We start from the raw sequence: 140,742 nt of genomic DNA, 5'->3' as shown, positions 1-140,742 counted from the left end.
TATTTTTAATTAAATTTTTTTTTTTTTTTTTTTGTGGCTTTAGGGGGTTTAATTTTATAATTTTGACAGACATGGCAAAACGTTTGGACATCCTTGCTGTAGGGGGCGCTGGTAATTTTCTTTGGTCAGAAATGCACCAGACAGTAATAAACGATAACTGATTTCCAGAGCGTGACAGATAACCCATAATAACATCTGAGATAACAGACGTGTACCGTTACGTTTTCCATTTTGATGCCAGTTAGTTTACGTTGAAATATTTTATTCAGCCTCCTATCATGGTCGCTCAGATTCACGCTGTGGTCTCCGCTCAGTGGCTGGCTAACGCTGCCAAAACTAAACTCGTCGGCCCAAAACTTCGTGTTCTGGATGGAACTTACGTGCCGAGAAGCAATCGGAACCACAGATACGAGATCAGTCAGAAACACATACCAGGAGCGTCGTTTTTCGACATAGATGAATGCTGCGACAAGAGCTCAAAGTATGACAATATGCTGCCGACCGCCAGCGACTTCTCCCGGTATGTGGGAGACCTCGGCATCGGGAACGACACCCACGTCGTCGTCTACGACACCAGCAGCTTCGGTTCGTTAAGCGCCCCCAGAGTGTGGTGGATGTTCCGGGTGTTCGGACACAACTCGGTGTCGGTGTTGGACGGAGGCTTCAAGAACTGGGTGGCTGACGGTCACCCGGTGGCCTCCGACTACACCAAGCCGGAGAAGAGAGACTTCAAGGCGAGCCTGAACCAGTCCTGGGTGAAGAGCTATGAAGATGTGCTGGAGAACATCAAGACCAAGAAGGTCCAGGTGGTGGACTCCAGGTCTGCTGGCAGGTTCCGGGGTACCGAACCAGAAGTCAAACAAGGTGAGGAGTGTATTTCTCACGCTTTAGAGTTGGATGGGTGTTTATCTTTCAGCAGGAAAACGACCATAAACATAAAGCCAGAGCTAAAATGGAAAGGTTTCACTCCAAGCATATGCTACAATGGTCTAGAAGTCCAGAAATAAACACAAAACTTGAAAACTAAAAGAAATGCTCTCTATTAAATTCAATTAAACTTCAACTGTATTACAACACAGTTCAAAAATGTAACTTCTTAGATGGGTAAAGTTATAAAACTACAACACTTTGTTTTGCTCCACCACATAAAATTAGAATTTTCGCCTGAAACATTATGCAAAAGATGTGAATAATTTTATGTCTCTTCTTTTTAGTTAAGCTGAAAGATGATCTTCAGTAATCTGAATATGATCTTGAAAAAGTTTGTTGCAGGATACCTGCTCCATACCCGCATAAATACCTCCATAATATCAAAAATAACCCCTGGTGGTAGTACATCCATATAGGCAGATAAAGACAAACGTTTTAAGTAAGAATAAAATATATGCATGAAAACAACACTATCACTGAAAAATCATAATAAATAAAAATCCCCACCCCCTCCTGCCTTCTTTTTTCAGACGTCCTCCCGGGGCATTTCCCAGGGGCGATTAGCATCCCCATCACATCTCTCCTGGATTCCTCTGGAAAATATCACAGCACCGAGGAGCTGGCCAAAGTCTTCCAGCAGGCCGGGGTGGACCTGGAGAAGCCGCTCTGGGCTTCCTGCAGTTTGGGAATCACAGCGTGTCACGTGATTCTGGCTGCTCACCGGCTTGGCTACTCTGGGGTTGGTCTTTACGACGGATCCTGGACGGAGTTTTTCAAAAGGGCTCCTCCAGAGCTCATCGTCTCAGAGGGGGAGGGAAAGAAGGTCTGATCTGGTTGAGCACTTTCAGTGGAAACTGTTAAAGGTTCCAATCTACAGTTCATTTTCTAATCTAATATCTACATGAATGATAGAATGATGACTGAATGAATGTTTAATGAATGTGAATGAATCACCGAGTTCCTCAAGACTACAGTTGAAACAAGATATTTATATGGGCTGCATAGAAACATGCATATCTTTTTTTTTTCTCTCACTGACACAAAATCAGACTAAACTTTGCCTGTTTTATGTCAGTCATGTCATACATTTTTTCTGATTATTCACAAGTATTCACATATTTGCTTTGTATTTAGTGGAATTGCCTTTTAGATTATGATTTAGAGTGAAATGTGTTGCTTGTTTCAGAATGACACACCTTCTGCTCTCTGCTCAGAAATTTTCTGTGATACTGATATGAGAGCAACGTGATGGTCCACGGCAAAACACTGACTGTACGCAACCCACTTTGGAACCGGCCGTTTGCTTACGGTTGTTTTAAATTAGAAAAAATCTTTTTTTTTTTTGGTCTAATCTTTAACTTCCTAACTAATTCTTTGAAATATGACCTTTGATTTTCCACATAATTTTTTCTGCTCAGCGAAGTGGACTAATCTATCCTGTAACGTGATTCTCCCACTTCCATACTTCGGCTTTACCAAATGGTATAAAGATACGTCACTCTGTTTTTTTTTTTCTTTGTTTGTTTGTTTTTTACATTTGAAGAAAGTATTAGTCTGGAATTTGACAAGACTAAATAATTTGGGTAATTCTGGCTGACTTTAAACAGGAAAGTTGTCAAAAGTTACCGTCCTACGCGGTGTACGTAAATATTTGGTTTCAACATGTAAACTGAAAATTATATACAGGTATTTCTATGAGGAACGTCGAACAAAATAACGCAGGCTTTCCCATCCATCAGTGTTTAATGTCTTAATTCACAACTACTGCTGCTGTGTCAAGAGCCACTCAGTGCCTTAAACTTGTACAATTTACCTCACCATTAAGTATTTCTTTTTTAAAGTTTTCTAACAATTGTAATGCTTCTCTCAAAGTAATGTGAAATAATGTGTGAAATTGTTCTCTGTAGCCACCATTGATGTGGTCACGTGTTCTGCTGGAATGAATGCAAGCAGATCAGAATAAGTAGGAATCATGGAGGACTGAAGAAAACCAGCAAATAAGCTTGATTATATTCAGATAAGCTGATTTTTAAGTACTCTGCTGCAGAATGTTTTTGTAGCTCAAAGCCATTGAAGTGTAACTCTATTTTTTATGTAATGTATTGTTAATAAGAATAAATTTTTATAAATGTATTTAAATCTTTTTTTTTATCTTTTATTTTATTCAGAAACTGTTCAAGAAGCTGATCCCACAGCATAATTCAAAATATCACCAGGGAAACTTGTCTGTTCCCATTCCCAGGACCTGTTATGTTTGAAACCTTCTCATTCAGACCCACATTCACACCACATGATGTTCCTCTGCGGAGCTGCAAATTCTTTCCAGAAATACATCCTTGTACGTCTATTGATACAGGAAGTAACACAAGAGGCTAATATTATATTTCTTAGGCTCATCCGGTAAGGGTGTTATGGTTATAGATCTTTAAAATATTTTCCTTTTTAAGGACATAACAGAAATGTAGACTTGATTGATCACAGAAAATTTTCAGTTACAAACTCTTGCCACACTTAATCTTTTCAAAAGAGATAGGAATAGTTTTGCTTTTTTTTCTTTTTACAAAAGAAGTCTTGGGAGGATTGCAGAAATGGTATTTGTCACATTGTAAATTCTATATTTTATATTTCAACAGAGTGCAAAGAAAAAAAAAAGAACTACAAAAAAGATGGCGGACCGTGTGTCCTAATCGCTGCCTGAAGGTCCTTACGAAATAAACAAATTGGGGTCCTTTCTTGCTGAAGGCTAGCTGTTAAAACGGGTTTTAGCGCTACATTATTTTAACTATTCTTAAAAAATAGCCCATACTTTTGTCACTAGGTGTTATATAAGCTATCAGAGTTTTGTTATTAAAAGAGAAGTTTTATTCGGCTCGGCTTTTTGTGCTCTAAGTTGCGCCGTTAGTGTGTTTTTAGGCGTTGTGTTGTTTATCTTTCCGTTTCTGTTATTACGGAGCTAACGTTAGCATCACTTCAGCAAACAAACTGCTCCTACCAACCAGCCTAAGATCTTCAGTTATATTCCCTCATAAAGAAAAATAAGACGTAAGTTTATTGAAATGATGTGATAAAATAAAAACTCTGTTGTTTGTTGTGTGCCGCTAGCGGACATTGTAGTTTCGGTTCTGTGACGAGTAAGGAAGATGGCAGCTCGTTTATGTTTATTTATACTGTCTTGTTAACAAATTTTAGTTCTTACAATTCAAAATTAAGCGAGTTTGTGTCGCTTAATTTTGTTGCTTTTTCATGGAAATGGACAGTAATGTTGTTTCGATTCTTCCACCAGGTGGCGTTGATGAGCAATCATGTCTGGCATTGCTCTCAGCAGGCTGTCCCAGGAGCGCAAAGCCTGGAGGAAAGATCACCCATTTGTAAGCAGCAGCGTAAACAGCACGCTTTTATCCTAAAATACCGTCTCTACATGGCGATGTCTTCTAATAAAATTTTTAAAAAAAATCACATTTAGGACTTGTTTTTCTAAACCAACAGGGTTTTGTTGCTGTGCCCACTAAGAATCCAGATGGAACCATGAATCTAATGAACTGGGAGTGTGCCATCCCTGGAAAGAAAGGGGTACGGTGATATTTAAGACAAAGTTTTCCCACATTTATTTCCGTCAGTTCTTTACATGCGCTGTCTGGCAAAGTGTTCACACTGCAAAAACACAAAATCTTACCAAGCAATTTTGGTCTAGTTTCTAATGCAAATATCTTCGTTCACTTGAAATAAGTCAGTAAAAACTTGCAAAGAACTTATCAGCAAGATATAGGGTCTTGTTTTGAATCAATAATATTGATGAAAAAAATACTAGTTTCATTGGCAGATTATTTAACTTTTAGCAATTAATTTTTCCCATTTTTTAAGTGAAATAATCTGCCAGTGGAACAAGTACTTCATCAGTATTAAGAAATTATTGGCTTAAAACAAGCTCATATTTCTTGCTGAAAAGTGTCGCCTTATTTCAAGTGTACTAACTGGCAAACAGTCCAAAATTATCTGGTAAGATTTTGTGTTTTTGCAATGCAGACCACTGTTGCTACCACACATTTTTGTTGCGATTTCATGTGATGGATAAACACTAAGTGGCACATCATTGTGCACTGGGATGTCAAGTATGCATGCTTTTATTTATTTTTTTATTTTTACAAGTAAGAATGTGAAAAACATGACATGCATTTCTGTTGACAGGACAAATAGTGGCTCTCCTCAAATCTGGCCTTTTATGGAAGAGAGATAGATTTTCTGTTTGCATTTTGCCACCAGTTAAATAAGTATATAAGACTAAAGTTAGACTTTTAGCCTCCAAATTTATCACTCCACCTCACCATGAACATGCTATGCCACAAAATTTGTGTTGGTCTATCTTTAAAACCCCATCAGGTTTGTAACTGTAATGACAAAATGGAGAATAGCTCTAGGCTACATACATCCACAGCACACAGTGCTTCCCTGCTCTTGTGTAGCAGCATTTAAAGTGGACCTATTATACAAAATTCACATTTTGCAAGTTTTTGTACTTCAATTTGGGTTTCTACTCCTCCTAAAAACAACCAAAGTGCTTAAAAAACAAAACAAGAAACACTCAGCTGTTTTTTGGCAGTAAGTTATTGTTTTTTGGTGTCTGGAAAACAAGCCTTTTAAAAAAACCTCCCGATTGTAACGTCACAAATCAGCGGACACTACCCTCTCACCCAGCAACCCCAGCAAAGCTCAACCTGTTACCTAGCAACCCAAGCTGAGCTCCAGGACATTTGGTCAGTGGGTTTAACCACTGTATGATTTGTACAACGGCTGCTGGAAAAGTCAAGTGCTGTGGGCTAAACATCCAGAAACCACTTGGTGCATTCTTGTTGGTTTTGCAGGAGGCTCTACTTCTGCTTTTCAGAGATGTACGGTTGCATAACGACACAAATGTTTGCAGCCATTTTCACATGCGAGTGTAAATACTGAGTTTGTAGGGCATGACCAGCAGCAGCTTATTTGGATTTAAAGTGAGAAGACGCCCTAAATCAGGACCTCAAAATAGGCAGAACTGACCAGACTAAAATCTGATTATCTAAGATGATTTTGAGCAAAAAAAAAAAAAATGCAATGAATGTGTTTTGTATAGATGATAGGCCTACCCTAACCTGTTCAAGGAAGTTTAGTAGGTCACCTTTTAAATATTTAGCAAACACACTTTCTTTCACATCTGTGTCCGAAATTAGAAATCTTCAACTTCTTCCCACTCAGTTTTGCATTTTAAAAGTCGATGCTTCCTCCAGCTTTGGACATGAAGTGAGATTCAGAGTTTAAAAGCCATAACATTTGATGAATTACTCAGAAACTCTCTTGCTTCCCCTTTCATCCCGTAGACCTTGTGGGAGGGAGGACTCTACAAGCTCCGAATGCTGTTCAAAGACGACTACCCGTCCTCTCCACCCAAATGTGAGTCGCTCTCTTCTAGCATCTCCGTGCATCGATAATGTCACGCTAAAAAGCACAAACAGCCAGCTATTTAAAAAGGAAGCAGGAAGAGCTCAGGAAATAATAGTGCTGGCCACAAAAACCTGTGTATAAAGTTTAACTGTTGCACTACCTGGTGCAAACCACGCAGGTTTACTGAACCGCATGGTTTGAGATGTTATCAGTATAGTAAAGAGTTTGGTTAATGAGAATCTAGAAAATATTTTTATTAAGGGATCAGTTTCCAGAGTTGCATTGTAGTTGTCCTATAACACGTTGCGTGCGTGTGAAATGCATTTTTATTTTTTTTATTTTTTTAATGTTGCATACGTGCAGACTGCCTCATAGAGTTGGGAGGTGGTGAGAAATATGAAGCATATTTTAATAGAGGTAATGTTGGAGGAAGTATGTTTTATTTAGAAGTGCAGCTTTCTGCTGACGAATTCACACCTCTTAAACTTTTCCAGATTTTCTCACAAACTTCCACGCATTTCAATGGGATTTTTAATCGGATTTTCACCTGGATGGAAGATGATATGTACTTTGCAATCAACTGCTAATTTGTGTTGGTGTATCTCATAAAGGCCAGATAAAACCCATTGTAACGTGAAAAGTTTGTAAAGTTTAAGGTTTTCTGCAAGGCTCGGTGCTCAAGTTGACTCAGATCTACTCTTGTTTTAGAGACCTTGTGTGAATCACTTATTGATGGCTGGGTAATGCTGTAATACTACGTTGATTTTGGGACTTTCTTTCAGGACTTTAGTATTTTGAACTCATTTTCAGGCCTGTCACAATAATCAATAAGTCAATTAATGGCATGATGAAGTAAAACAAACTCAATAATTTCTGTCTTCCTACCAAAAACTGGATGATAAAAGTCTCCAGTTTGGTGCTTCAGTCTCAACTAGACCTTTTTTTGAAAGACAATTTTGGTTACAAAGTCTTCAAAATTCATTTTATTTGTTGTTTTGTTTATTTTGAATATTTAAAATGTCTTCCAGTTCCCATGTCAAATGTTCATTAGATTTAAAGTTTAAAAATGTGCTCTTGCATTATTATTTTTGCTATTACCATCATATTACTTAAAAATGGTCTCAAAGCAACAATGTTATCGTTTATCGCAATAACTTCTGGAACAATTTATCGTCCAGCAAAATTTGTTATCGTGATAGGCTGACTTTTTTTTTTTTTTAACTTGTTGCTTTTTCTCTAGGTAAGTTCGAGCCGCCGATATTCCACCCCAACGTCTACCCATCAGGCACAGTGTGTCTGTCCATCCTAGAGGAGGACAAAGACTGGCGGCCGGCCATCACCATCAAGCAGGTTTGGATTGCTGCGACTTCCTTTAGTTGACTAAATGTTTTTATTCTTGCCGTTTCTTACCTCCTGGCATTTTATTTATTTATTTTTTGTATTTAAAGATTTTATTAATCGAAATAACAATTTGGTGTCTTTGGAGAAAAAAAGAAAAGATTTAGTTGCGTTTGCGGTTTTGATTTATTAGTAGCATGACAGGAAGAGAAAGGGGGGGAGAAATCGAACGACTGTAGCCTCAGCTTACAGTACGACGCGCCTGCTTCACCTCGGAGCCACACGGCGCCGTCTGATCCACTACCAACTGAGTCAACAAATCCAAATGAAAATCATTAATGACTAATGAGATTTATTTTACACATTTCACTTTGTGCAGACAGCAAACGCGTTCCTGTATGAGGATAAAACGATTCAAATCTCCTCTGCGTCGTGTCAGAATGTTTAAATGAAGACGTGCCCTCTTGATGCTTTTTGATACCGTTTACTAACGTATCAAAAAGCATCAAGCAGCGCAGAGACGATGCAACACGGTCTGACTTCTGTCCTAGAAAACCCGTTCAATTTTCCGTCCGAAAAACGCTGCATGTTGCATTATCTATCCACTCATAGAAAAAGTCTGTTGGGTATTTCTGGCACGGTGTGTTGCATCAGTCTGACTGCTACAGCAACAAAATGCAAATAAGGTTGAATTAAGTGGAAAAAGCAACAGCCTGTTGCATAACAGAGCTGCTTCTCTGCTTTTTCCTCTACTGACTACCAGCTACTCTAGTTGCCTTTTTGCCAAAGTAAAAAGCTACTTAGATTTTTTTTTTTATTGTTCATGCAACCTTTAATTAGAACATGTATTTTAGAGGAAGTGTGTGTGTACAAGTAGTTTATTTCAAGCTGGGAAGTTCCTTTGTGACAGTGAAGACTAGATGAACAAACTAAGTAATTAACTTAAAACAATAAGAATTTTAAGAGGTTAACAGATTCAAAATAATCTACAACTTGCTTCAAATCACAGATTATATTCACTTGATGGGCAAATGTGACGGTAAGCTAAGAGGAAGCCTAAACTAAAGCAACTAGGAGCAAGTAAGGATGGAAATCCCCTCAGTTTAAAATCACACTAATGTTGTTTTTACTGCTTCCTGCCATCAGTGTGTGTGATCATGTCATAAATTTCTTTAAAAAAGTAAAAAAAAGAGTAGAGTTGTTTTTTGGGGGGATGTAATGAGTGCAGAACATTTTCTGTTTAGATCCTGCTGGGCATTCAGGAGCTGCTGAACGAGCCCAACATTCAGGACCCGGCACAAGCAGAGGCCTACACGATTTACTGGTGAGTGTCTTAGGGCTGAAACGATTCCTCGAATGATTCGAGTACCTCGATTACTAAAATTCCTCGAGGAAAATTTACCTGCCTCGAAGCTTCGTTAATTTATGTTTTTTTAGTTAGCGCACCGTGTTCCGTGTTCCGGCCGGGACTTAATTTGCGTTGCGCGGAGCTCTCACTTCCGCCTCTGAGTTGTTGACAAAAGCTAAGTCTCAGCAGCATAAAGTCCAATCTTCAAGATTGGCCCTTGGGGATTTTATTGATTGATGATAATGCCCGACTTTTTATCGTTTTTGGGGAACCAATAAGCATCCTTAAAATGACTGGGGGAATGCCTGGAGTACGGCAGCATTTCTCCTCCGGGGCTGCTGGTTGAAAGCGAACGGCGGGAAGAGCGCTGAGGTGAGCGGATAGCCTGAACAGGGCGGGCGGCTGAGTAGCTGATGCTTACCGTGTAAATGTAGCTTTACCGACGAACCGCACAATAAATTTCATATCCCGGTCTGAAGAAACGGGTGGCGGAGCGCATCGTACATGGCTGGTAGATGAGTTTCTGAGTGTAACCAGTGAAAGTGTCGTAAATATCCCGTATTGCTTCCCCCCGTGTTCGTCCCCCGGTCTAACGGTTCGTCAGTCCGCTGGTCTATTTCCTCCCCTTCACCCCATCTTACGTTCGTTCATTCGCCCTCTCCTCCCACTCCAGGCGGCATTTCCCGTATTTTCAAACCCAAAGCGTGACAGGTTAGGTGGCAAGGTGAGTTTAATTAATCTATTAAACTCACTGAAGATGAATACATAAACTAAAAGCTGGATTGTAGACATTTTTTATAAGCATATTTATGAGCCTGCCTCTTTGTTATTAAATTCAATATAAATTCAGATTTTTCTATAACTTTTCTTCTGGTTAACTTAGAAAGTGAGCTATTATTGTTACAGGTTAGTTTTCTAAACTACAAAAAAGCAACTGTTAGGGATGCTCAAATGTGAACAATTGGACTGATATTGATATCTGATAGTAACATTGGTATTATGCCAGATTTACCAATATTTCATTTTATAATTTTTTTTTTATCCGATTACTCGATTAATCGTAAGAATAATCGATAGATTACTCGATTACTAAAATATTTGTTTACAACAGCCCTAGAGTGTCTGAGTCGGCCCGCTGCAGGACGACCACCACTGGAAACGTACTCTTTAGGAGAGTGGAAGTCGGTCATTTTGGTTTCCTATGTTTGAAAAATTACTTCTTGCATGCACCCAAAAAATGAGGCGCTCAAGTTTGAATTTATCCATGTGTCCTCAACTCTATACCTTCAGGAAAATAACGGAAAGCAACGAAAATTGGGAGGAGAATCTGCATTAATCTCAATTATGCATGTTTTTTTTTTTTTTTTTTTTTAAATATCGCTCAAGTCTAATTTGCGTTTTTGTGTTTCAGTCAGAACAGGATGGACTATGAGAAGCGGGTCAGGGCACAAGCCAGGAAGTTCGCTCCCACATAGAGGGGAGGATCAGCCGGAGGCGACAGGAAGCACCTGAAGGACCACTCCAATAAGAATCTGTTTAAAGTATTATTACACTGTCCCACAGGTGAAAAGCAAAGCATCTTTTCTTTTTCTTTTTTTTTCCTTTGTCCCTTTTCAAACTACAAAAACACAAATGATTGTACATGTAATAAGTATTTTTGCATTTTAAATGCATTAGCGTTGGCGCAAGTGCTCAGCTCACTCATTTCGTCAAGCTGTACAAATAAGAACCCACTCCTAAATCCTCCGAAATCTTCAGCTGGTTTTGTTTTGCAGTAAAGGAGGACGTTTCACACGGTTTACCTTCTTCCCAACCATTAGTGCTCAGACGTTAGTGTGCTTATGTGTCCATTAGTGTGCCTACAACTGGAGATAAGGCTAGAAATTATACACACCGGTCAGGTTGGAGTCAAAAGAAAAAGACAATCCTGATGCTTGTTATGAAATCGGCAGAGGAGGAAGTACGTCAGTATATCTTGGCTCTGGAATGAGAAAAAGCAGAGAGAGTCGAGTCTTTTCTCCACATACTCCTCTGTTTTTCCAGTTTGAGACACTTGGTGTATAGATTGTCATTGTGAATCCAGCTGAAAGTGATGAAATCATTCGTTATCAGTGTGTCGTCCCCTTCCAAGATACTGTAGCTTCATGTAGATAAGCTCCATTGTGGAGAGGGAAAAAAACAAATCAAAAGCAAAGCGGTGACTGTTAGTCGTTGGCCACTTTCATTTGGTCATTTCTAAACCAACAATGCTTCCATGTCTACGAAAAAACAAGTCCGAACCGGCTCCGAAGGATCCCCGTCGGAACGGCCTCTCTCTGCAGCATAGACGGACTGAAGAAAGTGCACTTGTGAATAAACCAAGGCCTGACTTTCTCTTTTCTGTGGGCCTCTAAATATGAGTGCATGTACATAATATAAATAAACTGTGGAAGTAATGTTTTATATTATTTTAGCCAGTTGATAAACATTGTATGTGGTTATTGTAAGAAAAGGAAATAAATGATCTAAAAATTGTCAAATAAAGTGAAATGAAAGAATCGATGGATGTCTTTCTGGAATGTTTTCTGTATAGTGAATAGAGGTCTTTTGGAAAAAAAATTTCTTGACCTACAGAACCTTGCTAAAACATTTTGTAATACAACAACCGCTCTAATTAATCTTAAATGGATTTTATGTCATAAACTAACAGTGTTGTGCAAAACTGGGTGGAAAATACATAATTTTCGAGAAGGACCTCGCTGCAGCAAACAGAAAGGGCGGGGACGGACCACTGTCAGTCTCTTACTTTATTTGGAAATGGGGCCATTGCAATCCGGAAGTGAAGGGGGCGCTATTTCCTATACTTCCGTTTTTATTTTCTTTTGAAATCTGTGATATATTTTCACCTTTAGGAAGGAGTTTCACTCTCAGAATGTATTTGAACTTCTCTCTTTTATTTACTTCACGGCAGCTCAAAGTTTTTAGCTAATTCTGTAGCTTTCGGTGTACTTCTAAATCCGCTCCTTAGTCGCATTTTTTCGGGCCTGCTACTGCCTCTAGTGGCGTGGGGGTGGTAACACAACCAATATAATTACATTACTAAATCAGAATACCACAAAGTCTTTATTATTTACTATTAATTCTGGCATTACTGGCATTATAAAACGACATATTTTTTTTATTTTCTTAAGGATGTAGAGCTAATTAAATGACAATACCTTTATACATTATAAATAATTTTTATATATCTCCATCAATTATAGGACGAACAAAATAAATGAGACATGAAAAACAACATGATCAACTAAAATAAAAATACCATTTGCAATGTATACGCAAGAAATTTAATTGAGCAAAAGTCAATAACAAACAAATGAATTACAGAAGAATAACAACCCAGGTTGTTACAACCAGGGTTGTTAAACAGATATAAGCAAAAATTATTTTTTTGGTTTTTACAGTGCCATGTATATTATTGAGACTTTTTATTGGTGAGTCATATATATATATATATATATATATATATATATATATATATATATATATATATATATGTATATATATATATATATATATACATATATATATATATATATATATATATATATATATATATATAAAATAAGATGAAACTATTTAATCTATCAACGAGGAAATTTTCCTTTGACTCTAAAACGATAAATCATATTCATGAATCACATTATTACACAGCCCATCTGTGGTGATGATGCAAAAACAGTTTATGTGTCCTACAATGATGGCATGAAGCTACTACTCAAAGTGCCTAGGTGGAGTAGTGCTAGCCCTATATTTGTACATAATGCTGTTTCCACATGTGCAGCTGTGCTCAGGAATCTTATGTATAAATGCATGTGTAGATTATCTGCGTCATGCAATAATATAATTGCAATTTTAGTAAATCTTGCTTTTAGTACTGTGAGATTCTCTTCAAGATTATAAAATCATTGGCATCATAATTTATTTGTGTCTCTGAATAATATCATGTCTGTTTATTTGTATTTTTCTCTTATTTTGCTTGTTTTTACCTTTTTTCTATGGACCTCTTTAGTGTCTGGAATAAAGATATGATTGATTGATTGATTGATTGATTGATTGATTGATTGATATGATTGATTATCAACAATTTGTGAATAGAGCCAAATACTTAGCATGCTATAGGTAAATATTATTTAGTATGGTTAAGAATAATTATTGCACTGTCAATAAATTACGTCTAATAAATGTTCTTAGTTGCCAGAGGAACACAGTAACACCTTCATGAGCTCAGAGGTCCAAACTGGTGAAAAATGAGGATGGATGCTCCCTGCTAAAGTATTCCTGCCATCTTACATGTTCTTTCAGCAAACAGTTGAGACAGAGTTGTTTTTGGTTCCACAATGACTCGAGGTATTTAAAATTTGCCACAGTTTCAACAGGTTGGCCATCAAGTGAAACTGAAATCACTTTCAGTTCTTGTTTATCTCATTTAATGAGCTCTACTTCCTTAAGAAAATGGAAAGGTATTTTCTTTTGTGATGGAATTTATCTTTTACGGTGCCAGTAATGCCAGAATTAATGGTAAATAATAAAGACTTTGTGGTATTCTGATTTAGTAATGTAATTATATTGGTTGTGTTACCACCCCCACGCCACTAGAGGCAGTAGCAGGCCCGAAAAGATGCGACTAAGGAGCAGATTTAGAATTACACCGAAAGCTACAGAATTTGCTAAAAACTGAGTTGCCGTGAAGTAAATAAATGAGAAACGTTCAAATACATTCTGAGAGTGAAACTCCTTCCTAAAGGTGAAAATATGTCACAGATTTCAAAAGAAAATAAAAACGGAAGTATAGGAAATAGCGCCCCCTTCACTTCCGGATTGGAATGGCCCCATTTCCAAATAAGGTAAGAGACTGACAGTGGTCCGTCCCCGCCCTTTCTGTTTGCTGCAGCGAGATGTACTTGTAATTTTCAGCAAAACGAATTCAATATTTTTTGTGAAGGTTTGTTAGAGAACGTTGGTGAACAAACCCCATCATAAATGCCAAAAATGTGTTTAAACAGCAACCTGCGCCAGTTTTACCCATTTCTTTTCTCAGAATAACTGCATTTAATTTATTCTCATAACAGAATGACATCCAGTCCTCCAGGACAATATACCTATTTTTATTGTCATGAAGTTAGAAACTGCTGTTTTTACATAATTTTCCAAAGTTCTCCATAGAAAAAAAAATTCATTCTCTTTACAAAAGTTATTTTTTTTTATCTTAAAATCTACAAATAGAAATAAAACTGAAATTACTTAAAAGTTACAACAAATTTCCTAGCGTAGTACGAACTCAGGAGGGTCTGAACACACTTTTCAGATTTTTGAAATGTGTCGCTCTACCTCATAAAATCCTGTTTAGTTTCTAACTTGAAAACCTGAAAATGTTTGAGTTCTTTTTCAAGGTGTTAAGTTTCACCATGCTGTAGTTTTTAAAGGTTTGTGGCTTTGGCGTTAAATATAAAATTGCTTTCCTGTAATCCTGTTAAGATGAGCATTTTTAACCTTCTCTTGTTTTCATGTTCTCTAAATATAAGCGCTGTTGGAGCAGGGGGTTTGTTTTTGGCCTCAAACTTGATGTAATGTTTGCCAGGTGTCCTGTTTGATACACTAAAGAAATATAACACCTGTTGCTCTGTGTTGTTACACCTCTCCGGTGGTTTTATCATCTCTTTATGACCTCAGTTCACCAAAAGAACACAAAACCAAGGTGAGAAACTTCAGTTGTTTATTTCTCTTTTTCTCCTCAGTTTCTGTGTAGTGTTTATTTATTTCCTCCTTGTGTGGTGCGACTTTTATTAGAGAAAATAAACCTGTCCACGACATAGTTGAGAAAATTTCTTTAATCAGACTATTGAGATAAGCATTCAAAATAAAATACAACAATTCAGAAACAGACACTTTTATGGTTTTAATAAACATACAAGTATTTTTTTATAAACATAATAAACATAATTCCTGGTGTTAAAATTTAACAACAGGAATATTTTCACGCTTTTTTTTTTTTTTTTTTTTTTAGGGAATTTGTTTTTAGGTTGCTCAACAACTCAGAGAACATGCTGTCGTACTTTTTTTTTCTTTTCTTTTTTCATCAACCGCAGGCTTGGTTTTTTAAAATCTAGGTACAGGAAGTTACATCGTTAAATTATCACCAGATCTTCAATCTTTGAAATTGCGGTAAGAAACTAATAATCAGATTATTGTCTTTGTGGGGAAGGCTTGTTATTAAAAGAAACAATCATCCTGTTTGTTGAAGGTTTTTTTTTTCCCCCCGTTTAGATCCTTGCAGTAATTAATCCCATAAAATCTAGATATAAATCCTGGACTGGAGCTGCATTTGTTGCTTGTTCTGGATGATAAAAAGCAGTCACCGCACAAAGTATATGGATGAAATCCCAAACATTGGTTGTGTAATCATGTATATGGCACTGAGTGCCTCACCTTGGTTGAACTTACTGCAAAACGCTTACACTTAACCAAATATTTACGCACACGTTCAGAGCCGACCCAAGGCATAAACAAACTAAGCTGCTTCTTAGAGCTTGAATAATGGATCTAACTTTATTTATAGAGAATGAGAATACCATAAATTGAAATATTTTAAAATATTTAAAATTGTTTAAAATTTAAATTTTAAGATCAAAAGGAATTGGTAGGTTTATTTTGTAAAACTCCAAAAATAATCTTGGCTGTTGTGTTACCATAGTTACAGTGTAAGTTGAATATTTTTTTTGTGTTTCAGCTCTGTTTGTTCATCTCAGCAAATGATAACTAGTCAGGCAAAAGGCCCCATACAACGTTGGTCAGCCATGTTTACAATGTCTCACATTAATTCAGAGATAAACTACTGTTTCTCTTACACTTCTCTTTAAAATTGAGATGGTAACTCCATCTAATCCTGATACTAATATGGCAGTATGCTTAAAATAATTATCCACTCTCTCATGCCTATCAAATTACTTGAAATACTGCTTTAATGTTTCTAAATATAATTTCTTTTTGCTATCCAAATGTTACACTAGTCATTATGTATAACAAACCTATGTTTTTAATTTCATCAGACCATTCAATTAAATGGCTTTAAATGTATGACTGTCTGTAGTGAACCCACATAATGTATTAGCAGTAGTTTCAATTGTTTTGAGCTGAATTACTAAACGAAGTAAAGATTTCTGTTTGTCATCTATAATCAAGCGAAAGAGAGAGAAAGGCATTATTTACCAGAAACTGAAAAAGCTGCCAACGGAAATGGAAAAAAAGGGGGAACCACAAAACGAGGTCCGGCTTCCTACTTCCTACCTCAACACCACAACACACAGAGTCCATGTGATTCACGCCTTGAGTTACTTTGGATGTGCAGTCATCTGTGTTGCTTTGCATTCAGCGTTTCTCACTATGCTATCTGTGTGTGTGTGTGTGTGTGTGTGTATGCGTGTGTATGTGTGTTTGTTTGTAATACCTTGTAGGGACCATTTTCCTGACACATACTACATTGTGGGTACTGAAGCCTGGTCCCCACAAGGGAAAACGCTGTTCTTGGCTCAGGGGTTAGATTTAGGAATAAGGTGTGAATTGAGTTTTGGTTAGAGTTAGAAATAGGGTAAGGTTTAGGCTGTAGAAATGAATGGAAGTCAATGGAAAGTCCCCACAAAGATAGCCACGCAAACGTGTGTGTGTGTACTTGTACTTGTTTATAAGGCTTTTGAGGACCTTTCATGTCATTTTCTGCATTGACCATCCTTAGAGCGACTAAAGCCAAGTCCTGATGCATTGTCATTTTTAGGGTTAGTTTCGGTTCAGGGCTAAGATGTGAAATATATTTAAACTACGATTGTAAAGATAGCAGTTAGGGATGGATAGTTTAGTGTCAGGGTTGGTACAAATGAAAGGAATTCAATATAATGTGCAAACTTGTGTGTTAAGCCAAACAGCACCGACCTGTGAGACTAGAGAAGCTGCCATCTGAACCATTATTTATACAACATGCACAATTTTGCAAAGAAATAAGTGAAGACCTTTTCAATAGTGTTGAAGTTGTTATTTTATACTGAAAGGTTGAAATAAGAAGATAATCTGTTCATGTTTAGTGACAATTACTCAATGAAGCCTATTTAAACTGGAAATCTGGAGTACAACAGATTACGGTAGTATGAATAGCAGGGTAATGAAGTCATAAGGGGAACAGATGGACTGTGCCAGAAAGGAGTGGTAGTCCAGTGCCACCGTTTTTGGGGCCGGGCCCAAAGAAATTTTGTTTTTTGTTTTTAATGAATGAGTGCTTTGCTAGAATTGCACTTTATATAAAACTGATCAGCCTAAATCATGTGAGTTGTATTAATTTAGGATTTTTAATGAACATAAACAATACTCAAATATTTGTTGATTTTTTGAGAGAAGAACATTGAGTTATAGGCTAGAGAATGAATTAAATCTGTAATACATCAGTTTACCTATTAATGTACTGTAATTTGCATTACTAAAATAATTTTTCCATAGTGGATTGGACACCAGCTCCAGCTCAGGAGCCCACATCCTTGTAAATTCGACCCTACTGACGGAAGAAACTTAACTTTCAAAAAGAAATTAAGAATAAAAAATAATCACTAACTTGTCTTTAGATTGAACATATTTTTTGTGATGACTACTGTAAATGACATGAAAAAGAACCTCTGTCTTGTGGTTTGTGTCAACATTAGCACTACTCAACACTAAAGCATTTTTTTTACATTTCGATATGGAAGGGAAATAACCTAAAAAACACTTCAATTTTTTCCTAAGTGATTGAGAAGAACTCCTTAAGAATATGTTAAAAAAGAAAACTGCCATGATGGAGTTCATCCTGCAATGAAGAATACATTTAGACTTTTTTCTTTTATACTTTTTTTTACTTCTTTGGCATTTTGCTGAACTCTGAACCTTTGTCCCATTTTTCAAGCAACTCATGATTAACTAAAATAGGTCAAATTGATAACAGATGTTCCAACTCTAACTCAGTCTACTGAGAGGAAAATTTATTGCTCAGTGTGTGATGTGTAGAAGCAGCCAGATGGAGGTGGTTTCGACTGAAACCACTGAAACTGATCCATTCTTTTGCAGAAAGATAAAGAGGGTTGAGGGAACTGTTTGAAGTTACTTTCGCCGTCTTGCACAAACTGCCAAAATCAGCTCCGGCTGACGCACTCCCTCTGTACTAAAAAACGCCTCAGGAGCGCTTTCTCAGCACTATCACACTGTAAATTTTGAAGGAAAAACATGTTAAGCTTTTATGGGAGTACATTTAATTAGTTGAACGAGGAAAAATGGAATAAAAATGTTTTAACAGAACCACATTTTTGCAATCCCTAAGAATTCCTTTATATTTGGCATACAACTATGTAGACATGTTGGTGGTAGTGTGATGTGTTGGGGTTGCTTTAGAGTTTCAGGATCTGGTCAGCTTGCGCTAAATGATGGAATCACAAATTCTGCTCAGAATAAGAAAATCCTCAAAGTGAATGTCCGACCTTAGGCTCAAACTTACATTGGTTGTGCAGCAGAAAATTTATTTGAAGCACACCAGCAAGTCAGCTTCTGAATGACTTAAAAACTAAAACAAAACTAAATTAAAATGTTGGAATTAACACCTAAAACTATTTAGAAGGCTGAATTTGTGATTGTCTTTATGTGTCTCTGGAGGTTCAGGTCTGAATCCATCACCAGAGGCCTGGTCTGTATCTGTAACAAATGAAGCTGTGTGATGACTTTTGGTTGTTCTTCTTGCAGTCCACAAATATGTTTTTCAGTTTTCCTTCTGTTCAGCTGGTGAATGTTATGGCACTTCCATCTTTGATCTGAAGTTTTCCAGGGTCTACACAATGAATGGATAGGCACTATTGTGTAGGGTAAGCTGGTGTTTATCCATCACAGGAATACACAGACAGACAGAAAGTACAACAATTTTGGAATATGGGAGGAAGCCAGAGTACCCAGACAGACCCCCTGCATTTAAACTCCATGATCTTCTGGCTGCAGGATAGCAACAGTGCTACTCCACCTGTGGATTCTGCTTTTTCTGCAATTACTGTTTCCCATATGCTCTCTCCTTCATTTCGTGTTTCTACCAATACCTGCTAGTTCGCATGCAAAACCAGTTGCTTTTGCTTTTGCTTCTCTTAAGTCAAGACCCAGTAGGCGTCAAGTGTTACAATGGACTCTTTTAATGCGCAACCATCCTTCTACATCACAGGATATTGAGATTAGTCACCTCAGGTCCTGCTTACAGGAATTCAACATATTTTATAGCTTACTTCTCTATTTGATGAGTCATTGAATGATGCATGATAAACGGAACATGTTTAGCACTCGTTTCTCATCACAGCTTGAACTAATGTGAGAGGCCACATGCCAAAAGTGTAAATTACAGTTATTTGGGAGTCAAATCACATTGTTATACAGACCTATAGTGCTTGTATTATGAGCGCACCATCTCTTGTTATTGTTCTCACCTCTTCCCCACAGTGCACTCACCGGCCCCCTTCCTTCCTCCCCCACACATCACTATGGTCCTCTCAGCGGCTTTCCGCTTTAGGCACAGCGGACTCTGACCTTTGGGCGAGTGCTGCACGCTCTTCTTCTTCCTCCTCTCTCACCTCCTCCCTTTTGCACCATCTCCCCGCTTTGGCACCCCTAGCTGATGCCGACTGCTAAGTAGCGCCAGCCTCCGGCTCTGCGTACCCACTCAGTCAGACAAGCCGAGAGGCTGCTGACAGCAGAGATCAGACGGGTGAATGTTGCAACACTTTCTGCATTGTGTACATGAAGGCCTTGTGGTTTGGACAGTCTATGCAGTAAGGTATAGGGAGGAGTGTTTCACAATGGCCTTTCTCTGAACCTTTAGCCAGAGAGGAGCACTACAATCTTATCTAAGCATTTCTGGGTCACAGTCACGTCACTTTCATCTTGACATTTTGTTGCCGATGTGATAGTATCACGCCACACCATGTTGTCATCAAACTTTTTCTGTTGTTCTTCTACTTATGGCTTGTTTTGCTCCTCATATGCCCCAGGTATTCATGCTCTCATTCCTTATTTTTCCAGAATTGTGAAGCGGGACACTGCAAAAATAAAGAAATCTTTTTGGTCTAGTTTCTAGTGTATAATATATTAGTACTTCAAATAAGACAAAACTAACTTACAAGTAACAGTTAAGAAATATATAAGATCTTGTTTTTAGTAAATAATTTCTTAATCTTGATGAAAAAGTGAAAGTTTTTCACATTATATGCATTTTACATACCTTACATAACTTCTCTGAATTTCTTTCTTTTTCTTTTTAACGTATAAAACACTTAACAGAAAAAAGAGAAATAATAGAGAAAAATACAAGGAAGGCTGGGAGCCTAAAAGTAATAAGAATTTTTTAACTATCTTTTTAACTTAGTGTGATTTAATTACGTTATCCTACAACCTGAGAAAATAATGATTTTTGGTACTACACAAAATGTGAAATGTTCTCATGTTATAAGTGAAATAATATGCCATATTGGTAGTTTATCATTGATATTAAGGGATTATTTACTCAAGACAAGCTCCTATATTATATATCTTGCTGAAAAGTTACTTGTAAGTTAGTTTTGCCTTATTTCAAGTGTGCTAAGATCCTATGCACCAGAAACTAGGTCAAAAAATACTTGGTAAGATTTAGGATTTTATGCAGCAAAGACAAGAAGTTTAAAATTGTCCTGCATTTAGCTCCATCCATCGTTGAGTTCGTGCTCCACTGCAGTGGACGCAGCTATAGGCCTGGTCGCTGCACTAAAATGTTTGGTGACCTCTGGTTAACAAGAAGGCTGCTTCCTTAACTGTCGACCTGTTTTCCTCTCACAAGCAACCAGAGTTGTTTATGTGCATCTGCAGTGGTTGTGGCTGTAACAGCAGCGGTTTTAAGTCTTTTCAGCTCAGTGAGTTTCAGAAAGCGAGAGAGAGAGAGAGAGAGAGAGAGAGAGAGAGAGAGAGAGAGAGATCTTATTTTTAAATACTCCCCTATCATGATTCTAAATCTGGTCGTTTTTGCCTCTCCACTCCTTTGAATCGTCTTTTTTAAGCCGGGTTTCGCTGATGCAAACCACTTCACAAGAACATGGAGTTTCTGTGCATACAGCCCCTTGTTTTACGTTGCAATTGAAACAGGATGTGGTGGTTCTTTGCGTTTCTTGCTTTCAGTACAATTATTATGACCTTAAAACATGTGATGGGGCCCAGGTATGGTGACTGCATGGCTGCTGCTGCTGCTGCTGCTGAGGGAGGAGGAGGAGGAAGAGGCGAGCAAAATAGCCCCACCAGCAACACGCAGCAGCACCTCCACCAAACCCGGCCCGTCCCTTCTCACTATCACTCACCGCTGTTGAAGCTTCCTGTAAGACCTGTGAGCTGTGGTTTCAAGTGGAAAATGTCACTGGGCACTTAGAAGAAAACAGAAAAGGGGCGAGAATGACGAGAGAGAGAGAGAGAGAGAGGGAGAGCTGATGTAACAGTCTGTTCTAGTAGAGAGAAAGAGGTGCAGAAAGGAGAAATTAGAGAAAGCTAATCATCAGGCCAGAGGAGGACTACGCGAGGATGTCATTCCTCTTTCCAACCACCTGCTATCAGGATACATAAGGTAATTTTTTAAATTTCTTTTCCCAACTCTGCTCGGGAAAATAACAAATATGCAAAAGCGAAAAGTCAAATTCAGCATGTTTTCTGTGCAAATGTCTAAATAAATGCACTTATTACTTTTACAACACAACATCATGGTGTAGTTCTGGGTCACAGCGGTGAGATAACTCTTCTCTGTCTGCTTGACTTAAAGTGATGACATGTAGACTTTCCATTCATAGCCGATGGCATCTTTGTAAAAAAACCCGACGCTAAATGATACTGAATGTAGTCGCTGTTTTCTTATGGAGCGTGATGTTAATTGGTTTACAGTGCTAATACAGGATAAAGTGAGTCATTATAGTCAAGTTGGAGCTCTTTCTGTTATAGAAGACTTACAAAGTTCATTAATTTCATATGAATGTTTGATTTTTATTGCTCAATCTGAACCCATGGAATGTTTTTAAATACAACAATTGGTTGAACAACTATAAATTTAATGCAGAGTTTCTCTAATGCACACAGAGTCAAATCTATATGAATATATATATATATATATAGATATATATCCTTTAAACCTCATGCCAGTATTTAGATAAATGAGGTCTGTGCAAGTTGGACATTTGGTAAAACCTTTACCAAAAGCTTTACGTTATTTTGGTAAAACTCAGTATTCTGTCCAGCAGGGTGAAGTTGTGGCTAGAAATACTAAAGATAGATTTAATGCCTGGCTTTTAAGATACCACAGAGTCTGCTGTGAACTGGAATACACTGGCGCTTTGGTATCAGAACAGTCCATCATAGAATAGAGAGGCTGCCAAACAAGGAAGATGTGACAGCTTACAAGCTGGACTGAAATTTGGTAAATGTTGTCTGGAGAAATGTTTTGTGGTCGGATGAGATGAGGCTTCCAAAATTAGGAACATGGCACCAAATGTCACACATGGTGCTGGTGGCATTTGTCCACATTTTTGGTGATATTTGAGCCTTATATGTGTAACTTTTGATCGTGTTTGCGTTTAATATTTAATAAACTTGATTTCCCCCTTGAATCAAGTATAGACAGTGGATGGAGGGATGAACTTGATTTTGTTTAATGATTTTTAAAGAGCGGATCACACGCATCATGCAAACTCTTGGCTTGTCCTCTCAGGATGACTATTTTTGCTTTCTGCTGTTCCAGTATTCAGTCAAAAGAGCTCAACTTTGTGCTGATTTTGGTTGGTTTTGGTTAGGGGCTTGTTGGGGGGTAGGGGGGCTTTCAGGTTTCAGAAACAGGTTACAGAGAGAAACATTTCTTGTTTAGTCTCATTGGTATTCACCTGATTTCTGCCCTTCTTCTTCAGTCATGTCGCTGGCCGCGGAGATGCTGTGGTCCCTGTGGATCTCGATGGTTCTGATTCCAGCTCATTCTCACAAAGCCTCACCCGGTACAGATAATCACTGTCTATTTTTTATTTCTATTTCTACCAAAAATCAACAGATAAATAAAACTAAAACTAGTTCCTGCTTGAGCCTAATGAGAGTCCACTGCTCTGTTAGGACACCTTTCTAATCTCCTTGTTTGTCATCTCAAGGACTCGTCTGCACAAATGACTTAGTTAACAACGTCAGCTGCAGCTGGACCGGAGCTGGGCTTGGTTCTGCGGAAAACTGTTCAATTTCTGGAAATAAGTTATTTTGGTCTAATGGAGAAGAGACCTTAGAAATGTAAGATATGACAGACATTTTCTGGAAAAGAGAACATTTCTGTGATTTTTCTTTTTTGTTTTGTTTTGTTGTGTTGTTTTTTTTTTTGCTGATTAAAGTTGAAGCTGTAAGTTTAATGTTTTTTTTTGGTTTTGTTTTCCAGGAAAAGCTGCAAACTGAAACAACATGGAAATTCTTCTCTGGGCTGCAGCTTTGTCTTTGAAAACATGGTAAGCAGTCTTCTCACTTTTTTACATTTTATCACATTATAGGGTAACACTTTATTTGAAGGGGGTGAATAAGGCTGACATGACACTTTCATTAACATGACATAACACCTGTCACGAACATGAATAAGCCTTCATGAATATTTATGACTGTTGTCATAAAGCGTCATTCGGTAAATTATGACACTTTTAATACAAAGTTGACATTATTCAAAATGTCTTTGTTATGACAACTTGACATTAACCAATAAATTATTACTGATATAAATTTGTTATAAAAGTATTACTGATTCCACTTTAAAAATTAGGTAACTTTATGTTATTAAAGGTAAAGTTTAAACAGCTTCATATTTAATTTAGCTGGAGTTCGTGTTGAACACAAAGCGAGGCCAACTTCCATTTTACAGTCATTCACCACTTTGTGTTGGTCAAACCCAACCAGAAGCTTGTGGTTGGAACCTTGAAAATCCTGTTCCTATCTGCTTATAAGTAAATTTTTTTGTGTGACGGTTTCTGTGCAGAAGTTCTCTAGTTATGACGTGATGCCAGGCATCTATCTGATGTGTAACGGGACGCAGGTGGAGACGATCACAAACTACAAACCAGGGGAACACAGTGAGCTGCTTTCCCTCTTAGCGCTTTCTCTCTCTGTCTCTCTCTCTTTCTCTCTCTCTCTCTCTCTCTCTCTCTCTCTCTCTCTCTCTCTCCCTGTTGTAGTCTGGCCTGAGGTATTTGTGCAATGGTTGGTTGAATCTTGTTTTGTTTGTCTGTGGACATACAGTTAAAATGCATCCTCCAGGAGCTCCTGGGATCAATATCACTGCCAATTTCACCGTGATATCATGGAGCCTGGGGGATCCTGTCTCAATGTATTTCACCTCTGGCTTCGACTTCCAGCTTCAGATCAAACAGAGACAACAGCAGTGGAAGGTGAGAACATTTATACACGTTTACACTTGTTTGCATCTTGAAATCTGTTTATTTAAAAAGAAATATTGGGGAAAACTTGAGTAAAACTTACCAATGTGGTAGAAATATGACTTACGCAAGCTGAAGAGTCAAAGGTTTGTTCAGTCACTGTTTTGTCCAGATTTGTCAAAGTGTGCAATCGTTTTTTTCTTTGCTCAACCGAGATTCTGCGGAGGGGTTTCGGTCCCCTGTGAACCAATTCAACTGTTTGGGAACGGCGGCAAGGATACAATCTAAATGTTACTCTGGATTTCTTCTGATTTATCTCTCAAATTTCTGCATACAAAGAAAGGACAGAAACAAATGAAAATCAACTGCCAAGGCAATGACAAGAACAGAAAATAAACCATTTTTTAGTCGTGTTCCTTCAGTTTTCACTGTTAGAAAGCATCACTGCAGCTTCGGGTGAGTCTTCTGTATCCAGGCTGATTTAGAAATAGCAACAAAAACGGAAAAATAATGAAAGTTCAAAGCTTCCTCAGGTATTAGTTACTTTCTTCAGCCGTTAGACGGTGAGGCGACAGCGGCAGAAGTTGCCGGTTTGAACTCCTGCTCAGTCTGTTTCAGTCGTCGTGTCCTTGAGCATCATCAGTGTGTGATGTTAGTGTGTAGTGAAGTAACCTGGATGGCATAAAGTGGCACTTAGTGTTCACAGTTCCGTTACTTTTCCTGTCCATTCTGTTAATGTCCAAATGTAGGATGTTAGGGAAACATGGAACCTCAATATTATCGCTGAATATTATAGCGATCTCGTGCTACTTACTGTTAAGGAAGATTTCTATGAATTAGTTAATTTTGAAAAAGTTTGGCTCTCTCTCTTCATTTATGATCCCGGGTCCTCTCGCGGCAGCCACGTCTAGTCACTCAGAAGAAAACAGCAATGCGTGTTGACGTCACAGAATTGCAGTTTAATCCAATAGAAGACAACGCATAAAATCACAACAGAAACTACAGAACAGAGACATACATTCGTTTACCTGACATAAAAGGGAAGAAAGAAAGAAAGAAAGAAAGAAAGAAAGAAAGAAAGAAAGAAAGAAAGAAAGAAAGAAAGAAAGAAAGAAAGAAAGAAAGAAAGAAAGAAAGAAAGAAAGAAAGAAAGAAAGAAAGAAAGAAAGAAAGAAAGAAAGAAAAGCACCAAGACCCTCCAGATGACAGATCTCAACCTTATCTCTAAGGCAAAGTCTGGCTGTAGAGGATCTGGAATTTAGATTCCAGATTCCAGATTCTATCTGGAATCTCTATCTTTTGGGGCATGATCCATATCTCTTGACCATAGGCGAAAGCCATTTGAGAAAATGCGCTTCTTGTTATTCTTTGCAGTCTGCCAACATGTGAGTTTACTATAGTCTGATGCCGACACCTGTTGCTTTCACTTCCAGCTTAAACTGGAGCTTAAATTAGTGACTGTATGTTTTTGTGTGATGAAATGGGGGTAGTGTTCACTTTCATGCAGCTGATATTGTCGTAGATCTGATCGCTGACTTTAATATCTCTCAGGACTCCAGAAATATTTCCACAAGGGAGCAAGAGCTGAGGACTGAGGCGGGGAAACTAAAGGGCCGCTTGGACGCCAGAGTCCGAGTCAATCCAGTGGGAAGACTCGGCAGCCACTGGAGCGACTGGAGCCCGACAACATCCTGGGGGGATTTGAAAGGTGAGAAAAGTGAATTCATTCATTGACCAAAAACACAATTTTTTATTCTCACACCTCTCCTACAAGTTTCTTTCTATGGTTTCTAACTTGGGTTTGGTCAACTTTCTGTGTCTGACCAGGTCATTCACACTCGCCATCGGATCAGAACACAGTGAGGTGGAGCTTATTCTCCCTCGGCTTGTTTCTTGTCGCCGTCATCGTTGTGTTGGCCCACTACAAGACCCGGGGGTAAGTAATTCACCATCCTAATAGGGTGTGTTGATGTGTTGTCGTGTCTAAGCTAATACTGAGCTTGTTTTCCTTCAGGCTGCTCAAAGGGAAGCCGCTACCGAATCCCTCGGAGTACTTCCAAACTCTCCACACCGTCCACCAGGGAAATCTGAAAGTAATTATCTTCTCAATGCAATGACAGCGTCTGTGTGTGTGCTTACAAGAGTAAGACTGATTGAAACAGAAAAGGGAGAGCAGTCTTTCCTCCAGGGTTTAACTTTGCCCAACTTGTGATCGATGCCGTACAGCTTTACTGTCTTTGCTGAAGGAAGGTATCCTGACATCGTGATTCAGCCGCTGCCATGTCTTACAGTATGGGCGGTGTATTCAGGGTTTGAGTGCAGTGTTAGTTGTTTCACACACATAGTGTTTCGCAGAAAAGGCAAAAGTTGAACTTTAGTCCCATTTGATTGGGTGGTTGCTTGGTTCACTAAGTGGCTCGTGTCAAACTTTATAAAGGAAGTAAAGAGGATGAATGGGAATGAAAGCAAAACACTTATCAGGTTTTTGTTTATTTGAAAATAAAAGGTGTGATTTTCCTTTTAACTCATAATTATACACTATTATGTGTTGATCTCATGAAATCTGAGTAAACCACTCTGAGGTTTGTGGTTGTAACATCACTGAAATGTAAAAAAAAAAGGTCCTTTTCAAGGCACTATAATTTCACAATCAACACACTAATGCGCTTTTGTCATCCCTGAACCTGAATTTGTTTTTTGCTTTCCCTGCAGGAATGGCTTAATCCCTTTTCAGGAACCCAGTCGTTCCTCGTCACCCCTTCGTGCGACCAAATCTCCCATGTCGTGGTGTGCGAGGACTGGAATGAGGCGGTGTCCTCCTCATCTCCGACTTCCATCGCCACAAGCCCCCTTCTTCACTTCCACAGATACCCCACTTCTTGCTCAAACAACAACGGCCTCATCGACAACTCATCGTCCCTGTCGAGCTTCTCAAATGTGGGTTACTTCATGTCCAGCTCCTCCGGCGGCGGCTCGGCTCGGACCGACTCAAACCCAGCTTACTTCGCCTATCAAGACAATTTCCAGAACGCTCCCCACATCCATGGCCTGCACTTCCCCCTGTGCGACCCCCTGGCTTCATATCCCGAATATGAGAGTCTGAAAAGGGAACCGGAGAGCCCCGACTCTGGTTTTGGCATCATGAAGGAAGATGAAATGAAAGAGACGTGGAGAGTGATTAGCAGGGAAGGGGAGGAGGCTCTGAATGACCATAGTTCCCCTCTTTTCTTTCTTCCTCTCCACCTTCCCTCTCGTCCTCCTTCTTCTCCATCAGCTCATCCCTCCACGTTGACACAGCCGTCTGAAAGCCAGCAGATGGAGGTTGCCGAGACAGACACAGGCAGTAGCTCAGCTGCTCAGCCTGTTGCGGGCGCCATGTGCAGATCCTCCTCTATGCCCGTGGAACCCTTCAGAACCGGCTATCTGACGCTTAAAGAGCTACAAATGACATTCAGTAACAAATCCATCTAAAAGCTGACCTTAGAAACTTTGACTCATCATTAGGAGGAATTCAAGAAGTATTTCTAAGGAGAGAAAACAGGGGGGAAAAAGCCCAATTTGTCACAAAAATTCAAAGATAGACGCAAAGTAGTCTATCTACTGTCTACTACTTGAGGACAGTAAAGTGTACTTTGCTGCCCACGCAATTTTTTAAATCATCTGGTTGAGAGTGGTTTGGAGAAGAAGAAAGGAAGAAGTTTGTGTGGTTTATCTCAGATCTCTTAATCATAGAAAGCATAACTGACATAAACTTACTCATGACGTCCCTGTCTGATCTCATGGTGTCAAGAGTCCCTGAGGAAAGCCAGCCACCGATACTGCGGCCATTTTGCATTTTGCATCCCCAGTTTTTACAAATCTCACCCTATTTTTGTGTACTTGGCTTGCAAAATTGTATTATAGGTTGCGCATATCATTTATATGATCTAACATGTGTGGGTTTTCCCTAACAACCTGAGTGTTTAGCAGAGACTGCACTGGCTGCTGCATCTCCCCATTCTGTCTGCGTCACATGGCCCGCTCTGCAAAGCAAACCCCTATAGGCTCATGAAGTAACAGAATGGATTTTTCTATTAGCTTTGTCTACACATGACTAACTAGAATGGTGACAAGTCATATCAAAACAGAGTAAACATGCTAATGTTAGCCTAGCACTACAGCTAACCTTTCTGGATAAAAACAAGGTCATCAGGAGCAAGATGTAAGTTTATTGAAGACTAACTGTGTGTTGAGTCACCTGCAGTTACAGAAATAAACAATAAAAAGATGCTTGTTCCCAGATGACGTGTTGGGAAATGATGGCGTTCCTCTGTTGGCGCAGCAACTAACTAGGACAAAATACATGCAGCTGTCTAGAAACACAGATATTAGAGGCTGCAGCGTCATTTGTAAGTGTACCATGAGTTCGTTACTAACATAGACCATCTGCAGCAGACCCATGGTATTCCCAGGAGGTTGAGACCACAATGGTCCATAAGTGGCTCAAATCTGCAAATGCTTGAGACCTTCCCCACCCAAAAGACACCTATAACTACCTATTTAAATAGTTGAAACACCAAATACACCTTAATATCCACTGATAAGCACAGTGGAAGCCATCTTAGCACTACTGCAGAAACCAACACCCACAGTGTTAATCGTCTTCAGCTCCAAGGAGAATGAATGAGGCTCCTGCATTGGGTTCTTACTAAATACCAGCCAAGAGTGTATCAAGAAGCATTGTCTCTTGGTGTTTCAGCTTCCCAAGCTTTGTTTGCTTTTGAATAGTTTGGAATGGTCAATGAAATAATTGCAGTTTGGCAAATTTACTACGAATTTTCTGCGAATATTTTGGAATCACATTCCACAGATAAAATCTGCAAAAAGGTGAATATGCAAATCCTGAGCCACAAGTAGGGGTCCATTGTAATACTGATAATGCATTATTGTAAAGGCTAGAAATGGTTTTTATTCTTCTATCAGACTGGGAAAAATCCTATGTACTATTACATCAACTTTTTCTGTAGCTGCTTTTTTTTTCAAATATATAATATAGACGAGGTGATCTGAACTGTATTTCTCACATCATGAGAAATTTTTAAAGATGGTGAAACCTAATAAATGAGCTGCTAGGAGCTGCATAGATGTAAGGGGAAGAAAAAGCTGATAAATCTGTGCTGGTTTAACTTCACTGCTAATTTTTACTGTACTATGTTGTTTGATCTGCATTAATTAGTTATCAAAGTTTATCCTCAATAAAGACAAATACAACAGTTGCTGTTGGTCCTGGTATAAATGGTGCCCTTGCTGAGATCATTCTTTTAAGCCAAACCCGTCAATATCCTACTGTTTTTCACAAATAGAGAGATTTGACCAAAGTTGCAGATTCAGAATGCTTTTATTGTCGTCATAGAGAAGTACAAGGAAATTTCGTTTCAGTACAGTCCATCCAAAGAAAAGACAAACAACATTTGACGTGGGAAGACAGTGCCTGAGGGTGCATCGGAGGTACAACTCTTTTTGACAATTTGACATCAAAAAGCTTTTAAAGATGTTCTTGTTTTACAAATAGACCTTCCGTCAACCAATTGGGTCGGGTATGGGGGATGGTGCCAGTCTCCAGTACTCGCTGGAGGAGAAACAGGGCACACCCTTGGGAAGTCACCAGTCAGTCACAGGTTATCAAACCAGATGCAGAATTTCACAACTCTTAAACGACATTTTAAAGGATCTCTAATAAGTTTAGAAAATTCATAATAATGTCAGATTTTGGCATTATTATGCTAAAATCTTTGACAGATTCCTTTAGAAAGCAGTGACATTATCTTTTTATCTGGCTATAAAAATCAGAAACCAACATTAACAAGTTACCATGAAAGCAGTGGTACGTGCTAAGTGAGTCTAGGACGGGTGAGGAGTGCTATGGACCCCGGTAAAAGTGCTAATATATTTCTCAAAAGACAGGAAAATAATGGATTTTATCCTGGATACAACGGAAACGTGCTGTACGCGCAGAGAGGAGGAAAAATACAGATTAAATATCGTCATTTTTTTCTTATGACGATCTTTCGTCGCATTTCATTCATGAAATATCGTTTTTACCATGCTATGCCAAAAACACATATTTTCTTCTCTCTGTCTTGGAATCTGCTGCTTTTAGACGCTCTTTGGTTCTTCAAATATCAATCTGACTACAGCGTTGCTCCAGAATTGAGTCATGACAGACTTTTGATGTTTTATCACTCCTACTATCTACACCCCCGCCGTACGATAGAAAATCTCAGGAGGCATCGAAACGAGCGTCGTCCACACCGATGCGCTGCTAGCTCAGAGAAAGCCAGCTGGGTTTGTTGTTCCTTTTGGTGCCACCTCATATCTTTACATATAAATCACCTCGCGTGCTGCTAACCTGCTATGTTCAGGTTAGCAGGTGCAGCAGATTCCGTACCAAGCAGCTCGCTTTTAGTAAGTCACTGAGGTCAATGATATTTGTGTTGTCACTCCTCCTCTCTGCGCGCGCGGCACGTTTCCGTTGCTCACGGTGACATCTATACAGAGACCGAAGAAAACCGAGAAATGGGTCACCCAGTCACTTCCTGTGTCGATGTGGAATAAGGGCTGAGGGGTGGGCATGTGTTGAGAGTGAGTGTGGGAGAGCTGTGTGTGTGTGTGTGTGTGTGTGCGTGTGTGTGTGTGTGTGTGTGTGTGTGTGTGTGTGTGTGTGTGTGTGTGTGTGCGTGGGCGTGTGTGTTTACATGTCCTGTCAGGTGGTCCTGGCGGTGTGTGTGCGAGTGAGCGTATGTATTAGAGTGTGGTTTGACATTTAACTCTGACACAACCAGCGACATCCGCTCACCCTAGAGACAGTTTATCATATTTAGCCATCTAAGTACAAAAACACCTGAGATGTTCGTTTTCATCAACATTTCTACCGTTCGTCTTTTTTTTTTTTTTTTTTTTTTTTGCACAACACTTCCCCACACTGATCTTATCAGGACAGCTTATTAAGTCATTCTGATACATTCGAGTGCAAATTAAACCTCTTTCCCCCCCCCAGGTGCTGTTTTAGATATTAATGCATTCAGACCCATTCACACAGCTTTATATCAGATGTAGAAATCTGAAAATAACAGTCTTATTTTCACAGAATTAAACAGTCTAACCAAATAGGAATGTAAATATCTGCAAAAGAGCAAGCAGTTGCCACATTCATTTGTACACCTGTGCAAAATCATTGCATGTTTAGTTTTTGTGTGAAGCGTAGATGAAATTTTGACAGCTATACTGAGGCGTTTACGCAGGAACCCAGAGTTGTGCTGGTGTGGTCAGATGTACCACAGATATATGAAGCGTGACTGTTTTTCTCATGTGCCGAGCCTTGAAAATATATTTATACACATGTTTTTCTTCCCTCCCCACACCGCATTTATCACATGCTTCAGTTGTGTTGAGATTTTATCTGATAGGAGAACAGAATAATAATAATAATAATAATAAAAAGATTCAATCACTTTTGAAATTAAAACCTTAATTAAAGTGGTTTTAATTAAATATAATTTTTTTATGTTTTTGTTTTTTAGCACCCTTTATTCAGGTCTCTAAATAAAATACAACCACATGACCTATTTATTTTATTAATCAGAGCCAATCTGGGTGGAATTTATTTTCCAGTTTTATTTTTAGATTTTTAATTTTAACATAAAGACATGAGAAACTGCAATGAGACCCATCAAGAAAAGAAAAACAAAGAAAAGACATTAAGGTTGTTGTTTGATATTATGACTAGATGGAGGATCAGATTGTTTGATCATTTTGATGTCTTAAATAAAAAAAATGCAGAAGATTTTTGTAAAGAAATAGAGAACAAAATAAATAAGCAACAAGAATCGAAAAGTTTAATTTCCAAGACAACAGAGGATCCGCATATCTTTGCCTTTATTTTTAAATGTTGGAGGATCTGTGGAGAATAAAATATTCATGTCTTAGTTTTTCCAGTATCAGTCAATCAAGTTTATTTGCATAGCACATTTCAACAACACAGTTCAAAGTTATTTTATTTTTATTTTTTTTACATCAAAAGACAAAAATAAAAAGTCATAAAAACATCATACAATCACCAATTGAGAAAACCAGAAACAAACATTACATTTTGTCATCAACAGACATCATATATATTGGTAAATATTTAATTTATTATGGTTAAAATGTAACTCCAAGCAGGCGGGGGTTTAGCCTTGATTTAAAAGAACTCAATGTTTCGGCTGTTTTGCAGTTTTCTGGAAGTTTGTTCCAGATTTGTGACGCATAGAAGCTGAATCTGGGGAAAAAGGCCACCTGAGAGTCACTTAATGTCGATATAAATCCAGCAGTTCTGTTTCTGGCTGTGGAGGTTTGAGGGAGAAGCAATAGCATCATGAAGATCAACGAACTCAGAACGCAGGTCAGGGAGAAAGTTGATGAACAGTAAAAATAATAAAGAGATCTGTTTGATATGGTCACAAGTCCAACATGTGTAAGAAGGTTCTCAATGCAGGTCAGACAGAAAGAGGATGTAAAAGATGAAAACAAAGCAGAGGTTTGTCTTTCTGCAGCACAGCGACCGCAAGAGCTAAAATGTAGGCGTTTAGATGATGTGTCAGAATGGCCCAGTCAAAGTCCAGGCTAAAAAAAAATGTCAAAAGTGCGAACGAGTTTGATAGCTATGAATCCCAACTGACAGCGCAGAAAAGAGCGACGACGGTCCGGGCTTGTTTTGGACCTCTAATCCACAGCGGACAGGCAGGCCGGAGGACGGACCCGGACATGAGCGCCACCTGTTAGTCTGTGAGCCACAGCGACCGCAAGGGACAAACAAGTTTCTCAAGAACACTCAGACAAGTCCAGAACATGCGCAAAAAAAAAAAAAAATTCCCTCTTTGCAACATAGAAGCACATGAAAAAAAAGAGAGAGAGAGAGAGAGAGAGACTTGTGTTTCGCATGCATGTTCTCTTGCATACGTGTGCTGCAGGCCGAGTGGAGCCAGACAAAACGTTCTCACCGGCTCTCTGTCTTTTTTTTCTTCTTTTTTTTCCCGAGCTAAACCACAAGAATGCTTTGAGGTCTGAAGTTTGAACTCACCTCTGCTTTTCTCAGTTTGAATGCACTTCCCCTCTAATCACGCTGATGCATCCGAACAACATATCTTGAAGAAAAATGAGAGTGGGGTTGCGGTCGGAGGGGGCTTCGGGGTGTGGAAATATCTTAATTTCACCACAAAAAATCTCTTAACCCTTGAGATCAACAGAAGAATGCGAATATCTGATCTACTTTTGACCGCAGGCCCCAGCTGTTTGCTCTGTTGCTTCTTGTGAGTCGGTTGCATGAGCTTCAATTTCTGCTGTGGTCTGCAGACAGGAGGAGAAAATGCTTCCACTGCAAGGTGGGAGCTTCTGACTTCATTCATCAGGTGCGTGGGGACTGAGAGTCGACATGCAGCTGGGGACCTTTAGGAACTTGGACTAAACTCATAATAACAGCATCACTGCAATGTTCAAAGCACAGTATTTTCCGGACTATAGAGCGCACCTCACTATAAGCTGCACCCACAAAGTAAAAAAAAACAAACAAACAAACTGGAAACATACATATATAAGCCACAGCAGACTATAAGCCACAGCAGACTATAAGCCACAGCAGTATAAGCCACAGCAGACTATAAGCCACAGCAGACTATCAGCCACTGGTATCTCCGCCGCTCTGTTTTCCACAATCTGCTATTAAGAGCACAGCCCTGTGTCTCCAACGCCGAACCATGGATTCGTTCACGCTGAGTTTACATGCAGTGGTTATTGATCTGTACTGCCAGATCGATAACCTTCAACTTGAAAGCTGCATCACATGAACTTCTTCCTGTTGTTTCCATGATGAGGGGGTATGAGTTTGAAAACATTTCTCCGTAGTGTCTGCTGCTAACAAGAGCTTGTTCCAATTTTGACTTCCAATGATTCACTTCCTGCTAAAGCGCCCCCTGGTGGTTGAAGAAAAATCCACAGAAAAGCCGTATGGTTCAAAGCGTGGGAAAAAAGTAGAGGCTTATAGTCCGAAAAATATGGTATTAATACTGTGTTCCAGTTTTGCTCTGAACTGGGAAATCCTGACTTCTCAGTCGGAAAAATCCTGACTGTTACATGTTCCCAATCCAGATTTCCCACTGGGAAACTGAGAGCAACTCCGACTCCCCCCCAGTTACGACTTTGCGTTTCAACATGGCCGCTCCTCGCATCAGCAGTAGTGGTGGTGGGAAACGTGTTTATTTTACAAGACACGTGGTAAAAGTACGTCTAACATCAACGTTACATGTACCGCCCTGAAACGCAAAACTGAGCGAATTCAAACTGTTGTTTGCTTAAATTACGTTTGAGGGCGCCGCCATGTTGAAATTCCCACTTCTTAACTCCGAGTTCCCACTTCCCAGGTAACTGGAGCGCAGCGTTAAGACTTTGGTGAGGATTTCAGAGGGCAACAAGTGGGTTTATACATGACTAATAAGTTGCTATTTTTGGCTAGAACCAAAACCAAAACAATCTACACCGAGATCACCCTTCACCCAACGATTGGTACGGTTCCAAACGAACCCTACAGCAGATAGTTTGTGTTGCTCTGATACAGCAACCAGGAGAATACTGAAAACTTTTTCATGAAGCATGAAGCCTTGTACAACTTTCGGGACGTCAAAAAAAATCTGTTCATTTTGCTTGAAACAGCGCCCAGAAAAACACCAATTTGTGGATAACGTTCTGTGTGTTTTCACATGCAGTCTGGTTGGGGGGTCATTGTTCATTTGAAAAACCTCTTTTTGCCCAACGTTTAACTTCCTGGTTGATGTCTGGATATGTTTCTTTAACATCCGTTCATTATGTTTTTCTTCCCCAACAATTTGAATTGTTTTGAGAAGCGCACCAGTCCCTCCTTCTGCTTTGATATTAAAGACTTCACAGAGTCTTTAGCTTTTCTTTTGAGGTGGATTTGAACATTTTACACCAAAACTTATACATCTTTGAAATGCAGAGCCCGGTCTGCTCCCCGTAACTGTCTGAAGGACATAATTGTGTGAAGACATGAAACAATTAAAACTTAGGGATGTGAAATGACGCCCAGGGATGAAGCAGAATCTCAAAGACGCATAAGTCTCTTCCTTAAATTTTGTGGGTTAACCAATCAGAAAACAGCATATCTGAGGAAGGTAAATCTAGATTAAGTTGAATGTTGTGAATTAATCCAGAAGCGTACAAATCCACAGCATCATAATCTGGGAATAAAGATCTCAGTGGATGCAAACTTCTGAATTGAATAAAATAAAAAAAGAATTCGGTCTCATTTTCTTGCCATTTATCAGATAGAAGTAGTTTAGATAACCCAAACAGAACGCTTTTAGTCTTCCTCCCTCCAAGCAGCTGAACTCAAAACTCGACTCCAGAGCTAATCAAAACATTCCCTTTCTGTTTCCCCTCGTCTTTCCGCTGGATTCCCTCGTTCCTTGCAGCTGGTTCTCTGGAAATTTGAGAGGAATTCAGCACGGGAGAAAGGCGGGCCCTCCAGGGAGCGACGAGCAGCTTCCTGTGTGTCCAATCCAGAAAGTGTTTGTCAAGGCTTCATTAAACCTGAGCAGCAGTTGAAGTGAGATTTTCCCATCAGTCTGGGCGCTTTCAGAGTGATTAAAAACATTTCAAAACGATCAGGCATGGAAATCATACCCCACGCTTTTAGTTATTGGAAAAACGCAAGACGCTGTCGCTCTGTTTAACTCAGGGGTCAGCAGGAAACTGCTGAGCTTTGATCACCAGCTGGATGCTGCTGTTGCATAAACGGTCATGAAGGAGGGATCAGGAGAAAGAGGGATTTCCTCTCGGGGAAACTTCACTCACTCTTACAGAAACACGGGAAAGCTGCGGACTCGGGAATCTGCCTCCTGAAGCCAAGGTGAGGATCACTAACGTCCACTTTGTCTGGGTGATCAGTCTGTTAAGCTGCAGGTGCAAAACTGCTGCATGACACCGACATGCTTTGAAAAATAAGAAAACAAAACAAAAAACTACTGAGTAGGAAAGGGAAGCTGCAGGAGGTTCCTTCTTTAAATTTTTAAAATCTTGGTTTGATAACATAGCATGGGATTTGTTACAGAACACTGCTGTTTAGGAGACGCGTTCAGAAAAAAAGACAACCTCACTGTTATGTAATGTGCTAGTGATAAACACAGAGCAGCCATCTGTGTTTCAGAGAATCTCCACAGTAGATTTATGGTTCGAATGAAATGGGAAAAACAACCAAGTTTTTGGGACGAGCTGGGTTAGCTTAGTTTGAGCAAACTGCAGTGAAAGTTGAGTTTTTTATCGATCAGGTTCTAACTAAATGAAAACATTCACCCCGAAGGGCTTGTTGTTTGGACATAAAAAAGAAGAAGTAATCCATCCAGCACATCTGGTCATGACTGAAACAAGTTGCACTCCTCCTTCTGTGTGAGATTTGATTTGAGTAAAAAAATTCCTTAAATCAGGGACCGAGTTCAACTAAAAGTCGTTTCTGGAGGACAAACTGGTCCAACTCAAGCCAAATTATACAGAATCCATTCCAGTGTGTTAAGTTTCAGATTAAATGACGTGAAGGCTGGTTTTATGTTAATTATAAAGCAATATGTCGTCATTTGATCGTCTTCTTTCACGTTGGTAAAAAGCCACCTATCTTTGTAGCAATGCCTCCTCCTAATCAAGCATGTGGTGACAGTGGAGAGAAAATCTTTAACTTTTAACAGAACCAGACTGGACTTAATGTAGGTTGAAAAGAGATGTAACAATAAAGAAAACAAGAAAAAAAAAAACAACAACAATGATGCAAGGAACCAGGCGTACTTTCAACATGAAAGAAAAACAAACTTCATATGATGTATTAGCACATCAATGGCTATTTAACCAACTACAGTGAGAAAGTGAGAAAAATTGCAACAAAAAAAAGACCCTCAGCACAATACCACCAGCACTGTGTTTGAAAACTGAAACAGCTGAAACTCCTTCAACTATGTGTCAAGTTACTGTGGGCAAATAGCTCAATCTTTGTCTTGCTTGACCCAAGAAAACACTGAAAATGTTCCGTTTTGTTTTCCTTGAACTAGAAGAAATGTCTCATAAAACTCAAAAATATGTTTTCAAAGTAGAGAAATCCTATCTAGACCCGATTGGTCTGATACGTATGATTTTGATCAAATATTCCAGAAGATTCCTTCAAAAATTTGTCAGAATATTCCTTTAATTTAAGGTGGGAATCAGCTGCCGATGTCAGCGCAGTACTCACACTAGATACAGGGGGCAGCACTGATTCCCACTGCATTGACACGCAAAATGTAACAGATACTCTTTTAGTTTGCACATCATTTTTGTTTTTAGTTTTTTTGTCATGTGGCGCCCTTGTCTGGGGTGCCGCCCTGGGAGGATAGACATCAAAGGCTTTGGAAACCAGGATGAGTGAAAACAACAAAGAAAAACATCCTCCAGTGCTAAACTAAATACCTTATATGTGCATATTTGAACTTATAATCTTGGAATTAGTTTGGGGAAAAAAAGACTTTTCTAACTTCTATCATTCTTCTCAAGTTAGTTGCTGATTATTTGATTTATTTACTGCTATTCCTGATTATTTGACTTTATAAAAACATTAAGGAGGGTGCAGGGATACTTTGGACATCAAAATAATCCTCAAAAACCCAAAGTTGTCCATCTGCTTTTTTTTAAAGAGTTATTAGACCAGGTAAAATCATGGCATCCTGGAAAATGATTTAAATCACGTGTGTCAAACTCAAGGCGCGGGGGCCAAATCTGGCCCGCCTTAACTTTTTATGTAGAGGGAGACATAAATAGCACCGTCAAGATAACAGTGTGCTTAAATATTGTTTTATCTATCAAATCAAAGCAGTTTTTATCTGTTTACTGCCAAATTACATCAATCAGTCCCTCCACTTTTCTGCAAACTATCGTGGAAATTCACGCAAAATCAACAAATCCTTACAAAGTCGCATTTGCCATAAGTGCAAATATTTCAAAATTAGAAACTAAACACCTTGATTTTTATTGCAAAAAAATCCCCCAAAACAATTGCAAAATCCTGGAAGGACTGAAAAGATGCTCAATATTGCTTAATTTTAAGAATTTATTTATATTTTAACATTTTGTTGACAGGTTTTAGCAACAGATTATAACACAACCGGTGTTCTGAAAGATCATTTATGATCTTGATTTGGCCCAAAATCAAACTGAGTTCTACATGCCTGATTTAAAAACATTATTACAATCTCAGATCGATTATATTTATGCACACGATTATGACGTAATCATGTGCTAGAAAGTGTCCTAGTCTCTCTTCATTCAACCTGGCACATAGTTGGAAAAGCCTTTATTTAAGTGATATACTTTTAAGGACATACAGCATTTGTCTGAAGCTATTTATTATGCATTCCTGTATTGTAACTATTTATAATAATAATAATAATCTCCATATCTCTGCAGCCTTAAGGGCAGCCATGTTGGGTGTCGTCCTCCTCCTGCTCTCCTCCTCCTCTCCTGGGGTCACGGTTCCTCCTCCCAACACTCCCTGCAGCAGATGCTGTGACCACATGCCGCCAGCAGAGGGCAGCGGAGATCCTCCGACAGGGGAGTTCGGCCACGTCCCGGAGATTCGCACGTACATCAACATGACTATACTGAAAGGTGACTTGTTGCAAACGTGTTTTTTCTTTTTCTTTAAAAGCCGTAAATTAGAAATTAACTGAAAGAGAGTATTCCTCCACAAACCTGATTAATCAGGATTCACATATCCTTCATATTTTGTTGGGGGTAAACTCAACAAAATATTTGACATTTACTTGTAAAACAAATTGGAAGCCGTGCACTTCGTATTTATGTGTCAATTTCTGTTTTTCTACTGCATAAAACCCTAATCAGATAATCAAGTTTGTGATTTGATTAAAATGTGACAAATTAATGTGAATATTTTTTGCAATGCAGTGCTTGAATCAGCCCAGTTCTTACAGTAGAGCCAAAAATCCTTTGAGTTTATATTCATTTAAGAATGTAATTTTTAAAAGAGTTGGACTATTTGAACTTCTGATGTCTTCAATAAAGAATCTACAAGTTTAATTTGAGGAATAGAGTCAAGTTTACAGCACATTTCAGCAACAAAGCAGTTCAAGTGCTTAACATCACCATATCATAATGCAGTCATTATGAAACAAGCAGTAAATATAAAATTATCAAGCAAATACAAATCAGATATGATACTCAATACTGCTAATCAGGTGTGTTTCTTTAGCCCTGATTTAAAGGAACTCAGTGTTTCAGCTGTTTTGCAGTTTTCTGAACTTTTGTTCCAGATTTGTGGAGCATAGAGACTTAATTCTGCTTATTGGATTCATGAGTAAAAATTAAGTGCCGACCGGTTCCCCACAGCTTGCCGAAACTTCACCAAAACATTAGACGAGTCTTGCGTGACCTCCCCGTGTCCCCGTCTGCTGCAGGATGTTTTGTGGGTTTTCTTGGAAGCGCTGCCTCGTTTAAAAGCCGCCCACAGAAGGACGTGTCCATGTTTTTTTTGTGTGTGCGTGTGCGGATTGGTTATTACGACTTGGTTCATTTTCCTGCAGGAATGTTCACTTTCAGTGTTGCTGATCAGACAGATCAACCTCAGGGTGGAGTTTTTTCAGAAATGAAAGGATGTGGAGCTGATGGAGAGCAAGAGAGTCGGTTTCTATTAGCCTTTGCTCTGCATTTGTTTTTTTTGTTTTTGTTAGTAAACTTTTTTTTTTTTTTAAAAAGAGACATTTCCTTCACTTTTTTCTCCAATAAAGTATTTTTTATGCATTTTCAGTGGGTCTTAGTAACTAGGTGTTCAGTTGCATTTACTTTTAGGAGTATTTTATATTATGCTAGACTTTTTACTTGAATGATTTTGTTATGATGCATCACTGAGTAAAATTGTGTCAGCAATTTTAACCAAATACTAACCAGACACAGACACAAATCTGCAGTTTTTGTTGGTTTCAAAAGTTTTATATTGAAACATTTGGACTTACTTCGATATTTTTGTATTTATCTTATACATATGAATTATTTTCATTTTGGCCTTTAAAATACATCTGATTATGTCATGTTTTAGTATTAAATGACTGTTTTGGAGTAGCATTTTTACTAAATACTGTTTTTACTCTTAATTTGTTGTACGGCTGCGTTTTACTTTTACTTGGGTAAAAATATGTTCAACTTGAGTAAAGCTTTTGCCTACTCTACCCACCTCTGGTCTTCACACCAACCTCACTCAGGTGACAAAGGAGATCGTGGGGACAGAGGAACCCCAGGCAAAGTCGGACACGAAGGCCCTCCAGGGGCCCAAGGCGTGGCGGGGTCAAAGGGCAGCAAAGGCCACGCGGGTCCTCCGGGAGACCCCTGCAAGCTTCCGCACTCTGCCTTCTCCGTGGCCCGCCGGAAGTCCCTGCACAGCGACGACGCCTACCAGGCGGTGGTCTTCGACACGGTCTTCGTCAACCTCGACGGCGACTTCGACATGTTCCAGGGGAAGTTCCTCTGCCGGGTCGCCGGGGTCTACTTCTTCAACGTCAACATCCACACGTGGAACTTCAAGGAGACGTACCTGCACATCATGCAGAACGACACGGAGCGGGCCATCGTCTACGCCCAGCCCAGCGACCGCTCCATCATGCAGAGCCAGAGCGTCATGCTGGAGCTGCGGCCGCGCGACGCCGTGTGGGTGCGCCTGTTCAAGAGGGAGCGCGAGAACGCCATCTACAGCGATGACGTGGACGTCTACATCACGTTCAACGGATACCTCATCAAAGCCGGCGAGGAGTGAGAGAAACAGAGGGACATTTCGGTGAGGCTTTCTGAAAATGGAGTTAATTTGCTAAAGTGTTCACGCCGTTTTCACGTTTTGTCAGGTTACAGCCTCAAACTTAGATAAATCTCGCGATAAAACAGTAACATTTTTCTTGCCTGGCATGTCTTAAAATGTGCGCATAACGACTAAAACTCCATCCATCTTCCGTGTTTAAGGAAATAATTCCTTCAGCAAACAAGTATTTTTTGGCATAGTTTCTAGTATAAATATCTTGGTACATTTGAAATTAAGACAAAACTAACTTTTTAGCACCACAGAGGAGCTTGTTTTACGTCAATAATCCCTTAATATTGATGAAAACGTTCTAGATATAAGTGAAATAATCTGCCAGTGGAACAGGACATTTTACCTGGACAAAATCTGTCACCAAGGTGATGTACAGTATTTGTTTTTCTCCACCGTTTTGATCTCGTCTCAGCAAAACGTCTCTGTGTTTACTGTGTCCCTTACATGTGGTTTTCTTTTCCACACATCTATATTAACTATATTTATCATATTTTGGTAACGTCCAGCCTAACAAACAGGCTAAACTCTGTCAATACGGTATTACATCTGGTTTATCCCATAAAATTTAAATAAAAATAAAAACGTTGCGACATGAATAAAATGTGAAAAAGTTTAAGGATGTGAAAACCTTTGCAGCAGTTGATTGTTTTTTTTCGATTTTTAATTTGGGATTAAAAACCAAAACGTTAAAGGAGACATTATGTTGATGTTTTTCTGTTAAATTCTCAGCTTAGTTTTGGGGGCTGGCGTCGGTGGTGCTTGTGGTTCATCCATCCATTACTGGTCACTCACTCTGCCACGAATTTATAAAACTCTAAGGATTAAAGAGGAATAATTTGACTGCGATATCCTTCTTCTGTAAACCAATTTGTTAGAATGGATTGTAAGGTATAGGTTCTTTATTCTAGGACTTTGAAGTCCAAATTCACTTTATACTAACAGATCCGTAACAGCTTCATGTTTACTGTGTTGGAGTCATTTGGGAAACTTTAACTAAGTCAAGAAGCCACTGAATGCAGCATAACCACACTAGGAAATTCGACCCAGGACTGTAAATTTATGCTGGAAAGAAAATAGTTCTCTCTGAGGGGTTTTGACCCGACTTTCATTACAGACATTTCAGTACAACCTCAGGAAAATGTGTCAAATTGTGAAAGATGTGCAGGATAGTTAACAAACATCCTCAAAAATTGTTTTGAGGCTCTATTAAAGTCTTTCAGCATGTTGATGTAGGCTAAGAAAATGCAAATCGGTTCAGGGTTTCCCTCAGTGTTTTATAAGCCTGGCGGGCCACCAGGCTTACTTGTGCCCCATCAGGCTAGTCATTGCTTATTTATTTAAGTCTTTTTAAAATGTTTGCAGTTTTTAAGACTTTATAGCAGGGGTCCCCAAACTACGGCCCGCGGGCCGGATCCACATTTGGTCCGGCCCCCTGAACAATACCAGAGAGAGCATTCAGATTTTTTTTTTCATTTATTGTATTTTCCGGTTTATATGTGGATTTTTCTTCAACCACCAGGGGGCTCTTTAGCAGGAAGTGTGTCCTGTAAATTGTGGGGCGCATTGCTGCCATCTGTTGGACTTTTAGGGAACTGCTAGACTTTAATGTTATTTAATCAGTACGGTTGTTTGCTAGCGGTAGAGCAGATGAACACACGTCTGTTATGAACGCCGCATTCCAGGAAGCGATGCCTGTAAGTAGCAACTAATACTTCAAAACGAGCCTTTATGTTAACATATGAGAAATTAATATGCTAATGGAATATATACTAGTCAGTCCCAGTGACCGTTTCACTCATGGGTTTTGCCCAGTGCTTTCTGGGTCAATCAATCTCCCCCCCCGCCCCCCGCCAACAATCTCCGGCCCCCCACCAGAGAAGGGAAAAGTTATTTGGCCCTAACAGGAAAAAGTTTGGGGACCACTGCTTTATAGTAAGTGTTCATGTGTTAATTTTCCAATCTTTCAATAACACATAATTATCAAGTGATATTATCAAATTTCCTGTCAACTTCAAACATTTTTTAACTCAAAAACACGATGGGCTGCTGGATGAATGACTGCCCTAGCGCCCAACCACCAGGCTTAGCGAGTTTTCTGGAGGAAACCTTGTACGTTTCTTGCCAAAAAGTTTTTTTCTGTATGTTAGCACAAAACTGAACTCACTGAATTATCTTTCTGAATGACTCAGACTAGGGACAAGGAATAATAAAAAACTGATGTTGCCAAAAAATGTCAACAAACAAGATTTTATTTATTTATTCAATAACAAATAAATAAATGATGTATGCCTTAAAATTACTGTATACTCTATTCCAACTGTCTACATTCATTAGACACCAGAACATTCAACTATGTGAGTCCAAGATGATTGCACCTAAACTGCTTAGCAGATGTGTAAATATATGAAAAAAGGAAAATCATAACTAAAACCGTTCTGTTGGGTATGTTGTAAAGTGTTTAAGCTTGAGTTACAGATAACGGACATAAACTCAAACTTGAATAATATGCCTTTTGTTGTTTTGACTCATCACGAAGAAAATCTAGACCACTTTATAATTTTATCACTATGATATTTTGATATATGTTGTGTACTATTAAAAATATGGAGTGAAATTAAACTGTGTTCCTCGTGTCTATAAGAGACGATATCGATGAGATGGCGTCAGAAAATCAAACAGTATTATGTAAGGGAGCACCAGCAGGCGGCGCTGCAGGAGGAAACGGTGCCACTAGTTGGTCAGTAATGTCTCTTCACCAGCCAGCCTTCAGTCTCCATGGTAACCAGCTGTTCTGGATGAATACTAGCCTTGACGTTAACTCAGTTTCACTCTACAACATTAGGCTAACAGCTAATTGCTAGCAGTACTAGCATAGCACGTCCAGGTGCATTCAGAGGCGGCCATGGAGACTGTTAAAACAAGCTGGTTATTCTCACTTGTGGGTTTACATCCTTATCTATCAAAACAACAGGCATTAGGCATAGAGACAAAGTTAAGTATACTTATCAGAAGGAAGAGAAGCTTCTTCAAAATATAAGTAATGTCTTACAATGTCTTATAAGTAAAGATTATTCTTATCCAACCTTCAGTTTGTTCAAGGTTCTCTAATATTGTTCAGACTGCTATTTTCCTGTTCCTGTCCAAATCACATACATTTTACTTGAATGGCATGTTTTCATCTATTTTGAGGAGAAATTTGTGTCAACTCTTGCTTACACCAAATCAGTGATCTCTAATCAAATTATCTAAAATATTTTTGATTTGCCTAAAAGGAAGTACTGTGTAGATTTAAGATAAATCTTTAAATTGAACTAGCAGTGTCTGTTTGGTGTACTACCAATTCTATGTATTTAAAAAAATTATTTAAAAAAAATGTACAAAAATCAAAGATCAGTTTTTTTAGTTTTTTCTGTGAGCGAAAGAAGTGATTCTGGACGGTGTTTTGAATGGATCCAGTTGTAGTTCTTTAATTTGACCTCTAGATGGCAGCAAATCCCTGCTAATTAGCATTTAGTTGTGTTTTACTACTGGAATGTTTTAGAGAAAAAATCAGGCCCAGGAGCCAGCAGACCCAAGGCCGGAGTAGTTTAGCGTGTGATAAATGTAGATTTTAACATATTAGACAAAACAGACATAGTGAGAACCTAAAAGTCTGTCAGTATGTTTGTTGTAAGACTTAAAATGTAACTTGTTTCTGTAGCTTTAATTAGTGATGTTGAGTTGTCATTTGCAAAAAACACCACACACTCATATTCATTTGTTTTATTTGAACCATAAATAAATTCCTTTTTTGACTTGCAAACATTTCTGTTTCGATGTTACTTTTCCCCTTTGCCCATTGACAGAAAGAAAAAACAAAAATCAAAAGTTGGAATTTTACACAAGAAACATCAACAAAGAAGATGAATAGAAAACCAAAGGTATGAAAATACAACAGGACTTACAGTACAAACACAGCAGAGGTGGACTATGTCCACACCCACAGCATATGGCCACAAGATGAAGACAAAACTTCCCCCCGCCCCGTAAACAATTCTGCATAAAGATCATATTTAAAAATAAAAACATTAACAAAGAAACACCAACACGTCTGTGTCTATCACAACAAAGAGTCTGAACAACAGCGACATCCAGCATGGAGTGTGACACTATGAACACCAGCACAATGAAGGAGAATCCAAACAAACGGAGAGATTTATAGCAAAGTCCCACGTTAACAGTTCAGCCAAAAGGCTTTGTTTTTCTTTTGGTCCCTAAATGCAGTTGAAATCAACACTCAGTATATCAAATATTCCTTTTTGTGAGTCTGTGATCTTAGTAAAAATCAAGTCCTATAAAAATACTTTCTTTTTTTTAAGCTGTGTAAACTTTTAGCAACCAAAGGCACTGTCTTTTCCTCACTTTCATCACCTAAACCCATCGATTCATCAAGACCATAACTCCAGCCTCACATATTTCCTTTTAACTAAACACTATTCATGTTGAACCAGCTTCCAGCTGTGCAGGAGTTCATCAGAGCTCAAAGTAATGCTACAAAAACAATGCAATGCGCCGCATAATAAACGCAGAAGCAACCTGTGGACATCATGATTAGGGGTAAAGGACAGCATGTAGTTGCCGTCTGCAGCAAAGCTCAGCATCAGTAACGGGTTCTCGCTTGTTCTCCATTTTTGTTGTGTTCGTTTTTCCTTACCGTAATGTTTGTTTGGTTTGCTACCAATATGAAGCTTCTAAAAAGTTACAATCTTAAAACCATCAGACCGTTTCCACGTCTTAAAATTCCTTCTCAGATAAAGTATTTGAAGCATAAAGTAATGCTCCACTCCCCCTCCCCCACATGCTGCTGCACACTGCTGGTCAGCTGGCTGAAAGAATGCTACACCTTCCCATTGATTACAAAAAGACGGAAACTAAAGGCAGCCCTCCATCTTCCTCGTTAATCGTTACTAAACATGTATTTGAAATAAAAGTAGATCATGTTGCATTTTTTTAAAGAAAAAGTTGAGATTAACAATGTGAAAAAGATAACCTGTCATTTTATTTGCTTTAACATAAACTCTTATCGGTGTGGAGGTATAACAAGGTTTACAAAGTTACGGCCTTAAAACCGCGAGGGTTTTCTTCCACAGTTTGGCTTCAAGAGCAACGCATCGCTGCTCCTGCCGGTCAGGAGGCTGAAACACGGCCACCACACTTCTCCCTCGCTTCGGCTGGGAAAATACATGTAGACCTGGTGTGAAACTAAAGGTAGTGCTGCTTTAAGACGACTGACTGAACGCTAGAAAGGGAAGGTGTGAGCAATGAGCACAGCTAAATTCAGCGATTGGATTTCTGCTACTTTTTCACCTACATTATAGGCAGCATAATTGAAAGTTTAATAAACTAATATGCTATTTTCTGTGGAATCAAAGAGAACCTGTGATTAGTTTTTGTTTTCCTTTTGTGTTAGTACCATAATACTGATATTTTTACTCAAGGTTTTCATACCTTAAGTCTCTTAACTGCACTTTTCTCATTTTGTAACCACTTTCACATGTACTTCTGTATAATCTTCTATAAGTTACTATGTCGTATTCATGATCTGCTGTGTTTAAGTGGCTCTAATAAAGCTTAGAGCGTCCTCAGACTCATTTTTGTAAAGTAAGTTTAATCTACATGATCCTATGAAATACTAATTTTACCAAGGGAAGTAAACTTACAAGCAATTGTTATGAATATTTGTTTTAAGGTCGTGAAATCATGACGGCGTGAGTTAACCCAGACCTGTCTGAAAAGAAAACAAAAAGCAAAGACACAAATGAGAGATTTCCCTTTGAAAGAGATTTTTGAAAAACAAGCAGAGGCACATCTTTGTATTAGTAACCGTAAGAATATGTCTGAGACAAGCCGAGACAAACCCAGGTCACCAGCTGCCTGCTGCTGTGCTTCCTTATGCTGAGGCTACATCGTGGCAACCGGCTTCAAAACTAGCCAGACGCCAGCAGCTGTACTGAGTTTATAGCACGTATTTTGCACGCAGAACCTTGTATAACCGATATAAGTTAATCAGCTCGGTTTCAATGCACGAAAACATACTCTTAAAGTGTGGATACGAGGTAAAAAATAAACTTACTTCAACATAAAATCCCTTCCATGCTTAAAAACATTGCACTTTAAACAATGTGAAATGAACCAGCTAACTACTGATAGTGCAGTGATAATTTAAGATAATCTAGCAACACAAAAAAATAATCTAATTCCGTGCAATCGCAACCAAAACGGTCTCTGTGCATCGTTTTGTTTTTTAAACAGAGTGCTACCAAAGTGTGTGAATTTAGTCACAAAAGTGGGCACAGATGGCATCACATAAAAACATGGAGGTTAAAGTCCCTAAAGAGGGCAGAGGGACACACAGCTGAATGTAACTGCATGCTTCTTCTGTGACTTAATGAGGCAGAAAGGACGCCATGAGTGTTTCTAATCATGTGCACATTCAGTCCAGCAAAGACACGGCGCCTCTCGCTGGCCGTTGGGGCTGTGGCGCCCGCTCCTGTGATTTTAAAAACTACATTTCGCCCGGGCGTTTGCGCGTTGAGGATGAGAGTCCATCCTCAACGAGTCAATCACTCGTTGAGGATGGACTCTGGCCTGTCGTAACCAAAAAGCCGGAAGTCGGGCTCATAGAGCTTGTAGAGCTGCCGGCGTGCCTCCACAGGCACCGGACCGAACCAGTCCGTCTCCCAGCTGCTCGCCGTCAGATTCCTCTGCGAGGTGGGGAACTCCACCACGTTGTCCACCCGCAGCAGGCGCAGCAGGTGCTCGGCGTCCTCCTCCGCCGTTTCCAGGTGGCCCACGAAGTCGTACTGGATCTGGCATGGGTGGCAGAGGCGGTACACCTGCCGCCAGTGCTCGTTGAAGGGCATGTCCTTCTCGGTCTGCGGGTCCAGGAGGTACTGGGTGAAGTGGGAGAAGGACGGGCGGGCGCCCAGAGCGAAGGCCTCGTCCACGGAGGCCGGAGGCGTGGGCTGGTTGGCGTAGCGGCGCAGCATGACTTGTGCAAAGCGCCGGTAGAAGTCCTCGTTGCGCATCTCGAATTTGTTCCTGTAGGCGGAGATGAGACGCACAAACGGGTCCCGCACAAACAGGAACTTGGTGTACTTCTTCAGCTTCACCTGCCAAAGTTAGGTCCAGCGTTATTTTAAAATACACCAGAAAAATATATATCAAGGCATACTCTATTGCATTTTAGAGCAAAACATTCTCAATAGTCAGTCAACTAATTTAGCAATCAATTAATCGTTAACTAGAGCTTACAGACTCAAAAGAGGCCATTTGTTGAAAGAACAAAATATTCAGAGAAGTAGTGAAGAAAAAAACTGTACAAAATATATACATTTTGAATTTAAGGTATCTACACAGGTTCTACCCAGAACTCCTCAAATGACAGTTCTAGCTTCATCTGACTCAAATTCTGTAAAAAACTAAAATAAATAAAAATCTCCTGTTGCAGTTATTAATTGTTTAATCAAACAATTAGAAAAACCTTTTCACTTTATTCATGTGAAGTTGAGGAAAAGGGACAGAGCTTTCCACACGTTGATGCTGCAGATACATCCTCTGCAGCAAATTATCAAGAGTTCACTAAAGGATTTTAGGCAATAAAATGTATATTTTCTTGCTTAAAGAGTAATGCATTGTTTATTTCCATGTTTTAATTTATTCCTAAAATTGCATAAAACAGGCTAAGATGAAAAATTTTCAAAATGTTCAAATGATTAATCAGTTAATTGTCAGAATAATAAATAGATTAATTTATAACTAGAATAATCGTTAATCACAGCTCCAGTGTTAAGCAAAATCTTGGCTTCAAGTGAAGGAACGACTTGAAGCTGTGGACCGAGGATGCAACAAAGTTCAGGAGACGATGGACGGATCTAGTGGAGAGTTAACAGCCAGACCACTGTGTTCACGACATTTAGATGTTGGCTGTGCTGAAGCGTCTACTTTCTCAGGTCAGAAAATGCATTGTGATCTGAACACAGTCATGAAATTAAGTTGGCAGTATTTTTCAGAACTAACCTTCATGAGGTGCTTTGCGAACTTGCCGTAGCGCTTCCAGAACTTGTTGAAGGTAAAGTGCATGCTGCTGTTGTGGACCAGGTCCCTGGGGATGGCCAGAGGGTCTCTCTGAGGAGCGCCGTCCTGCTGCATGCTCTCGCTCAGGACGATCATGATGCGCTTCCAGTTGCTGCACGCTACCTGAAGTTACATTCACAGTAGAGAAACAGATCAACCCGATGTTATAAATGTGACAAAATGTACCAAACTGGCTAACCACCATGCGTACCTTGGGAACATAGCAGTAGATAATGCCGTGTCTGTCATCCACAATGAGATGATCCAGCTCTTTGTTAGGAATGTCATCAAACGAACGGTTTTTGCCCGGAAACGAAACGCTGTCGTTGGCGCAGACCTCCTGGAGTAACCGTCGCCTCTTTTCCTGATTATTCCATTTGGAGAAACAATTATGCAATAAATATCACATGTTGGCTTTTACACTGATTATTTCAACAAGAGTCAAGCATCAAAATTAAACACGTACAAGTGTTTTTATTAGAGGTGAACCGACTGCAGTTTTCTGGCCGATCATGGATCTTTTAAAAGTCTGACCTGTCGATTCCGACCAATAGCAATTTCTTTTGTTGAAAAAATCACTAAATATGGCGAAAATGTTGTTAAGTTAACCTTTGTGGAGATAGATAAGATCAGTGGAAAAGATCGGTTTAAAATGTTGGCATTGGCTGATTGCAGATCACCCAACATTAAAGAAATCGGGGCAGATTTATTTACGAATAATTGAATTAATCGTGATTAATCAATTATTAAAATAATTGTCAACTAATTATCAATCGATTAATCGTTAAATGCAGTATACAGACTCAAAAAAAGGCTATTTGGTGAAAAAACATGTTAAGAACAACAATTAAAACTACAATATATATGTGTGTGTGTATATATATATATATATATATATATATATATATATATATATATATATATATATATATATATATATATATATATGTATGCACACACATTTTGTATTTAAGATAAAATCACGTTTGTCTGTAAACATGCTTCACCCAAAACTCCTCTAGTGGCTTCACCTGGTTCAAATTCACTAGAGGGATGCTATGTTATTGAATTTTAGGCAACTAGATGTTTTCTTTATTTAAAAAATGAATTATATCTTGTAATGTAGTTCGATTACTGTATATATATAAAAAAAGAATTGGTAGTTAAATAAAAAATCTGAAGAAAGTGCCAATTTTTGTATCCAACTAATGAATTCAACTTCAGAAGAATCAATAGAATAATCAATCACCAGAAATAATTGTCAATTGCAGCAATAGACTTATCAATGCACTCCTCATATTTATGCGATGCTTTTCTCTCTTCAGCAGAAAACATCCCCACATCCATTTCAGGATGAATAATTGAGTGTTTATTTGCACAAAAAGCAACTTCTTGTAGCAAAAAGCAAAAGGTGAGAAAGGAAAGTCTTTTATGAATTGACCTTGTGGGCCGAGACGTTTCTACTATCTGAGTTTGACAGCAGAACATTCCTGCTACAAATACTGACTAAAACATGTACGACTTATTATTACTACTTATCAAAACAAAAACTGGAAGTTATGATGGAAAACCAGATTTAGGTAAACAGTTATCTACAACTATTAGGGCTGAAACAATTAATCAGATTGTGATTAATCACAATTAATCATCTACTGACATAACTGTCAACTAATTTAGTCAGCTATTAATTGCTAGCAGGGGCATACAGACTCAAAAAAATGCTAATTGCTGAAAGAGCAACATATTCAGAGCAGTAATTAAATCTAAACTATATTAAACTTATACATTTACCATTTAAGATATATATATAAAAAAAACTTTCTCTGTAAATATGCTCAACCCAGAACTGGGATAGTTTTAGCTTCACTTGGTTCAAATTCTGTTAAAAAGAAAAAATGTATCCTATTAAACTTCTTTCGGTATTCAATTATTAATCGGTTAATCTAAAAAAAAACTCAACAGATTAGCTTTGATCCAATTAATCATTAGAATAATAGATTAGTAAAATAATCATTAGTTGCAGCCCTAACAACTTTAGTCACGATTAGGTCACGGTTTGTCTGACCCTTTTATCCACCTCTTTCCGTCTAAAGCTGCCTGTCAGCTCAGCTCACCTGCCTCTCCCGCAGCTCCGCGGCAACCGGCGTCAAGTGAATCTTCCACTCCCTCCGGGGGACGTAGCGCTCCTCTGACTTCTCCGACTGGTTGCTGGAGTCCACCGGCACCGTGTCCGTGGGCTCCCCGGTTCCCGGCTCCAGGAACTGGTTGACGAAGGCGTCGATGTCGGACAGGAAGGACGGGGTCCGGGTGGTGTGGGGCCTCGGCTGGGGCGGCGGGTGGGGGACCTTGGGGCCCGGGGATACTGGGGTGTGCAGGTAGAGGTGAGCAGCTCCCACGTCGTCCCAGTAGATGATGATGAGGAGGATCATGAAAGCCGAGCCCAGAACCACAAAAATGCGGAACATCCTGGATGTTCCCATAGTGACAGCTGCTTGCTACAGAGTCACCATAGCAACAGACTTATGATTTTGCAGGGCGTCTGCACGGCGTTGCCATGGCAGCAGATTATAACAGACACCTGCGTGTTTTCTCATGCATGCACCGGCGGGACGTGGAGACTCGGTTTTGCTGCGGGGCTAAAAACAAACCAGAAGCCCCATGCGGGTGCGGTTAGAGACGCAGCGGCTTCAGAGGAGTCTGGGGTCGGATCGGGCCAAACATGACGGCAGGACTGGAGCCGGCCCGTCAATGACCTGTGGAGAAACGAACACAAAACACATGTTTGGACTCTTGAGAAAAAGTATCCAACGGATGACGACAAATCCTATTAAATCACATCTGAATCGTGTTCTTTGTCTCTTTTTGAAAACAACAACAAAAAGTCAAGGTCACACAAATCACAGCAACACCATCTAATGTTTTCTGGTGGAAGATATGAGCAAACTAACTGAGATGTTTTTCAAAGATAATTTTAGATGGCTTCATCAGATTTTAGATTTAAGCAAAACAAGCAGGCCTGTCCCGATAACAAATTTTACTGGGCGATAAACTGTCCCAGAAGTTATTGCGATAAACGATAATATTGTTGCCTTGAGACAATTTTCAAAAAATATAATGGTAAAGGCATAGTACTGCAAGAACACATTCCCAAAGATTGATCAATTTCTTATTTTAGTCTACATTTAATACTGGAAATTGAAGACATTTTAAATATCCAAAATAAACAAATAAAATGAAATATGAAGTCTTTGTAAACAAATCTGTCCTTCAAAAAACAAAGGGATAGTTAAGCCCAAAACACCAGATTGAAGATTTTTATCACCCACTTTTTGGAAAAAAGAGAAAAACAATAAATCATGCAAATGAATATTATTGAACTCGTTTTAATTTATCATGCAATTAACTGATTTATTGTTTAATAAATAAATTATTATTAATGATTTATTCTTTTTTTTAATGCTTTGCTTGTTGTTATTGGTGTTTAAATAAAACCTGCCAAGAGATGCGAAAGTTGATTTTACTTAGATTACATATTTTTTATTTTATTACAAATTATTTCAAGTTATATACAGTTAAAACTAAACATTTACACACAGTAAATAAAAAGACACACATTCATTTTCCTTCCTCAGTGCCTGAAGTTATGAAACAAAGTTTGAGGAAGTCTCGGGCGTGATTTATGGTAAGGCTTGTGCTGAATTTAGCATTCTGGCCCCACACCGCTTCCCAGCAGCAAGATCACAAACGTTTGTCAGATATTTTCAGGTCAGGGAGACTCGGCATACCAAAGAGGGATACGCTGAAGCCCGCAGCAGTGTTTGCTTTAAATGCCACGCCCTCCTCAGATAATAAAAGTGCCAGTGTGAGCCACCCTTGAAGGGAGAGGCGGTTATAAAACGCTTCGCGGCCTGACCTCGGCGCACGCTGCACGAGGGAGACACACAGATGCTCACTGTGCTCGCGCGCTAATTAGCTTGGAAGGGTCTGAAGTGGAGGCAGTGTCTGTTCCGTCCCCGAGTCGCATTTCCTGCATCTCGGGGATAATTGGGCTCCAGTCTTCTATACTTCTCCTTCCTGTTAGGATCAAAAGTCACGGAGCGTCATTTTCTCTCACCCCCCCCTCACCCCACTCACTTCTAAACTTGGAGCTGCCATGCATCGTGTTTCTGTAGCTTGTCTTCCCCTGAAGCGAAGAGGCAATTATTGACATGGAAACGTCTGTTAGGAGGCAGCAGACATCTCTCCTCTTCCTCCCTACAGACATTTCAGCTGCTGTCTTACTACATCGTGTTGTATTTATCATTGCCGTCGGCAACAACACGAGTGCTTCGGTGCAGTTTGCATTTCATAGACTAGTGGCGCATCAAATAACTCGTGCTGGGTCAAAGGCTGCCCATTTTCCTTTGACCGGCTCGGACCAGGCAGGTCACGTTCTGACAAATCCAAGTTTATTCTCAGTTTTTCCTGTTTAAAACTTGAATAATCCCATATTTCTAGCCTTCGAATACATTAAGAAAACAATTTATTCTGAGTTTAGTAAAAAGATAAGGGTTATAGATTTATGCTTGTACTGCGTAAGTGGGGATAGCTGCAGTAATCCCACTATTTTTCTGTTTCATTCAATTACCTCCATCAAGAAACTGAATTTTTTTTTCTCCTTTCATGCCCCACATTTATTACATTTAACTGCTTAATTAAAAACCAAGCTTACACCAGTGAGTCTGTTTGAGGTGATTTTCTGAGTTTTCAGAAGGAAATCCAGCAAGAACACCCACTGAAGCTGGAGTGTTTGTAAAAATCTTTCCGTGTTTTAAAGTCGCATCGAGTGAAACTCAGATAAATGTTGGCATCAAATTCATCCATAAGTGGTATAATAATGTGAACGCCTCCATTTTCTGAATTACTCAACCACTTTCAAAGATGGTGAAGCAAATTTATTTCCTCTTTTTCATGTGTTTTCAGTCCAGGGTTTCCCCCAGTGTATTATAAGCCTGGTGGGCCACCAGGCCTTACTTACCCACCCACCAGGCTAAGCATAATTTATTTAAGTTAAATGAGGCTTTTTATACTCCTGTAATGGTGATAGTAAAGACAGATTAAGCTAGGTTTATAGTTGACGCATTGATGGGCTTCACATACACTGCCTGTTCCTGCACCTCTGAATTTGTGTATCTTTTAACATTTTTAACACAAAAACATGGTGCATCACCAGTTTGCTGCCCTTGCACCCCTTCTGCCGGGTTCAGCCAGGTTTCTGGGGGAAACGCTGCAGTCTTATAGGCAAGAAGAAAATATTCAAATAGGTCAAAGTTGGTAAAAAAGAAAAGCTGAAAATCTGAATCAGCAAGGAAAAGCAGGTTTAAATTAGGTCACAATAACTGACCATCTAGGTTTAAAAACATTCAGCAATTTGAATTAGAGTTGGACAATATATCAAATTCCAATGCAGTTTCATTGTGTGTGACATTTTAATAGCAAAGCACTGTTTGAATGTGTTACTTATAATGATGTAATAACATTTAAGGGGGCATTCAAACTCTGAATGTTAACAACTTTAGTTGGTTGGATGGATTTTTACTGTCTTTAAAATCCAGAACAGTGGTGGAAAACAAAGAGACTATTATTAACAATGTTGCAATAGTCATCAATTGTAATGTTTTTTTGTTTTTGTTTTACTTTACATTAGGATTAATCCAAATGAAGTTATTGTGATGATTTCTGCTACTGTTATGAATGTGGATCCATAACACTATATTAAAAGAGATTTAAAAAGCATTATGGTTAGTTTTGTGTTTTAATTATTCCAAACTGATTAGAGAATCAGAGTAATTTAATTTCCCACCATGCATTTTCAAAGAGCTTGAACTTTGAGGTCGTGCCATTCACCTTAGTTGATGTCCGTATGAATTTAATTTCCCACCACGTCGCCCCCGTCTGTAACCTGGGCTGACCGCTCGGCTCATATGAATCCCTCCGTCCAGTCCGCAGCAGCCCTCAGCGGATGCCAGACCGGACACAATGCTACCTTTGACGGACGAGCGGAGGCTTGTTCCCTCACCCCGGGAGCCCTCAAACCCCAACCCGCCCGGGACTCGCTCGGTTACAGCGTCGTGTGCGGTGCATTTAGGCGAACACGTAAGACGAGTGGGTAAAGAAAACACCGAGTTTCAGTGGTCACGGTGGGGTTGTCACGCTGTCAGTGTGTCTAACGGTCAAACAAGTCCAAAGCACTGGGGCAAAGGAGCATGCAGGAGGAATGAGCAATAAAACCTTATAATATTTAGTATTATGGTCATATTTTTATGTAAAAAAAAGAACAAAGGCATGTAAGAACTACGCGTCCTCACCTCTTTTCCCTTTCGGCTCCTCTAGTCGCGTTAGCTGAGCCTGCCCTGTCGGCGCTCCGTGTGATGAGAGCCGCTGTTTTTTCCGTGGGAGATGGAGCGGGATCTCAGAGCGAAACACCGCGAGAGTTTGGTAGCCTGATGTTTCTGCAACGTGAGCTCGTGAGGGGGAGATAAATTCACTTTTCTGGGTCAGCTCCAACATGACATTTCTCTGATCCGGGATGATTCACGTATTTCCATCCTTCCCACGGGAACAGATGGTTAAAAATAACTTTAAAAACCCGACTGCAACATTAAATGTAAAAAAAAAAAATAACAAGAACGAGAGAAAAATAATAAACAGTTTATTACAGTTAGTCACTGTGACAATCGTTATCTTGATTAGGTGATAGTGAAGACAGTTAGCTGATTCATGTTGTAACCTAATCTGTGAGGGATCAGACATTGTGAAAAACATTTGCTTAGTGTAATCTCTTTTTTTTCCTAGCAGCTGGCTCAATTCCTTACACACACAGATAGTTTTACAACACAAAGTGGGGGAGGTAGCGCACCAAATTTAGCTTTTCTGCTCCATATACCTGATAGGAGCCGCACTGGGAATATTTTCCCACATATTTTCCATGCATGTACGATTGTTTGGCTTTCTTGGAAAATATGTTCCTCAAAATTCCCACTTTTCCCTCTAGAAAACCACAATAAACACTTGTGATGCTTTTTAAAAATGCTTTTCTTCATGTTTTACTCATTAAAACATAAAGATAGATATCAACAATAATGTGTTTTCTAGGTACAAGTTTGGACAGCCTTCCTCCTCATGTTAAGACCTCGCTATTAATCTTCAGGGAGACTAGTTTGCACTGCTCCTTAGATAATATATGAGGGTTTTCTTGCATGCGCTGCAGGTTTCAAGTTACTCTACAAATCTGGACTTTGACTCAGTCCAGCAATTTCAATTGCTTAGTTTTCAGTCAGTCCCTCGTGAATTTATTGATATTTTTGAGGTCGTTTATATGTTGTTGGATTCAGTTCTGCTTCAGCAATATTCCCTTTACAAATAAGTTGCAGGATTTCTGAGCTTCTCAATAATCTGACAGTGTTGCACCTTCAACAGCACTCCTTTCACTCATCCACTCAAAAAGGCTTCCTATTTGTAGCTTGTCTGCATTAAAATTAGTCAAGCAGTTAGTCAAAATTTCATCTTGAGATATCCTGTAGTTGTTTAGGCACATGTAGTTGTTGTTTTTTTCATTTACCTGTTAAGCTTGAAATGTCTTGACATGACACGTGGTGGGAAAAAAGACTTCTAGTAAAGATAAATGCACCATGTCCTTCAGATATTTATTCATAAAAGCTTCTGAAAAGCCACATGATTTTCCTTCCACTGCAATCCTGCAGCATTCTGTGTTGGTTTGGTCACATTGAGTCCCAATAAAACACACTGAAGTATGTGGTTGTGATGTCATAGAAAGTGAAATGCAGTCAGATTCAATAAAACAGAATATGCACTCATCTTTTAGATTAAAATTGGCTTTTGAAAATAACAATATCTAAGCAGGTATTAAACATACTTAACCATAAGCCCACATTTCTGTATTTAAAATGTTTTTATAATTGTGTTTTCATTACTTGTAAGCATAAAATCCTCATAAAAGAAAAAAAATGCGTGAATGAGTCACTCTGTGTGTAATTAATCTATATAATGTGTTTCACTAAATGAACTGAATTACTGCGGTAATTTAACTTTTCAATGATATTCTAATTTGTGGAATATGACTGTTTTTCACTAGGTTGGTTTAACTGTTGTTTCTGTAATGACCAAACCTCGCCACTAGATGGCAGTTTAATCTTGGTTAAAAACTACCATTAACCGCAAGAGCTGCTAAAAAAACATTTGCCTGCAGCACATCCTGTGTCTGATGTTTTTTTTTAATAAGAAAATCTTCACATTAGGGATTTTAAATTCGTTTATCTTTAGAAAATTGAAATACAATTTTACAAAATACATAATGCATTTGTTTGGGTCTCAAGGACGTGCCTCTTTGAGTCTGACTATAAATATAAAACGAGAGCTACAGTAGATTTACAAGTTTTGTGGTTTACTGCATTTAGCTACACACGTATTTAAATGTACAGACTGGCGCACAGGAGGCCTACAGCAGGTCCTGCTCCACCCAGATCGTCTTCTTCTGCTCCTCCAAAATTCTGTCCTTGATGACCCTTATCAGGTCCTCCATCCCCGTCCAGGAGTCGGGCTCCAGGGTGGCGTACAGGCAAGGGATGGCCTCCAGCTCCTTCTCTTTCGCCCGACACAACCTCACAAAGTCCTCCTCCGACTCCACGCGCAGAGGCAGCTTCCTGTGTGGACAGGAAACAGGAAGGAAGCAGCATTGCGGTGGTGAGTGCGGTGATGTTTGGAACCCAGTGTCTCTGATGCCGAGATCGTGTAGAGCTGCAGCGGCCCGTCTAATTCAAAGACGTCACAGAATCCACCCAGAGACACGTCAGAATCTTTTGGTAATTTTACTTAGAAACAGCAGAAACCACGGAACAGACCTGCCAGGCAGTGTTTTTTTGTGTTTTTGGTTTTTTTTTTTAGAAATGGTTGCCCATTTGTTTTATCTGCTTCATCTTTCCAGGTAGCTCAAAAAGAAAGCATGAAACAGAGTCGTCAGAGTGTGTTCTGTCTAACCTCCAGCGTGGAAACATTAGCTCATTACAAGAACTGACATGTGTTTGGATTTGGAAAAAATAGGTTTCACTGCACAGGTGGAGCGTTTTGTGCTCCACTTACCTTAGCTTCTTGACATTTTTCTCACAGATCTTGACATAAACGATAATGGGGTAGATTTCTCGCCGCAGAAGGTCCTTGACGCAGCTCAGCTCGGCCTCCAGCAGGCAGTGTTTACCCTGAAGATGGGTAGAGAGGAAACCAGGCTTGAAAACAAGTCTACAGGAGCGGTGGCAAACGACGTGCATTTAATCTGTCTGTAAATGTTAGGAGGTGCTGGTTCGCAGCTTCGCGCGTGAGGGTGTTGTAGCCTTCGCGCACACGCTGTACGTGTGAAAGTTTGTGTTTTCTTTAACAGGAAGGCCAGCGAGGGAGCGCAGCGCGGCGCACCGTAAAGCCAGTCCTCCACTCTTGTGGTGAGCTGACGCAGCTGTCGTAAAAGACTCGTTGACGTTTAGGACCATTCCATGAAATAAGTACTAAGAAGTAATCTCTGTTCAATCAGCCACGGCAGACCAAGTGTCTTGTTTGACATTTGTTCTGAAAGTCCCCTGTTCTTTCTTTTAAAAATGGGGGAAAGATATTTACAATAAAGAGCCTTTTGAGCAGCATGACATCAACTAGAAGCTGATATGACTTGACCTCCAAATATGGCCCTGAGAAAGTTCATGGTGTTGGAGAAAGGAAGTCCTACTCTAAACCAAAAAACAGATCAAATACCGTCCCGATTCCTTAAAGCCTTTGAAGTATCCATTTAGCTTAGTGTCAACTAGGAGTCTTCAAAACACAAACCAGCCTCCATGACACTTTTTGCATCACAGTGAGGGGCTAACATCCCTTTGGCTCCACGCGGAAGTAAAATTTTAATAATTAATTAATTTAGACCGTCTCCTCTCTGGAGTTTCCTACATTTATTGTTTTTTTTATTGTTTAATAAAAGAAAGAGTGATTGTAACCTGTGTCCGTCACTCGTTGTGACCTATGGGCTTTCTTGGTTTACCGATTCAAAGAATCAAAGAAACTCCTGTTTATATCTGAAAAATGTTTACAACTTGCATAAATACACAAGGTATTCTATCTTCCAAACTCATCATTGATGCAAAAATATAGTTTCATTTCATAGTGTTTTGTACAAGCCTGCCTGGAAACATATATATAGTAATGACATTAACACGATTTCTGGATGGTTTCAACAATTCAAATTTAAGACTCCTTCAGACATTTTTAAGACCATTAGCAAAGAAATGTATGAACTTCGTCCAGCCAAGTGGTGATAAATTTGCACTTATACATGACAGAAATAAAAAAAATTAAAAAAGTCCCGCAAGAAAAAAACAATACATGGAATATCCATGATTAAATAGTCCTGCCAGGACAAAATGATTAACTACTCCTTACTTTTATAAAGGGGCAGTATTAGGTACTTTCCAGGCACCTACCACTGGTAGTTACTTCAATGTTATAAAGTAACTATGCTACCTTCAATTGTTATAAAAATGCCGTATATCAAATATGACTTAAGAAAAATTTGACTTTGTAAATTAACACCTTGAAATTGGGTCTCTGTCTCTTTAAAAACTCCTGCTCGTTCTGAAACTCCTCCTGCAGGAAGTCATCACAGCATTGCTCCTCTATTAACCCTCTAACAACATTTTTACCAGCGTTGCTCTGAGAAGCGGCTCCTATAACGAGCCCAGCTGATGCTCAGTTCCTCCAGATGTTTGCTAATTGCTGCTGGCTAGTCTGAAGGAGCCGGATGGGGAAGTTGCGAGGGAGTGGTTGCCACGGGAGGTTAAAGGATTTCTCAAACATGCATGAAAGAGAAGTATGTTTTTGATGAGGGAATAACATTACAACATGTGTAAAGTCAATTTTGCATAATACTGCCTCTTTAAAGTCAGTTTAAGACATTTTAATAATCTCAACCTACTTCCTGAAGGCACCAAATGCAGATCGGACAAACACCAACCTTGGCAGCGACGGCTTCGATGTTTTCCCGGGTGATGCATTCGAATGTGGCCTGCTTCTCCTTGTAGTGAATGAAGGGCTCAACGTTCTGTTTCAGATGAAACTCCTCCTTGGTTAGGGTATCTGGACATGGAGAGCAAAACGAAAAGGCGAGGGGGAAACGTGAAATGTCGTGTTAGTTTGTGGAGCTCACAACGGGACGCATTCACACCGAGCTCATTTGCTACGCCGCTGCACGGCATCATCTATCATAAGGAACAGAAAGTTGAGGTTTTCGCCCTGGGGACTCTCCACGTCAGAAAGTCACAAAACAGACTCTTGACTCGCCAGATGTTCAACCTTCACCGATAACTTGCCTGACGACCCCCTCCCCTCGGGACAGGGGTGCGAATTCTCTAAGGGCCAACAACAATTTTTTTACAGTGAGGCGTGAGCGTGGCGTCTAAAATATCTGTGTCATTGTCACTGCAGTGCATCGTCACCCTGGTTATCAACTAGGCCATCTTCTGTGCTGCCCATTTTTTTTGTCTCTGGTTACACTTCTTCACTTTTTCATCACAGAGCAGCACAACACACGAGTTAAATCCCCACGGTAGGTTTCTTTTTCTCTAGCATTCACCCACGCATCATACTGGCAGCAACACACTGGCATTACACCCAAAGTAGGGTAAAAAAAAAATCCCTTCACAGACAACCAAGTGACATTTCTTACAAAGACTCGAACTGCATGCTGTTTATCAGACACTAACCCGGTTTGCAGATGTTAAAGTCCATGGCTGCGCCCATGTTCAGTATTTTCTGGATGATGGTCTTGGCCAGTGCGGCCGGAGTGAAGAGAACCGGTCTTCGCCTTTGGGTCCGCTGAGGCGTGACGGGACTGTAAGGGATCAGGTTCAAGCTTCTGCTCAGTTCGTTGTCGGGGTCAGCAGCGTCTGCTCATAGATGACGCACAAGCACAAAAGAGAGAGGCGTGCAATGAAACACAATGTTTTTACAGGGCAAAGCCGTTTGCAATCACGGTTTGCCTTTGCATCGTTTTGTGAAGCTGAGTAATTTCGTAGGACTCCAGTAATTGTTGCTTGCAGTCTCATAACAATAAAATAAATACTTCTTTTCTGCTACTTGATTTCAATCCATTCTATTCAAATCAATTCCTAGAGCCAATTCACAGCATGTGTTGTCTCAATGCACTTTGCAAAAAAAAAAAAAAAAAAAAATTCAATCACACATACATTCCAATTGATCCTACTTATCAATGAGTTAATTATTGAAAGCAGTTAAAATGTTTTTATCTAAGGATTGCATCGGGTCACTGACTTGTAGAAACTTAAGTCTTTTTAGTGAACTTTTGAAATGACTTAAACTTGTTTCAATATTGGTTAAACACTTAAACAGTAATTTGACGTGTTAAACGCAAAATGCTTCGTCATTACTGGGGCAGTAAAGGACAGAGTGAGCACTTTTACTTTCCCCAAATATCTTCTTTTAAGGAAAAATGGGAAGGAACTGTGAAAGTGACCAAAAACAGTCTCTTAGTTCGACACATTTTATCTCAGTCTTATAAAATATTAGACTTGTCTACCTAATCCCGATGGAGGAAGACACAAACATAGTTCATGTCATGATAATGACAGACAGCTGGAGCTGATTCAGCAGCCATAGCAACAAGGTGATGTTTGTGAGCATAAAGTTTTTCAGGATATAGAATGGGTAAGCAACCCATATTACTTTTGCTTTTTTGTGTGAGTATAAAAATATCCAAGCAGTGCTCTAACAACTGAAGTCACCAACTGCTCTCTCCAAATGTTCCTGCTGCATATTCATGGCAGTATTTTACATCGCCTTCCACCCACTAAAGTGACTTTTAAGACCCAAAACGAAAGTGAGAAAATTCACTGTGGACCCATTCAGAAAATTTAAATAGAACAACAGATGTTCTCCAAATACTAATGCAACACACAAACAAATATTCTGAACACAGACAAAAATGAACATGTACGAAAGTGAGACTTTCAGCTGCTTCCATTCACTGCTGCTCATACGAAATGAGCTATTCTAGAGAAACACTCGTTAGTATAAAAGCTAAATCTTGGAATATCACTGCTGGTAAGAATAGGAGCAAAAATCACAATGTAAATCTGGATACTGAGTTTTTCTCCTCATTGGTGGATAACAGGTAAACAACATACATAGTGTTTGCATGAGCTCTGTAAAGCCTGAAACAAGCAATGCTCTCAGATAACCTTTCTCCTGACTTCCTCTCTTCAATGGACAGATCGCTATTCTTTATCTTTGCCCTATAAACTCACATTCGAGCTGAGTATATAGCCACCTACTTTTGTCTCAATGTGGCCATTGTGTTACGTGTTTATGTGGGTTTTGTTGTTCTTTCCATAACGCTGTCCCTCTCTGACTGCTTTCCGTTCCTTGCTCTGCTGCCTCGTGCCAGCTTTCTCTTTCATTCTTGCCATTTAACATTTGCAATGAATTTCTGCCATTTGGGGGCAATGGCTTTGAAACTAGTCACAATAACCAAGCCTGATTCTTTGTTTGCAGACTGAAAGTCATACTGCCATATTTAAATGTTTTATCATGAAAGCACCGTTCTCGTGCTTCACTGTTCGGTCTGGACATCCGTTCTGATCAGGATTGTCTTTATAGGATTTATGATTGCATGATGTTCTTTCACAATATTCACAACTTTGCGTCAGGAGATTTCTTGGATTAAAGAAACTGATTGCATAGAAAGTGTCATTCTTTTAACCCTCCTAGTGTTGCAACCCTGTTTCAGAACTGGTTCAGAAGTGAGCTGTCTCTCTCTTTGTTCTTTTGCATAAAAAGGCCTCCGCAGCTCTAACTGATGTCACTATAGCTATTTTTTACACATCCTTTTAATGTAACTTTGTTCAGTCAGATTTTACGTAGGTGCCACCTCTTCCTGCTTCTCTCTCTACCTCAGTGAAAGCGCTTCATCATTATTTTTTTTAATTCCTTCAATCTTTGGAACGGCAAACACTTATAACAACACTTCCAATCTGACGTTCAGTGAGTGCATTCGCTCATGTTGTGTCCAAAACAGTGCTTTAAATGTAATTACCGTATTTTCCGGACTGTAGAGCGCACCTCACTATAAGCCGCGTCTACAAAGTTTTCTTTTTTTTTAAAAACAAAAAACAAACAAACTGGAAACGTACATAGATAAGCCGCACCGGGCTATAAGCCGCTGGTATCTCCGCCGCTCTCGGTTTTTAATAAATCTGCTGGATCTATTAAGGACGGAGCCCTGCGTCTCCAACGCCCAACCATGGATTCATTCACGCTGAGCTTAGCGGCTGTCGATCTGCACTGCCAGATCGACAGCCTTCACCTTAAAAGCTGCATCATGGTTGTGGCAGTATCATGCTGTGGGGCTATCTTTCTATATATGGAGAGGAACAACTCCCTCCAAATTTACCGTCACCTTTACTTTTCAGCCGGTTAAAAGGTAAATGCAACCCAGCTTTTCAAATGGATCCAAAAGAACATCAAAATAGTTATTTTTTTAAACGGTAAGGCAAATTAATATTGGTATAAAAGTACTGAAAGTCTTAATCTGATGAATTTACTTTACACCCTAAACACATTAGTTTGTCTTTCCACAGTGTTTCTGGTATTTATCTTCAAATCTCCCCACTTCTCTGCTGTGTTTCAACGTAATCTCCAGAACTGCTCAAGCCCCTGAAACATGTCCTCCATTTTGACCCTCGGACTCCATTTCATCTCACCAAGATGAATGGAGTCGGCTTTCTTCCTCCTCCGAGTGGGTGTTTCTGCTATTCAGAGCTGTGTTGTCATGGTTACCTCTCTCTCTTTTTGTTTTTATCTGAATGTTGTGAAAGTTCGGCTTCCACTGACTCCGCGATACAACGCTTGTTCATCATTCATTGTCTGCTTTTTTTGTCTGTTTGTCTTTTAGAGTAACACTTTCTGACTTTCGAAACGGCTTCGTCTTCATCGTTCTGTATCAACACCAGCTTGGGCCTGAGATGACTTGTGTCTGTCTAAGCACCCTTGCTGAACTTCCACTTCCTTTTTATTTATCTAACCCTTCTGCTCCTTTTTAGAGCGGTGCTGCCTTTTCATATTAAGTGACAAAAAAAAAGAAAAAAAAAAAGAAAAGAAAAAAAACCCAAAGCATAAATTCACACTGAAGCTTCTTTATGTGGTTACGACTTCTAACATCAGTCCTCGCAGCATCTAATCTTAAATTGTGACCTTAGACGGAGTTCAGGCGGCTTCAGTGTGACTCTTCACAATCGCTTCAGTTTCCTTGTTGCTGCTGAAGAAGTGTCGGCTTGTCCGCTCACCTTCTTGTCTGAGCAGCTCGAAGCTTTGCCTCGCTAGTGTTGCACTGCAAGTGTTGATGATCCTCACGCGCTCGTTGCTGTTCAGGCGCTTGTACTTGATATCCACCCTGCTGACAAACTGGAGTGACAGAAGGCAGCGGTTAGTCTGACGGCGTTTCTTTTTAGGGGGAAACTGTTTCTGCTCCAGGTTCATTTTACAACCAGCTGCCTTCACTTTGATGCCGCCAGATAAAATCTAGAGCAGACAATTTGGCGATTTAATCTCAGCCTAAATCTAGAGGAGAGATTGAATCAAAGAAAAACGTTCTCAGGTTGAACCTTTTAGCTGACATGCAAACCGCTGTGACTGATGGGAAACTAAGGCGGAGCGTCACAGCGAACGCGCTCCCAATGGCGAAACACGGTGGTGGAAGCATCATGCTTTCCTTTAGTAGAGACACTGAAGCTGGTCGGACTTAACGGAAAAATGGACGGAGCTAAATGCATGGCAGTCTGAGAAAGAAACGTGTTTAGAGCAGAGCTGCAATGCTCAAAAGTACAAACCTGAATCTTTTTCAGAATCTGCAGCAAGATTTCCAGATTTTTTATTTGTAAAAAAAAAACAAAACATGAAACCTCGTCATACTGTCAGCACCAGACGTGTTTGGACTTTATTACCTGCAGGATCTGATTGAGGAAGATACTCGCTCTGGACAAGCGAGGGCTGGCCTTAATATCAGGAGGGGAGCCGGCCTCTTCTGGCTGTAAGCTGCTCGCCTAGGCACACAGCATCATAACACAATAAATAACAAATAATCGATATTGATAAAAGACACAGTAAAGATGTGGTGCAAAAAAAGAGAGACTGGGATGCAAGAAAGATTTTAGTAAAGACGCTGCAGATTGTCAGAGTTCAGTCTGAAAATGTACATGGTGTCAAAAGTTTGACGTTTTTAGATCTGGAAAAGTTTCATAATTCTCTGAGCAGCTTAAACATTTGAGAAAAGACACAATTTAGGTGAGATTAAAAAAAAAACAATTAAATCGTTCATCTTTTAATTCATGATCTGCCGAATAGCATCCAACTAAATCTAGATTACTATGGCTTTAAACAACAAGATCTAAAAATGACAAAATAAAATGGGTCAAAATTTAAATTCTGAATATCTTATTTATAGCATTTTGTGCACTACTTTGCCAAATTTGCTTCTTCTTTGCCTTTCCTGCTGGAACATTTGCACAGGAAGCTATTAAGCAATGTTCAGACACATGAGAAAATAGACCTACTCAACCTACTTCTGCTAATTCACTTCTGCTAATTTACTTATCACTGAACAGCTTTGCACCAAAATGTGCATTAAAGACCCGTTGTCATGGTATCAACTTTACAGGCCACTCATGTCTTCTGGTTCTGGTTCTGCTCTGCATCTCCAGAACCAGAACCAAACATGGAGAAGCAGCATTCAGCTTCTATGTTCCTCTAATCTGGAACAAACGTTCAGAAAACTGCAAAACTGCCGAAAACACCAGGGTCCATTAAATCAAGGTTGGAGTCCCAGCTTAGGTTAAAAATAACTGGAACATTGATTAATATATTTGAGGATGAATGTTGCTTGTTTGGCCATTATGTCATAAGTCATAAACTAGACTTAAATTATTACTTTGTTGTTAGTTTGTTGTCGTCTCTGAGCGACAGCTAAAGAGATACATCTGGTGGATCCTCACCCTGCTGGTGCGGTGGCCTTCATTTTCTTCCTTCCCTCCTCGACAGACGAACTTCTGAATCTTTACCAGCAGCAGCTGCTGAGCTCTGCAGTCACACAAAAAACACTCGTAAAGCTCCGAAGATGCAAGGATTTAAATCAGCGCTGAAAACAAAGCAGAGCGGTGAGAAAGTAGAGGTCGGTTCTGCTAAAGGGGTTTCTTCTTCATTGGTCTGGATGTGGCTTGTGAAACTCAAGAAAATCACTTAATGTGTGATTCAGCAAAGGAGGCCGTTACATTTTCACGTCATCGATTCGGTTCGTTGTTAGAAAAATGCTTTTTAAATTCACATGAGTCATTTTTGTAAAATAATTTGAAACAGTTGGAAAAACAATCTCAAATATTTAAGCAGGCCTGTCATGATGACTAATTTTGCTGGATGATTAATTGTTGCTACACGATGATATTAATAATAACAAAAAAAATAAAAATAAAAAAAATAAAATAATAATAATAATAATAATAATAGCAGCTTTTGAGACCATTTTCAAGTAATGCAGTGTTGATAGCATAAAATGAGAGTAGACCCTCTTCAAGATCAATAAACTTTCTAATGAAGATTTGACACTAGAACAGGAAGATATTTTAAATACCCAAAATAGATAAACAAAACAATCAAAACGACAAATAAAATGGATTCTGTAGTTCCAGGAAACAAAACTGCCCTTCTAGAAAAAGGCAAGTGCAAAGAAATTTAATTGATCATCCGATTAATCTATTTATTGCAATAGGATTATCTTGAAAAGTTTTCCACGGGACGTGAGAAATATTTAGTCATAACCATCGATTCCTGCTGCAGATTTTTCAATCGAACAGACAATGTGAGAAATCTTCACTCTCTTGAACCAAAGCGCCACACAAAGCTCTGCTCTGCACCTTTCAGACTGCCTGAAAGCGTCTAACTCTGAGTCCTACCGCGAGTTGCTGGGTATGGTGCCGCGCTCGGCCAGGTCCGTTCCGCTGTAGGGGTCGACGCGGGCGCACAGCCACTCGCAGCGGCCCTGGTGCCTGGTGTCCAGAACGTGCACCACCTCGTCGCAGCGCACGTTCAGGGAGCAGCTGTCCGACTGTCCGCAGATGTTCAGGTTGACTCGGATGTAGAAGGAGTCTCCAGACGCCAGCGAGCCGTCGGACAGGTTGCTCTGGAGCCGACGATAAGCTGGAGAAACGGGCATGTGGCTTATTTAATATGAAGCCCAAAAACCAAGAAACATACTAAAACCCAAAGAATGCGCCAAAAGCTCGGTTTGTTTTCTAAATGTTTCCAGGCCGGCTCACCATATAACCAATTTGTGATTCCATTTTGTATCTGAATCATCCTACTTCATCTCTGTTTCTTAGTTGTACCTAAACCGTACAAACAGGCCATAAAATCAACCAAAACACAACGGCATGTTTCTTGAACTGAAAAGCTTTTCTCCTGTTGTGAAAAAAATATATATATATATTTTACCAAGCACTGTCGGGTGAAATCACTCAATCGGGTTTATTCATATACTCTACACAATGCAGAGAGCTCGTAGGACAATCAATAACAAAGCAGGTCTGGGTGAAAAAGCTCTGCCAGGCAGAGACGACACTTGAGTTTTATACCAGGGATAAGGAATTCAAAACAGTCTGGCTCTGATGCAGCTGTGGGGAACAACTCCCAGCCTTGTACATGTAACCCAAATAGTTCTTTTGGTGAGAGTTCACAAGAATTTCATATAACATGGTCAGCTGATGTTAACTTGTAGTAATTTTCCACCTCACTCCTTTGCCTGCACCATTTCAACTGTTTCCAGCCACAGTTTGAGCTCTAGGTGGCGCTTATTAAGAACCAGGTGACTGAACTTGTGGCTAATGGTTCATTGATGGTGGATGTAATAAAAATGATGTTGCATAAAGAGAGATTCTTGCATTAGTTTGGCGTGGAGTGCTTTAGACAGTACTGACTCGTTTTCCGTCATAGAAAAAACAAAACATAGCAACAAAAACACATTTGCATCCTCTTCTGAATCCAAACGGTCGTTGGCTGTGACTCACCGCGAGGGGATGTCGTTACCGTGTCGATCCGACACAAACACACGTACCGCTGCACTCCCTTCTTAAAGCCAGCTGCCGTTTATTTAAGCTTCTACAGCAATAAAAATGACTTACAGTCAAAACTGGCTCGATAGTGCAGCTTGATTGGTCCGGAGCAGTGCTGCAACGTCCAGTGGGCTTCTTCCTGAGTGCTGGTGTCCAGGGAAAGGCTCTGGTTCTCCCCTCTTACGGATCCCTCCAGCTGGTTAGTCGATCACAGAATAAACAAAGGTTAGAAACTACAACCAAGTAATTCCACTTTAACTTGGTTTGAGATGTTTCAGAATAAATCCTTGACGAGGTAAAAGATTTTCACCTCATATTTGACTCATTTAACTTTCAGAATGGAAGTTAACTTCTTACCAGCAAGAGGTGGTGGCCTTCTCGCAGCCCTGCTCTCTCGGCGTTGGACCCAGCCTGAACCGACGAGATGAAAATCCCGCTCTCGTTGCCACCGACCAGCGTGACGTCCTTCAAGAGGTTGTCGCCTTGCAGCGCCACCTCCTGCACCGGCTTGATGGTGGAGCTGATTCTGGAGAAGGAGGACAGAGACGGGCGAAACGGCCTGCGCGTCCACCGCCACAGAAAAGAGGGGGTCATCAGTGGGAGAACGTGGGGCATTTTTTTAATTTATTTTTTTAATTACGGTCGATGGAAAGTTGCAGAATACCTCTCCAAAGAGAACTTCCTGAAGATATTGTTGACCTGCTCCAGATCGTACATGTCCATTCCCTCTGATTGATGGGAGGACGACGACGAGATCACAGAGTTAGGGCCATCTTCTGAGGCAAAGCAACGAAAATCAACACACACACACACACACACACACACACACACACACACACACACACACACACACACACAGAGATCAATCAAGATATTAACTTTGAAAAGATGTTTTTTAGAGCACTAACATCAAATTTATCATCTGTGTTATTTCTGAACGTTACATAAAAGCACATTACCACACTCCATTTCCATGTTGTCACTATCGAAGTCAGAGAGACTACAAAGAAAACAGAAAACACTGTATTTTGTTTGCTCTCGCTTCAGGAAAAGAGAAATAAATCAAATTAAATTAAATGAAAACTGGTGGGATCATAACGACCTGCAGTAAAAATAAGCGAGCTGTACCTGCGGAGCGGGAAGTCGTTTTCTTTCTCCCTCTCTCGTCTGTACAGCGATGCCTTCTCGGGAGGCTCTGGGACGATGGACATGATGCTGTCGTTACGGTTACGGAGCTGAAGTTTCAACAGGAAGAAAAACACTGAATCGGTTCAGACGACATCAGGTCAATTTCATTCATTTCAGTTAATAACAGCAGAATTCATTTCAATTAAAATGTAAAAAATAAATTATTAAATTGAATAAGGGTTACTAATAAATTACATCATGAAAGTGAAATAAAAATGAAAAAAAAACTTCATATAAGTTAAATTAAATATTTAATTGATTTCTAACAAAGTTAAATTGAATTTAAAATTTTTATTGAATCACTTACTTTTAAACAAAAGCAGTTGATTTACATTTAATTTAATTAATTTGATGAATTTGATTTTAATCAATTAAAGTTAAGCTTCATTTCATCTGAAATAATTTTATTTCATAATAATTTCATTTATAATAATATCTATTAAATAATTTCAAAAAATTGCATTTTAATTAAATTCTAATTTAGTTTATGCATGCTAAGTTGCCCCCTCTTTACCATATTTTGCCTGCACTGCTCCACACAGGGGTACATGTTCGGTAGGGATGACGGAGCCGAGGGCAGTGGGAACGTTGGGGAAACTGGGAAACTGGGAGACGGAGGGAGAGAGTTGTTGTTGCCGTTGATGTTTGGCGTCTGGATCTCTAGGAAATCTCCGTTGACTGAAAAGTAGAGATAGATAGAGAGTTAAAGCAAACCAATCGACTGGCAAATATGCATTACAAGCTGGATCACGACGCCCTGCGTACCGGTACGATGGCTGGCATCTGAGGTGATCGGATTGTCTCTGAGCCCCGAAACCGGAGACTTACATCGGAGCTGAAGACAAAACGATGAAACAATTAATCTTGCTGCTCCTTTTTAACCAACTATGATATCTCCTATGTTTATTAAACAAATGAAAGCAATTAAAAGTTGAGGGATTTTAACACAGTTCAAGTTCAACCAATTACTTCCAGGTGGAAAAATGGTTTAGATTTCAAACAACTTCAAAACTTAACTTGTGTTGCATGTTTTGTTTTGTTTTGTTCCCACTGAACACGATTATTTCTCTTTTCAAAAAAGAAGCGAGTTGCTTTAAATATAACAGACATAAAGGACGGCTTACCCCCGCTTTAAGGTTCGGCCTGCGTTTGAGTCGTGGCTCGTCCGACGGACACTTCTCCTCGTGCGACTCGTCGCTGGACCAGCATTGTTTATCCTCGGCCGCGTGAGAGATGATGGGCAACGGCATGTCCCTCGGCAAACTCTGCCAAAATAAAATACGTTTAACTTATGGTTTTAAATCACTTTCCAGCCTCCACATTTTGCTTAAGTTCATACAAAAGTTGGTCCTAGCGCTGCAGCAAAGCTAGCTGCAACAGGAAGTTAGAAAAGCAGCTCCTTTAAAAACAAAGTGAAGTTTTTATCTTGGTTAGGGTTTTGTGGTAAGAGGAAACATTAAGTAGGGAACAATTATTTGGCAATATTTTATACACTGTTAGTGTTTGGGCTAGCCTATCACTAACATAAATAATTACTACTGCCCCCAATGGTGAATACGGGCAAAAACCTTTAACATTTATATCCATTATTGTTGTCACACTGAAAATCCATCTTTAATTTTGACTACATTAATATCCAATGTTAGGAAACAGTAAATATCGATACATCTTAATATTCTACAATCAGGTTGCTTTAGTTTTTTCAAACTGCTTCTTGACTGTTTTAAATTCCTGGTTATTGAGCAAAAAAGAAAAAAAATATTTCCAAACATCACAACTTCTCCACTGAAAGATGTACAAAAACAATAGTTTGGATTTTACTACATTTGTCTGTGTCAGATTGTGCAACTGCGATAAAATACTGGAGGCTTTTTACTTATCTTTACTAATAAAACATATGTCCAGAATATTAAGATTTCTTATTATTCAATCTATGCAGAAGGCAAATCAGTTAAATAGAGATAAATGACAACATTAAGTGTGTTTCCATATATACTGTGGAACACACTTATGATTGGCAGGACAGTAGATCATCAGAGGGAAACTGATGACTGTGGGGATGTGATCGTGTCTGACCTGGTCCAGGGGAATGTCCTTTGACATCCGTCGCAGGCGACTCTCTAGCGCCACCAGCTTGGCTTCCTTGCGGACGAGCTCGATGTGGAGCTCGTCGCTCTTCTCCTCCAGCTCCCTGATCTGCTTACGGTATTTGTCTTTGTCGACGAGGCTCTGAGAGAAGTGATGCTGGGCCTCGTCTCTGGCCCGAAACGCCTGCAGAAGTCAACGCAGCAAAGTAAGAAACAAAAAGTGTTGTTTTCATGCAAGGTGACCGACACGTTGAGTGTGTAGGAGGTTGTAGAGAGTGTTTGACGCCGGTCACCTGGTCCCTCTCCTTCTCCACCTCATCCAGCTGAGCGGAGATGGTGTCTATGCGGTTGCGGTACATCTCGCAGTCCTTCTGCAGGGTGGAGCACTTCAGCTCCAGCTCCTCCTTCTCCTCCAAGTACTGCAAACGAAACAGACGGCACAGGCACCGTTATTTAAAGGTGTGGTAACACGTTATTTACACCAACACACAATTACTAAATGATGCTGCTGCTGCACACTGACGGCACACTCTTCCCTCATTCATAAAAATCATTCTGTCATGAAGTGTTGCGGAGAGCGGTGAGAGAGACGCCGGGAATCCCAGGTAGTCATGATGATATGTAATAATTTAATGAAAAACCAGGAGGAACAACAGAAAATCACTGGCAGCACAGGAACAGAACACAGACGTGAGACGAGGGTGAGATATGACGAGGATCCGACGAAGAACACAGACACAGGTGGGTTTAAATACACAGGGAGGGTAATCACAGGAACGACACACAGCTGGGATCAATCAAGACAACACAGACTCAGGGGAAAACAGGACTAGACAGACAGAAACTCAAACTCAAAACACAGAACCTAACAGTACCCCTCCCTCAAGGGGCGGCTACCAGACGCCCCAAAAAGGGCACAACAGAAAACAACCCATCAGGGTGGGCGGAGGGGCGAAGGAAGGAGGGCCAGAGTCCAGAACAAAAAACCACCCATCAGGGTGGGCGGAGACCCAGGAGGCAGACCCCTCGAAAGAGGTCCGGCGGGCGTCGCCGGCGCAGGAAACGGAGTCCCGGAGGCGGGTCCGGCGGGCGTCGCCGGCGCAGGAAACGGAGTCCCGGAGGCGGGTCCGGCGGTCTCTTCCGCCGGCGCAGGAAACGGAACCCCTTGGGCGGGTCCGGCGGTCTCTTCCGCCGGCGCAGGAAACGGAACCCCTTGGGCGGGTCCGGCGGTCTCTTCCGCCGGCGCAGGAAGCGGAACCCCTTGGGCGGGTCCGGCGGTCTCTTCCGCCGGCGCAGGAAGCGGAACCCCTTAGGCGGGTCCGGCGGTCTCTTCCGCCGGCGCAGGAAGCGGAACCCCTTGGGCGGGTCCGGCGGTCTCTTCCGCCGGCGCAGGAAGCGGAACCCCTTGGGCGGGTCCGGCGGTCTCTTCCGCCGGCGCAGGAAGCGGAACCCCTTGGGCGGGTCCGGCGGTCTCTTCCGCCGACGCAGGAGGCGGACCCTCGGAGGCTCAGGTGGGCCGGCAGGCTCGGGTGGGCCGGCTGGAGGGCCGGCTGCAGGCTCGGGTGGGCCGGCTGGAGGGCCGGCTGCAGGCTCGGGTGGGCCGGCTGGAGGGCCGGCTGCAGGCTCGGGTGGGCCGGCTGGAGGGCTCGGAGACTCGGGAGGAGGGCTTGGAGACACCAGGAGCTCGGGAGAAGGGACCAGGTCAGCAAACTCGGGAGGAGGAGGCACTAGAAACTCTAAAGTCTCGGGAGGAGGAGGCACTAGAAACTCTAAAGTCTCGGGAGGAGGAGGCACTAGAAACTCTAAAGTCTCGGGCGGAGGAGGCACTAGAAACTCTAAAGTCTCGGGCGGAGCAGACTCAGGAAACTCGGGCGGAGCAGACTCAGGAAACTCGGGCGGAGCAGACTCAGGAAACTCGGGCGGAGCAGACTCAGGAAACTCGGGCGGAGCAGACTCAGGAAACTCGGGCGGAGCAGACTCAGGAAACTCGGGCGGAGCAGACTCAGGAAACTCGGGCGGAGCAGACTCAGGAAACTCGGGCGGAGCAGACTCAGGAAACTCGGGCGGAGCAGACTCAGGAAACTCGGGGGAAGCAGACTCAGGAAACTCGGGGGGAGCAGACTCAGGAAACTCGGGGGGAGCAGACTCAGGAAACTCGGGGGGAGCAGACTCAGGAAACTCGGGGGGAGCAGACTCAGGAAACTCGGGGGGAGCAGACTCAGGAAACTCGGGGGGAGCAGACTCAGGAAACTCGGGGGGAGCAGACTCAGGAGGCGGAGTCTCGGGGGGAGCAAGCAAACGCCGCCTCGGCGCGGGAACCGGAGGCAGCGGGGACAGACGCTGCCTCGGTGCGGGGACCGGAGGCAGCTGCAGGCGGGGCCCAGGGACCGGGACCTCCGGCGGCTCAGGGCTGCGGCGACGGCCTTGCCCAGGGGCCGGGACCTCCGGCGGCTCAGGGCGGCGTTGACGGCGTGACCCAGGGGCCGGGATCTTCGGCGGCTCAGGGCGGCGGAAACGGCGTGACCCAGGGGCCGGGATCTCCGGCGGCTCAGGGTTGCAGTAACGGCGGGGTCCGACTCCCGGCGGACAGAACGCCAGCCGAGTTCCCACCCAGGGATTCAGGCTGGCTGGAGCTCCGCCACAGAACTCCTCCGCTCTGGATCCCCGCCGCCGCCTCCGTCGCGGTCCGCGTTGCCTGGGTACGTCGAGGTCTGAGGCGAGACCCAGTTCCTCCAGCAGCAGCGGAGAAGGCAAGATCTCTACGTCTTTGTAGAGATCCCGTTGAGCCAACTCCAACTGCTGCTGGAATCAAGCCTCGCTCCCCCACACGCTGGCGTCCTCACCACTTTTCTGGTCGGATCCTACTGTCATGAAGTGTTGCGGAGAGCGGTGAGAGAGACGCCGGGAATCCCAGGTAGTCATGATGATATGTAATAATTTAATGAAAAACCAGGAGGAACAACAGAAAATCACTGGCAGCACAGGAACAGAACACAGACGTGAGACGAGGGTGAGATATGACGAGGATCCGACGAAGAACACAGACACAGGTGGGTTTAAATACACAGGGAGGGTAATCACAGGAACGACACACAGCTGGGATCAATCAAGACAACACAGACTCAGGGGAAAACAGGACTAGACAGACAGAAACTCAAACTCAAAACACAGAACCTAACACATTCAGTCTGAAGGACAGCTTTGTTTACAAACACTTCATATTTCATTTTATTTGTTTGTTTCTTTTTTGATATTTTGGATATTTAAAATCCAGTCCCAGTGTTAAATGTTCATTAGGATTTAAAGTTTATTAATCTTTGAGAATGTGTTCTTGCATTATTATGCCTTTACCATTATATTGCTTGAAAATTGTCTCAAAGCAACAATATTATCGTTTATCACGATAACTTGTGGGACAATTTATCGTCCAGTAAAATTTGTTAGCGTGACAACAAATTTTTCACACTGAAAACCGCCCACAGCCAGCAAAGTGAGGCTGGTGGCATCAACTAACTCACTCCCTTTCTGGTTGCCTAGCAACAACCTGTTGAGTGACTTGCACAGCAGCAGTTTCTGGTTCATAACTGCCTGAAAATGAAAAAAAAAAAAAAAAAAACATTGTGGAGAGAAAACTGTGGATTAAACAGGGAAGGTGATGTCACCAGTTTGGCGGTATTTCAAATATTTAAAACAAAAAACTAATCGATAATTATTGATATCGACTGATTTGAAATGCTTATATCATGATACTTTTTTTAGCCATGTCGTCCAGAAATAAAAACACGCTCTGTCATGATTTGTAAAGTTTTATGGTAAGATCTGTTTGAAAGTTAGTTTGGAGTTAGCCACAAGCTAACAGGTTATCTGTTTTGGCTAGCTACCAAAACAAGACAGCCTCAAAAAAATCTTATTAGTCTCAACAACAATAATACAATAATCATCATTCTTCTGCAACATGTTGTCTCATTTTTTAAATGATTTTATTGAGGACATAATCTATAAGTACCGTTCAATAAATGTTAAAATTGTTTAATTGTATGCAGAAAAACGCACTGCATTAAAAAGCGGTGCACAGTAAAGTGAAAGCCAGACGCAGAAGGAGGAAGACGAAGAGAGAAAAGCCGGATTATACTTTCAAATCAGTAACCACTGAAACCCACATGACCGTCTTACAATGTTAACAATGGGGGTGGTGTGGTGTGTCGTGCCGAGCTGTGACCTTATCTCGTAGTTCCTCCGCCTGTCGAACTTCTTCATGGAGGTTGTAGAGGCGGTTGACCAGATCCTGTCTGTCCTCCAGGGCTTCCTGTCTGTCATGCTCCAAAATGTCGAGGATGGCCTTGTCTGACGCAGGCAAGGGGCCAGGCTGAGAGAAAACACACACACACACACACACAACAAAGTTGATTTTCTTTTTTTTTAACAAGGCTTAACTTTTCTTTTTTTTTCTTGAGATGTCTGATGAGCAGCAGGATATAAAGTCATTAAAGGCTCAATTATTTCCCCACATACTCTGCATGGCTTCATTCACGTTCAGCTCCAATCAGCTTCAACTGAGCAACAAGCTGCAGGTGGCGACTGCAGTTAAATATTAAACCTGACTTCTGTGTGCGGGCTGATTCTGTGGATCCTAAACGACTCTCGGAGGAGATAAACGTTCCGTACCTGTATGATGGACTGAAGCTCCTGCAGCTTGATCTTGAGCATTTCGTTTTCCCTCTCCAGCTCAAAGATCTGCTCTCTCTTGGGTCGGCTCTCGATGTCGTTCTTCAGCTTGAGACTCTGCCTCCTCTCCATCTTGCACTCCTCCTCCACTTTGTTCAGCGTGTGCTTCAGCTGGTCGATCTGTAAGGCCCAGAGAATCCGACATTTCCTCAAAACGCGCTCACCGACAAACAGAGATCCAAACGCAGTGCAACACATTACAGCCATAAATCTCAGACTGACGTCAAGTAATGCCTAATAATGAAGTGGAAGAAAAATGAATTTTTCTTTTTTGTTGTTACTAAAAAACTCAAAAGATTTGTAGATTTTATGATTTTTATTCAACAATTCTTTTTTTTTAGGGCTGAAGCGATTAATCATAATAATTGTGATTAATCGTTTATTGAAATAATCATCAGAAAATTTAGTAATGGGTTAACCGTTATTATGCAGACGTATGGCATTTGCTGGAAGATTATTAACTGAGCCAAAATTGTACAAAAAAAATTTACATTTTGCATTTAAGACAGAAAAAAAAAACTTCTTTGACTGTGTGTGTTCTACCCTGAAATACTAAAGTGGCCATTTTTGCTTCACCTGGTTCAAACTGTGTAAAAAATAAAAAACTCCTATTGGTCTACTTTTGCTTTTCAAATATTAACTAAAAAATAATCATCAGATTCGGGCTAATATACTGTATTTTCTGCTGTTGACTTGGCAACAGAACAACCTTCCACAGTGTGGAGCTCCCTACGCTGCACTGATGTTAAGTCAACCAGAAAGAGCCTTTCACATGTTGATGTTAGAAGGTTTTTTTTTAATCCTTTGCTATGAATGATGGAGCGTTCACTAAAGGAATGCTCTTATTGCATTTTAGGTGGTAAAATGTTTATCTTGCTCTTTAAAAAAGGAACTGAATCATTTGCTCATTTGCATTTTGTTACGCATTTCATTGTATTGTATAAAACAAGCTTATGTAGTTAAGTAATAAATCTGCAGCATGTGTCAATATTTTATCCAATAAATTGACTAATTGTGAAAATAATCATTAGATTGCGTTAAGGCCTCTCTTCTTGCTAATCTTTCACAAAGGGCGGATTTGATGACTGACAGTCGTCCTGTCAGCTGTGAATCTCTGCAGCTCCCCCAGGGTTTCCATGACGACATTTCTATAATTAAACCTCGTTTCCAGCCTGTCTGGTTTAGGGGACTGGCCAGGTCTTAGTAGTTTCCAGAACAGCTGTATTGATGCTAAGATTAAATTGCACACACATAGACTCTTTTTACGAATCAGGTGATTTCTAATCTCCACTGCACCAGATTTCATTTAGGGTCACCAGAGAAAAAGGGGGATTTACACAAATTTAAAAATTAACCCTAAAGGATTTGGGAAAACCACGCATCCTTTTCCATTCACCTCATTGTTATGCACTACAATTATTGAATAATTAAACAATATTTGTGGCTGTAATGTGCAAAAAGCTGAAGCAGTGCTTTTTTATTTGTGCGAATGCTTTCAGGTGGGGGAACCTCCAGCTGCAGGTCTCGGCTCCTCATCACGGCCATGTTCTTCTCCTCGCTCAGCGTGGCGTACCTCATGGCCAGCTTGTAGTTTTCATCCTTTACCCTCAGCAGCTCGTCGCTGAAGGAGTTCCTCTCCTCTCTCAGTTTGTTATACCCTGGCAAACACAGAAGAAAACTAATTACCATACATGAACAAACGGATTTGCATAAATTAGTTGTGCTTATTAAAGAAGTGTGTGGTTTCATTTATTTATTTTCTTTTCCGTTACAGTCGAGCAGTGAAACCTTAGCATAATTTCCTCCAAACTAATTTAGGCTTTCGGCATGTAAATTGTTGGAAAAGTTTGCTTAGCTTAAGCTACGGTGGACTGTTTTGAACCCGGCTAGAAGCTTTCTCGCTGTATTTTTAGATCTTGCTTGAAGGTGCCTCAGTGTGCCAGCTGCAGAGGTTAACTGCACAGGATATGATAACAAAGACCACAGTGTCCTAGTTTCAGAAGCAGCCCTTTGGTAGGCTAAGTGATTAAAAATCCTTGTTAAGCTAAACTGCGGCGCACCGAGAGAGGTAAACCAAACGCCGGCGGTGGGGTTAGCATTTTCCAGCGCCTAAGCCCAGCCGTTTGTGTGAAGGTGTGGGGCTCGTCGGTGGAGGTGAAATGTGATCTATCTTTACTCTGCTGGAAGGCTTGAAGCTCCTGATTAGCCAAGCGCAGCTTCTTGTACTCGTCCTCCAACGTGCGGGTCTTCCTGCTGAGCTCCGTGTTCTGCAGGGTCTTGACCTTGGTGTTCTTCTGCAGTTTCATCACTTCATTCATGAGGAACTGCGTCAAACCCTCCTGGCCCTCCTCGACTAAAGAGGGGCGGCGTAGAAAAAGATAAAGAGGAGAAGTTATTGTGCAATACAATATACCAGCTTTAAATATGTATATGCAGACACATCTCAGATTCTAACCACAGACAGTAAAGCAAAACCAGGAAGGCGGGGCTGGCTTTGCCTCAACGGAGTGTAAAGCTCTATAGTTGCACGGCTGGTTTTGTTCATATGCGTATACTGCCCCAATTGTTTACCACAAACTTTAACGTTGTTCATTAGAAAACAGTGTGCAAGACCAAAAAACAAAGTAGAGCACAAAGTGGTAGATGGATAATCAAGCAGGTTTTGTTGTTGTTGTTTTTTTTATTTAACTGCATCTGTTTTTTTTAGAATGGTTGCTTTGCATCAAGAAGATCCTGGGTTCAAATCCCAATCTTGGGTCAGTTTGCATTTTCTCCCCAGTACACGCACTGATTCTCTCTAGGTACCTCCGGCTTCCTCCCACAGTTCAACAACATGACTGTATCTCTAATTAAAAAAAAAAAATCTAATTATTAATCTGATGAGTTATTTTCCTGTCCCACAGAACGATTAATTATAGTACATTTGAAGAAAAAAAAAGGAAAAGAAAAAGCAGAGGAGTTCATCGTTTCTTGGTACTGCAGCTTGTTTCTATCAGATAAGAAAATGTCAGACAACCTCTACAAGAAAAATCACCCACAAGCGACTGCATGATTAGGCGCCTTAATCAATCGTTATTCAAATATAATCTTTCGGGTGATGCTCGAAGAGACATGTGGCGAATTTCTACAAATCATAGCTCAAGCCGTTTTTCTAGAATAGTAAATTTATCTTTGTTTACTTATGAGTCAATCAATTCAAATTCTACGATCTTTATTTTTGATTTTTATTTCACGTCTATGTTTTTGATCATTGGATCGCCACCTTGAATCTCAACTTTGTAAAAGTAAACAATCCAAAGACTTCAGTTTTTCTCGCAAAGTGATTGAATCCAGTTTGTTCCAGTAACTCCAGCAACATCAGTGAAGGCTGAGAGAAACTGGTAACATTGTCGGCCGTAGGGATGGTTTTACTGATGTCCAGACGCAGCGTTGTCTCGTCCTCAGCTCGGGTGTTTATTGGCTGCAGGCCGCGTTTGGGCTGATGCGACTTTATCAGCATAACGGGAAGATGTTTAGGTGAAATCTCCCTACATCGCCGTAATTTACTTTACTAACCCAAACCCTAAAAGTAATGATTTCCCACTCCAAACTAGATGGCTAGCAGAAAGGAGTAATCTGTCTCTTTGTGACCTTAAGTCTGTTATTCTGTTGCAAAGTGCATTATTGTAGCGGTCACATTGTTCATGAGCTGAAACCACAACTTTGTCTCGACTTGCTTTGCTCATCTAGAAACTGAATTTAGAGAGCATTCGTTTTTACACAATAGCTGAGTCGGTCTGTTCCCCAAAACGCAAACTTTTAAGGAATTAAGGTTTGGACTTTGAAGGGGGCAGGCGAACACATGAATGAGGTTTGATCTTAACCATCAAATCACAGCTCTGAGGATTAGTATTTACGTAGTGTTACTGCTGGAAGGCATATCGTCTTCAGAAGCGCGTACACCACTCAGGATTTTCACACATTTCCCAACAGCATGCTGTTTTGCAAGGAAGTTAAAAAGACTTTTAAAAAGTTGGTGTTATATGAACAGAGTAGCTTTCTCTGCTCTGTCTCCTCCATGACTTGCAGTAAGCTTTAAACAAAACCATTAATGTCTTTACGGTCAAGTAAAGGTTACTGGAAATAAATTATAATTTTCCTTACACTTCCATGTTGGTAAATCAAATAAATCAGCCATCAGTCAAACCTCTCTCACAGGAAAGCAGAAGAGGACAGTGTTTGATTTTTAGGCCTTTGCTGAAGCAGGTAAGATCAGGGAATAACATCGGCTTCACATGTAAGTATCGGCCAATCACAGATCTAATGAAATTGGCACCGATAAATCGGTGAACCCTAAGTCTCAAAATGTCCGGGACTCACCGACGATGGTGGAGAATCGTCTCGTTGGGTCTTTCCCTGTGACCGACTTGTACAGTTCAGGGTAGTAAAACTCCAGACTCTCCAGAAACGCCCCATATCCCCGCTCTCCTTTGGTGCGAAGGATGTCCAGCAGACGACCTAAAGGAAGGTTAAAGAAAGATTTTTTTTTTGTTTTGTTTTTTAAGTTCAGCGAATGCAAACACAATGCTCCTGGTCTCTGTTATAAAACAAAAATCAAACAACTGCCTTTAATCTTCATCTACAATCACAGAGTAACGGGGTAATTTTTGTCATTTTTAAATCTACTGCCTGAAGGCAGACCTGATGAGACCTTCATGGCGTTTTTATGGCCTGTGGAAGATCATAAAAGTTCACTGAAATAACAAAATTTTATAGAGAAACAAAAAACTCAGAGCTTCTGCTTTGCAGCAGACGTCCGATAATAACTTTATGTCTGAAAGCGAATTCATTGTGAGTCAGGAAGAAATGTGTAAAAACCTCAGGGCTGATTATCTAAGTCACAGGCAGTCACAATTTTCGCCATATTTTTATTCAAAATCTAGCATTTGGATAAAAAAGTAGACCCTCAAATGCTTTTATTTCTAAAGTTCAGAGCCAGCAAATGAACATAATTCCACATCCAATCGTAACGTTTCACCATATGGGACTTTTTCCCTTACAAATCATGACATCTCTTTTACTCACTCGTGCGGTTTGCTTTGGCCTGGAGCAGCAGGGAGTTGAGGATCTCGTCCTCGTCCTGCTCGTCCAGCACTTTGCACTGTCGGAGGTACGGGGTGAGCTTCGCTGGAGTGATGTTGCGACACAGCTCGTAGCGCTTGCACTCCACCTTCTCCCACAACGCATCGTTGTCCTCCAGCGTCCCGTTCTCGTCCATCTCTCACGGCCCTGACAAACGGCAAAAACGGACAGGAACAGTTCACTTCGCTGCTTGGCCTGTGACTGTGAGCAGTGGCGGTTCTTGGAAGAATGCTGCCCGAGGCACCCATTGAGACTTACGTCAGAAATCAACATGAGTAAAAAGTTTCACAAACCGCAAATTGTGCTTTAAAGAGTCTTTCATGAAAGGGCTTTAATTTAGGTAAAATGTACTAAGAAGTGTGTGAGAAATAGAGCCACCCTCCACACCGAGTAAAAAAATGAATAAAAATCAGCAGTAACTATGAGAATGTCGATTTTTAAAAAGCGAATCATTTGGATTATGTATGCAAATATTCTCCAACGGATGTAATAAGCAAATATTTTCACAAAACAGATTATGTCTGTCATTTTCCTTCATGTTCACATATACTTTCCCATGATGTAATCACTATTATTTGGTTGTAGAGGTGGTGGTAAAGGAAAACTGAAGCGAGTTTTTAAGATACAGTTTAGATTTTGATCACAGCGCTCCGTCTTATCTACAGCAGCTGCAGGAATCTGATGGGGGCTGTTTCCAATCTACTGACTCAAACCACCTCCTTAATGGACTTCACAATATGCTTATAAATCTAGAGAGACTCAAATCGAATGAAATAAATTGTCCTTGCCACTTTTATTCTTTTTCATCTGACACCACCAGTTAAATCTGATCACCTCCTGCCGAAAACAATTCGATCTGTGTCTCAGCGAAGAACAAGCAGGTCTGTGCTTGGATTAGGTAAGAATATATGAGGAAACCTGCGTAGACGCCACATGCTTAAATACATGGAACACCTTTAAGCAAAGATATCCCACATCAAAGAACAGCGGGAAATGTTGGTGACTTTGTAAATCATGCATTTTTCCTTGAAATTGTAAGTTATTATTTAAAATCGGCTGAAACTTCACATCACCTGAACATACAAATTACTTATCAGTCCATTGCTCCAGTTGTAAATGGCATAATAGAGAAGCACTGCTGCTGAGGGCAGTGTCGAAAGAACTGGAGCTTCTTAAAGGGACAGAGTCCCAATTTCAGTGTGTTAAATTCCGAAGTCAAAGTTTTTTTAAGTAAATATTTGATAAATACAGCATTTTTAGGACAAATGAAGGTAACAAGAGTTATTTTTCCAGTTCTGAAGTAAAATAAATCTGTGGAATGAAATTTTATTTTTAACAGTAACAGCTTAAAGAATGGAGTACATTTTTCTCTATTATTCGTGTTTGTGTGAGAATGACAAACGGAAATCGGGGAAACGGGGTGGAGTCAGCCAATTCCGATTTTTATTTATTTTTATTTTTTTATGTAATGCGACCTGTATCCGATTTTTTTCATGACAGTCTGAACAACACAGGTCGGCTTTTTTTCGAATGCGACCCAGATGTCCGATACGTATCCGATTCAAATGTGACCTGAATCTCAACGGCCAGGTCGCGTTCATCCGACATTAACGTCACCGATACGCAACAAATGTCCATATTCTGCGTCCTGATATTCGCCAGCGGGGGAAAAAGAGAGAGAGAGAAAAAAAACAACCATGGCGGACGATAGTGAGGATTAAGTTGTTAATATGCTGCTCCGGTCGGATATCAACTTCAAATGTGTAAGCTATGCTCCACCGTTAGCATCCATGTTTACTTCCGCAAACACCGAGTACTTCTTCTTCTTTATGGCGGTTGGCAGAATAATTTGTACGTGTGACGTTATTACGCCCTCTACTGGGCATGCGGGACACTTTCAGGTCGTTTGCCCGTTCAGACTGGAGAACAAATACAGGTCGTATTTATTTGGAAGTGTGAACGACAACCGCTAAAAAAAAAATGATTTCACAAAAAAATCGGAATTTGGTCACTTCAGGCTGCACTGTGAATGCATTATGACCTAGAAGCCCCAATATTTTTAATTAATGGACATTAATGAATGTTTCAGGTGCTGCTACCCCACTGAAGGAACCTGTAGAAAGTCACTAATTTATATGTTCTCTAGACAAGACAAACCATATTTTGTTTCTTTACATATTTTCAATATATTGGAAGTTATAAGAAATTGCTTCTTCTCTACACCTAAATATCAAAAATGTCAGAATACAGAACGCAACAATGTCTCTGAGGCTATGACTTTAAGAGATTCATGTTACCCAGGAAGCTGCTACTTCTGCTAAATTCAGAAAGAGATGAGGAGGCGGCAACAGATGTCTGATAAGATCTTATTTTAAGCGACCTTCATCAAAGACCAGCCTAAATTTATACTCTCTTTAGCGTGGCGTTCCACAGGGTTGTGGCTTTGAACCAATTCCATTCTTTCTTTTAATTCTTTCTGAAGAAATCGATAAACTCTGTGCTGGCTCGCAAATTTCAAAGCTTCGATTTTTAACAATGTTCTACGATTTAACCAGGACAAAAATGATACATTTTGTTCTAGGATCCTTTGAGATTAAGTTCTGATTTTATTCTTATTCTGGATGACATAACATCCAGAATAAGATGTTCTGGATGTTCTCCAGTGTTGCAGCAAGTCACCTTGAACTCATCTTTTAAATCTCACATTTAGTAAGTCTGAGCAAAGTGTTTCTAAAATTAGAATTTTAAAAAACTCTATTTTAGACACAAAGTTGAAAAATAGTGAATGATCAGTCAACTATTTTGACTGGTCATTCACTAGTCAAAATAGTTCTGAAAGAGATCGTGCTGTTCCAATTACAACTTCTCTAAATTGGCTTCCTGTGAAATGTAGAACTGATTCTAAGTTTTTTCTTATTGCGTATAGAACCAATATTGGCTCTTCTAGTGCTTTACAAGCCCATAAGGTTTAATGTTTGCTGCCGTATTTTGCTGGAACAAAAATAAAAACAGAGCCTTTAACTTTCCTTCTTCCTGTCAGGTAGAGAAAATGTCTGGATCTGGAGGGATGAGATAAACAACTTGTCTCACAGACTGTTAATGTCTGTCTATGAACGTACAGGAGTTGTGGTCGATACCGCAATGATGCTATGTTGTGTTTGCAACTTTGGGTGGCCAGTTTCTCCAAAATCTCTCAGCATATTGATATATTTGTTCGTTGTGGTGTACCCCGTTCAGTGGAAGTTGTATGCGCTCTTCCGGCACAATTGATACAAAGGTTTCATACCTCAATGTTTGACCATACTTAATTTGCAGCTCAACATCTCGCCAACTACTACGGTCTGATCCAAAATCCTGGTTGAGATGTTGTTATTGGTATATCAATGGGCCGATCAATGAATGAATGAAGTGTGGCATCAATCAAATCGCTTGTGCAGAATCAACGTGGCCTGTACCACAACTGAGATGGTTAAGAAAATGTGGAGGAACAGCGCAGGATCTGCAAATGGAGATGAATCTGGCTGGGAATGAACTAGTGGAAGAGACCTGCAGACCAAATATACAAGGTGAGAAATAGGGTGAGGTCATTAGAGTAAGATTAGTTGTAGTCAAGAGCCCGTGCCCCAAGGACGAGTCAAGACCGAAGTGTACCAACTTAAGAGCAAGACTATGAAGGGGGTTAGAACAGGACCAAACCAGTAATGTAGTTGTTGCTGCAACTTTTTCAGTAAAGTGTTCTCGCATGACATTTAGGTGAAGCCAAGCTTGTATATTAGCTGAATCGGACATGGAAGACTTAACTTCCTTTCTTCATGATGTACAAATAAAAAAACCCCAAAACAAAACATTGGCATATTTACTCTGCTCCTGCTTCACTTATCATCTCATCGCCAGGATGTAGCAACAAGGATGGTAGATGAAAGCCAGAAAGTGAAGTCATTATTAGTCCAATTTGAATGCAGTCTGCAGTTTCACATTAATTTGCTCTATAAAAAGTATGTTGCAGCTGTGGTCTTGACTATTCTTAGAACAAAAAATAAATAAATAAATAAATAAATAAATAAATAAATAAATAAATAAATAAATAAATAACGAGTTCAGCATGTCCAAAGCCGAGTCAGGGTTGAGTAAAAATGCAAACAGGACCAAAACAAACCAAAACCAAGGCTGATCTGGAGCAGTACAACACTAAGATTGGGGGACTAACAAGGCAGACAGCAAAACCCATGCAACATAATAAAACGGAAGCAAAGTGAGACAAATGTGGAGGAGAGCATCACAAATGAGCAAATTTAACCAAACAAGAAGACATAAATAAATCACAACATCAAGATGCAGAATCAAAGAATAAAGGTCAAACCAAAACCCACAGACCAGGTCCATCATATATTTTTAACACCTAAAGCTAAACAATGATAGGTGACAGTAAAGTTGAAACCTGACATTTGGGTGTGGAAGGACTCAAACTCTGGCTGCTGATGTGATACTCTGCAGATATAACCACCAGGCAACACATGTGTTTCTGACTAATTTGGAAAGTGTATGCAACAGCTTGACACTAAGCAAAACAAAGATAAAGTGAGAATTTTGTTTCCATTTTTGCGCTGTCAAATTGTCACCTCCAAATTTCCATTGTAACGGTTTTCTATTTGTAGAGTTCAACTTAATAGTTGAGACTGTGGTTGATGCCAGACGAGGCAGCCCGAGGCAGGATATCACACGGGCTGAGTTGCTGCCAAAAGCAATCCGCAAACAAGCCGACACCGTTGAGTAAAATCTGTTTCGGCTTCACTTTTACACCAGACATCAATCATGTCACAGTGAAAACAGACAAAAAGGAAGCGAGCCCATGGTGCAACACATTAAGAGTATGGAGAAGAAAAAACTGAATCTGTGGGACTTTACCAGGTTTTAAAATCATTTAATCTAACCTCAAGAGGAGAAAAATGTGTGACACATGCCGGACCAATAAATATTAATTCAACACAGCGTGGAGGACAAGAACGACAGTCCATCAATGTAGTAAAGGAAGTCTTGCCAAGACTTCTCGCAGTTCATCAATGCTGCGATTCATTTATCCACAACTCAAACATCTGATAGCTTTTCGATTTGGCCGAGGTATTTCAGACATTTGGTTGCAGATATGCTGCCGTCTCTGTACCGGAGGTTATCGTCCAGGTTCTTCCAACCTTTTTACTCTGGAACCGGAACGGATTGCCTCACATTTGAATCTGGAATACGTTTCTACACAGAGGAGTTTATGGTCAACTCAGTAACTGCAAGACGCCTATCTTTACCACTTTATCACCACCATGCTTGTAAACTGGTATCAGTCTCTGATACAACGAGCCGACAGGTAAAGGGGATTCAATGCCTTAAAATATCAGGTCATCCTGGATTAAACTTAGTTTAATGCCACGTTTTATTAATTAGCTCTCATCTAATCCAAAAGACATTGCATTAACCAAGATGCAATCTTGTTCTGCCATATTCTCTTGTGTGATCTGACGCAGGGGAGAAACGTGTTGGATGTCCACTCCTGGCTACCCAGGAGTGGCGACCTTAAATATTTCCACTCGATTAGTTTCCCACGGAGAGATTGGGATTGTTTGGAAATGGCTTTACAACTCTTCCTGAATTATTTGACAGCTTTTCCCAGTTCACTGCAGATTGCGTTCCTGTTTGGCGTTGTGTTAACACACCTGTATGCTCCAGACCTGCAATCTGCTGATGCCTTCTCTGCTTTACACATGCCGACACTTGCCAATTTTCCATTTCAGATAATTGAACAACGACAAAGTGACATCTGTTTTTCCACAACTAAGGTTGAATTTAAACGATGTAGAACTGTTGAAGACCAGATAGTTTATTTTTATTAGGTCCTGATATGTAAAACCCAAGGCACAGAAACATGAAGAATCGTGACGCGTAGCTACGCAAACTCAACCTGACACATTTCACCATAAAACATTGTTTTCATGCAGTTTCTTATCCTGCATGCTTGTCATTTTTGTACTCCCCTGTCATCTCCTCACTCCCCCTTGCGTTCCATTGCCCCCACCCTCTTTCAAACATTAACACACACATCAACACCAACACACCGTGCCTGCATCGCAAAGCATTTGCATACCTTCAGGTTTGTAGGTGTCACTCCACAATCCTGCTTTGTGACCTGTAGCCAACAGTTACGCAAATCAAGACTGCCCGATGTCCCAGCACAGGTAAACACACACAATCACACACTCTTCATGGCCTGTGAATGAGCTCCGGCTTGCGCTTTCGTGCCGCATTTGAATGGCACATCCTGGTTTAAACTGGGGTTATGCAACAAACGCCGGAGCAGCGACTAATTGACCCCACGACCCCAGCTCCGCATTGGAAGCCATTGTTTGTAGTTTGCAGCCTTGCATGCGTTGTTGCCTCAAGTCGATGCAGACAGATGACAAAACCGCAAACACTCAGACCAGCAGCACGCAGCCAGATGCAATTCCTGCACAAGCGCAAGTGCACATGAACACATCACAACACAGACCCCCCATAAGTAACCACACATGTTTCCTCTTCTCTGTTCTCCTATTTTGGACTTTGTTACCGAGAAAGCTGATCCTTGCTTCCTCCTTTTCAAACCAGATGTGTGTCGCAGCTCTCTTCCTCTATTCTTATTTAAGCCCGTTCACTCAAGCCCTTGTATGTATACGACTGTGCTTTTTTCTTTTTTTTCAGGGCAACACACACACACAATCTAGACCTTTCATTTTTACCCATCTTTTTTTTGATCAAAGCAACACACAGACACATGCAGCAATGCAGACAAGCAACCTGCAAGATGCACTTAGCAAACTCATCGTTTCCACCCTCTTTTTCTCATAACTCGAGTTACTTCAACATCATTTTGCCTTTGAATTTCCAACTCCACCTCGGGTGAATGTTGCAAGATATTTATTTATTTATTTATCTATTTGTGACCTGACAGATGCAAGTGAAGACTTATGAATTTTTTTTTTTTTTTTTGCAATTTTGGGGAAGTCAGAATAAATCTTCTTTTTACTATGCAAATGAACATATGTGCAAATTTAGGGAGGTGAAAAAAAAGACAAGAGTGATTTTACATATTTTGCGTCTTTATAATATGCAGAATTACTAACTGGCTGTATATTGTTGAGTTTACACAGTTAGCCTTTAGTGAACTCCCTTTGTTAAACTGAAATGAAAGCAGGCTTCAGAGTGCTCAATTCAGATTTTGCCCATCTTTGTTATTGCGAATGTACATGAGTCAGATGCGTTACATGTGACAATATTACTCTAAATGTTGGACAAATTCAACTTTTTCTACAGGCTCCAAGTCGGAAAAGCAGCAAAGTGCGCTTGTTTCACTGCGTGCTCTCAAATCAGAGCTACCACATAGGCTAAATTTGCCTTGCTCCACCGCTCTACTAATCCCAGTCACGCAGATAATCAGGGAAATTATGAGGCAAAGTCATAATTTCTCAGTTCTGAACACATGAGTTTAATGAGTCTAGCCGTCTTTTATGACGGAGCAACAGCCACTCGTTAGATCCGTTCAAGTTAAAATAGGACTAGAAAACGGGAGCCCAGAACACCTGGTGAACAATGTATTGTCAATAAGGACCAATATGACCTTTAAAGAATAAAACAGCACCGTTATTTATGAAAAGATGTGCATATCATTACCTACCAGATCATTGGGTAACAAGGAATCCCAAGTTACGGTTTACAAATTGCAAACATTTAGCTTTAGATGTCGGAGGAGTCGCCTTACTGTGTTCGTGCAGAGCATCGAGAAAAGCACATTTGCCCCTCCCCGACCTGTTGCTGCACACTGCTTGTCATCTGGCTTAAAAGGGGAGGAAAAAAAAGCTACTGCACATTTCTCTGGGGTAGAAACATAAAAATTTCCACTCATCTTTACTGTAAACTCAACATTGTGTTAAACTAAAGTTTGTAAGCCGTAAGGCCCGATAATCAGGTAGACATCCCTACAAACTAATCAGCTTAAGTCTAAGTAATCTAATTAATTGTGTTTTAAAATAAAAACAATAACTAGATTATGTATTGTTATATAAATGTTTAACAGGATTAGAATTAACTAACTTTTTTCCAATTAATTCCTATTTTACACTTTTGTTTTAAATTACTGAACAAACATTATAGCGTGATTTTTTTTCTTGTATTAATCAATTACTGAACTATGAGTATTTTATTACATACTGACATTAATTTAAATTTTTAGTAGTAGTTTGTTTTTTTTGTGTGTGTTTTTTTTTTTTACAATTTTGGTGAATTTTTGTTTACGTTTGGAATAAAAAGATTTTCACCGGAAAGTTTTTTTTTCTTCCTTACTTGGGTTGAACAATATTCTGTTCATCATGTACCAGGAGAACGGAAGATGAAAGATAAAGACGAAATTTAAACAATATTTTTGTATACAGATACAGTTTTCAAACACATGACTGGACCAAAGGTTATAATCTTCAATACTAAGATGGTCTTTTTGCTCGTCTGTCACCGTGTCAGTGTGTTTTTGTTTTTGTTCTCTAACCACATACCCAAAATGATGCCACACAAATGACATGCGAGAGCTGAAGGCTTCCTTAAAACTTTATGAAGCCGTCATTTACCACTGCATCAAAACAACGGGGCAACTCAAAACCTACGTCCTTTCAATGAGACAATGAAACACAAATACAAATACAATAAGCAAACACATTCATAGTAAGAATGTAGACTTACTTTTCCTGATAAAGACAGAGCTCACTTTGACAGAAACACTGAGGTGTTTCTGTCAAAAACGTGGGAAACAACAGAAGTGAGGATCAAAAAGTTATCAAAATAATTAGGTGTTTTTTTTTTATTGTATTCTTTCTCTATGGACCTATTTGTGTCTTTAACAAAGCTGATGATTATATCAATAATATTTGAAAACTCCCCAAACTGTGTTGATAATTGCTACTTGGAAAAGTTGAAACAACTTTTCCACGGCGGGTTCAATGACAGCGTCAATGAATGCTGCTTTCAAAAAGTGATTGAACTCCATCTTTTTGTACACTTTAGCAGCACAGTTGGAGAGATAAACGTAATGGTTATAATGATTTGATGATGAGTGACTAACTTTAAGGCAAGAGGCGCTGCAGCCTGTACACAGAGTCACAGCATGAGTGTCGAATCTGATCATTTTCTACTAAGATTACTTTTATCATCCCCACCATGAATACCACAAAACAATCATGATAAAATCACAGGATTTCGCATATCTTGCACAGACAAGCCGTCTCTGTAAAATCAATTGAAATACGGATATTTCAATGAAATTGTAATTTCTCCGTATTACAAATGTAAACTAATGAACCTTTGTTTGGAGCACATGTGTCAAACTCAAGGCCCGGGAGCCAAATCTGGCCTGGTGTAGCTCTTTATGTGGCCCTCTAGACTCCAAATTACATCAATAGGTTTTTCCAGTTCTTCACAAATCTGCAAAATTCACACAAAATCAACATTTCTTTCTGATTTTACTCCAAATTTTCTCAAAATTGGTAAAAAAAAAAAAGAATTAGCTTAAGTGACAGCTGCCTCAACTTTATTTGATGTCAAGTTATAGTCCATAACTGATACAGTGAGTAATAAAAAGTTATACTTAACATTAGTGCAAATATTATAACAATTCTTTACTAATATTTCTAAATTGGCACCACAAAATCTGTAATTTTGATTGTAAAAAAACACTAAATCAAGGAGAAACTGCTAATTATTGATATTTTAACAGTTTAATTGGTTTTATCAATATATCCTGACATAACCGGCCCTTTAAGAACATTCATATTTTTAATAAGGCCCGAAATGAAAATGGGTTTGACAGCCCTGTTTTAGAGGAAGGTTTTGCTTACTGTGTTTACTTGCGGCATGTCAGGAGCTCATACTGGAAGCATATTCTTGCCTGCTTTATTGCATCACCGCACTTCAACACACTGAGAAATAAAAAAAAAAAAGCTAACTACTATAAATGACCAACTTGAATGACATCTGTAACCAAAGCTAAGCAAGTCGATTTCATAAATCCTTTCTTCACACTTTCACTGTTTTTATTGCCGCAAAGAAACTCACTCAAGCCTCACGAGTGAATAATTTACAGTGTGAACAACTGGCATCTGTTTTGTCTGCGAGCTGTCGAGCAGTTTTGTTCCCCCACTCACTTGTGCGATCAAACATCGAAATCAATCCTACTGCTGGACCTTCCTGTCAATCCCAATCCGAGCCAAACCTCCAGAGCCGCGGGCCCGGGGCTTCTGGGGGTTCGCCATCAGCGCACCGGTCTGGTGCTCTGATGCAGGCAGATATGATTGGTTCAGGTGTACAAATTGTCATAAAGGCTTCATTGTCCAGCCGCAGAGCCGAAGCCTGCAGGAACTTGATACATGTGTTCCTATTGTGTCGACAGAAAGAGCAAAAGGGGGCCAGAGGTTCGGCTCTGACAACCATTATTTGAAAAAGCTGAAATAATTTGCATTAAAACAAACAAAAGAAAAAAAAAAAGAGAAAAAAAAAAAAACAGTGAACAGCAGACAGGTGCCGTGTAAACCACAACGCAGTTCGGGTTCAATTCTGCAAATATGCGGAAAGGTTTGAAATTATGACCAACATAATGAGCCTCTGACGGATTTTGGAGCATGCACAGACTCCTCTTGGGTTGTGCACACACATTAAAACAGAAAGTAGTGCATACTTGTGAACAACTTTCAGTAACTTGAAATAGCCTGCATTTATACTCAACCCACCTTTTCTCTGATTCCTTCTAAATAAAAACAAGTGTAGCCAACTGCTCTCACATGACACCTACTCCCCAAAAAGTGGTTAAATTCAGCATAAATCCAGCTGAATATTGAAGCACAATGAGGTTTGTTAATATCAATAATACTGAGATAAATACAAAGTAGTACAAGAAAGAGAATGGTTTAGGTAAAAGCAGATGTGTGTGTGTGTGTGTGTGTGTGTGTGTGTGCGTGTGTGTGTGTGTGTGTGTGTGTGTGTATTAGAATGGCCCAGTCAAAGTCCAGACCTAAATCCAATTGAGCTTAAAAACTGCTGTTTTCTGCCTCTCTCCATCCAATCTGACTGAGCTTCAGACATTTCAGTCTCTTGATATGCAAAACAGATTGAAACGTGAATGTAAATGCAACACTTTCCAATTTTGATTGTAAAAATGTTTGAAAATCCATGTATTGTTGTCCAATCTGAGAGAAAAAAACACATTACTTTGCATTGGTCTGCCACATCAAATCCAAATATGACACAAAGTAGGTAGAAAGTCAAAATGTCTAAAGGTTCAAGGTATGTGAATACCTTTGCCAGGCAGTGGAAGTCATAGTGCTGCAGATGATTGATTTAGCTCATGTGCTTGATTTAACCCCCTTCCCCCCGACTGCCTCTCTCTGATTCCCAGGCTTACTGGTTCCCATTATCCGCTGCACCTGCTGCTGGAATCCCAAGCATTTTCATGAGGGCTGATAAAGACTTAGTGATGACAAAGAAACTAAACTCTCTCCTCCGGCTTGAGCCAAGAGCATGTCAGAGGCGAGGGAACAGAGGCAGACTTGGACCTTTCTAGTCCATATAAGCAGGTTATAAGCAACTTCGTATCGTTACGGGTAAAACACAGCTCTGCTTTCGACGACACGTTTAGCCTGTGGAGTGAGAGAGAGCCTGTGCGCCTCGGTTCTCCACTCATGACCCCCCCGACTGATGGCATTTAAATTCAGACACGGACACACGTAGAGACCCGCGGGGTCAGCTTTTCTCACCTGAAATGATGATCCAAAGGTCCGCCGGAAATCAAACAGATGTTCTGGTAGTTTCTTGAGAAAGACAACCAAAGAAGCGCGCGCGCTCCGCAGAAAAGAAAAAGAAGAAGAAGAAGGAGGAGGAGGGGGGAAAAAAGTTTTTTACGCTCAGGTTGTCTCCATGTATCCGACTCGAGGAGTAGCAGGTGTTAGAATAAAGCCGGTCGGACTCGGCGGCTGTTGAGCCCCGTCTCTCTGAGCCGCAGAGTGAGGTGGAGACAGACCGAAACGGAGAGAAACTGTCGCCCAGAGAGGCAGACAGAGAGCGGAGGTGGGCGGGTTGAGCTCAGATGGAAATAAGCTCTCTGCTGCTGCTGCTGCTGTGAAAGGAAGAGCTCAACTCCACCGCTGCTGCTGCTGCTGCTGCTGTGATCAGATACGGACAAAGTGGCCAATGACTGCTCACCTCCACCTTTAAAATCAACTGCGAGTCCAATAATAGCTCGCTCTTCTTAATTTCGCCCAACGTGAACTCTCTGTTTACTCCCTCAGCTGCGCCATGTCAACACAAGAAGGAGACTCTTCAGTATTTCCATCAAGCTGCATGCTTTGGTCCCACGGTTTACTTCTTCTAAGAGAAACAATGGTTCCAACCAACCACAACCTCACAAAGAATGAGCAATGATCCAATTATAGCCCGCACGGTGCGAGCAAAACAAGCCCCGAGTGTTATATAGAAGATGGTTGAACTGAATCACTTTCTGAATCGTGACTAAGTCTGCTTTTCACTATCAAAAGATTTTTTTTTTTTATTATTATTTGAAGAGGCTGGATTTATTCTGGGTCTAGGTAAACCCCCCTGTAAGATCTAACACACAGTTTATGCCCGTTTCTAGCCTGTAAGTGACGAACAGCTCAGCATTAACTTCATCACACCGAGATCCTTATTTATATGCTGCCAACACTAATGTATACATATCTAGGTATAAATGTGTTTGTATTTTATATTTATCTTTAAGTTTCTCATTTAAGGTATATATATATATATATATATATATATATATATATATATATATATATATATATATATATATATATATATATATATATATATATATATATATATATATAAAAATTCCCCTCTCACCCTCCGTGGGTGGTCTCTTTCATCCTCTGAGCTCGGGTCCTCTACCAGAGGCCTGGGAGCTTGAGGGTTCTGCGCAGTATCTTGGCTGTGCCTAGAACTGCACATTTCTGGACTGAGATGTCTGATGTTGTTCCTGGGATCTGTTTGAGCCACTGCTCCAGTTTGGGGGTGACTGCCCCGAGGGCCCCGATGACCACAGGCACCACTGTGGTCTTCACCTTCCAGGCCTTCTCCAGTTCCTCTCTGAGGCCCTGGTATTTCTCCAGTTTCTCATGCTCCTTTTTCCTGATGTTGTGGTCACTTGGTATTGCTACATCCACCACAACGGCTTTCCTCTGTTCTTTATCCACCACCACAATGTCCGGTTGGTTCGACATTACCATCTTGTCTGTCTGGATCTGGAAGTCCCACAGGATCTTAGCTCGGTCATTCTCCACCACCTTTGGGGGTGTCCCCCATTTTGACCTCGGGGCTTCCAGTCCATATTCTGCACAGATGTTCCTGTACACTATGCCCGCCACTTGGTTATGTCGTTCCATGTACGCTTTCCCTGCCAGCATCTTGCACCCTGCTGTTATGTGCTGGACTGTCTCAGAGGCCTCCTTGCACAACCTACACCTTGGGTCTTGTCTGGTGTGGTAGATCTGAGCCTCTATTGCTCTGGTGTTTAGGGCCTGTTCCTGGGCGGCCAGGATGAGGGCCTCCGTGCTGTCCTTGAGTCCAGCTTTCTCCAGCCATTGGTAGGATTTCCTGATATCAGCCACTTCAGTTATTTGTCGGTGGTACATCCCATGTAGGGGCTTGTCTTCCCATGATGGTTCCTCCAGCACCTCGTCCTCTGTTCCCCATTGCCTGAGACATTCGCTGAGCACATCGTCCGTTGAGGCTTTGTCCTTGATGTATTTATGGATCTTAGATGTTTCATCCTGGACAGTGGCTCTCACACTCACTAGTCCTCTGCCTCCTTCCTTACGGCTCGTGTATATATATATATATATATATATATATATATATATATATATATATATATATATTTTTTTTTTTTTTTTTTAGTGTTTTAATTTGTGTACACAAACTTTGCAAATAAAGCTGATTCTGAAATTATTATTTTTGGGATCAGTGGAGTGGTTATTAATAGTTAGTATCTTACAAGCAGTCTCTGAACATCCCCAGTTTGGAGAAACAAAGCTCGGTTCTTATAGGAGAGCAGTGGCTGTTTTCCATATGTTTTTCATATGCGGCCCTGCTGACCCGAAGCTATGCGGGCCAGGTGGGTGACATGGAGGCGCCGCCAAACAAAAAAGTAGTCTGTCAGTCTGTCAAATTAGCTTTTTATTGCTTGTTTGCGTCCAGTCACTCCGCGCTGAAGTTTTGGTTTCGGATGTGAACTGAATTAAAGGGATTATTTGTCTGGTCTGTATTTGATCGCTTCCAATTTCAAATATAAATAAAGTGCTTGAACCAGAGCTCCTTTAATCTACTTTCAAAATGAAAATGTCATTTTTAGCATTAGCACAAGCATGTAGCGAATTATGCCAGACTGTTTAGAGTTTGTGATTTGTAAAGGTGGTAATTGACTTGTGAAAACAAAATTAATTGCAAAAAAAAAAAAGTTATCTATTAAGATAAAACATTACGACGAAAAGTCTTGAATTTCTAACAACTTTACCGATTTGTGAACTCTTTCAAAAGGAAAGCAATAATTTTCTCTTTTTGAGCCAGAATATTGATCATCTTCAGAAATTTGTATTGGTAAAAATCTGTTTCTCCTCTTTACTGACATTTTTCTTTTTTCAAAAAAAAATCTGACTTGATTTCTTTCCATGCACGTTCGCCGTCCAGGTCTGATGAATCAAAGTATGTTATTTAAAGAACATGAGGTGGTGAAATACTTGCAAAAACATCCATATATCACATCCTAACGGCACCGACTTGAGCAGTGACGTCAGAACACAAAGGCTGGCATAACGATGATGCGCTCTGGAATCATGTCCCTGCTTAAAAAGAGGAGTGTTCAAAACAGACATTAGATCATCCAGAGATCCAGCAGACCTCACAGGCCACAGGAGGTGGCATGTTTTGGGTGGGCCAACTGGTTCCGCTGGACCTCGCCTTGTTATCACTCCTGGGAGTTGTGCAGTGCAGGTCCCAGCAAGATACTCTGTTGAAACCAAATCTGGGAAATCTACTCCGCCCTGATCTTGTCCAACTTAAATCTGTTTTTTTGTTTGTTTGTTTGTTTCTAAGATATCCGGATGAGCAGCTCATAGTTTAGAGGTGAAGACCTCTTTAGGACAAACGTGAATAAAAACACAGAGGAAAATACAAATTGTTTCACCTCGAGCACATTAGACTGCTCTTTAGCCAAAAGTCTCCTACAATGTCATTGTCTCATGTATGATGAATGCTGAGGTTGGTTGGTGGTGATTTTATAGTTTGCTGTTTTATAATCAAATTGGAAAACTGAAGTTCCCACATCCTCCAACCGGAGTTGGATAGTCACTATTTGTTACGTTTACAGTATTACATTTACTTGAGTAATATTTTACAAAAATTATTTACTTTTAGGAGTATTTTTACTATGCTCTACTTTTTACTTCTGCTTGAGTGATTTTATTATGACGTATTTCTACTCTTACTTGAGTCAAATTTCTGGATTCTCTACCCACTGTGAGCAACTTTGCTGAATAAAGAACAGACTCTCAGTCTGTCTGTAAATTCAAGTTAATGAAACCTTTTTTTTTTTTTTTTTTTAAATAAATGAGTAGTAATAGTTGCTCACATGAAGACAGCCAGCCATGGCAACATCTAAAACAAATTTTCCCAAATTGCTGAAGCCACAAAACACAATATCTGTGTCACTGCTACACCGGTTAGCCATGATGACTAGTTGTTATTGTAGAAAAACCGCATATTTTAGCAACACATGATTTATTGTGCAACAATCTGCTGAAAATAATCTCATAAACCCACAAATGTTATTCATAAGTTCCCAATCAGGATGTGAACTTTGCCTGCGTTCTCCTAACATTCCTGCATTAAAATATGATGAGTCAAGCGCTTACAAAGAACTGCTGCACTACTGCTATATAAATGGCAACATTTAAATATTTCAAAACCTGTAAAGAGATGACACTTTCTTTGGTTTTTGTATCCATTATTTGCACAGTGTAAAATTAACCTCTGCTGCATGGTGTATGCCATGCAATAGAAAATATTAAATTAAAAGTGACTAATTAGTTTAATGATTCTCTATAGCCAAGGCTTTTGGGTAATTCTCAGAGCTTAGCAGATGTAGCAAACTGAGTCATTTTAAATTATTTTAATATTCATAAACTAACCAGTCTCGCTGGTTGTCTCAAATTAATAAGTTTCATAGATCCCATATTATCTGATCTGTGTACATCCTTGCTTGCAGCAATCAAAGCAGGCAGACAAGTATAATGACTGGCAATAACAACATTAAAAATTTATAGAAATAATTCTATTAAAAGAAGAAGAGCTGATTTGTTTGAATTTTTTAAAATATATTTATTGAAACCCAAAAATACCAGTTTGCTGGAAGGGCAATTAGAAATATCATGACTAATTATGGCTGAAGAAAATAAAGTAAGGCAAACATAAATAACTAATAAACAATAAAGTAAATAACAGTGATGAGATAAAACAACATATTTTAAACATAACACTATGGATTGAGACTTAAGGCCTACACATAATCCTCAAGAAAAGAGAAATGTGTTCTCTTTTCCAAAGCTCTGAAAGCAAAAGGACATCATTTCGTCCTTGTAGCTCTTCTCTGGACATTGTTGCAGTTTGTTCTGAATTTATATGCTAAAAAACAATTATTTTCTTGATGTCCTGCTGGGTATGCGTTGGTATTTACTGGAGCTGAAATGTATAAATTATTTGTCTGACATCAGTTGCCTGGAAGGAAATATGTTGAAATACTGGAGAGGAGTTTTATGACCCAGTTTTAAGACGATAAATTAAATGTTCTAACATAGCAAACTCTGTGACGCCACACCAATGGACTGATTATGATATCTTGACAGTTCAAACCTTTTCTGTCCCTAGTAAGTAATGCAGGCGCGCAGAGGGCAGGATAGAAGAAAAGATCGGCATCTTGGGGTCACCAAGTCATCATTACAACCATTAGATGCTGCGTTCATGCTAACAGTTGTTTTTGTGGAGTGTTATTCCTATAAAAACTGTCCTGACACACATGTAGATTTTGCTAACCTCTTTTTAAACTTTAACTCTGATTATATCCAAAACTGTCTGCTTTGGTCAAATAAGAGTTTTTTGTTGTTGTTTTTTTTTATAAACACTCCATGACAGAGGACCTTATTGAAGTTGATGACATAATGAAGACTTTCAAATACCAGTAGATTTTAAACAAGTATCTGACTCTATCAGACAGCTGAAAATGGATAACCAATAGATCTTTTCAAATAATGATCCAAAACATGGCAAGTCAGCATAGGAGTGGTTCAGAAGCCACAAAACAAATTCCTTCTCAGTTCTACAGAAGTCCCGTGTGTTGACTCAGAACTAGAATGATCAACAGAAATTGAGGAATTGTGATTTCACGGGGTGTAATAGTGAGACAGCCTGAGGAAGTCAATCATTGGTGTGGCATGTTGGCAGGCTGGCATCAGCTGAATTAAAGTTATTATTTATTGTTGCTCAATAGCATGTGAGTTTTTATACGTTTTAGTTAGCGCATAAATTACACAATGGCGCCATTTTATTTAAGTTAAACATGCAAGTCTAAACAGTCGGAAGCGGAACTGATGTCATGTCATGTGAGCGCAGTCCGGACATATTTTAAACGCGCACTGTTTACCTTCCGCTGTAGCGGAAAGGCTGACTGATTAAAGAATGTATTCTCTCGGTTCAGAGAGTTTAATTAAACAAGCGAGGTAAGGACTCGGAAAATGTGGGTTTTATTCAGAACCTTTTGCTCTTGTGCTACTTTGCTAACAAAGCTAAAACCAGTTAGCTCGACTTAACTTCCTTGTTTGCGTACAGATTTTATTTTATTTTACGTTTTAATTATTCATGCTGGTAAAACTTGAAACGTATCGTTTATATTTTATGTAGCCATTAACTGAAAAACCGAGGCTGTCTCTTACAGCAACAAGAAGTAGTCCGCTTCCTTATTTTCCCCCCGTGACATGTTGAAATGAAAACATGTTACTAAAATGGAAATTTGCATATTATTTACTAGATTTGTTTTGGAATGTAAAAAAGCGTTTTTACCTGAGTGACTTATCAGTGAAATGTGATCTGGTAAGCGAACACCCTGGGAATGTCATTGTAATGTCAGTTGTTTTGAATATTTTACCATTTTTCCTGAAAATTTGAAGAGTTTTTTTTTTTTAACACGGTGCAGATATTCCCCAAAAAGTGAAACTTGGTATAAAGATTTAGATGCAAATTTAGTTTTGTTTCAAGTATTGGTCCTCTTTAAGCACAACACGGCTAATCTTTTGAGATTTCGAACCATTTTTACCCTGAAAGAGTCTAAAATCAGTGAGTCTGTCAATTGCTTAAACAAACAACAAACAAACAGCAAGGTAAGGAGAACAAAGCACGACACTTAAAAAGATTCCAGGAAACAAAGTGTTAAAAATGAATTGGCTAAAAGTAACATTTTAAAAAAAAAAAGTCACTTCATTACTTAGTCATAATAATGTTGAATATCCTTTGGAAAATGATCAGGTCAAGAAACTAGACGTGATTCAAGACTTTTGTGCAGCAGTGTGAGATGAAGCCTCCGGCGTTTTGGTTGTTTTCCAGGGAGATTCAGGAGGCTGAGCTGCAGAAGTTTTACAGCCGCCTCATGAAGCTGCTTCAGCTCAAGGAGCTCGGTTATGAGACGCTGGACTCGCTGCACCGGCTGCACCTCATCCTGTCCGCTAATAAATATGCCCGAACGTAAGAGGCTCTCCTATTTGTCCTAATAATGTTGATAGGTCTGATTACACTGTAATAATGTTTTCAGAGATCCAAAAACCCAAATATGTTATGATGCTGCTTTAGGTTGTGTTTAGGCTCTGTCTTAAAAATATAAAACATAAAACATTTATTTACCTACTGGCGGTTCTGGAGCCACGGGCTCCGGGCCCCTGGCCTGAACCACTGTAGATCCAAACCGTAAAAAAAAATGTTTGCTTTGTCAAAAGAAAAGCATCCAGTTTAAAATTTGTATAAATTAAAAGAAATTTGAGGGGGGGGTTTGTTACTCTACCCTTCGCATAAAGAACAGGCTTTTGGGTCACTCTCTCTTTTTAAACACTCAGCGTATTTAGCCAAGTTAAATAAATCACTTAATTTGGCAGCTGCTTCTGAGTAAAGGTTACTGAACAGACGCATTTCTGTTTAGTATAAACATACAATTTAAAGGTTAATACTTTGTGTTGTAAATAACATTTTCAATTGTAAGAAGATTTTAATGTATTGGTAATCTTTCTTTGTACCGGTCCGGTAGTCCAAATCTGCATCAGTCCATGGGCCGCAAACGGCTGCTGGGCTTCGCTTTGGACACCTTCTAGTTTGGGTGGATCTGTAGCTCTCTCCAGTTCATACAGATGGAGAGGATCTTTGAGGACACTGTGTGTCCTCTGCAGCCAGCAGGGCGTGTAGATCTCATCCCAGGCAGGTAGCTGACGGTATATGATGTTTGATGGAGTCTTTATGGTCCTCTGCAGGACCTTGTTGTCTGCCGCCGGATCACACCAGGAAGTTTATCTTTCAACAAGTTTGTCGTTAGCTTTTGTGCCTTTTTGACAAGAGTCGTGAGGTTTGTTTTCCACGGGAGGTATTCAGAGATGTGTGACTCTGAAGCTGGGAAGCCTTTTCTCCGGGGTGTCAAACTCATTTTCGCTGTGGGCCAAATCAAGACCATGGAGGCTCTTAAAGGGCTTAAAGGGATCTGGCCAGAATGTATTGATAAACCTGCTCACCAACTGTTAAAATATCATTGAATTCTTAAAATTAAATAATATCAATGAACATCTTTTTAGTCCTTCCAGGATTTTGTGATACCGTTTGTGATTTTAATTTTTTTTTTTTTGCAATAAAATCAAAGTGTTTGTGGTACTAATTTGAAAATATCTGCACTTATTTATGATGATAAATGTGACTTTTTAAGGCTGAAGCATCTGTTTAGTACAAATAAAAAAACTTTTGACAATTTTTGAGAAAAATCTGCCACAAACTCCCAATTATGTATTACCACAAAAAACCTGTGGGGATTTGTTGATTTTGCGTGAATTTTCAACATAATTCTCAAGAAACTGGAGGGACTGATTGATATAATTTGGCAGTAACTGCATTGATTTGATTGATAACATAATATTTAAGCACACTTAGTGTTTAGTCTAGAGGGCCGCATTAAAAGCTACAGTGGGGCGGATCTGGCCCACGGGCCTTGAGTTTGACACATATGCTCTAGAGTTTACTATGAAACTCTTTGACTTCTTCTCTGATTAACACTTAACATATTTAGATTATTTTATATTCATCCTTACTGCTCTGCTATCTCTGTTATCAATCAAAGGCTGCCCTCAGATCTCCAGCAGAGGCTGCTGTCGCTCCTCTCCTCACCCGCAGAGCAGTTCCAGGTGCTGAGCTCCGCTCTGCTCAGGGAGACACCGCCCTCTTCTGGTGAGGAGCTGAACAACATCCAGGAGAACATCAGTCAGCTGAACACGCATGCTGCCGGTCTGCTCGTCTCACAGGTTTGCAGGAAGATTAAAAAAGAAATATGATCAGAATTTAATTTTATTTGTGAGCCATTCCAACTACTGCTGAAACGATTAATTGGATTAATCGCAATTATTTGATTACTAAAATAATCAATTCATCGTGAACTGAATTAATCAGACTGAAAAAAAAGGCCATTTGCTAAAAGAACAACACAATCAGAGCAGTAAAAAATCCCAAACTGTACAAAAAATGTAAACATTTTGCATTTAAGCTAAGAAAAAGGAAAAACAACTTTAATATGTTTTACCCAGAACTCCTTGTGTGGTGAAATTTCAGCTTCACCTGGTTCAAATTCTGTAAAAAAATACAAAAATTACTTCCAAGCACCTTTTTCTATCCAATTAATCAGTTAATAAAAATAAATAAATAAATACATTAACAGGTCAGCCCTACACTGTATTATTGATTCAAGCAGAAAGGTTTGAGCTTTTCACATTTCGATGTAGAAGTAACTTTGTCACTGCAGATGCTACAAGTGATTCACAAAAAAAAAAAAGCCATCATTGCATTTTAGGCGATAAAATGTTTATTTTCCTATTTAGAAAATGAATAAATTATTTACTTATTTGCATTAATGCATTTCTAATTTGCATAAGAAAAGCTTAAATAAAAAAAATCTCCAGAATGTGCCCATTTTTAATCCGATTAATCAATTAATCTTCATAGTTATTGATCAATTTATCGATAACTGAAATAATCTCTAGCTGCAGCCTTAATTTCCGACTCGTTTTTCCGCTCTGCTTCGACTGGAACAGGCCAGATCCAGGACGGATTTGAACAATCTCTGCGCTCAGCTCATTCACGGCCTGGAGGGCCGGCCGTCTGATGGGCCAACTCGCTCGCTCACGTTCGCCCTGCCGGTGCTCAACAGCGTCCTCAGGCTCAGCCCAGAGAGCCTCACCGAAGGTAACCAGCGGACGAAAACAGGCTCCTCGGGACTCTGTGTTTTGTTTAACTTGTGACCCGTATCCTTCTTTTTTTCTCCTCCAGAACACGTCACCATTCTGAGTAAAAAGTTCGTCGACTGGCTGCGCTACGCGAGCATCGTGCAGGGGGGCGGAGCCTCCTCGGGAGGGTTCTTCACAGGACCCAGGTCCCGCCAGGTGAGCGATCTGGACCCAAGATGTCCCCCGCGGAAAGTTTGAAAACTTTGTGTTTCAATCCGTGTTTTGTTTGTCTCAGCCTTTGCCCACAGCGGAGCTGGACGGCTCGGTGTCGGGCGACTTCTTCACCATACTCTGCGTGGGCCAGGGGTTCACGGAGGACCAGTGGATGAACGTCTATTCGTTTTCCATGCTGCGTCACTGGCTCCTCACCTACCACTCTGTTTCCAGCGGAAACAGCACAATGGACGCTGGTATGACCACAGCTTGTCATCTTACTGCCACAAACTTTACCGTATTTTAAATGGAAGTTAGGCTTTTATGACAGATCAGTAACCTTAACCCTAAACCAAAGTTCCTACACAGTCTTGAAAGTCTACAAAAGGATGAAACTGGATTTGATCGTATTGGATTTCTGGATAAGTATGGAATAAAGATTCGAGTTTAGACTTATCCCATTAGCTAAACTATTAAATTCAGATTTCTAATCTACTAAAGAACTTGTTACATTGACTAAGAGCTAATATGTGCTTTAAGATTACCTCACAACTTTAGTTTTTGTCTACCAACCAATAAGACACATCCTTTTTAAAAAGTTACGGCTCTTTTAGCCTCTACACCTGTAAAACTGAACCCAAGGTCCTTTTTATCTTGAGAAACAAAGATTTGGACAATCTGTATTTACACTAGAATAATCCAATCCAAAGTTTTCTAAATATTGTACATTTTTGGTGATGTCAGATAGCGATGTATGCCTAAAAAGCAACATTGAGTTGTATTGTTATGGGTGGAAAGGACTCTATAGTAAAGCCCAAATAGGTGAATGTTTGCGTCCGTAATGTCCTAAAAAAAAAAAAAAAAACGAGGCCGAGACTGAAAATAAAAGCTGTTCTGCCAGAGTTTTGAGCCAGTCCATTACCCAATTAGTCTATCACATAAAGTCTTATTACAATCTATTGATCTTTGTGCTTGGAAAGGGACAAAATGGGGAAAAGTTCAAAGACTAGAGATACTTTTACAAGGCACCGTATATGTTGGACTCTAAAGTTTGAAACGCTGAGCAGTAAAACATCAAAGAACAGGCGTATGCTAACTAAATGGGACTTTGTTCTTTATAAAAGAGCCTCCTCAACCCATGAATCACAGAGGTGACTCAACCTTCACATCACTCACATGAAACAACCTGCCTTTTTTTTGTTGTTTTCGTCATCTCCAGCAAGCAGGCTACAGCTCAGCCTCTCCCTCTCCCACTCCTTTTCCAATGGTAAGACACAAGGATTCGTGGATCTTCGGTGCATGCGTTCACATCTGAGAATCATTAACTCAACTAAACTCCCAAGACGTTTTTTCGAGGCAGCTCACCACATTTGAAATGCTGATTATGAATCCCAGCTGCACCTGACCCTAACAAACAATCCCTAACAAACACGCCACGAGCTTCTGATCTCTAACCTCCTCTTGTCTCTGCTGTCCATGTTGGACAAACTGCAGTGATTGCAGTTTCTTTCAGAGAATGATGTACTAACCATTTAATAGCCCTGGTGTCAAATATGTTACATGTTTAAGTGTTTTTCTTTGTGAGAAATGTAACTTTTTAGTTTTGTGCTAAATATTAGATGTAGCATTTAGGTTGTGGTGGTAATGCTTGTTTAAGTACTCCGGGCATCCTTAAAAATTCTTAAATTCGTGTATATAAAATAAAAATTGTAACATGTGTTATATTAATAAAAATGTATGTTGGCGTTAAATACGTTTTACATTTAGTCGTGGCAAAACTATTTAATCTTACATATTATACGTACTTTTTTTTTTTTTTTTTTTTTTTTGCCTCGCCTTGCGGGATTTTCCGTCAGGCAATATTTTGAGTCGCCCGCAGATGTGATTCGAGGCGGTTCAGGCATAGACATAAATATTATATTATATTATATTATATTATATTATATTATATTATATTATATTATATTATATTATGTCTAAGGGTTCAGGTGTTACCGCTAAATAGCTAATTGCTAGCTAGCTTTTTCCGTCTGTCATGGAAATGTGCACATTTATTGTGGACGAGGTTCGTTTAGTACCAGTTTTACCTGGTGCCAGTTTAATACCAGTTTTACCAAAGTTTTACTTTGTTGAATTTTATTTCAACAAAGTGTTTACTTTGAAGGGAAATACAGCTGGGAAGCAGGAGTAAAGGATGAGCGCACGGATCCAAAGGAGAAAGGAGGTACAGATACTGAAGCGGGGAAAAAGATTTAAGGGGATGATAATTTATGTCTTCAACCAAAGTAAGAATGTGACAACATCTATTAATAATCTACAGGTCGTACTAATTTCTTCCTTGTAACTTTCCATTCTTTTTATTTTTGTATTTTGGCAATTTTCTTTTATATGTTCTGTCGTGATACAGGTCTTAAATTTAATTCATAATGCTATTTAAAAGTCTTAAATTTGAGTTGGTGAATCACTTTAGACATTTTTCATGACGCTTGTTCTTGATTTTTTTTTTTTCCAGCTGTTTTTTTTCTCCGTTTGTTTGGCTGTGGTGTATATATGACATAGAAGTAGCTAAATAAACCAAACTTTCGTGACATTTAGATCATCACCTATGATTGGTTGTTTTTATCGTAAAAGTTGACACAGAAAACGTGGTGTGGCTTATAAGTATGTTTTTATCCCTTAAATTTGATCTGATTTGGTCACATTTTAGCCACAAACTTCAACACAATTTTTTTTACTCCGTGTGACAGAACACAAAGTTGCTCATTATAGAAAGGAAAATTATGCATATAATTTTTTAAATTTTTTTTATTATGCTCCAAAGTATTTTAACTTTCTGCTTTTCTTTATTTGTTTGTTTTCTGGGTCTCGATCCAAGTGGATCCGAAGCAGTCCAAATCAAGCTTCTTTTCTTTCCAATCTTTAATCCCTGACCGTGCTTGTTGCAGATGATCGATCGGAAGTGGACGGATCAGTGGTTTCCATGGTTTCGGCGACGTCCTCCTCAAGCCGCCTTCTTCCGCCAAAGGAGCGTCTGAGAGAGAAAACGTTCCAGTACTGCCAGCGCCTGATCGAGCAGTGTGATCGCAGTGAGTGAGCTCCACCAGGAAATCCTCCTCTTTTAGTTCGAATCGTTTAGCATGTGAGGTTGAACTCTGGCGTGAGTTTCTCTCTTTCCATCAGAGGCCCAGAAGAAGTCGGACACGGAACTGCAAAAAGCGGTGAGATTTTGAATGTGTAAAAACATGAAAAGTTAAGGAGCTGGGCGGTAAATTCTACTTCATTCATTTTTGAAGATTTAATTTTTGGAAAATCTGGATTTTCTTTTTCTTTTTTTTCTTTCCACCAATGAACCCTTTGGGTTTCCATAGTTCAGAGTGAAGTCGGCTTGACTGTTATAGAAATATTCACAAGAACGCATCACGCCGCTGCCGTTTGTGTGCTGACTGGTTCCTCTCTGTTAGTGCATGGTGGAGGCCGTGTGCATCCTGGACTGCGTGTGTGTAGAGGATCCCTCCATGGTCTTCCGCACCTTCCCGTCCATAAAGGCTCTGTTTGGTCGGCTGAGCTCAGATTTGTCGTACGCCAGAGTTCTGCTGCCCATAGCTCAGTTCTACCTCAACCACGGTGAGCGCTGAAGCCTGACTGACATTTACTGCACATCACCCTTAACAGTGGGCAGAGCTGGTTAATACCTAAACAAAAATAATAAAATCATTCACTGAACTTAAGTTGCTTTTTGTTAGTATTTATTACCACTTCTGCAAGACCTGTTTTATTTTTCTTCTTTTTACTGGGTTTTGGGCACCTGTCAACAGGTCATCCTTTCTTAAGCCTTTTACCAAACGCCTATGAATCACAATAGTCTGATGTTTAATTAGATGTTTGTTCAAGCTATATTTCTATCTTAAAAGTCCTATTTTTACTCTCACAGAAGACATTTGATTTTCCATTTAATGTTGCGCTTTGATTTTGCTACCTTAGACAAGTTTCTTTGAAATCTTTAAAAATGCTTGAATTTATATTGTGTGTTCAATGGAAAGTGCTTGAAAATACTTCATATTCAAACTGCACAGTTTTGTAATAAAATGCAATCCAACATTTTCATTAAAAGCCTAAATTTGAACAATGTTGTTTAAGGTTGACGCCAGATATTTTCATACAATCTGATTAAAACACACACACACATTTAGTTCTCTCACTTTTTCAAGTTGAATCAGACAAAACATTTCTTATTTTAGGTTAGTTAGAATGACCGAAATTAATTTTGACACAAAACATATTAATTTTTTTTTTTTTACTTGCTAATTAAGCATTTAATCTGAGCAAGAAAATAATTTACTTCAACACAGTTTGTTTGGATTGTTTCCATGTGTTTATATTTATTATTCGTAATTGCTCATTGACTTGCTGATCTGTGTAATTGAACCAAAGGTTGTCCTTTATTTTATGCATTAGACGTTATTTAAGTTGGGGGATTTTTTTGTTAAATTTGTGTTTCATTCTCAGACCAGATGCGTTGGAGAAACATCTGAAAATATAAAATGTTATATTTTAGTGTACAGACTCTGCTCTGCATGCTGTCTTTTTGACAACTTTCTACTTTTGACTTGAGAGCTGCATAGAAACCACAACGCTGTTTATGTTAAATGCGGAGGAAAATCCACCAACAACTACGAATGCGTTTATCTGAAATTGAATAACGGTAGATGTGACCCTGAATGTGTGTGTGTGTGTGTGTGTGTGTGTGTGTGTGTGTGCACAGGTGAAATGGCAGCTGTGGACTGCGAGTGTGTGTGGAAGTTGGTCTTCGGCCGCTTTCCCGCAGAGCTCTTCAACGACCCTTTCCTCGCCCACGAGCTGCTGCGCTTCCTCCGACAGAACCTGGACAGCCTGCGGCTCCGAGCGCCTGAGTTCATACGATTCCTCCCGAACTTCCTGAAGGTGTCGATCCAAAACCCAGGCGTGCTGCGTGCCGCTGCTTGGATCCCTGCTCACTCTCTGAACCCTCTGTGTGTGTAGTTTCTAGCATGGGATAGCTCAGCGGTTGTGGATGATTTTGTGGATCTGCTGCCCTCTCTGGTTACTGAAGGAACTGCGGTGGAGATGCTTCACACGCTGCTGGACCTGCCGTGCCTTTCTGCTACACTCATCTTGCAGTTCAGGTCTGTAGACGCACAAACGCGTTCAGTGCTGGTTATTTACCCACGCCTCACTCGTTTCTCTGTGTGCGTGCTGCAGGTCCGTGTCTTTGCCCATCTCAGAGTCGAGCAGCCGAGGCCTGCTGTCGCTCGACGCATTTCGAAACCCTGCGTTCAGAGGACTTTTCCTCTTTCTGCTTCGAGTGGAGACGGGCTCAGGTAGCGACAGACTCAAAATATGTTGGGAATTCTTTTTCTACACTTACATAATCCACACGCGTGACGGACGGGTATGAAATCTGAGCAAACGGTTAACAAGCTTATGATTAATGGTTTATTAGGTTAAAATTAGTTCCAATCTGTTAACTTTCACTTAAACCTTCTTTCAGTGTTGTAGTTTGGCCGCCATCCAGGAGAGGGCGGCGCTGGTCGTCCCTAAGTGGAGCTAGTTGATGCAGAAATAAAGATGGCGGGCCCATACAGGAAAGAGAACAGGTCCAAACAGAGTCTGGTGTGGGACATAAAACGCTCTTATTGCGGTTCTGTTTTGAAACACAAACGAGCTTAATGGCGCTCATTCAGCCAGGATGCATGACGGGGCAGCGTCGACTTCTCAATAAAAAATAACGGATGTGAAGAGGCCATAGCAGAGAAAAATTTAGCATATGGGGAACAAAACACCATCCTAATAAGCAAGGTTGAGTTTTGAGTTAAAGTGCTTCATGACGCAAAATTTTAACTTTCTTTCAAAAGCAACCAGACAATATCACATTAACAGAGAGATGTTCACACAGTAGTACTGTTTCACATGTTTTATTCTTTTCATCTTTTATATTTCTGTTCACAACTTGAGACGTTCACATTTTGTTGTTTCATAAATATGTCTAACTGTAATAATATGAGAAACCCTCAATTTTCTGTTTATTCAGTCAGTATTTAATGCAACTGAAACAAAAATAATGTTAAAACTTAATTATGCTTTTTTAAAAATTCAGCATATTATGACAAATTTAGCCCTTTCTGTTATAAAAAGATGATTGACCCTTTTGATATAAGAGAAAACTCAGTGTTTTAATTGTCGCTGTTGTTTTCAAGACTTTTTTTTAATTTTTTATAATAATAAAATTGTGTTTTTTCGGTGGAGTCGTACTGATTTTGCTCCTCTGCTTAGGTCACACCATCGACCGGTTGAGCACGCTCCACGACCTGCTGGCCGAGGCGGCCGACTGGCCCAGAGTGGTGCGCTGCGCCCAGGTCGTCCCCGTGCTGCTGCACATTTATTTCAACACGGTTGTTACGGTAGGGACAGAGCGCATCCCAAGTTTAACGTTCGGAAAAGACAGACTAACAGCGGTCGTCGTTGGCTTTCAGGTGGCTGAAGAGAAGCTGTTGGCTCACCTGATCCTGGTGATGCTGGAGAGGAGCGGCCTCCTCCTCGCCATCCCCACCTACAGCAGAGAGATACACAGGTACAGCAGGAGACGTCCCGTCTCCGTTTCCCCGCCTCCTTTTTCTCACCCCTGCCCTTGTTGCCCTCCTGCAGGGTGTTCAGCTGCCACCTGCTGAGGCTGTGCAAGCTCCGCCCCTCTCTGGTTGTGGACCAGTCACACGAGCTGCTGGAGTTTGCTGGGACGACGGCGAACGTCTACAGCAAGGAAGAAGTCTACACTCATGTGGTAAAGAAACAAAAATCAGTTTTGGTTCTGATTAAAATTTTTTCCAATTATGTTTTTTTTTAAGGAAAAAAATCACTAAATCTAGCCACAAAGTTGCTAAGTTGGCAACAGTGTAGAGGTAGACATTTATTTTATTGTTCATTTATTTTTAAAATGATCTTATGATGATAATTTGGATCTTGAGAAATTCAAAATAATGATGTTAATTTAATTTCCACAAGAGCTTCAGTAAATGTCAGTAAATTCGAAAATGTGTTTAAACACGGTTACTATGTGCAGCTTTGCAGTATAAATCACACTTAGAATATTTTCTGATGAATAACATTTGTTTGTGGCAACATTAAACCTTACAAAACGTAGTAAATAGTTTTTTTTATCATTTTTATCTGAATACGTACAGACATGACTTGCTGGGCCAGTCCGTCACTCAATAGAAATGATAATAAAACGCAATAGAAAACGCTGAGCTGTTTTTTTTTTTTTTTTCGTCATTTTGGTCGGCAGGTGTGGGTGCTGGGGGAGTACCTGTCGGTGTCGTCTGACTCCAGCTGCTCTGTGGCGCTCATCACTTCCTGTTTTGAAACTCTGGAGGCGGTGCTGTTTGAGATAACCTCGTCTGCCCCACCTCCTGGGACGGTGTGCCCCGCCCCTAAAGTCATCACCACGTTGATGAGCGCGCTGGCTAAACTGGCGTCGCGATCACATGACTTGATTCCAAGGTGAATAACTTTTTTTGTGTGTGTTTCATTAGAGTTCCTTTTAGAATAATGTAACGTGATTGATCATTTCTGTCTCTCGGTAGGGTGTCTCTTTTCTTCTCCAAGCTAAGAACCGCAGCCAGAAACGGCTCGGTTGCTTGGTGCGCCGACGAAGAAGACCTCGTTGCCATAGTAACCCGTGGTGAGGAGTTGTGGTCTCTGCTGAAGGCCCCTGGTGTGGCTCAGAGCGTCCTGACGCCGCCCCCTCACGTCCTGACGCCACGCTGGCACAGAGACACGAACCTGGCCGTGCCGCTGCAGCTTCGAGTCCTCACCAGGCTCACACTCTCGAAGTGACACACACACACACACACACACACACACACACACACACACACACACACACACACACACACACACACACACTTCATTCTCCTGCACTCGCACTTAATATGAATTATCTGAACAACAAAACGGCTTCATTTTGAAATTAGATTTTTTTTTGTAAATAAATGAGATGATTCATCTGAAATTTAATGATGTTGTAAATAACTTAAAAAAATAAATCTCACTGGTTTTTGAAAGTGTCATATTTATTACAATGATTTTACTGAAATATAGCATTTTTACAACAAAAAAAAAATACTTGATTAAAAAAAACACACACACACAGTTCTTCACTTCCTGAGTCAGTGGTGTCTTAAAACAGTAACACACTTCAGTAGAAAAATCCTCTCACTTGTGGCTTTTACTGTCATCAATAAAAATCAACATTTTCATGGATAACCTGCATGCTCAACATGCTTAAATCGACAGTCGTCCAGATTCAACTAATTGGTTTGATTAAATTCTGCATAAATGACACATCTGTGAATTGAAAAGTGCTTGTGAGTTTAAGTGCATCGTATTAGCAAAATAACTGGCAATCACAGTCCAGATTGCAGTGGTGTAACTTTCTATTAAACTGACTACAAAAATTTAGATCAAATCATTTCAAAGATTTTTTTTCCCCAATTTTAGTGCAGATCAGGTGAAAAAGAAAAAATAACTACAAATCTAAAAGCTTCATAAACCTGGTTCCATAAATGAGCACAGCATTGATCTGATCATTTCTGTATTCAAGATCTGATGAAACTGAAAGGTCAGCTGTTCTAGTGAAAATAATCTCACTGTGCAAAGGTATCAATCAGGAGAAGGGTAGAGAAAAATTCCACAAAGAAAACAGACTAAAACTGGATGATTTTCCAATATGTGCGTGTGCATACTCATGCAACCAGATAATTCAGATGTTTTTGTTTTTCAGTCAACTACTACAGGATATGCAACGTGTTAAATTTGCAAAAAAATATTAATAATTTATCGTCTCATTTTATTTGCCAACACACTTTTTTAGATCCCCTGCAGTCCATCTTGAATTTGCCCGTACAATTTAAAACCTTTCCTTTTGTCAGTTCTCTATGACGCATCTTAAACGATGCCAGATTGGAGTTATTTAACCTCGACATGTTACCATAGCAAATCGTGTAAAATTAATTAGCGACACCTTCACAAACAATAAAAATCAACAACAAATTTACAATCAGACGACATTGATCCTGAGAGCAGCTGTTGATCCACAGCAGGCTTTAGGTCCGTCTCCATTGCTCCCCACTCTCTCAGTCCACCGGATGAGTGGACTTTTAACCAGAACTTCTTAGCCAAACGCAGAGCATATCCTTAAAAGAATGCCTCCCTTAAACTCTCACCGTGTGATAAAGTCAGTTATTAAAAGTGGCTGGTAACTTTAGGAACCCCAAAGCAAACAGTTACTGTGAAAAAACCTTGAGATATCACCAATTTCTTTTCATTTTCACTGCCAACAGCTGATCAGTTTCATGTTGTTCATTACGTCAACTAAGTCCAGGCTATAAATAATTCAGTAATTGTCGCTGCTAATTGTTGAATCAGTGTTGAGTGCAAACATACACAACCCAACTGAGCAAAGAACTCATTTTGAACTGGATCTTTAGGCACTTTATTACCAGCAGCCTGTTGCAAAGAGGCAAATTGTTCAACGTATTCAGTCGAAGCTAACGAAAAGCAAAAACCAGATTCATGTTTTAACAAAAGGAAAATAATATTTTTGCTGAGATGTTGTGATTCCCAAGGAGAAAACGATGCATCTTGTAAGGGACCTGTCTCTGATACCGATTCTTCTTCTTTTGTCCTCCATATGACACAACATGCTACCAGGATCTGGTACTTGAACTAGACTTGCATGGAAAAGACAGCCGAAATCCTCCCCCAAAGAATTTTTCGAGTCCTTTAGAAACTCTTCACAACTCTGAATCTGGACCACTTTAAAACGACCATCTTGTAAATTATTGCTTCATGCTGACATAAAGTAGCTCCTATGCTAGCTTAGCATAGAAAAGACATTCTGGTTTTTCCCCTGACAGCCAATCAACATTCCACTGACAATGATCTTCATTTAGCTTCAGAGATAATTTATCTGCAGCCATTATGCACTGCAAAAGTACATTTACCCCTTAAACTTGACATTTTCTCATGTTACAATCATAAACGTTGACGTGGTTTAATGGGGTTTTATGTGATATGACTGTGAAGTGGAAAAAAAAATTATGGTTCACATTTCTTTGTCAATGAAAGTCTGAAAAGTGCGGTGCGCTTGTGTTTTGCAAAACCCCCTTTCACTGCAAATGTAACTGAAAACCTTTTGAGGTGGAATGACGCATCTTGAGACTAAAATTTCTTCTTTCCAAAAGAACCTGACCTACGTCTGGACTTTAATTGAGCCGTTCAATCTCATGAACATGACTCGATTTAAGCTTTTGTTGCAGCTCCGAGTGTAAGCGTCAACCTAAATAAGTTATTATTCTTCTTTTACTTCACAATTATGCACCACCTTTTTGTTGGGTTACTGACACATAAAATCACCATTAAACCCGTTGACATCTGTGGTTGTAACATGACAAAATGTGAACAATTTCAACACTTGAGCCACTATAGACCTTAAATTATTCTACTGAAGATATTTCAATGCTAAACCTATATATGTTTAGCAACAACAGAAAATATTTTAGCAGTGAAATAAGTTATTGCTTAAAAAAAGTAGGCTTAAAGTGCTGAAAACCTTTGCAGTTTTCTATTTAGGCACACATGGATGAGGTTTACCAGTCCTTGAGCTGGAGAAACAAATGAAAACTTAATACAAATAATGCTCTTAGTCAGCTCTTTAACAGCAGAATCACAATAATATATTAGAATAAGCTCCCATTTATCATACTGTACTGGCTTTGATCAGGTGTTTCGTCCCTAAAACTGAGAGTTTAATCATCAGCACCAACCCAAGGTGAAACTCTTCAGTCCGTTTAAGTGCGGCCTTCAGTAGCCGCCTTCGGGTTTCGAATCGGCAGCTTCCGATGTTTATTCTCCAGTGAGATCAGCTGGAAAGCTGTCCGTCACCTCGACGTCTGCGGCTGTGGTCCCGCCAGGTACAGGTACCTCCAGATGGCGTAGTAATGAATGCCCGCTCCGACCGCAACGAAAAGATGCCATATGGCGTGGGCGAATGGGACGAGCCCATCGCTCTTGAAGAAGGCCACGCCCACCGCGTAGAAGACGCCTCCCAGAGCGAGTTCACACACACCTGCGCGGTCCACCTGTGATGGAGCGGGACACATTTCACTGAAGAGCCTGGGGGCACGGCGAGGGTGTCACAGCGGTTAACAGGAAAAAACTGAAAAGTTAAAGAAAATAGCACAGAAACTAAATCCTACACAGATTTTTTTATTCTCATCTTGAGGGACAGTTGGTGAACTGGCCTCTGATTACTTAAAGAGTATCAAGTGCCAAGTTTTCCAAAACGTAATAAGCTATATTGAATGTTTCTGTTGCTTTCAAGTGTTTCAAAGGTTTGCCAGTGTCAACCCGAAGGACACGGCTTCTGTTTATACCACAAATGTGAGGGCAAAACACTCCCAGAGATATCCGTTACACTCCTCGCTCGCGTTTCGGTGACGTTTGAAATAAACCTAAAAGCAGCTTTGGCAAATTCTTTTAATCTTTTCTGAAAATAACATGATCAGATTTGAAGATTGAGCTGGTGAGCGCGGGGCCTCTAAACTCAAAGCTATGAGGTTTCAGAAGAGCAGATTCAACTTCCAGGCGCTGAAAGCAAACATTAGGGGCTTCTAATGAGTCTAACCACAATGATTCAGAAGACAAGAAGGTTAATGACAAACATTTGCATATGTTGGTTTAGCAGAGCAAGGAGATGATGTGTTCGGAGGAAACGCGCTGAAGCAAATAGGTCTCAGCTTGACTCTCTATAGGGGCCGTGCGGTTCAACCACAATGGAAGGAAGTGTCGAACGATCAGAGACGGGCTCAGCATGAAGCTGAAAACAGACAGTAGCCAGACTGTTGTTTCAGTGCTCACCATGGACAGAATGACCAACGCAGGAACAGCCCCCATTGTCACATATCCCAGCAGCTCTCCCAGTTTGTACCTGCGGAACAAGAACGGGAGCGTCAAAAAGGCTACAGAGTTTCACCTGAACACATGAGGGCCGGAGTTGGGTTTCAGTCAACGCGTTCACGCAAAGCTTTAAGAAGAGAATCTTACCTCTCGTGGAAAAAAAAGACGTACGTGGACCCAACGCAAGCCATGACCCAGATCAGCCAGCGCATGTGGTACGTCCAGGGTCCCAGCTCCCTCAGCATCAACCTGAGGATGATTTTAATTCAACTCTGGTCACGTGACTCTAACTTGCACATTTTTCCCAGGACACACACCGATATTATAGACTCAGTTATTCAGTGACTGTAAGGAGCCGTTGTCCTGTGGTGAAGCATGAGCATAAAGTCTTGCATCATCAGCATTGATGAGGTTGGATATGTTGTAATGAAACCAAAGACTCAAGACGAGACGCGACATTGAGTTCACAGGACAAGAGACCAAATTTTAGAGTTACTTTTAAGAAAACCTCAAAGATCCAAGTTATGCTGCAAAAAGGCCTTTAGCCAATCTGACATCTTTCTTTTTCTGACTTGTTGAATCTCTCCAGATCTTAGGACAGAGTTTCAACTGTCTGCAACATTTACCTTTGCAGACCCCGAGAGGTCCTGGCATTGGAGGTCATTGTGATGCTTTCTGTCTCTTCCAGCATCAGAACAACTTACAGTACATATTGACAGCGTTCTCCTGCCGTATGTGAAGTTTTAATATTGTGAAATCTTGTACGACAAGATCTCGTTAAACCCCTGGAGCTAAGGCAAGTATATTGATGTTCAACAGGAAAGGAGCCCGAGAATTGAGCCTTGAGGAACTCCAGATGTAATCTCTGTCCCCCCAAGTAAATCCTGAACCAATTTAGCACAGCACTGTTCCAATCTCTCAACCAATATGTAACGATCAACCTGTCAAATCAAGTAGTGTCAAGACATGAAGACATGCCATTTAAGACCTCAATGTGTCCCAGTGCCGTTTGTGGCCTAATCCCCAACTGGATCAGATGGCGTTTGATTTTTATTTTTACAGAGCAATCCAATCCAAAGACCCACCAGGGAGAATAGGAGGCAGCGATGAAGAAGTAGATGGCCATCCGGTCACACTTGTGGAAACGTTCCTCCACCTTCCTGCAAAAAGATACAGACGAAACATTTCAAATTCAGTACGATCTTATGAAATTATATCTAAAATATTACGCTTCAAAACACATAAAACCACTGGGAAGTCATTGTTTTTGACAGATTTGAACATGTTCTCCATTTGTAAACAGTCTTCTACTCCAGTATTGTTCTCCCACTGTGACACTACAGACTTGAAAATCTAGAACTGCCGAGATGTGCAGACGTGCAAACACCCACCGGAGATGGTTGATCTTCCAGGCAGCCGTGTGGAAGAGCGTCGAGGTGAGGAAGAGGCCGGTCAGACCGCTCCCATAGAGCAAGGCGGCCACCCGGTGCCATTTGTCCACAGACAGGAAGTAAAGCACAGACCCGCCCACCATGCTGGGAAGAATCCAAATCTAAAAAAAAAAAAGAGTCATAAATTATTGTTGGAATTAACTCAGACAGCTTCATTTATATTTTTTGTTGTTAATTCTTTAGCAGAAGGCTGAAAGAAATATTTTAGATTTTGGCTGGGAAGAATGCTGCGTTCCAGTTACCTGGGTAATGACCTCGACTTCACACCTGAGGTTTCAACATGGCGACGAGCCTACACTTTGTTTCTAATAGCTTTTATGAACATCATTTTAAGCTTTTCTTTCCATAAGCAAACACAAATTTTAATTTGTTTCAGGCGCTACATGAAACATTGGTTGTTGACCCATTTTACATGCAGCTCTGGAAAAAATGAAGAGCCCACTGCACAGAACCCCATTGAAAACTTCACCAAATATTGATTTCTGAACTCTTCCTGAGTTAAAACATCTGTATTGTTTTTTTCTAAATGAATATGAACTTGTTTTCTTTGAACTATTTGAGATCTGAAAGCACTGCATCTTTTTTTGCTATTTTGACCATTTCTCATTTTATGCAAATAAATACAAAATCTTTGGTTTGATTTTGGGAGACATGTCAGTAGAATAAAAAAAAATTTATTTACTCAAACATATACCTATAAAAAGGAAAATCAGAGAAACTGATCATTTTAAGTGGTCTCTTATTTATTTCCAGAGCTTTATGTGTCATGTAAAATAAACATATTTTCACCACATCTCTCTAGTGTTGACGGGAGGATCGGACATATTGAAACACAAAGTTCTCCTTACGAGTCCTAACTGGGGGTAGTCAGAGTTGCTCCTCGTTTCCCAGTAGGGAAACCCACTTTTGATGGTGTTTAACTTGATTTTCAGACTGGGAACTCAGAATTTCCCAGTTCCAAGTACAACTGGAACAGAACGACTATCATCTCTAACAGTCTGGGGTCCAAGAAGGACCAAATGCATATAAATGATCAGTGGCAGGTGTGAACATGCTTAGTGGGTTTATACGTCACGGCTCAAGCAAAATCTAAAAAAGCCTAAACACGACTGAGCATTATTTTCCCATTTTCTTCCAATTTCTGCATCCGTCTGTTTCATTCCATCTGTGCTAGGATGCGAGGATTACGACAGATTAAATGAAACTCGCAGATTATCTCCTCCCGTCACAGCCAAAAAAGAAAGAACTGTCCTCTCTACTCTGCCTCCACATCCAGTCAACCACTTTCCCACCCACGCATGGTGGTCATCTTACCGCGTGTGTGGCACAGTTGGCTGCATGTTCATACTCTGTGGGCTGGTATCTCTTGTTGGCCGGCACCCTGCAGTTCATGTACCTGACCCCAACAACAGCGGAGAGGGAGAGGAAACATTAGTGGTGGATTTAGAGGCCAGACGGGTCAATTCGTGTCTTTACTCGTTCCGAAAACACAAAAGGAACCGGAGCAATGTGTTGGGCAAGTGATTATTCTTGGAGGATTTGCAGTTTTCTAATCCACATCACACTGTGTGTGACTTTTAGCTTTCAACGTCCCCACCGAGGCCTCCCACTAAGTCACATGACTTTAAATAATGTCCAATAAGTTGAGTTCTAAGGTGAGCAGGCAGCCAAGGCTTAAACAAAACATTGCCTTTCCCTCGTGTGTTTTTCTTCTGCTTCACCTCCTCCTAAGTGTTCTTTCTTGCTCAACCATGAAACCGAGCAGCAATAAGAGGTATGCGCGCATGATAATGAGCACACGGCCTACATGTGCAACCAAACAGCGCGGCCCGACCGTCGCGGAGGCACCTGCGGCTCCGCGCGCGCGGGGCTGCGCTCACGTAACGTGGTGTTTGTCTGGGAGAGTGGAAAAAAACAAAAAAAAAATGTGGTTTCATAACATCTCCAGATGTGCTGTGAGCTGGGATGGAGGGATTTACTGCTGATTAAATAGGATATACAATGGAGGCGCTCGTATGCTAGCTCTCTGTAAACTGTACACATCCATGTTAAAATACAAGGCTTATGTGATGGAGGAATTTTTTTTTTTTTTTTTTACATTTATCCTGATCACAAATCACAAAAACATGTGGCTAGAGCAAGCGCTGATTATGTTTTAAGTGTGAAATAAAACTTTATACTCCATATTTTAGGGTGGAACAACTACAAATATTTGCATTTATTTATTTATTGAGTTTTACATGATAACTGTATGCCTTTTTATGAACCAAACATGATTCTCTGGGGGGTAAAGGGCTAGTTAGTATATTTCCAGCAGGGGCCACAGTCCCCCTTTGCCACCCCTTTGGGGCCGCCACTGATTGGTGGGGAATATATAATAATCTGATGGAATAAAAACAATAACTTATGGGTCATAATTTCAAAAGATCCCAACACATCACCAAGAGAAACACAATGGCCACATAATGGTGGCACCATCATGCTCTGGGATTACATTTTTACCAATAGATAAAAGGTTGTTATCCAGGTGGATTAAGTTATGATTAGTTCCTGTTCGTTTCGACCAAAATCTTTGAGTGGGTTTAATTTCTTTTAATCCCCATGGTGAGTTCAAGAATGATTTCCTGAGATTGAAATTCTAGTTTTGAGAGTTGAATCAGAATTCTGTTTTGAATTCTGATTCAACTCTCAAAACTAGAATTTCAATCACAATCTGACATCATCTTTGTTAATCACCTGTACTCCTATTTACTCAAATTCCCCCGTATGACGAATTATAGTTTTAATCATGACAACAAAAAAAAATAGAAACAGAAGAAATCTTGATATTTACTGAGATCCGAGGAGGCAAAGCATCAATCGTAGCACATTTAGCCAAAACAATTAACATTGTTATCCTGTAGCTGGAAAGACTACAAAAATGCATCCAGCCTTTTTTTTTTTTTTTAAATAAATCAAAAGTTACAAAGAATAACACATTGAACCTTGGATAATAAATCCTTTCCAATATGCTTTGACTGGGTTTCAAATGTGAAAGCTGCTAAGATCTGAAGCTTATAAATAATTAGGCATCATCTGTCCTTCGACCCCGCCCTCTCTCCTCCACAAACAGATCTGTTGACGTCTGTGAGCTTTTCTGTGATGGCTTTAGCTCGTGGATGTGGGCGTCAAGGTCCCAGAATGTACATGGCAGATCTCCTCATCACATTTCCACCCTTATTTTTCTGTTTGTATGCAACACCACGTGACGCAAAGTGGCTTGGCTTTCTGTAGCCTCACTGGAAGAATCCCCTTCCTACTTACATGAGTAAAAAAATAAAATAAAATAAAACCCCAGCATGGCTCCAATGGTGACATGATGAAATAAACTCAAAGTTTTTATTGTCAAACTTCAGAGCAGAGAAGATAGAAACAATTAGTGAGATAACATCCGATGTTTGAGTAGCTGCCACTTCTTCCCTGTTTGTCCTCCATCTCTTGAGGCCGAGCCAAGAACACACAACAAGCGAGCAGCTATTTTCCTCAGCACTGTTGCTGTGTTTGTGGCTTCATGTGGCGCTCTCCTGTTCTCTAATCAGTTATGACAGAGCTCTGAGTGTGTGTGTGCCAGAGTGTGTAATCAACTGAAAAACGGGGCTGATTGCACAGGATGGACGGCAGCGTTATCTGTCTTCTTTTCTGATCCTCTCTTTCCTCGTAACAAGACTCGCCTCCTCCTCTTCTTCTTCTTCTTCTTCTTCTTCTTCTTCTTCTTCTTTTGTGCACAGATGGGCGTCACATGCCGGCTAAATGTTCCCACGTGTTTGCAGGAGCCCGGCTTTCACCTCGTGGAGACAGAGGGCTCGTTGCGCCACACAGCGCATGAATAGGATCAGCTGTACGTAATAATGTAAGGATCAGAGCCTCTGGATCACAGCGTGCGCCGCAAGAATCTGTGCGCGAGTAACTCCAAGGCTATTCCTTTCACTGCGAAGATCAAGTTAATCTCCTCTGGGAGTCCCGACTCCGGTTCTCACGATTATAGCCAAGCTTCCCCTTCAACGCACCGAACGTCCCAGGGCAGGACTGGACTTGATAAACTGGTGTCGCGGCGCTGAACTATGACCCACATCGTGGTGGGAGAGACTTACTGAGCAACAGAACCCTGACCCATGTATGTGTTTCAATGGGGAAGAAACATAAAAACAAAAGAAACATGGGTTTCTTTAGTTTTCAGCAATCTTTAATCTGATATCCCAAAACCACCACCTGTGTTAAATCAGCAGGGCCGGATTTACAAGGATGTGTGGCCCTGGGCAGAGCAGTTTTGGTGCCCTGTCCACTGAGGAAAACTTATTTTACTAATGCAAATTACAGTACACTAATAGGTAGTCATCAACAGCTATGCCTTGATTCATGGGAGGTTTAATAGCCAATAATTCTACGTCGTTCCCAAGAACTCGACTACAACTTCATTATTTCCAAATACTTGAATATTGTTTAAAAATCATTCAGTTCATAAAATATTAATGCGACTCATCTAATTTGTGCATATAGGTTTTATATAAAGTACAATGTTTGAAAAACACACATTCACTGAAAAAAAAAGCAAAGAAAAATCTTTGGGGCACCCCCCAAAAAAATGGCGCCCTGGGCTACTGCCCCTATGAGCTCTTCTTAAAATCTGGCCCAGCAGATCAGGGATAAAGTTGTGCAGAAGTTTAAAGTATTGTTTGGTTATACAACAATATCCAGATTTGACCTTCTAAGGAGAAACTTTCAGTAAATAGACAGAGTGTGACAAAACAAGTCACTAATCAGAGAAGAACACATGGGTGAGCTTTGTGTTGCACATCACCCTGAAAACAAGTGGTGGCAGCATTATGCTGTGTAAACGCTTTTCTTTGGGGATACAATCCTGAACGACAAAACAATGAGAGTGCAAAAATCTCAAGGTTTGCCCTTAAGGCAGTGAAATGGTTTAGATGAAAATATGATCATGTGTTGGAATGAACTAGAATTTGTAGCGAAACGTGAATATTGATGTTTACGGGTGTTATCTATCCAGTTTGATCGGTCTACGAAGTATTGGCTTGGTTAATACACGCCACATTTTTCTGATTTGTATGAATGAAATGACTTAGTGTTAGCCTACTTGTTCTATCACATAAAGTCTGCTCCATGTTACAAAATGTGAAAAGTTTCAAGGAGAGTGAATACCTTTCAACGCCACCGTACCCCGATGGAGGAAACACGATGATCCCGGGAGAAAGGCTGAAATTTGAACTGATTGCTCCCTCGCATACGCGCGCTCACTAATCTGTAACATCACTCTGATTGTCCTCGCGTCACAGCGCGTAGTAGATGGACAACATCTGTCCGCCGTGTGGGATTCTACTTTCATTCATAATGAGCTCAAACTTTCTGTTTTCACCATAATTACCTTCCAAATTTTGTCTTCTTGAAGTCCATCTCGAGCGCAGAAAAGCGCGTGCGTCGGTGCGCTCGCGCTCTCTTTACCAAACCAGTAGCGACCGTGGTCTCCTCCTCCTCCTCCTCCTACGGACTCTCCATGCCGGATGTCCCACCGCCGTGCATTCGGAGATGAAAACAATAAAACGGCGCTCACTCATATGTCCAGCAGGGCAAAGCGACCTGCAGAGTGGGCCAACTAGAGCTGGAGCGCTGAGACTTCCTCCCCACGGAGCGGCATCACGACACGAGCACGGAGGGAGCGAAGCGCCGCGAGGGGGGGAAAAACACTGAGCGGAGTTTGGTTTCGACTCCCGGACTTGTTTGCAGGATGTTCCGCGGAACTGGGCTTGTAAGCCCTCCCCTCCCCTTTCCCTCTCCTGGTGATAACGCATCAGCAGCGAACAGCTCCTCCTCGCTGCACATTAGCGACACACGAACAGTGAGGCTGGTGGAACATAACGCAACACTTCCAGATGGGTTCTGTTATACAAACACAGGCTTAAAGATACAATCCAGAGATGTAGCTTTTTTCTCTCTCTCGCTTACAGATGTACACTGATAATAAGAAGAGAGCTGGGTAATGAAACGGTTATTGCCACGATACAGTTTCACAAAATATAACTTTTTTTTTTTAAACCTAGTTTTGCTTTTCATGTTTGCGAGTCGATGACATCACACTAGGCACGAGATTTCAAACTTTATTGACAACATACAAGTCGACACATTAGAGAAGTTTGATGAAAAACAAAGGGAAAATGGTGAACTCTAAAGAACTCGTCGGCTGTCTTATGCCTCACGTGGTTTCTCCAGAAGCTTGGTTTTTCTAAAGCGGAGACTTTATTTTGATTAAATAAACATTTTATAATAGAATTGGGGGAAAAAACTGATCGCAACTCACTTATCCGCCAAACTGGCGGGACATTTTTGAAACATGTAGAGCAACGTACTCGCTATATCTTAAGCATCTAACTTTATTTAAGAAGGTGTTCTTCTTGTTTGTTTTTTGTGATTTTTCTGAACTTCTAGGTTTCAAGTTTTAAATCTAGTGAGAAGATTCTGGGTTGAGAAGTGTGAAATATGTCCGGTCATTCTTCTTGGTGTTAAATCGCTGATTGTTCAGATGTTTTTTACTCTGATGACTAAAATAGCACAAACTACTAGCACATGTTGCTTGCTTTGTCTAAAATTGGAGTCAATAAAAAACATAATTTACAAATGTATAATTTGTAAATTAAGCCAGTTACAAACTCACAGGAAAATATTTCTAATAATGTTTTAAAGGTTAAAAAAACACTTTCCTTTTTCAGCATTTTCTTTTTACAGCATTTTAAGGAAGACAATACTGGACTGTGGCTACAGTTGTTCAGTGGGAAAAGGGAAAGCGTCACCATTCCTGCAACGCTGCCTGCAAGATTTGATTATTCAGATTACGTTGCCCTTTTATACGCTTCACTGGGGCTTTGGTATAGATAAAACATAATATATCGATGTGTTTGGGCATCGTTTAGCTATAGAGCTGAACAATAAATATCATCTCCATGGCAGAGTTAGCACAAGACAACTCAGAAACCTGACTCTTGGCGTTTTCTGAAGTTTCTTGTTGAAATTCATAATAACAAGTTTCAACAAGTAAAAACTTTAGGAGAACCCATGAACAGATAACAGAACCCTCAGCTTGGAGGCGGGTTGCATGCAGTTTGAGCTTGATTTGCAGCCAAAGGCAACAGGAAGAGGGAAGAAGTTTAAGGAATACAAAAAGTACCTATTAAGAAACTTTCCATTTGTAAATAAAAAAACAAAAAGAGGGTGAGGACATGTAGCTTCTGTTACAAGATTTTAATCGTTAACCAAATTGAACAAAACCAAGCAAGTGTTTTGCCATAAACACAATGACAAGGCAGAAATGTAAATAAAGATGAGAATCTCTCTGATCAAAACTATCTCTTCACCACAAAACAACTGTAGACCGTAAACAGAAAGTAAAGTTCTAACATCTGCACCACCTTCATCTAAATGAACTACTTTTGGTTTATTACAGTAAGATTTTGATAAAATGGTTGTCTTTCTTTGCCTTTTAAGAATAAAGAGCTGGTTTATAATGTTATTTATGAAGACTTTTGGTGGTAACCTAGTTTTGTTGTCTCACGCATTTTCATTTATTTATCTTTTTGTGATCTGGCCGCTAAAGTCATAAAAAACCTTTTAAAAGGAAAACGTGTGGGCAGGTTTGAAAGGGTGTGTGTGTGTGTGAGTGAGGTGAAGACATGTAGCTTCTGTTACAAGATTTTAATCGTTAACCTGACTTAATTTCTTCAGTCAGGAGGAATCGGCCAAAATCCATGCAAAGCACCATGTCTGTGGAAGAATAAGCAAAGTATCAAACAAAAATAAATCGTGAAACTCAAACAGCATTTTTTTTTAATACAAAGAAAATCTCTGTAAATATCTGACTCCCCTATGTATCCTATCTATCTATCTATCTATCTATCTATCTATCTATCTATCTATCTATCTATCTATCTATCTATCTATCTATCTATCTATCTATCTATCTATCTATCTATCTATCTATCTATCTATCTATCTATCTATCTATCTATCTATCTATCTATCTATCTATCTATCTATCTATCTATCTATCTGAAGCTAACACACCTCCTAGTTACATCATAGTTACTTGATTGTGCTATAATTCAAATTAAACAAATTCCATGTGGCTGGAAAACACATAATTCTGCCTCTTTTTAAAAAAAACTAACTTTTCCTATTCTGGGATTTGGCAACTAAGTTTGGTATTCGTAAATAACCTAAAGCAAAACATTTCAGTCTGATTTTGTTGATAAAGACAGATGGTTATCTGCCTTTTTATACAGCAACTGGATTTATAAATTAGCCTGCGAATACACTTTATATATAAAACTTTTACAAATCTGCTCATGCATTTCCTCAAAGACACGCTCGCACTCGCTCTAAACGTGAATGGAAAATTAAACATTATCCCGCGGTGACCGCAGCCAGCAGAAGCCAGTTGAGGCCGAGTTCAGCAGCTGTGAGAGAGAACAGAAACAATATGCAAACACACGAACATCCAAACGAGTCAGCAGGACACGTTCACCCCGCTGTGTTTGAAGATAAGATTCAGTATCAGTGACTGTGGTCAAGCAACCAAATATTCTGGTAAATAACACTCCCACCAGCACACAGCAGGCCTATGTGTGTGTGTGTGTGTGTGTGTGTGTGTGTGTGTGCGTGCGTGTGTGTGTGTGTGTGTGTGTGTGTGTGTGTGTGTGTGTGTGTGTGTGTGTGTGTGTGTGTGTGTGTGTGTGTGTGTGAGTGGATGGTTTACATACAGGAGTAAATATATGTCAGAGCCAGCAGGTGGATGGGAACGTGTGCAGTTTGCGCTCAATCATTTATCAAGTCGACCTGCAGTTATCAGTTAATTTATGCTCCAGATGACATTGTCCGCTACAAGATGAACATGGACTCCTGACTTACTGAAGGCTGTTTCTCAGGCCCGGCTTCTCTGCCCTCTGTCCATCATGTTTGTTTGGACAGCCTGGTTTGGACCTGCGCCCGTGCTGACAGACTGGGGGACGCTTGATCCCTGGAAACGGTAAAACTGAACCAACTGACGTCGCTTTCTCTGAATCATGATGTAAGCAGAGTGGAAAGCGACTTTTGTGGAAATCACAAAAAAGCTGCTGTGGTTGTTTGAAAGTCCAAAGTCAAATCGAACCGTGGCGTTTCTAAAAGTACTCGGATGTTGTTGGGGTTTTTTTTTTTCCACATTGCAGCCACTAACCTTGATGTGTTTTACTGGGGATTTTGTGTGACCGACCAACACAGAGTGGAACATAATTGTGACATTGTAGAAAATCTGATGTCGTTTGTATAAAATTGTTGAGCAGCTGCATTCACGCCCCGTTTTAAATACTGCAGAATCATCTTTTGCTGCAGCTCTACCGGTTTTGTACGTCAAGTCTGAAATCTTTGATTATTGTTTTTCCATCGCAAAATAGCTCAAAGTCATTGAGAATCCACAGGAGAGTGATTCTTAAACAGTGATTCTTTTTTGCTTCATCCATCTTCTGATCTGTTCTGACCAGCTTCTCTTTTCCCTGTGGCATGATGCTGCCACCACGTCGATGTGGAGTGTTATACATTTTCCTGCCACACATATTGTTTTACATACATAATAATCTCGTTTGACCTGAGTACTGTTTGCTGTGTCTCTCAGATGGCTTGTGGGAAACTTTAAAAGTGGTCTTTTTAAAAAAAAAAACAAACAAAAAAAACACTTTTTGCATAAAAGCCATATTCGTCTGAACTGATAATTACTTCTCCAGAAAATTCACTTTAATAATAATAGAAAAAAAGTTTTCAGAAAACATTTTTATTTCAGAGCATCACAATAAAAGGGGCGGAATATAAATGCACACCAATTTTTTTAATCTCACAAATTATGCACTGTTTTGTGTTAGCTTGCGACATAAAATCCTAAGCCTTTAAGTTTTGTAGTTGTAATTTTACAGAATGACACAAAAGTTAAGTGGGTGTCTAGATAGATAGATAGATAGATAGATAGATAGATAGATAGATAGATAGATAGATAGATAGATAGATAGATAGATAGATAGATAGATAGATAGATAGATAGATAGATAGATAGATAGATAGATAGATTATACGCTGTTGATTTTACCGAGGTGCTCGGCGGAATCTCAAAGAATCGAACATTTCTGCCTAATTTAATCGAACAAAACAACACGGACTGCCGGTGGTTCCTTACAGAAACAAACAATGTCGCTTTGTTTTCTCCCTCAGCTGTGCTGCCTTTCTCTCCCTGCCTCTGCCAGCCGTCTGACCGTGTCTGGGTTCTGTATCCTTCCTTTGTTTGGCGAGATTCTCGCACTGAACAAGCAGCAGTGCCTGCCGCCGCGGGCTGCCAATTCCTCCTGCTTCACTTTCCTCCGAGTTATTCTCCTTGCGACAAATATCACACACACACACACACACACACACACACACACACACACACACACACACACACACACACACACACACACACACACACACACTTCATACCTTAGCCCTAACTCTGACCCCTGACCCAAAAACAGGGTTTCCCCTCGTGGGGACCAGGCTCCGGTCCTCACAAGGAGCAATTGGTCCCCACAACGTAGTATATGTCAGGAAAATCGTCCCCACAAGGTATTACAAACAAACGCGCGCACACACACACGCATGTTCAAACTCACACCCAATTTCACTGGTATAACTGGTTGCTTCCTTCGCATGTTCCTCGCCAATTACCAACGACTGAAAAGAGAAACTGCTAATTATCTTGTTGAGCGGCCAATTCTCAGGACAAGTCGGGGCTTGGTGCAAAAAAAAAAGAAAAAAGATCCCGTTGAGTAAATTGGATGACTAGACATGCTGATGAGTTGAGACAAGTTGGAAAAAAAGAAAGTGGTGATGTTAATGTGAATAAATTCAGGTGCTGTCAAATATAGTTAGCTTGTTTCATTTGTCAGGAGCTGGCATTCAGAACGATTAGAAAGTCTTGCGGATGAGGAGCAGATTTCCCGTGACGCAGGTTTTTATGTAATATTCTGGCATTCAACAGGCTTATGGAAACCTATTAAATCATTCTATTTTACCCATGATCAGTTTGTGGAAAAATTTAATGCCCGATATGAACCTAACAACCATGTTTTTTTAACTGTGGGATGAAAGGCGGAGTACCTGCAGAGAACCCACACAGGCACAAGGAGAACAACAGACTCCAATCCAGGACCTTCTTGATGCAAAGCAACAAGGGCTGCAGCCATTTTCTATCACATTAGGCATATTAAATCTAAAGATAGCGCTAAAAACAGTTAAGAATGAATAAACACTATCTGATGAATACAATTGTAAAATAAGACACAAAAACACAATTTCTGGTGAGGAATAATGGAGTGTTCCAGTTGAACTGGGGAAAAACATAAACTGGAATGCTGTCTGAAGTCGGATTTCCCACTGGGCAACTGGGAGCAACTCCGACTACTCCCACTGGTAAGGAGGACTTTCTTGTTTAACTGAATGCAAAACTATAAATCAAGGAAACTGTGTAAATATGTCTCAACTCTTGCTTTTTTATTTATTTATTCCGTTCCCACCCAGTAAACTTGTGGCTTCTTTCTTTCTTAAATTCATGTCTTTGCAAAAAAAAAAAAGCCTTGTTTTTATATTATTGTGTATAATAATTACCCAATTTTATCTTCTGTTTCTGCATGTTTATGTGATGCCTTGTCAGATTTTTGCATCTGTATAGTGTTTGTAAATCTTAAATAGATTTTTCTTTTTTAAAAAACAGGCGGTTTTCCGTTTCAATATGGCCGCTCCTCGCATCAACAGTCGTAAGTTGTGGCGGAACTGGAAACGTGTTTATTTACAAATGTAAACGCGCATCTCAGATTGATATTATATGTAACGCCTGCAATTCTAAGATGAACAAATTAAAAGCGGTGCTTGCTTATGAAAAATAAGGCTTAGAGTTATATTTGTAAGAGCTGCAAACGATGTTTATGGGCTTCGCCATGTTGAAATCCGACTTCCTCACTAGAACACTGCACCTCAGCCAGGACTTTCCAGGTAAGTGGAACACACCTACATTTAGTCCTATATTTTGTATTATAATTATAACATTCTGCATTATGAAGGAAGTTTGACCCGTTTGAAAATTAGTAGAAATTAATGAAGTGTGTGTGAGACCTCACCTCTGAGGTGTTCATATGCACCAAAATATATTACATTTTCATGCATCAGGCTGAAATTTCATGTTTTTGCCACCATAAAAGCATTAAAGGTTAACTATCAGAACCGATGATCAGTTTTATAAGCTTCCATATTGTTGGCTGGAGTAATTTAATCCCCAAACAGTTTACTCACAATGCTTATGAAGGAAATGGGATAGGACAAACAGAGTATCTGTCACAGTCAAAACAGGTTAAGAAATACATCCTCAAAACGTCCAGAGTATTTAAAAAAGGGAAAGCAGCAGGTGCTAGTAGTGTGTGTTTCATTAACCTGTTTAGTCATCAGTGTGAACATCTCGGTGTGACCATACTTCTGTATTCGATATCGTTCTGTCGAGTGGAAAACATTTAATTCATTTGGTATTTTCCCAGGAGTATTTTAGCCAACGTTTAGACAGTAATAAATCGTGATGTTCACAACAGAACAATTTAAAAATTCATACACAAGTTTGGTTGTTCAGAGAAAGAGAAATCTCATTTACTCTAAAAGGAATTCAGCAGCAAAACTTAGGCAGGTAGTTCTATGGAAAACCTTGAATAGGCAAAACAAAAACCATGCAGGATATCAGCACATGGCTTTTATTTTAACTATCAAGTATAGCAATAGAAGAGCAATAGTTTATCTGACTTGTAGCCACAGAATTTGTCCCATCACGCACTGATGATACGATCATGAACTCCTGAATATGCTGGAGTCGGCCATGCGGGTACCATGCACCTAACAGTCATCCCAAACCGGCTCTGCAGCAGAACGACGATTCCAAACACACCAGAAAATCCAGAATGGTTGAAAATGAAAAAAGATCAGAGACGTTGCAATGATCCGGTCACAATGTGGACCTCAGTTTGGCTGAAATGCTGTAGTGGGATCTTAAGGAAACAGACACAAATGTTGTAGCGAAGCAGTGAAGAATCATAAGGATAAAACTGTTTAAAGCTCTCGCCGCTACGGATGGTTCTCCGAGCAGGTAATTAATAGGATGTGTTAGTTTTTCTCATGAGTTTAAGAAACGGTTCTAACCAAAATGCTGCCCTCTGGTGCTGAACATGAGATTTACTTATCAAGTTTTGAACGTAAACAGAAACTTCTTGTACTAAAAAAAGGGATGACCATTACACCGCATTTTTGACAATAAGTTATATTTAAAAAGTATTTATTTTGCAATGTGGACAAAGCACATTTGTTATTTTTTTTATCTAGCCAGACTTAAAATGTCATTAATGCAAAAATGTTGATAAATAAATAAGCTGACTAATTAATTAATTACAAATAAATGAGTGTTTATCCTTCTCTGACCCTCTAAATGTAATCGATTTTGAAGGTGTGTAAAATCTGTCCTCATGACTGAATTGAACTTATTTGAAGGATCGTGTTTCAAGGATTGATCAGCAAAGTCGCCAAATCAGTCTGTTTGTGGATTAATAAAGTTTAGTCTAAATATAATATAATTATGGGCTGATTTTAAATGACACATCAAGAACCTAACACATTTTCTAGTCCATTGTCCACCACAGATTAGGAGGATTTGTGTGATTAATATTGGACGTTGTATGCATTATTATCCATCCTAAAACTCCTATATGTGACGGACGGTAGAGGGCGCTGGTAGATCCGCTCACAAATTACGTTACAGTATTATATTTTCGATAGAGTCATATTCGTAATTCTTCCTCTTTCTCTTTCCGCTGCTGCAACACAGACGTACATTCTGAATTTCGCGAACGGTTAACATTAATTTTTTTAAGCTAGTTATTGACACTTTGTGACGTTGGCCCTTTAAGGGAACTGAGCGCCGCCTTCCACTGAGCATGCGCGCAGAGGGTGAGCAACATCCCCAGTGAAAAACAACAACAATCAGAACAGCGGGGCTGGAAACGGAGATGGCCCCGTGAAAACGCAGTACTTATACTTATTTCATTGAAACAATTCAGTCCCGTTGCTGCTATTTTACCAGAAACTTTATATGTCGACTGTGTCGAGCCCATGAACCTGGCCAGTCTGAGCGGGGATGCTGGCGGAAGCCAGCTTCTCTTCGCCAACTTTAACCAGGACAACACGTAAGGCTGGGCCGGGGAGCGAGTCCGGGGATGCAGCGGCCTGTGGGAGCTTTCAGGCTAGCGGACGTTAGCTCAGTTTGTAGTTGCCAAGGCTGGGTGACATGTGTTCATGTGAAACATTCAGGACGGGGTTTCTCACTGTAAAATTGAAAGCAGCAGCCAGGTTGTTAAGGAAAACATCCATATAGGATTTTAATTCACTGGAGACTAGCTTAGCTTGTTAGCTAACGTGATGCTGTAATATCGGGGCTAACTTTAGCCACAATACATCGAAGTTAGCCTCCACAGGGATTACTAGGGTGTCTAGATTAAGGCTACAGATGTTATTCTCTACCCGTAAACTAACGTATGTAAAGTTATAATTATGTGGCGTGTTTCAGTCGCTCTGATGATGAATGACCAACATTTTCAGGAGCTGTTAGATCTAGTCTTGAAACCCGAAAATGCTCACGGCATTTGCATTCGTTCATATTAGGAAATGGGAGAAGTGTCAGCGGGGGTTTGTCCGGCTGAATTAGCAGCGGACACGCACGGGTGATATTGCAAAACCGCCTCAGTCGGGTGACAAATGTCGCAGTGTGACAACTAACTCAGGCGTATCCAGTGACACGGAGACAGTGGAGCTCCATGCAGCCTCTGTGCGCCGCTGATGCAACGCTCGGTCACTTACTGCTGTCTGTCCTCCTCCCGCTGTTCCTGCAGGTCCTTGGCTGTTGGCACCAAATCAGGATACAAGTTTTTCTCCTTGTCCTCTGTGGACAAATTGGAGCAGATATATGAATGTAGTAAGTATTGTGAGAACTCTATTCTTTCTTCTCCCCCCTCCCCCCTCCAGGCAGTATGTCCCAGCAGGTCATCACTCATCCTACTGCTGCTCAGTCACATGTTTGAGTAGTTGTATGTAATGCAGTTTGTCTAGACATAATTGAATCACCTACCCATTAGTAGTTTTTTTATTTTAATTAAAATATTAAATATCTTGTAAATCTATGCTTTGACATCAGGTATTTCCCTTCTTATTAGATTTAAATTGCATTATATTCATATATTCATTCCTTTTATGTTTAGCAAAAGTATTTCCACCTTTTTACATCACAACCAAAACGTCCACTGAATTTTTCAGTTTAGGTGATAAACCAACATAGTGTAGAAACATCACACTCGATTTTACTTTATTCCTACTACAAAATAAATATTTTTAAATATCTTGTGCGTAAGCCCCATTCACTCTGACGCCACTAAATAAAGTCCAGTGCATCTAAACACTAACTCTGAAGAAGCAGTTTTCCCACACTAAGGGTTGTTCTCGTTTCCATTGCCACGTGACGGAGCTGAAGCTGTGCGGTGTAAAGCACTTTGAAATGCCTTGCTGCTGAAATGTGCTATACAAATAAAATTTGATTGATTGATTGATTGATTGATGTTTTGTCTTTGCGTCCGTCTCCGCAGCCGACACGGAGGACGTGTGCATCGTGGAGCGCCTGTTCTCCAGCAGCCTGGTGGCCATCGTGAGCCTGAAGGCGCCCAGGAAGCTCAAAGTCTGTCACTTCAAGAAGGGAACTGAGATCTGCAACTACTCTTATTCAAACACCATACTGGCTGTGAAACTGAACAGACAGGTAGGGGGAAATAAAAAATAACAATACGGTTAGTTTAGTTTTGTTTTTGGGGGCGGGGGGTTTGTCGGATCTTGTTGACGCCGCAGTTGTCTCCCCCGCAGAGGCTGATTGTGTGTCTGGAAGAGTCGCTTTACATTCACAACATCAGAGACATGAAAGTGCTGCACACTATCCGAGAGACTCCGCCCAACCCGTCAGGTCGGTTCGCACAAGCTGGATTCAAAACTCATCGATTCAGTTTGCGGTGGAGCAAAAATGGATCGGTTCTCCTCCATTAGAAGCTTACAAGAATCTGTTGAAACCAGGAAGTGACGTGTAAATGAGGTCACTGCTGAAAAGCCACTTTTGGAGTTAGGGACACAAACAGATGAATACATTATCTTCAGATTGCTAAAGGGACTTCTCTACCCTCTGATTCACTGTCAGAATCTTCCCCCACGATGTTTTTCTTTATTAAACTTTTTCCTTTCACTAAACTTTCTGTTGACGTACTTGCATACAGAACTCTGCAAACTGTCCACGTCAGGCCATAGCACTGAAGTAACATCTCTGAATTGATTTCTTTATTATTATTATTATTATTGCTCTTAAGAAATATTCAAATTTTAGTGAAACTGAATGTTGGATATTTTAAAGCGTTTTTGGTCCAGGTTTTTGTTCAAATATCTTAGTAAATTTGAAATGAGACAAAATTAACTCAGAAGTAACTTTTCAGGAAAATAATAGGAGCTTGTCTATAGTCAATAATTCCTTAATATTGATGAAAAACTACTAGTTATTTGTAAATTAATCTGCCAGTGCAACAAGACATTTCCCACTCATTATATCAAGACGTAGCCCTAGAAATTAAACCAAAACTACTCGGTAAGATTTTCTGTTTTTGCAGGTTTAGATTTAAACTTAAAACCTGCTTCCGGTTTTTCCGTAGTTCATTGTATTTACTTATTTTTTCTGCTTCTCTGCAGGACTGTGTGCTCTCTCCATCAGCAACGATAACTGTTACCTGGCGTATCCGGGCAGCGCCACGATAGGGGAGGTCCAGGTGTTTGACACGGTCAACCTGGTAGGGGGAACCGACCCGGCTCGGGCAGTTTGTTTTATTGTGGCTGAAATATTTACACACACTTCTTATCTGTAACGCTGGCGAGCCTAGACGGCATCCGTTTGGTTCGCGTCTCTTTTTTTTTTCTTTTTGTCAGCCTAAAGTAAACACAGGCGTGTTTTGTTTTCCTCAGAGGGCGGCCAACATGATTCCGGCTCACGACAGCCCTTTAGCGGCGTTGGCGTTCGACGCCAGCGGCACCAAGCTGGCCACGGCTTCAGAGAAGGTAATTTGTCTGACGCGTCGGGGAGGACAGACGGACAGAGGGAGGCCTTGTGTGTTCGCTTCCTTCTTATCTCAGCCTGCGTCTCGTGCGTTTCACTTCCCCGTCAGGGCACGGTCATCCGCGTCTTCTCCATCCCAGAGGGACAGAAGCTGTTTGAGTTCCGGCGAGGCGTCAAGAGGTTAGAGCTCGACTGAGTGAAAGAGGAGTCGAGCCCAGGCTGTGTTTCTGCGTCTGCGCACGTTTCCATTTGCTGAATGTGTGTGTTTTGTGCTTTGTCGCTCTCAGGTGCGTGAGCATCTGTTCGCTGGCGTTCAGCATGGAAGGCCTGTATCTTTCTGCCTCGAGCAACACAGAGACGGTCCACATTTTCAAATTAGAGACGCAGAAAGAGAAGTATGTGTAAGTGCCCTTTTTTCTCTCTTCTCTCTTTTTTTTCTCCATTCAGTTAATTTACAGCCACACACGCCAGAAAGATGATTAGTAGTCTTTATTGTTTTTTATTTTTCTACATGTAGAATCTTAAACCTGTCATGTGCATCACTTCCCATTCCCCCTCAGTGAACTCTTTGGTGGTCTTTACTAAATTTGCACATGTGGAAACTCGTGTTTATCCTCATTCTTTCCAAAACTAAGTCCAGCTCAGTCACAATGAATGGAAAGCATCTCCAAACATCAATTTTCAAATTGTCTCGCCTCGTTTTACTTTGACTAGGCTTTTCCTGCACATAAGAATGTTTTGATCGTTGAAGCTCTGGTTTGTATGTTTTGGGCCGTCGTGCTGCTGAACGATGACTTTTTGCCTCAGTTCCAAGTTTTTTGCAGCGTCCGACACGAAACGTGATGCTGTCAAGTAAAATATAAAAGAAAATCACAGATAACATAAAATCCTTATCGATTATAGCAAAAAAATTCAAATAAACATTTTTGCAACAAACTGTAAACATACCTCATGTTCTCTGTTTTGTTTTTTTGTTCCCCCTCCAGGCCGGCTGAGGAGCCGACGACATGGGGGGGTTACTTGGGGAAGGTGCTGATGGCGTCCACCACCTACCTGCCTTCACAGGTCACAGAAATGTTCACCCAGGGACGAGCTTTCGCCACCGTACGCCTGCCCTTCTGCGGACACAAAAACATCTGCGCCTTAGCCGTGTGAGCACAAACGAAAGTTTCATCTTCGGCCTCTTTTAGCTGCTTTGACATCAAATCTGATCGGTTGCTATAATTTTTGAAAAAAAAAAAAAGCGTCTGTAAAAGTTGACTGACTTCCTTTTCTGATCCGCCTGATAGTGTAAGAGCTGAAATGCAAACGAGCAGGGAAATGACCCAACTAGTGTGTGTGTGTGTGTGTGTGTGTGTGTGTGTGTGTGTGCGTGTGTGTGTGAGTGTGAGTGTGAGAGAGCTGCAGCAGAATGCTCAGCGGGTTTCTGACGAGTCTCCGTTTTCTAAACCAGGATTCAGAAGATTCCCAGGCTGCTGGTGGCAGCGGCTGACGGATATTTATACCTGTACAACTTGGACCCCCAGGAGGGGGGGGAATGCACGCTCATGAAGCAGCACAGGTGAAACAGAAAGGCTGTCACCTCCAGCAGACTGTCAGCGTTTTGTTTTCTGTTTTGTTTTTTTAAGCATTTTTCTGTTTCTTGTTCAGGCTTGACAGCAGTGCTGAACCTCCCAATGAGATCCTGGAGCAGGGCTCACATGATCGCCCTCTTGTGGCCCAAACCTACAGTGCCGCTGTCAGTAAAGGTAATTTAGAAATCTGCAAAACAGAATCAACAAACATCCCTTTAACTCTATGAAACTACAAATTTAAAGCATTTTTTTGTATTGAAAGACAGAAAATCATTCAGCCTTAATCATATGAGTTGAGCCGTCACAGCTGTGCTTCTTGTACTTTTATGCTTGAAGCACAAATGCGCACACAAAAAGTTTTGGTAATCTATATAACGTTGTTTTTCACACTGTGAGATTTAGAAAAATCCCACCTTTTTCTAGAACATGTGTTCATTTATTTTCCACTGCTTTTCCTACAGTTCAAATGATTCGTCACGATTAATTGATTTATTGGAATGATCGTTAACTAATTTAGTAATTGATTCATCGCTAACTGGAGCATAGAGAATCAAAAAAGGCCACTTGTTGAAATATTAACACAATCAGAGCAGCAATTAACTCAAAACTTTACTAAAAAAATTACATTTTGCATTCGAGATGAAAAATAAAACTGTAAATTTGTTCTACCTTATTAAGCACGCCTTGCTATTTAATTATTAATCTGCTAATCCAATAAATAATCAACAGATCAGTCCTCTGCTGTATTGTTTCTGTTAAAAGTTGATCATTTTTACCAAAAATGATCAAATGATCACTAAATGAATGCTGCGTTGTTGCATTTTAGATATTTTCCTATGTAAAAAATTAATTGAATTATTCATTTGCATCTCTTAATGTATTTCTAATATTGTATTAAAAACTCCTTAAATAAAAATACTTCCAAATCCGCTGAATTAAAAAAAAACTAAATAGAAAAAAGAATTCTTATCTGATTGCACAGGGTAACTTCAAAATGTGCAACGCTGTTCGTCTCACTTGTCCCGATTGCGTCCGATTCCCTCGTCTCCTAGGTTACTGCGAAGAGCAGGGCGCGGTGGGAGGGGCGGGGCTGGAGGAGGACCTGAACGACCTGCGCCTGGAGGAGGAGAACGAGCAGCCGCCGCTCATCCTGGAAACCGACTGACCCCGACAGAACCCCAAACCCCCCTCCCAACGTTCAGAGGCCTCTGGTGCTGCTGTGAAAACACCAGACACAACGAGGGGCAGGGACGGGATCAGAGGCTGGGGGAGGCGTTCAAGGACCTGCCTTTCAGTCTGTCTGTCTGTGCGTTGTTCTGTCCACATACCAATCAGTTTACTGTCCTGCTCCCCCCCCCGCCCTCTCTCCACCATGCCTCCGTCCGCTTTAGTTTGCCTGTGTGGGTCAGAATGTGGAGCTTTTTGCATGTACATGTGCCAACTGCTACGAAGCAGAGCAAAGACAAACCATGCTTCATTGTGAAAATGAGCCCCCCACCCTGTGAGCGTGGTCAAACAGAAAGAGTTAAAAGAAGAAAAACCACAATGTAGCCGTGTCTCATTTGGTGGACACGTATATAAATGCACTGTGTACAATGAAAGTGATTGTGTAAGTGCCTCTCTGTTCTTTTTCTGTTTTTATTTCTGTTTGGAAGAGGAGGATATTTCTAAAAATCCGTCGTCAGCAGGCCGACGTTTCCTGATCGTCTGGCGCGGCATCCGTCGGGTTTACCAATTTTTTTTTTCTTAAAAAGGAAGATTTGGAAACTTCCAACTTGAGACGTTTGTGTGCTTAGCTGAGACTTAACGTGTGTGTGTGTGTGTGTGTTGGGCATGTACAATAGCAAAACATCTACCCTCTTTCCATCATCCAAGCTCCTTCTCTTCTGCACACATCGGTTGATTCCTCTTTTCTTTGTTTTTTTTAAATGACTGATGATATTGATGGTTTTATAAACGAGACAAAAAAACCTTCTTAGCTAATCAAACCCAATGATGTGTCGTGCGTATGCAAACATGCATGGTGTCGTTGACGTGCTACTGTGCCCATCCATCGCAGACATACGAGCGGAGAAAGACAGAACGGACTCTCCTCCTCCTTCTCCTTCATCCTAATCTGTATCTCTATACCTTACTAGATGTGGTCAGATTATACCGCCCTCTCCTCCCCCAGTCGCCCCTCGCTGGGGAGGGAGGGGCGAAAGTGGATGTTTGACCATAAGATGGGAAACGGTGGACTGAAACTTTGATCTGAAGGTCGGGCTGAGCCTCGTCATCCGGTCCAGGATGCTGCATGATTCCCAGTTTAATCCTTTAGCGGTCCCACCCCCCTCTGCCAAGGATTAGCCCCGGGATTATGGAGCAGCAGACATTTTCTAATGATTTTGTACAAAAATGTAAGACGTTCATCTGAAGGTAAAATGAAAATAAAATTCTGTATTGATGTATACGAGACGTTGCTTTTCTCTTTCATATAAATTCTAAACTAAAGGTTTAAAAGAAATTTCTGAAATGTTCAGACAGGTAGATACTAAAGTTAAGGGCTGAAGCAATTAATCGGATTAATTGTGATTAATCGGTTGTTGAAAATATCAAATAATTTAGCAGTTGATTGTTGTGGCTTTTGTTTTTGAAGACAAAATGTAATTTGTTGAAAGAGCAACAGAGCAAATCAAAACTATGTATTGCATTTTAAGGTAAAAAAAAAAAAAAGTTCAGTCTGACAAAAAAGTAAGTTGAGTTTTTGACATGTTGCTAAAAGTTATTTTTATTTTTTAGCTACAGATGCACCCTTTGCTACAAGTGATCAATTGTTCACTGAAGGAATAAAATGTTTATTTTCTTGTTTAAAGGGAACTCAATATTTTGCATTGAAAATAGAAATATAGTATAAAAATGTTTATACTAGTAAAAAAAAAACTTTATAAAAAAGTGTTTAACTGAAAAATGTGTAGAATCAAGTTTTTTAAATCCGATTAATCGCTTGATTATTCAAGCACTTGAATAATCGCTTGATTGATTGATTACTCAAATAATTATTAGATGAAGCCCTTCTACAGTTAAGTCTAAAACTACTTGTACTAAATATTAGGCAGAGTCTTTCCAAACTCAGACTTGAAGCTCATCACAAAAAAAAAAAACGTGAAATGCAAAAAGTTGCTGTCATTTTTTTCCCCTCTTTTTTTTCTTTTGTTCTTCTTTTTTGTTAAATTGTAAACAAAAACTGTTAAATTTGCTCATACTCTGATCTCACTGCCAGACAAACTAATTGGTTGAATGAAGCAAATTTTAAATCTTAACCTTCAAGGTGTGCTCTGACGTTCTGGCCTCATTATGTCGTCCTCAGTCGTAGCCAGATCTCTGATGAAGTGAAGAGGGTTCGGCTTTAACCGGTTCGACTGCAGCTGAGAGAGACCGGGAGGAACAGCAGCGCTGCATGCCAGAGGAACAAAACCTCATGCATGTTGACGAAGTCACACGTATTGTTCTCAGGATAGGTTAAAATAGCATGACTCAAATTATTTTGGTAATAAACATCAGCCTGAAATTGACACAATGGTCTTTATGTTTACTTTTTTTTTTTATTGTGTTATCTTGTAGAAACTGCAATTTATTGAATATCACAATCAATTCAACCATATATATATATTTATATTAGGGGATCCTTTTCTATTTGTTTCAATACGTCTCATTTGCATGAATTACAGTAAGAAATTGCAACAGCTTCATAAATAATACATATTTTCTCAAATTAATTTTGTACTTGTAACTTGTCTTTAATTCACACACTTCCATTCTTCTGAAGTTGACCTCAAAGTCACAGATCACTCATTTTCTTTTGTGAGAATTTGAGGAAAATACATTTCTAGGAAACTTAAAAGCAATGTTTTCCTGAACAATGTACATTTTTCATGTTATCTTAGACCCGGTTGGTAGCTGCATTTCCACGTTTAATGTCTCCACTATTGTGATGGGATGTATTGTGGACATCCCATCAGATTCAGTCTTGAACTCTGACCTTTCCAAAACCTCTAACATTTTTTTTCCCTCTTAATTTGAATGTTCAAATTTAGGTTCAGTCGGCCCAGATCATGATTCTGCCACCACTGTTTGTTCGTCGGACACTCAGTGTCGTATTTAAAGTCGTGGGAGATTCCACCCCGACTCCTGGAAGTTTTCTTTCAAAGAAAACATTTCTTTTCTTGTAATCCTCTTATCTGGTCCAGATGTTCGTAGAAAACGAAGCATCCACGTCAGGAATTCCTACAGTTCTTCCTGCGTTGCCATCAGGTTCCCGGACCGGTTTCATTCCTGTCTTGTCATCTGTTCCAGAGGAACATGACATGTTTTGTGAAGTACCTGTTGTCCTGTATCATCTCCATTATTTATGACTCTCCTCATGTGACTTTTCTTTTGGCTCTTGTTCTGACTGAAGTGTTGACACGATGTATAATTAACGAAGCACAGGTCGAACCAGAAACTTAGATCAACACTCAGGAAAGATGAAACAAGTTTTATTTGAGTGTGCAAGATGATTGCCAGCGAGAGATCTACTTCAGATTTGAGTGGATTTTTTTATTCCTCTCCTGACTGATATGTTTGTACAAAGCAGTCATTTTGATGCTGTGTAACCTCTGCCAGCGAGGATTTCACAGGATGAAAATGAGCAAACGTCACCAAATTCATGCGTCCATATCAGCAAAAGACACAAAACAAAAAATAAAATATTAGATTAAAAGTGTAACATTGATGGTGAAATATGCTGGTGTGAAACTGTCTAGCTAAATGCTC

General features: G+C 40.2%; 9 protein-coding genes across 14 annotated transcripts in view; 6 read left to right on the top strand and 3 right to left on the bottom strand.

The window, feature by feature from the left end:
* The window catches only part of LOC106906898 (thiosulfate sulfurtransferase-like), a 3,235-nt gene extending 172 nt beyond the window's left edge, over positions 1 to 3,063 (top strand). Inside the window, exons 1-2 of the mRNA XM_014972367.2 lie at positions 1 to 864; positions 1,461 to 3,063. The exon at positions 1 to 864 is cut by the window's left edge and continues 172 nt beyond it. Of these exons, the coding sequence (XP_014827853.2) occupies positions 279 to 864; positions 1,461 to 1,759 (885 nt within the window). The 5' untranslated portion in view covers positions 1 to 278 and the 3' untranslated portion in view covers positions 1,760 to 3,063. The remainder of the gene's footprint in view (positions 865 to 1,460) is intronic.
* Positions 3,064 to 3,639: 576 nt separating this feature from the next.
* Positions 3,640 to 11,572, top strand: LOC106906894 (SUMO-conjugating enzyme UBC9-like). The gene is made up of 7 exons (XM_014972362.2): positions 3,640 to 3,972; positions 4,214 to 4,298; positions 4,417 to 4,500; positions 6,282 to 6,354; positions 7,586 to 7,695; positions 8,928 to 9,007; positions 10,443 to 11,572. Exons 2-7 carry the CDS (start codon positions 4,233 to 4,235, stop codon positions 10,504 to 10,506), a joined length of 477 nt encoding a protein of 158 aa, XP_014827848.1. The 5' UTR covers positions 3,640 to 3,972; positions 4,214 to 4,232; the 3' UTR covers positions 10,507 to 11,572.
* Positions 11,573 to 21,331: 9,759 nt separating this feature from the next.
* Positions 21,332 to 29,759, top strand: il2rb (interleukin 2 receptor, beta). Its single transcript, XM_014972366.2, has 10 exons — positions 21,332 to 21,692; positions 23,017 to 23,100; positions 23,248 to 23,380; positions 23,523 to 23,589; positions 24,108 to 24,201; positions 24,368 to 24,516; positions 26,056 to 26,212; positions 26,332 to 26,440; positions 26,519 to 26,597; positions 27,217 to 29,759. The coding sequence occupies exons 2-10, from the start codon at positions 23,019 to 23,021 to the stop codon at positions 27,973 to 27,975; spliced, it is 1,629 nt and encodes a 542-aa protein (XP_014827852.2). The 5' UTR covers positions 21,332 to 21,692; positions 23,017 to 23,018; the 3' UTR covers positions 27,976 to 29,759.
* Positions 29,760 to 36,087: 6,328 nt separating this feature from the next.
* Positions 36,088 to 44,041, top strand: c1qtnf6a (C1q and TNF related 6a). The gene is made up of 3 exons (XM_014972361.2): positions 36,088 to 36,442; positions 39,016 to 39,216; positions 40,824 to 44,041. The coding sequence occupies exons 2-3, from the start codon at positions 39,030 to 39,032 to the stop codon at positions 41,369 to 41,371; spliced, it is 735 nt and encodes a 244-aa protein (XP_014827847.2). The 5' UTR covers positions 36,088 to 36,442; positions 39,016 to 39,029; the 3' UTR covers positions 41,372 to 44,041.
* Positions 44,042 to 45,169: 1,128 nt separating this feature from the next.
* On the bottom strand, positions 45,170 to 57,046 carry chst12a (carbohydrate (chondroitin 4) sulfotransferase 12a). Its single transcript, XM_088008197.1, has 5 exons — positions 55,885 to 57,046; positions 51,652 to 52,290; positions 49,749 to 49,901; positions 49,481 to 49,660; positions 45,170 to 48,573 (listed from the first exon to the last, which is right to left on the bottom strand). Exons 2-5 carry the CDS (start codon positions 52,015 to 52,017, stop codon positions 48,025 to 48,027), a joined length of 1,248 nt encoding a protein of 415 aa, XP_087864323.1. The 5' UTR covers positions 52,018 to 52,290; positions 55,885 to 57,046; the 3' UTR covers positions 45,170 to 48,024.
* A 784-nt stretch (positions 57,047 to 57,830) lies between these two features.
* Positions 57,831 to 94,242, bottom strand: card11 (caspase recruitment domain family, member 11). Of its 3 annotated transcripts, none has more exons than XM_088008193.1 (25): positions 93,674 to 94,242; positions 81,804 to 82,007; positions 81,099 to 81,236; positions 78,916 to 79,092; positions 78,249 to 78,397; positions 76,680 to 76,859; positions 76,234 to 76,380; positions 72,308 to 72,433; positions 72,004 to 72,198; positions 71,052 to 71,192; positions 70,693 to 70,762; positions 70,442 to 70,605; positions 69,868 to 69,974; positions 69,699 to 69,739; positions 69,404 to 69,515; positions 69,097 to 69,298; positions 68,809 to 68,935; positions 67,585 to 67,828; positions 66,631 to 66,715; positions 65,584 to 65,682; positions 64,927 to 65,044; positions 61,330 to 61,512; positions 60,582 to 60,703; positions 58,676 to 58,791; positions 57,831 to 58,239 (listed from the first exon to the last, which is right to left on the bottom strand). In XM_088008193.1, exons 2-25 carry the CDS (start codon positions 81,994 to 81,996, stop codon positions 58,035 to 58,037), a joined length of 3,441 nt encoding a protein of 1,146 aa, XP_087864319.1. In that variant the 5' UTR covers positions 81,997 to 82,007; positions 93,674 to 94,242; the 3' UTR covers positions 57,831 to 58,034. The 3 variants fall into 3 exon arrangements, with proteins under 3 accessions (XP_087864319.1, XP_087864322.1, XP_087864320.1); XM_088008196.1 differs by having other exon boundaries at positions 69,404 to 69,512; positions 93,674 to 94,241; XM_088008194.1 differs by lacking the exon at positions 93,674 to 94,242 and adding an exon at positions 87,991 to 91,235.
* Positions 94,243 to 99,608: 5,366 nt separating this feature from the next.
* Positions 99,609 to 111,771, top strand: ap5z1 (adaptor related protein complex 5 subunit zeta 1). 2 transcript variants are annotated; one of them, XM_088008191.1, is made up of 18 exons: positions 99,609 to 99,724; positions 100,605 to 100,742; positions 102,367 to 102,547; positions 103,331 to 103,481; positions 103,566 to 103,678; positions 103,758 to 103,932; positions 105,840 to 105,899; positions 106,621 to 106,761; positions 106,856 to 106,893; positions 107,137 to 107,299; positions 108,438 to 108,616; positions 108,695 to 108,837; positions 108,914 to 109,032; positions 109,985 to 110,112; positions 110,185 to 110,282; positions 110,357 to 110,489; positions 110,994 to 111,208; positions 111,292 to 111,771. In XM_088008191.1, exons 1-18 carry the CDS (start codon positions 99,684 to 99,686, stop codon positions 111,542 to 111,544), a joined length of 2,469 nt encoding a protein of 822 aa, XP_087864317.1. In that variant the 5' UTR covers positions 99,609 to 99,683; the 3' UTR covers positions 111,545 to 111,771. The 2 variants fall into 2 exon arrangements, with proteins under 2 accessions (XP_087864317.1, XP_014859442.2); XM_015003956.2 differs by lacking the exon at positions 105,840 to 105,899 and adding an exon at positions 104,895 to 104,942.
* mmd2a (monocyte to macrophage differentiation-associated 2a) lies at positions 111,763 to 122,974 on the bottom strand. 2 transcript variants are annotated; one of them, XM_088008192.1, is made up of 7 exons: positions 122,540 to 122,974; positions 118,432 to 118,513; positions 117,058 to 117,218; positions 116,752 to 116,826; positions 115,814 to 115,915; positions 115,628 to 115,697; positions 111,763 to 114,926 (listed from the first exon to the last, which is right to left on the bottom strand). In XM_088008192.1, exons 1-7 carry the CDS (start codon positions 122,566 to 122,568, stop codon positions 114,630 to 114,632), a joined length of 816 nt encoding a protein of 271 aa, XP_087864318.1. In that variant the 5' UTR covers positions 122,569 to 122,974; the 3' UTR covers positions 111,763 to 114,629. The 2 variants fall into 2 exon arrangements, with proteins under 2 accessions (XP_087864318.1, XP_014859445.2); XM_015003959.2 differs by having other exon boundaries at positions 111,763 to 114,849; positions 122,540 to 122,958.
* Positions 122,975 to 131,192: 8,218 nt separating this feature from the next.
* Positions 131,193 to 138,398, top strand: wipi2 (WD repeat domain, phosphoinositide interacting 2). Of its 2 annotated transcripts, none has more exons than XM_015003965.2 (12): positions 131,193 to 131,432; positions 132,135 to 132,217; positions 132,882 to 133,051; positions 133,153 to 133,249; positions 134,017 to 134,114; positions 134,287 to 134,379; positions 134,487 to 134,557; positions 134,665 to 134,772; positions 135,364 to 135,528; positions 135,831 to 135,938; positions 136,028 to 136,125; positions 137,004 to 138,398. In XM_015003965.2, the coding sequence occupies exons 1-12, from the start codon at positions 131,359 to 131,361 to the stop codon at positions 137,114 to 137,116; spliced, it is 1,278 nt and encodes a 425-aa protein (XP_014859451.1). In that variant the 5' UTR covers positions 131,193 to 131,358; the 3' UTR covers positions 137,117 to 138,398. The 2 variants fall into 2 exon arrangements, with proteins under 2 accessions (XP_014859451.1, XP_014859450.1); XM_015003964.2 differs by having other exon boundaries at positions 134,665 to 134,778.
* Positions 138,399 to 140,742: the final 2,344 nt, after the last annotated feature.

Source organism: Poecilia mexicana, unplaced genomic scaffold (genome assembly GCF_051168715.1).
Source record: "Poecilia mexicana isolate PSO_F unplaced genomic scaffold, ASM5116871v1 scaffold_8, whole genome shotgun sequence".
Classification (NCBI taxonomy): Eukaryota; Metazoa; Chordata; class Actinopteri; order Cyprinodontiformes; family Poeciliidae; genus Poecilia; species Poecilia mexicana.
Note: the sequence above shows the minus strand (reverse complement) of the source record. Positions and strands in the feature narration are given on the sequence as shown.

What these genes read in the sequence shown, in the direction of transcription:
- LOC106906894 (XM_014972362.2), top strand. Translation starts at nt 4,233, where the DNA reads ATGTCTGGCATTGCTCTCAGCAGGCTGTCCCAGGAGCGCAAAGCCTGG. An exon ending in CCATCCCTGGAAAGAAAGGG is followed by an intron (nt 4,501 to 6,281) that starts GTACGGTGATAT and finishes TTCATCCCGTAG; the next exon opens with ACCTTGTGGGAGGGAGGACT. An exon ending in GAGGCCTACACGATTTACTG is followed by an intron (nt 9,008 to 10,442) that starts GTGAGTGTCTTA and finishes TTTGTGTTTCAG; the next exon opens with TCAGAACAGGATGGACTATG.
- il2rb (XM_014972366.2), top strand. Translation starts at nt 23,019, where the DNA reads ATGTCGCTGGCCGCGGAGATGCTGTGGTCCCTGTGGATCTCGATGGTT. An exon ending in TTCTCACAAAGCCTCACCCG is followed by an intron (nt 23,101 to 23,247) that starts GTACAGATAATC and finishes TGTCATCTCAAG; the next exon opens with GACTCGTCTGCACAAATGAC. An exon ending in CTACAAACCAGGGGAACACA is followed by an intron (nt 24,202 to 24,367) that starts GTGAGCTGCTTT and finishes GTGGACATACAG; the next exon opens with TTAAAATGCATCCTCCAGGA.
- c1qtnf6a (XM_014972361.2), top strand. Translation starts at nt 39,030, where the DNA reads ATGTTGGGTGTCGTCCTCCTCCTGCTCTCCTCCTCCTCTCCTGGGGTC. An exon ending in CAACATGACTATACTGAAAG is followed by an intron (nt 39,217 to 40,823) that starts GTGACTTGTTGC and finishes AACCTCACTCAG; the next exon opens with GTGACAAAGGAGATCGTGGG.
- chst12a (XM_088008197.1), bottom strand. Translation starts at nt 52,017, where the DNA reads ATGGGAACATCCAGGATGTTCCGCATTTTTGTGGTTCTGGGCTCGGCT. An exon ending in CGGAGCTGCGGGAGAGGCAG is followed by an intron (nt 49,902 to 51,651) that starts GTGAGCTGAGCT and finishes TGGAATAATCAG; the next exon opens with GAAAAGAGGCGACGGTTACT. An exon ending in TCTACTGCTATGTTCCCAAG is followed by an intron (nt 49,661 to 49,748) that starts GTACGCATGGTG and finishes ATGTAACTTCAG; the next exon opens with GTAGCGTGCAGCAACTGGAA.
- card11 (XM_088008193.1), bottom strand. Translation starts at nt 81,996, where the DNA reads ATGGACGAGAACGGGACGCTGGAGGACAACGATGCGTTGTGGGAGAAG. An exon ending in CGAGCTGCTCAGACAAGAAG is followed by an intron (nt 61,513 to 64,926) that starts GTGAGCGGACAA and finishes ATCTATGAGCAG; the next exon opens with ACGCTGCTGACCCCGACAAC. An exon ending in AAAAATGTCAAGAAGCTAAG is followed by an intron (nt 58,240 to 58,675) that starts GTAAGTGGAGCA and finishes CTGTCCACACAG; the next exon opens with GAAGCTGCCTCTGCGCGTGG.
- ap5z1 (XM_088008191.1), top strand. Translation starts at nt 99,684, where the DNA reads ATGTATTCTCTCGGTTCAGAGAGTTTAATTAAACAAGCGAG. An exon ending in CCGGTCTGCTCGTCTCACAG is followed by an intron (nt 102,548 to 103,330) that starts GTTTGCAGGAAG and finishes CGACTGGAACAG; the next exon opens with GCCAGATCCAGGACGGATTT. An exon ending in ATTTCAACACGGTTGTTACG is followed by an intron (nt 110,113 to 110,184) that starts GTAGGGACAGAG and finishes GTTGGCTTTCAG; the next exon opens with GTGGCTGAAGAGAAGCTGTT.
- mmd2a (XM_088008192.1), bottom strand. Translation starts at nt 122,568, where the DNA reads ATGGACTTCAAGAAGACAAAATTTGGAAG. An exon ending in AAGAAGACAAAATTTGGAAG is followed by an intron (nt 118,514 to 122,539) that starts GTAATTATGGTG and finishes TGTTGGGGTCAG; the next exon opens with GTACATGAACTGCAGGGTGC. An exon ending in CCAACTGTGCCACACACGCG is followed by an intron (nt 117,219 to 118,431) that starts GTAAGATGACCA and finishes TTTTTTTTTTAG; the next exon opens with ATTTGGATTCTTCCCAGCAT.
- wipi2 (XM_015003964.2), top strand. Translation starts at nt 131,359, where the DNA reads ATGAACCTGGCCAGTCTGAGCGGGGATGCTGGCGGAAGCCAGCTTCTC. An exon ending in TGGCCACGGCTTCAGAGAAG is followed by an intron (nt 134,380 to 134,486) that starts GTAATTTGTCTG and finishes CTTCCCCGTCAG; the next exon opens with GGCACGGTCATCCGCGTCTT. An exon ending in TTCCGGCGAGGCGTCAAGAG is followed by an intron (nt 134,558 to 134,664) that starts GTTAGAGCTCGA and finishes TGTCGCTCTCAG; the next exon opens with GTGCGTGAGCATCTGTTCGC.